The sequence below is a fragment of the Sparus aurata genome, chromosome 2, assembly GCF_900880675.1.
Source record: "Sparus aurata chromosome 2, fSpaAur1.1, whole genome shotgun sequence".
NCBI lineage: Eukaryota > Metazoa > Chordata > Actinopteri > Spariformes > Sparidae > Sparus > Sparus aurata.
The window spans coordinates 29415183-29559361 of record NC_044188.1 but is presented as its reverse complement, the minus strand read 5'-3'; the positions used below and the strand labels follow the sequence as shown (position 1 = coordinate 29559361).

Sequence of the window (144179 nt, the reverse complement as noted above, 5' to 3'; positions counted from 1 at the left end):
ACATGAGTCAACTCAAGGCAACTGCATTGCGGCGAGTACGAGCCAAGTTCTCCAAGTAACTCTGCTGACGTTGCTCTACAAACCAGGGAGGAAGCGCACAGATGACAGAACATAACCTGGTGTGGGAGAAGAGTCCCGAGCTGTTGTTAACCCCTATGGACACCGGACAGAGTGGCTGCCTGTGACAGTGTGTGTGCAGCGCTGTAGAGCTGCAGCATGTTGTGGGAGGAGGCTGGAGGAGTACTTTGCACGGGATGATGAGAACACAGCTGATTTTCCTTAACACAAGTACAGACACATTTTACACAAATGATACTCATGCTCGTAAAAAGTACACTATCTGTACCCGATTTTTCTTTTCAGCTGAGTACTTGTCATTCCTATGCGGCATTCCAATGCAGCTCCCTGCATTGTTTTAACGGAGGGCTGTTTTTTTGTCTGGATGCCACTTCAGAGTGTGGTCAAACAGGTACGTGTATCAAGTCCAGAAAAATGGGAACATTTACCTGAAAGGTGCCTGATGAAGGACCTAGTGAAGAGGGGGAGTCAGGGCTGGTGAAGGAAGCAGCTGTAGCTCATGGCAGGCAGAAACAGGAGGGCTGATTTTGCGAACAAACCCCCGGTTTACAGTGTCAGATGTGATTGGTGTTTGTTTGAATGAGTGGACTGAACTGATCTGCCGTTGTGCCATGCATGACTTATGTCTCCTGCCTGAAACACCATAAAGCGCCACTCCTGTACATATTTGACGGCGGTGTGTTTATAGCTTTGACATTATGATGCAGAATCCGTGATAAGGTACCATTTCAACCGGTGGCATCATGTCAGCGAGTGTGGGAGATGATTGGATGCAAACTTGTGCAAGCTTCCCCATAAAGTGGGCTGCAATGTGATTGGCTGAACAAGTAACCATTGGAGAATCAATCAAAGTGTAGCCATACTCCCGTCGCTTTGCAAGACAAACAAAACGGCTCCCAACAGATTTTTTTCTCCTCTGTCGCTGTTCCTCTCATCTTTTATTCCCTCTCCTCCTTCTTCCTTCCTCTTAAAACATTGGCACAGTGCTCAGCCAAAACTAATCGTTTTTTATTCATGCTTTTAGCAGGCCAGAGGAAAGTATTGGATTCCTTTAAGATGGAGCAGGAGGCACAGTTTAAAAACAGCATTATCCTTCCAACAACCTTCAATCAATTAGATTCCCTATTAAATAAAAACACTACTAATGGGGCCCAAAGAGTTCTGGCACTCACACACATACACACATAAATTGTCGCTACCCTCTTCTTTCTCTGTAAGTCCTCCAAAGTTCTTTAGTGATGGGCCAACCACCGTCTCAACGCTCGGAACACACGCTTGTTAAAGAGGGGCAGACGAAGGCAGTTGCTGATGCTGTGTGTTAACACATTGTAAACCAGTTTGTCAGCTGCCCTTGATATTTATCCAGTCTGCCATACATACACACACACACACACACACACACACACACACATACACTCTCTCTCTCTCACACATACACACACATCATCAGACCTCATCAGACAGTGTGGCCAACAGAAAATGGTCAGAGATATCTGGGGAGTCAAGGCAGACACCGCCATTGGCTGAGCGACCAAAACAAACTCCCAATTAGAGCAGATAGTTAGAGGCTAGGCAGAATAAACAGCTGTTACTGTTTTGGACACTTAGCAGACTAGAACCATCAGCCAACAGGGAGGTTCGCAAAAGCCTCAGTGACAGTATGAAAACTGTCGGGACACTTTAAGAGGTGAACAAAGCATATGCCGCCAGCAATTCAGCCAGAAAAAATGATCCCTGTCTTGGGTTGTAGCTATCTGATGCTATCAAACTAGAATCAAACTGGCTCTTCTACCTCAGTTTTTTACTAAATGCGATTCAGGTTTTGTGCTGAAGGGGTGACTTAAAGTCTTGACTCACTGTGTGTGCAGCACATTAAACAACAACCAGCTCTCTGGAGAGGCTCCTCACTCGTTTTCTTCATCCTCCAGCCAACACGTCTACTCCCCTTCTTTTCAAACACCACCTCACTCTGTTTTCTTGACTGATTAGATCTCTCTTCTCCCTCATAGTTTAGATGGATTGCAAAGTTTCCTGAGCTATAAATCTATTAATATTCACTTTGGAGACCAAAGGCGATAAATCACAGCCATAAAAGCGCCACACGGGATAGAATACCAGCTTGCACACACACACACACACACACACACACACACACGGACACTGTACACAAACAGACATAGGGTGCCACATATGCACAAATGAGGCAGGTCCTTAACTGTGTGTGTGTCAGTGTGTGCTGTTTACAGATGTAGTCTGTTTACATGTTAGATTCTGGACACTATGTATTGTTCCAAAACTGATAAGGATCACTAAAGCAGACACACACACTTTTTCTGATGGAAAACTGACCATTGATTTTTTCACATTTTTCTTGATATTCCAATTTCCTGTGGATTTAAACCATAAGCTTCTTTGAGTTTTCTTTTTTAGTATCTGTTGAATTTACATTTTCCCAAGCCTCTTGGTTTTAGGATTTTCTCTCAGCAGCACAATCTGTAATGTCTTCTGGAAGCTGAAAACATGTCGGAGCAGACCAGAGACATGGTAAGTGGTGAGGGCTCAGATGTGTGTGAGCTGGCCAATCAGTGGAGACTTGGTATTCAGGAGGGGGGGCTTAAAGAGACAGGAGCTAAAAGAGAGCGTTTCATGATTTACAGGCTGGACACACTGGACGGCTGTACTGCATGGCGTCTAAGTTGCCAAGCTGCTGTTCCTCACTCACGTGTTCGTGTTCACAAAGGCCGCATGGCAGCTGTGTTGCTGCCATTTACATGGAGTATGAATTTGATAATTATCAAAAAATATGATGACAGGATTTTCCTTTATCCCCTGTGAATGAGTGAGAAAGCACAAGGAGGAAAGTGTGGGAGGGAGGGTGAGAGAAAGTGAAAGAAAGATGCACAATGCACAGGAAAGAAACTGCCTCTCACCTATTGTGTGTATTCTCTTCATATCTGTGACAAATTCTACACAGAGACATTACGGTACTGTAGTAAAACGGTATAATGTCGATACGATTGTCTGCAGGTCGTTTCAAGATCTATTTTTGCCAAGAACTGTGCTCATGTCGTGGTGGAAATGAGAAGCATGTCTCATGCTTCCAGTTTTGCCAGCCTAACCTGTTAACATGGACGCTGAGATGTAAAGTGAGCTGTGACACCGCATACAGTGTGTCCAGCCTGTTGGAGCGGATTGGAACTTAATCAGAGATACCTCTGCCGGATCATTAATCAGCCTCTGAAGGGTTTATGTGAGGATATGACTCACCACCCTTTCATTACATTACATTTACATCCAAGGGACATGTGTCCAAAGCCACTGACAAAAAGTGTTGGCCACGGGAATAAGAGCTAGGTGTTATCAAAATGACCCTTATTTTGATGGAGTTATACCTGATAAGGCAAGGGGTGTATTTGATTGAAAGACAGGTGAAACACCAACTGTCCTCAGATCATGTGTAAGAAGAAAAGGGGGCGTCAAGGTGTCCCCGACTGCAAAAAGGTTTGGATGCTGTGGTTCTTCTCACTTCGCATGTTAATATTATCTAATTCACAAGTGCTTATTTACAAAAAACAATAAGATTTATCAGTTTGAACATTAAATATCTTCTCATTATATTGTATTCAACTGATGCTGCAAAACGTTTTTTTTTACATACATTTCACACAGTGCCCCTGGAATCAGTGTCGGTTCCCAATCTGTTCCACGTCATGTGCTAACGACGGAGCTATCCAACCCAAACAAGTAAAAGTTTGTTAAGTGCAACAATACAAATGCCAAGTTGTTGTATTTATTTATTTTTTTGTCTTTTTTGTCAAGTAAGTAATTACATGTCAGTATAAGCTAGCATGGGTGAGGTGTCAAGCAGTTGTCTGAAAAGGTAGCTTTTCAGACACCTGTGACAGATTGCATACAGGGATGAGAGACAACAAGGTCCATTCAGTGACAGGCAGCTAGTCACTAGAGTTAGACGAGCACAGACGTTGGGCTAGAAAATAAGGTTTACCAAGAGGAAAAAAAGAATAGAACCTGCCCTGTAGATGTCATCATCAGTGTTTTGAAGATTATGAGGGCTCCAACAGGGAGCCAATCACTGTTGCCAACTCCTCAGTAAGGAAAGTCACTACTGGCTGTCCTAAAAGTCGCAAGAAGTCGCTAAATGTGCATTTAACCCTCTGGACTCTACGTTGGCCATTTGTGTCCACTTCACTTCCTTTTTTTAACCATTTTAGCCAATGCATATGAAATGATATTTCCCAAGGGTCTGGATTTTTTTTCTGATTTTTTAATTTTCAAAACCTGCTCTTTAAATATGTCAATATTATACTGTATGTCTCCAATTGTACCTTGTGGCTCTATCGTGGACACTTTTGGCCAATTGAAACTTTTAATTTCTTGTGATTCACAGTATTAAACCATATAATTTAGGTAAAATGGCTTTCATTCTAAACTCAACACTAGAACATTTTAGTTTTTAATGTTTTCTACCAGATTATGTCATTTGTCCATTTTTGGCCAAGCGAGCAATTTCAGGTAATATTCTTAGTTTCCACTAGGGGCGTATGACGGCTTACTGCACTCCAATGGAGCGAATGAATGACACAATTTTGACATAGGTGTGAACTTAAGGATGTCAGATAATGATGTGTGTTTGTGCATGAAAAGAATTGTGCCTGCAAATATGTATTTGCAAGATAGAGTGACATAAATCACAGTGTATCATACCTCCAAGTTTCAGTGAATTTCTCTTGGTACAGGCTATTGAGCTTTGAGTTTCCAAGTCAAACTTGGCTTTGATGCACAGGTTGAAAACACCTGTAGCTTTGATCTTTTCATAAAAGAATGCCACACACAACTACACAATAACCCTTACATACTCAAATAGCTGCTCTCCAAAAAAATAGGATCACAGGTCATCTTGACCTCTGGCTTCAGGGCAAACAAAAACAAAGTCTGACACTGTTTATAAATCTGTCTTGGAGTTTATGCAGGTGCAGTCAGTACTAATGCTATAAGTGAGCCTAACAGCTCCCAGATCATTCTTTCTCTGGCAATATGGCGAGAAGGTCATATTCACTGACCGAAGCACTTGAGTACGTGATGGGCTCAAAGAGAGTGAAGATGGGGAGAAATCCTCTGCGCTTGAGGAGGAGACATCTTCTACCCAAGATGAGGACATGTCCTCTCCTGAAGATGAGGGGACACTCTCCTCGGAGGATGACAGCAACGCCACTGATGAGGAGTACCAGCCAGTGCCTGATTCCTCTTCCTCAGGGGAAGAGGACACTACAGACACAGCGGTGGAGGCCGAGCAGCTGATGGCAGAGACAGAGGAGCTGGCGGGTGAGTGGATGTCTCGTTATGGAAAAATCATGTGGTTTCCCACTGCTTAGGAGACCCTGCACTACAATCCAGTATCCACTGGTATCACCCCAGGGCCCACCCTGTATGCAGTTGCCCACATCAGCAACCTGAGGTCTGCCTTTGGCCCGTTTATAACAGAGGAGACTATTCAGCTGCTGTGCACCCACGCAAACCTGCATGGGAGGCGAAGGTGAGAGGATTGGAGGGATGTGGATGAAGTGGAGATGAGAGCCTACATTGGGATTCTGATTCTGGCTGGCATCTACCGCTCAAGACATGAAGCAACACGTGGCATGTGGGATGCCAAGACAGGACGGGCCATGTTTCGTGCTACGATGCCCCTCTACCGCTACACTCAGATCAGCGCTAATGTCTGCTTTGATGACAGGCTCTCCCGCCCAGCACGCTTCAGGAACGATAAGCTCACCGCATTTCGCATCCAGTGGGAAAAGTGGGTGGCTCGCCTCCCCCTCTTGTTCAATCCAGGGGTCGATGTGTGTTTCGCGGGGCAGCTTGTTGCATTCAAAGGTCGTTGTGGACTTTGACCAGTGGCGTGCACAGACCTTTTGAAGGGCAGGGGCGAAAAGAAAAAAAAGGGCACATACAGCGCATTCTCGCGACTGAAGAGGACACTTTAGCGCGCATTTTGGCTCCCAAGAGGGCACTTTAGTGTGTGTTTTTGCCACCCAAGAGGACAGTTTATCATTATTTAACCAGCCAAGGGGGCAGTTTAGTGTGTTGTGCCAACCAAGAGGGCACTTTAGTGTGTGTTTTGGCTCCCAAGAGGGCACTTTAACGCGCATTTTGGCTCCCAAGAGGGCACTTTAGTGTGCATTTTTCAACAATTGATACTGCTTATTATTGACACACATTAAGCTGCAATGATGGTTAAAGAATAAATCAGGTAGCATGTATTATTTGGTAAAAACAATGTGGTTTTATGCTTTACTCCCTTTATAAATCATCAGAATATATGTGATCTAACGGGCATTTAAAGGGTTAAAATTCAGAATTTTAATGAAATTTTGGTTTTCATGACCAGGACTGATGGAAATTTAAAAAATCAAGTCAGTAAAAGTGGATTTATATATATATATATATATATATATATATATATATATATATATATATATATATATATATATATATAACTTTTAGGACATTTTGGAATTGTAAACAGGAGGTGGACACTTTCACTTTTGGCCACAAACAAGCTGAGAGGGAGTTTTATCTACTTTCCCTTCCCTGCACAAAATTAATAATGCATAATAGTCAGTGTTGTTGTTAATCAGTTACATATCTCAGACTGTGTTATTAGTAATACAAGAACAACCGGTAGCACTGAGAAGATAGGCAGTGGTCATTTTGTGGTAGTTTTCCAACAAGCGCATTGTGCAAACAAATTTAAATTTAATTTAAAGGAAATGGATCTTTTGTACTTATGACAAGAACTGATATTAATTAAAAACTTTATGCAGTGAAAGCAGCAAAAAGCATACAAAATCAAAAAAATTACAGACTCAATCTGTTGGTGGCCATTTTTGCCCACAAACAAGCTGAGAGGGTAGTGATTTTGAACAAGGCCAGAGGGTTAATTGTAATGAGCGCTGTAGTAGAGATGAATAACGTTGTGGGAATCATGCTATGCGGGGTTGAGGTGAAGTCTGAACAAATGAGTCTTGAGTCTTTTGCAGAAGATGGAGAGTGATTCCGCTGACCTGACATTGGTCGGGAGTTCGTTCCACCACTGAGGTGGCAAAACAGAGAAGAGTCGCGACTTCGCTGAGCGGGCTTTTGCTCTCGTACCCCCACGGTACCACAGGTGCAGTTCCGTTGAGGGCTTTGAAGGACAGCACCATTGTCTTGAATCGGATGAGCCGCAACAGGAAGCCATTGAAGGTCACAGAGGAAGTTGAAGTGGAAAAACTTGGGGAAGTTCACCAACAGACAGGATCAGCATTCTGGACTCGTTCTACAGGTATCTAGGGATGATTTCAGATGGTTCTATATAACAGTCTGGTGCACTGGGTAAGTACCACTTACACTGAAGGAGCACAGGCTTAGTCTGGTCCAGGCTGATCTTTGGTTGGTTCTTCTAAAAGGATTTCCCAGCAAGTGAAGGTGTTGTGCGTACTTGGTCCAACAACTTTACAACATTTTGGCTCAGCTGAACTTATTTTGGTTGAATCTTGCAACTCTTGCATAAATTATTTCCCCTGCAAGCAATATTTAAGAGTAAGCGTTGCACCTATTCTTAATGTGTGTTTTGTACATTTTAAATCTACTGTAAATCTAAAACCCATTGACTACCTCAAGACACTTGGCTTATCCGTGATTGTGATACTTTCTAAATCCTGTGTTTAAAGCTTCTGTGTCCATATTAGAGTGGGATCACAACCCTCTGGAATAATGCTATCACAACGCCCCCCACAGGCACTTTACAGATAACCTCCCACTTACCTCCAGTGTCTGAGAAGTGTGCAGGTGATGAGGAGGTAGCTAGTGTTCTATACTGCTGAAACAAATCAATGGTGCAATCACACCCGCTTGTGTTGCAATGTAATCATTTATTTATTAGGCTGCAGTGAGAACGAGGCCTTCCTGGGAGGTAGATGGTCTGAGTCAGCTGACCCTCCACAGCAGGAAAGTTTACCACAAAATATAGTATATAAAATACAGCTTTGTCTAAAGCTCAAACACCCAGCTGATCTGACAGCTGTACTCTGTGTGTGTGTGTGTGTGTGTGTGCGTGTGTGTATGTACATGATTAGATCTGAGACAGAATAAGTCATGATTGATCCTTGACTCTTTGAGCTTCGTGTTTGAATCCCTCTTTAATTTTTTTTTATCTGCGTCAGCATGTGTGTGTGTGTGTTTGTCTGTGTGCAATGCATCAGAGTGAAAGTGAGTGATTTGGGTTGTTGCGTTCCTGAGAGAAGAACTTTGTGCTTATCTGAAACACCACATGGCCTTTTCTCTTCCCTCACTCATTGTCAAAGCCGCTATGACCAGGGAGAGCGGATACAGTGAGAGAGGGAGAGAGAAGCTAGGTGGATGTAGAAAAGGGGGAGCACTGGTGAATCTTAATGATGACTCATTTAATTATTCTTCTTATTATTAGAAGTATTATTAATAAAACATTTGTATATTGCCTTTATTTTTGTTAATGCTATTGGAAGCAATATTTAATGGAAAACATACATCATTTTGCATTTGCTTTTTTTTGCTTTTTTTACTTAGTCTTATAAACAACATCTTGTCAGGGCAGATAAGACTGAAAAGTTGAATAGAGAGCTCCAAATGTAACTACTTCTTCTTCTGTCTTCTTGGGTTTTTAGTTCAGTTATTTCCTGTTTTATTTTGTAGGCTCTCTCCGTGTGTGCCATGTTTTTATTTTCCACTTCCTGCCTTTGTCTGTTTTGCTGCACTTTTTTCTCTTCACCTGTGTTCCCAGTGTTCTGTTTCCCTCTGTGTTGTGTTCCTCTGCTCCTCCCTCCCTCCCCCACACATCTCACATCAGCCTCATTCGCCTGCACCATTCCTCTCACCAGTGTTTCTCTGCCTCTCTCCACCTGTAATTCATTCCGGTCTTTGTCAGGTCTATTGTATTTGCCTGTGCCTACTGTTCAGGTAACCTGTGTCTGTGGTTTATTTACATATTTACAACTCCTCTATGTTCTATGAATTCTGCCTGACCACAACAGACAGTATGGCATGTCAATACACAGATACTACATCCAGGTGTATATCCAGTTATCTATAACAGTCAGCATGATAAAAATAAAACCTGAACAGAGTTTTTGCAGAATTGTCCAGTGTTGCAGTTCTAGTTGTTTTTGTCTTTTAAATTTAACCTTAAACTTTACATTTGACTGCTAGTGGTCCTGCAAATAAAGTCTGTCAGATACCCAGGCAGAGGCAGTGTGATATAGTGTCGCATAACCAGAAGAGGCTCCTACTTAATGGATCAGTCTCCCTGTGGAGACCAGATCCAAGACACTAAGTGGACCTGCATGACCTGTAGAATCTCACTGATATAAGGTGGAACCAAGTAGGACATTGGTCATTCTGGAGGGCAATGACAAATAACAAATATTGGACTTAAAATGCAAATAACTAATAAATAACACATATTTTTCTTAAATAATATTATTTTTATTAGCCTAGGACGTATAATTGCAAGTAGACAATTCTCATTTGAGTACCTCCGCTGTTCAAAATACAGGTATAGTATAAATAGGAGCTTCGTCTCTGCTCCCGGCAGACTGTGCTGTCATGTCACTTTGTCGGTTTTAACTTTAGGCAAAGCTAAAGATGAAACAGAGCACATGAGACGGGGAAATGAAAAAGAAAACATCAGTAAAGCAGAAAATAAGCTGTTTAGCAGGTAAAAACTGAAAAGGCTTGTCAGCACAAATAAAACAAGAAAGTGCTCAAAAACAAAGGCGATCACATGCTCACAGAGAAATGAAAAGGTCAGAAGTAAGAAAAGCAATAGAATTCAGGGGGAAAAGGTCAAAATTATATAGACAGCAAAGAAAAGAGAATAAGGCAACGGGTAACCAATGAAGTCCCACAGTATGAAGTGGTGTGTGTGTGTGCGTGTGTGTGTCAGCGTGTTTCCTGCATTAATGGACTGTGGCTCAGTGAAGTGAGGAGGGCGTACAGGCCGTCTCCTCCACCAATCCCTCCTTATTAAACAGGCAGCGAGAGAGGGGGTGAGAGGGACACACAAGAGTAGAAAAATAAGATGGGGAGACTGAAAGAAGAAGGGAGGAGAAGAGAGAGAGAAAGGGAGAAACGGTAAAGGCTAAGGAACCAAGAGAAAGTGTAAAGGGGTGGAGGGAAGTCTGTATGAACAGTGTGAGTCTAATTCAAATGTTTACCAAAAATTAGGGGGGTCATTTATTAGTTTTAGGACTGTATCTTGGCAGAGCCCACACGTGACCTTAACAACTCTGTAAGGACACGTCCACACAGAGTTTAAAAGCCTGCAACTCCTGAAGAAGCGTCTTGGATGAGAGGTGAAACACCTTCGACAAAATGAAACAAGTCCAGCTGACAAGATACAGTCCTAAAACTAATAAATGACCCCCCTAATTTTTGGTAAACATTTGAATTAGTCTTTTCACAGTGGACACTCACGGTATCTTCCCACCTTAATTTTTGGGTTGAGCTCTTAGCTGAGCTCAAACTTTGTCTGTTTGCTATCTGGTGCTGAGTAGTGAACAACGAATTTATCAGGTATCAATTTTGTATTCTTTAAACTGAAAACAGCTGCCTGCTACTGCTGGAATGAGAGTGGTGAGAATGAACCAGAATAACAAAAGTTGCAGGCCAAATCACTTTTCTGTGCCAAGGCAAATTTTTGTAAAAACTTCTATGTATCTAATATCTATGAATAAAAGATTCATAAAAGACCATCATAATTGACATTGTCTGCATTTGAAGTTGTCCTGCCAACACTTTTACATACTGTCTCTTTTATAATGGTGGTGTATGGGGAAGATACCGTGGGTATCCACTGTGAAAAATTGTAACAATTTCTGTTTTAAACTTTGAAAAAAGTTATTTTTGAAATGGTCTCAGTATTCCCAGCCTTTCAAGAGATGGATCTAAGGAAGAGATTAGAAGAGCCTATATCCCAGGCAGAAATAGCACTATCCCTTTCCTCTATGCAGTCAGGTAAGTATCCGGGCCCTGACGGTAATTTTCCTTGCTGCTTTCCCCATTGTTATGTTCAGTTCTCTCAGAATCTTGAAGACAAGGTTCCCTCCCTCCTTCATTTACTGAGGCCTGCAATACTCTTATAGCTAAAGAGGGTAAAGACCCAACAGAATACGCCTCCTACAGGCCTATCTCCCTCCTAAACACAGACGCTAAAATTTTAGCCAAGGTCCTAGCCCCTAGGTTGGAGAATGCCCTTCCCACAATCATATCCAAAGACCAAACCGGTTTTAATAAAGGCAGGCAGACCTACTTCAACATAAGACAACTGTTTAATATCATCTACTCTGCCCCTGAATGTGTTGTTTCTCTCGATGCAGATAAGCATTTGATCGTGCTGTGCTGAACAAGTTTGGTTTTGGTCGAAACTTTACTTCATGGATTGAACTACTCTATTTGCACCCCAGAGCCTCAATTCGTACAAACTCCCAACGGCCTTTAATTTACATCGTGGAACCCGTCAGGGGTGTCCCCTCAGTCCCATGCTTTTCGACATGGCTATTGAACTGCTAACCACAGCACTCCTCTCTTGCAAGGATATATCTGGTATCTGGAGAGGTGACATCGAGGATAAGGTCTCACCTTATGCTGATGACCTGTTGCTCTTCATCTCTTATCCAACGGCCTCTTTACCCCCGTTCTGTCGCTGCTTAGTCAGTTTGGTAAACTTTCAGGCTATATACTAAATCTCAATAAAAGTGAGCTTTTCCCCATTAGGAACGAAGCACCTGCCTTAGACCTTACCAGTTTGCCTTTTAAAATTGAGAACAACACATTTTCCAAAGTGGGCATATCCGTGACAAGGAAGCACAAAGATCTTTTCCAAGAGAATCTTATCACATTGTTAAATCAAACCAAACAAACCTTAACACAGTGGTCGCCCCTGTCAATGTCTCTTGTGGGTCGCATCAACTTAGTCAAAATGACCATTCTACCTAAATTTCTGTACCTTTTCCAGGCCTTACCACTCTTCGTCCCTGGATCGTTTTTTCAACTTCTCGGCTCAGTTATTTCTTCATAATTATGGCGGGTTAAACGACCACGTTTGAACAAGATTCATCTTCAAAAGACCAAGGCGACAGGGGGTCTGGCCCTTCCAAACTTTCGCTTTTATATTGGGCAGCTAATTTGCACTGACTTGTGTTTTGGTCCTCCTGTTATGGCCAGCCTGACTGTCCTGACTGGGTGGCGATGGAGTTACAGTCAAATGATTATTTGTCAATTCTTGCACTTCTTGAATCCTCACACCCACTTTCCTCACTTAAATCAATCAGAAACCCAGTGGTGAAACATTCTCTAAAAAATCTGGGCCCAATTAAGGAAGTATTTTGGTTTTCTTAGCTTTTCTCTCCTAAGCCCCATTGCATCAAACTACCTTTTCAAACCATCCTGTCAGGATTCTGCCTTTCAAGAATGGCACAGAGAGGTATTGTACGTTTTAAAGATTTGTTCATAAACAAAGGTTTGGCATCATTTGAGCGGTTGAGTAGAAAATTCAGTCTCCCTTAGTCAAATTTTGTAGGTATCTTCAGGCAAGGCATTTTGTTCTCTCTCAGACGTCCGGATCTATAACAGCAACAGACTTGACCGTTGTTGACACTGTCTTTTCTATAGATCCACATAAAAAGAGGCTAATTTCAGCTCTTTATGGCAAGCTGTTGGATCTTAGGAGTGCCCCCACAGATAAGCTTTAGTATGGGAGGAGGACTTGGGTCTCTCTTTATCAGAGGATACTTGGGTTTCCATACTCAAATTGGTTAATTCTACCTCCCTCTGTGCAAGTCACTGTTTAATTCAGTTCAAAGTGGTACACAGGGCTCATATTTCCAAAGCAAACCTGTCCGCCATATACTCAGATATTAGTCCATACATACTGTGTAAAATGCAAACATGCAGAAGCTTCTCTCATTCATATGTACTGGTCCTGCTCAAGCCTTAACAAATATTGGAGGGAAGTTTTTAATATACCTTCTTGGGTGTTAAACATTAAATTAGAACCAAACCCATTGACTGCTCTGTTTGGGGTCATGGAAGGAGAGAAAAAGTTAACTATAGCAAAGCAACGCACTTTATCTTTTGCCTCCCTTCTGGCTCTACGAGCAATTGTGCTCAGGTGGAAGGATACTTTCCCTCCCACTCATACACAATTGCTGGAAGACATCCTGTCCTTCTTAAAACTTGAGAAAATTAGATACTCACTTCAGCAATCAAATAAGAAGTTCCAAAAAATGTGGAGTCCCTTCCTAAAAGCATTCCAGACCCTGTAAAGGCTTGGCCCTTGAGTACAGCACAACTACGCTGCACACTTCTTACTCACTCCTAGCGTGGGCTTTTAGTGTAACAGTGATCTTGTGCTATGACTAGTCCTCTGGCAGTGACATGGGAGGGATTGTTTTGTACACTGTCCGACTTAATTTTTTTTTTTCCTTTTCATTTTCCTTTTTTTCATTCTTACACATTTTGGTACATGCTGTGTTTGATATATACCCATACTCAATTACTGTCTCTGTAATGTTATCACGCACTGCACATTTGTAATATTGAGAAAACTTAAAAAAGATCTTGAATTAAAAACCTTTGAAAAAAATGTATGAACATCAACAACGCGAAGAAACAATAATAATACCACTTTGTATGATTTAATTCAACTCGCTAAATTCGCTAAACAAAAGTCACTGACACAGTCTAGGTTTGTCTTTCCGCTGTCACCTCAGGTTTGGTTGAAGTAAATCCTATATTCACAGTAAGATGTGCAAATATTCCAGCTCCATGTTTTCATCCGCTGCTGATGTCCCACTCTGTCGCTTCTCTCCTGCTGCACTCCTCTACCATCTCCGCCTGCTGGGTCTTGTCATCCCTGAAGTCATCGCCTTGATCAGAGCTGCTGTAAATCACTTCTGCACCATATCCCCTGCCTACAAACTGACCTCAGTCCGACTTGGAGGCTGTGTTCAGTCCCAGTTCGGTGTCCAGCTGTGTTCACTCTCCCGTCAGGCGGCCAAATCCATTTGAGTGAGTTGCGTTGCCCACCATGAAATAGGAAATTGTTGTAACTTCAGTGTACATTGTCCAATCTTCTCCAAATTTGACATGATTGATTCACTACCAGATCCAACATCAGTGACAAGGTAGAAAGTGTCATTTTTCCAATCCAGAGCAACCAGGAAAAAAAGGTGTATATGGCAAGTTTAAAAATAACATTTGTGGGTTCAATTCCCACCTAAAATCAGTCAACATTATAAAAATGTCTAAAGCTCATATGTGAGTACATTTTTATTACTACAAAATCTTTTAAATGATTCCAATTCATCGTGTGGGTTTTGACAACAAACCTCTCAACAAATCTGACTAATAAGTACATTTTTCAATTCAGTGATGTAGGGAAGTGATTACTTTTAAAGACACCATCTCGTTTATGTTTAGTGGAGGAATTTAAAGCCCTTGAGGCCACATCGAGAAATGTCTCAGGGACAAACATGGAAAAGTTTGGTTACCCAGTATTGTATGCTTCCTGTTTCTATCTTCTGGAGATATTTTAGTGTTTCACCACTGTAGATGGAGGAGGAAGAAAGGAGCAGGGGAGAATTGACTGAGAGGAGAAGAAGGGTAAGCTATAAACCAAAGATCGCTTTCATCAAAAAAACAAGACTTACAACCTCATAAAGACGAGCCACATTAAATCATGCTTGTTCAGTCCCTCCCCACTGTCCCTCCGTCTCTCTCATTTCCACATTTTTCACATCTCATCCAAACTTTACTGTTTTTTTTATACATCCTCGCCTGTGTCTCACCAGACAAAAAAAAAAAACCCTCTTCTTCAATGACTGTCCACTCTTTCAGCTCTTTCCCAACTCCTCTTTCAGTTCTCCATCCATCTCTTTCTTTGCCTCTCTCTCTCATCATTCAGCTCCATCTCTGTTTTTTTGACCCATCCATTCGCTCACTGGTGTTTTTATTAAAGGAGAGGACTTGAGTCGGGGGTGATTCCTTGATTGTTCCAGCATATGTGAGGGGCCTATAAATCTATCATTGCACGTCTCTCCCTCTCTTTAGGCGGGTGAAAAACAAACAGAGAGCTTTAATAACCAAGCTTGAAGGTTGGGGTAACTAAAAAGCTTTAACTATGAAAGTGATGCGTTTTAATAGGATTTGCCAGTTGGTATGTCCAGCAGCGCATTACCACCCCAGATTAAGTGTCTATAGCTGCTGTCGCCCTGGTTACACCCACCTGGACACCGCTGACCCCTTTAAGCTAGTTCACAGCAGCTTGTAAAAAATCTATATGATTTAACATTTTATTTAACAGACACCATAAAAACCAAAGAATGATTCCGTATAGATTTGCCAGCATGGAAATTGGTGACTCCACTCACACTACGCCACGTAATAAAGTCATGTGACAGCGGATGCTGTGGCCTGGTCTGCTGTCATGAAACCGCAATCTGAAGATGGACAACTAAAAGTGCATCCCCTTAATCCTCCCCATATGTTCTTATTGTATTGAACATTAGTGACAGTGCTACCAATCATTATTCTCATTGCTGCCCTCAGCGTGGTTTCAAAATTATATTTGTCTTCCATTTTTCCCTGTGCCATAAAGTAACCAAAGCACTTGGGGTTTCCTGGTTTTTCATGAATTATCTCAGATATACTTGATAGACAAGGGAACCCCAAGTACTGCCATTTTTTACAGAAAAAGCCTATTTTGATTTATGATGGAAAATGAACGCACCCCCAGCTGCTAGTGATATACCATTTTGGAAGTAACTTGCCAAACAGTGGTGGTGGGCTTGGTGAAGAGTACAGGTTTTCACAACAAAGGTGAGGAGGGCTCATTTGTGAGGTACAAACTGTAGCTCATGAGACACATATAGGCACACTTAGTCTCACACACACACACACACACACACAAAGAGAGAGAGAGAGACATTTGGAAGCTGGTAATTTCAACTACAAGATGAGTTTTTTATTCCAGAATGCATTCTGGTGATTCATCTGTCAGTGAGAGAGTCTGCGAGACACGCAGATGTTCCCTGGGAAAATAAACTTGTTTTAAAATGACAACCCAACCACATTACCACACTAACATCCTCACAAAGTCACAAATTACGTGAATCTGTTTGAAATGCTCAAATACATCCAGTAGCTGTTTTGCAGTGACTGATTCCTGCTTCATAGTCTCCAGCATAAGATAAAAACATGTACCATTTAGGAACACCTAGTTTGTAGAGAAAACCTGCTTGATGAAAGTTGTTTATGAAACAAGCTGGAGAACAGATTTTTGTTTCTTTGGGGTTTTTTTTGTTTGTTTGTTTTTTGTTTAAGCTGCTCCGTAGTAAATGTTTGTCTCTGTGCCCGGGCGAAGTAACATACAGATGCTTAAAACTTCTCACCAACCTCTCTTCAAAAAGTTTTTAACTTTTGAAATCTTCTTCCTCTTGTTGGATGTTCAAGTCTGGATTGAACAATTGGCCACACTGCCCCCTACGACCACCAGAGGAACCGTTTTATCAGCCACTGTCTGTAACCTTTAAGAGTGCAGAAATTGGGATGAAATGAACACAGAGCACAGAGGGCTCCGTCCAGAAACGTAGGCTTATCTAACATAAAGCATAAATGAGCCTCAATGGAGACACTTAGTTCAGCTCTTTTAATACATCTGTGGTATTTTCCGAATGTAGCTGTGCATTGTGCTGTCCACACAAACATAGCTAGGACCACTCTGCCCATTTAGAAAAGCATAACAGCCCAGCAGCAGTTGAGGAAACAGAAGAGTGACTGGCATTGATCAACAACACTTCTGAGCCGCCCTTCAAAACATATTATGGTAATTGCCTGAAAAGTGAACAGCCAATCTCAAAGAGGCACATGCTCATCCTTAAAATCTGTGCAGGTGCTTGTGAGAAATTATCTACAGTGACAGATGAAAAAAGAAAAAAAAAAATGAAAAGAAAAACACCCGCTCTGTGTGCTCATTCCCAGTTGTTCCTTTTATTATATATAGACATGACTGACAGCGTGTCGACCACAGATGGTCTTCGCCTGTCACCTTTTCGCTGCGCAGAATGAAATGAGGAATTGGCAACGAGCGAGTGGTTGTAGGTATTTCTTGTCAGTAACTGTTTGCAAAGTGCCAAAAACACATCACTGATTGCAGCTTGAAGCCTCAACATCCTCTCAATTAAACAATCGCTTTACTAAACCACAGCCAAGACTCACAAACAAGGAGAAATCACACACATTTAGATTGATTTGGAGGTTTGATGTAAAGTCGGAACACATAATGATAACATGTTTAAACCTCGCGATAAGCTCCTCTCAGACGAAATGTATATTTAAATGGTGTATTTTGCTATAAGTTATTTTCCCATCAGGGATGTTAGTGTCTCATCAGTAATCAGTAAGTTTATGAATGGGACAAACTCTGTGAACTCCTTTAAAGCAGATATGAAATGGTGCAGCAGCACTCTGATGTGCCTTTTCCTTCTACCTGTGTGTGCTGTTGTGATTGCTGAGTCCAGGACGCAGTGTAGCGTAAAGCCGCCGCTTCAAACCGCACTTAATCACACACTGCAGCACCGAGTAAATATCTAATCACACACACTGGGCTGCATGAATGCTGATGCACACACTAATGTGTTTATTGTGCACACACACACCCACTCAGCCTGAACATTTATGAACAAATAGGCACATACACAAACACACACTGCTACGTGTCTTTCAGAGATGGAGGGGAAATTCTATCTTTTTCCACGTCGTGCAGCGGTCAGAGCAGGCAGGAGCACATACAGACGCGTGCACACACACATGCACGCACACACATCACTGTTTGTGATCTATCTCAATGCCACGCCTCAACAGATTCAATCAGAGGGGAGCCTTTGTTTTTTTTCCTATCTGTGGTTTTATTTTCCTATTCTTTCTCTCAGACGCACGCGCACACACACAGCTGCACACACACGCACGCACACAATCTCGCTTTCGTTTCTCGGTTGGAGCCAAATAACTTTAGTCTGAATGTTCCCATAGCTCTGCTATGGAACTAAACACAGACGTACAACAGGACTACACACACACACACACACACACACACACACTGAAAGTGCAAGAGTATTGTGTGTGTGTGTGTGTGTGTGTGTGTGTGGCGGGGCAGGTGACAGTCGGAGTGAGTTACAGCTGTGGCTTGCTTTCTGTCCAGCCCTCAAGATTTATTACATACTCACACACTTAAGGTGTTACACACTTAGATGATTTATGCATTTTATTACGAAGACACACACACACACTGAGTTTATAATACTTTATTTGTGTGAACCTTTGACTATAGTTGATAAAACCTGATTATTGATCAGTTATGAAAACATTCTTTGTAGGCTGTTGGTAGGATTTTTACCTACCCCTTGTAGATACTTGCTCCAAACGAACCAGAGGCAGATCAGTTACTGTGGTTTGCTTCTCATCTAAGGTATTTGGGTGTGCAAAGACTAACGCAAACAAACTGTGAGGAAAAGGTGGAAGCAGAAGCAAAAGAAGTTCCTGTAAAAGATAGGTTTTCATCTTGTGCAGAGCATTGACGTCTGTAGATATGTAAAGAAATATGCAATACTATAAAATGTAACAAGCAAAAAAAACAAAAAGCCGTTGTACCAGTCGATTAATAAATTAAAGCAGCATTCGTTGATTGATTTTTTTTTTCTATTTTGACACAGCTAAGAGTAAACACAACATTGACACGCGAGCACTCAATTGTATTTTCGGCCACTGACACGTAGCAACATTTATTTCAATGAACATCTGTGGCCATACTTGTCGCAGTGGGTCCTGCACCGTTGGCACTAGTCAGCCCTTCTTTGGCCCTTGTCGCCTGCCTTTTGGTGGATTGAACATGTTGAATCTGCGGCGGAGCTCTTTCGGGTTTTTTTTATCAAAAAGTGACAGGGGAGGCAGCAGGATAACTTAAGTGATTTATTACAGAAGCCTACATGTGGACCAGAATGCAGACAGGCAGGTACACAGGTAAGTTAAATCATGTGGGAGCCAATGGGAGCGGAGCTTATACAGAGGGTTCTGAGCTCCTTTGAGAGCAGTAAAGTCACAGAGTGGTTTCTCCTCTTCTCCGGTGCCATTTGCAACTTTTTATCAGACATATGTCAATTCGAACTGGCTTTATTAGCGAGAGTGGTGTAAAAAAAAAAGAACAAAAACAAAACACAGCTTTATCGCAAGAACTGCTCATAGTGTCTCTGTTCCTCTTTTTGAATGAGGGACACAGAATACCACCATCTGCTGGTATGGAGAGATTATTTCCTCCTGCCCAGTGCAGAAAGTGCAAGCCAGCTGGTTGATGGCTGTAGTCTTTGAGGTGTGTTCAAAGTGCAGCTTTTTGGCCAGGACCCAGGAGGCATGAGGAGATGCAACGGCCTCTGTCCAGCTAGTTCGTCCATGTTGGTTTGGTGTGCCTGGACCCCATCCTCAGAGGAAATATCTGATTCCAAGCTAATTGCTCTGATGTGTTCACCAGCTGGTTGCTAACTTAACCTATCTGCCATTTGATGTTAGGAAGGTGGTGCACATTGTTTTAATAGCTCTCTGCAGAAAGCAGCTGATAGAAACAGCTGGGGACGAGGTCAGAAGAGTGCTGAGACTGAGTTGAAACAGTGAAACAGTCAATTTATATGTAGTAATTTCATCCATTGCCAAAAATAATATACCAATTAGTGTTGCTTTCAGCAAGACTTACAGATGTCTGTCATGCACAACGGCCTTTTTCTGTATCAAACTGTTGATCTAACATTGATTAAATAAATCCCTGCAATCTTCAGATGTTCTACTAATTATGACCAGTGTGTGCTAAATGATAGACAGATACACAGAATGGGAAATAATAATGTCCCCCCCCCTCAGTTATCTGTCGCGAAAGCACAATAATGTCACATCCATCCTCCTGTTATGTCTTCTCTTTCTTTGTCACTCTTCCTCTTCTCATCACAGTTAATTGAGAAATATACACAATTCACAGCCCTGAGGTACCAGCCGTACAGGTGGGGCCCTGAAATATGGCAGCGGATTGACTAATTAAAAAAGAAAATCCCATTTACGCATCGACTTTTCATATCCCAAGACCGATTTGATACGCTTGATTCAATACCAAATTCTAAAATCTCACCTGAGGCGGCGAATATTGCCAAGCGTCTGAGTCTAAAAGTCTAAATCCATCTGTTAGTGTGAGGAGCTAAGCCTGCTGCTGTCTGCCTGAGCAGAGCAGGTTGCACTGCGGAGTTAGGCAGATGTTAAAGCTAAATGAAGATGTCGTATCTCATTTCCTCCTGCTCCTCAATGCCCAGATCACTGTGTCCCAGGCAGTACCTTGCACACCAGCTACCCACCCCCCTTCCCTCGATTTTTCAGTTATGCCCAATTCCTTTTCTTCCTTTGCCTAGTATAAACTCTGCCGTGCACGAGTGACTTTTATACGACAGTGCCATTTTCCACCAGGCTAAGCAGTTAAAGTGTCAAGAGGACATCATTCTAACTTTGTGGCTACCTCAACAAACAAACACACACCACTTCTCTGTATTCAGACCTCGTGTTTTTCATCAAGCGACAATCTTATCCATCAGCTTAACACTGTGCATTTTCTCCAATTGATACACAGTTGTTGAGTGATTTTTTTTCACTTTGTGTTTTTTTAGCAAAGCTCTTCAAAGCTTTTTGAATGCTGTTTACACTTTTAAGTCCGCCCTGTAACTCCTGCTGAAAGGGCCAAACACAAGTCAAGTCTGTTTTGTTTATATAGCTCAATATCGCACAATCACAAAGGCTCTACAGTCTGCACATCCTCTTTCCATGGAAACCTGATAAACATTACATTCTGGTTAAGGTTCCATCCAGAAAACAAGAGGTTTCATGGGCTGTCTTGATGAAAACTCTTAGTGAAATTATATATACATACATACATACATACATACATACATACATACATACATACATACACACATTAAACTTATCCTTAAATTGTTATGACACAGTTATGATTTTCTTTACTTTCCCAAAGAAGGACGGATCTTAAAAGAGATCTGTGGCTTCAGGCCACAAACAAACACTTCAACACAGGTTCATTAATGATGTTAGCGAGTCGATGGCATGTGCTGATTGTGCCTTTGTTATGATACGACTACTGTTTTTATGACCCAACCATTAGACATCTGCTTTTAGAATAGAGTTTCCATATCAGTCTGTCTACTTGTAAGACCGCAGGGAGCAGGGGGTATTTTGGGAGTTAGCCCTCCTGTGTAGTACTGGGCATATGTGATCACACCACTTGATAATTTCAGCAACACCTGTGGACATTTTATCAGCTATTTTTGTAGTGACAAAACCGGGTGTTTTTTGAGTAAAGGTGGGGATATTTCCATCCATTTTCTGGCATCAAAACCAGGTATCTTTCATCAGAAGTCACACTATCTCGATCCGTGATTGTTGAGGTCATACCATGATCATTCCCTAACCCTAACCAAGTTGGTTTTGTGCCTAAACCTAAGCAGAGCATATGCACAGCGTCATGCCAAGAGAAAAATAGAAAATTCAACTTAAGCAAATGGAAAGTTGAATCATAAAGACACATTCAGTTTTAACTTATCAGTGATGTTTATATTGGTGATCAGTGTTTTGCAGACCAGTATTTGGATAATGACTTATCATAGGGTTTTCTTTGTTTATTTGTTCATCTTTGTGAAGAATACTGTATTGAGGTACAATTAAGAGGCAAAACAAAATTGAAAGCAGTTTCTTTATAATGGGGAGCAAAGGTTATGAAGACCTGTTCATCCAGGTACCTTAAAGAGCCATTAGTACATCTATTTGTGGCTCGTTGGGAAGCGGCTGCCTGCTCTAACAGCGTTAGAATGTTAGTCTTTTCATTGAACCTGACTCCACTGCTTGACTGTTGAGACCTTGTTGAACTTCTAACAGCACCCACACTAATTTACAAGGCTTTAAGTTGCCTTTCAACTTCTGAAATCGGATTAATCACACAGACCAGTGATCATTTAAGTAAAACACTTGCAATTATCCTCTGTGACATTTTGTTTTCTGTGTTTACTGGATGCACCCACAACCATGTGTGTTTGTGTGTGTTAAATGAACCCTGTGGGTGTGCTTCGGCGTAGGTAACACTCCATTACTTGTCCATTTCCTCTGCATGGCTGGCCTGAGCATTTTACCCACAGCATAATGCACTAATTACTGCTGTAAACACACACAAAGACAAACACTCATCACCATTTACCTTGCTAATTTCACCGGGCCTCTGTATTCCCGTCATGCTCCTTCTGCTCTCCGTCTGATCTCATTCAAGTGGTCGCTCTTGTCTTGACTGTGTAAGGGGACGTAATTTCTTTGTTCCCTCAACAACAAAGGGATGACCACACTCAACCAGGTTCGAACAGTAGTGGATGGAGAAGGAGGAGCTGCACGGAAGGGACAATTTCATCTCCGACACTGGATGGATGTGATTACATCGCTGGGTTGAGCAGTGACGGTAAGAGGGGGAAAGGCAGGAGGTGTCAGTAGGTGAAATAAGAGGTAATGACAAGCCGTAAGACCAAGAGGAACAGAGCGGTTGAGGTCTCTCGCCTCCTTTTGTTCTTCTTTTGGGTCACTGCTCGGATTACTGTAGACAAAATGAGCAGTAGCGTGCTTTTTACTAAATATTGTTTATGCAGACTGTACAGTAGGCACAGTGGCAGAGTTGGGTAGTTGTTTCTAGTGAAACTCGATAGGTAGAGCATGATTCAATTCTTACTGTGGTTAGCCATTGAAAAGAGTAAACAGAAAACAGTTATATCCCTGCAAGAAAGTCAAAGTGTCTCTCAGTACGTTTGCGTCTCTAAGTACGTTTACGCTTACAGAAAACAGTTATATCCCTGCAAGAAAGTCAAAGTGTCTCTCAGTACGTTTACATGCACAGCTTAGTCGGATTACAGCCATAGTTCGACTATGCTACTCAATCGGACAACTGCAATTGTCCGAGTATACATGCCTGTGAGAAAATCGGATTATTGGCTGGAGCATGTCATACCCCAGTACAATAGGTGGCGCTGTACCCATTTCAACAAGTAGTAACAGAGCTGGCTGACCTCTTTATGTCACTAGCAACAACAAACTCTGCCTCGGCATTCGAGAAAGATGGCGTACGAAGAGCGAGACGAAGCTACATCTTTGCACATTACGTATATGGTGTACATGATAATTACACAAACTAGATGGACAATGGCTCTCTTGCTTGCAGTTATTTCGGAGGAAAGACACCGCGCCGCCGCCACTGCCGCCCCCACCGCCCCCGCCGCGCCGCCACCACCGCCGCCACCGCCACCGTCTTTCTACTTCCGGCTCACAGTCCCGGGAAAAAAATCTCGAGCCTGCGCAGAACATAGAAATCTGATCCGATCTGATGGACTGTATACATGCAGGAGTAATGCAACTATTTGTTGTGAACAAACACAAGTCTTTTTAATGTTCAAACGTGAAAGGATGGTGAAGGTGCTGAGGGGTGGTGCGAAGTTCCGGGGTCCCGTTGTGGCTAATGGAGTCACCGGTGAAGACGAGGGTGATGGCGGCGTGGTGTGTCGTCAGGCGCAGAACAATGGCGGTGTGGTGGTTCGGCGTGGAAGTGTCGTTGGCCACAGCGTATTCCCTTGTGGAGGAGACACTGGAGAGCAGGCGGTGAGGAAGCAGGCACAAACTGCTAGGCAAGCACAGCACTCTGCGATGAATGGAAAAAAGACACAGGGATTAGCCACACAAGCTAATACAGAAGCGCAGGACAAAAACTAGAGGTGAGCCAGGAGGAGAACAACCGCGTATACTGAAGTAACGATCTGGCAGCAAGCAGGAGGGAATCCAGAGGCTAAATAGGTGGTTGACTGCCGAGTCGATTCACCTGGCTGCTGCCTGTAGAGAGAGACCATGCCTAAAAACACACACACACAGGACAGATAGGGGGAGAGGCACAGGAGGAGCAATACAGACAGGGGAAACAACACAGACACCAGGAAGAAGGCGGGGCTGCCATGATAGGATCATGACACTATTAATCGAATAATCGAGGTGTTTTAATCCAACTATGAGAAATCCGATCCGGTTCGATTTTAGTCAGACTAAGGTGTATACATGCATTTTAAAAATCTATCCCAAGACCGATTTGATACGCTTGATTCAATACCAAATTCTAAAATCTCACCTGAGGCGGCGAATATTGCCAAGCGTCTGAGTCTAAAAGTCTAAATCCATCTGTTAGTGTGAGGAGCTAAGCCTGCTGCTGTCTGCCTGAGCAGAGCAGGTTGCAGTGCGGAGTTAGGCAGATGTTAAAGCTAAATGAAGATGTCGTATCTCATTTCCTCCTGCTCCTCAATGCCCAATCCTTCTACATCCGGCTCACAGTCCCGGGAAAAAAATCTCAAGCCTGCGCAGAACGCAGAAATTCGATCCGATCTGATGGAACATATACATGCAGGAGTAATGCAACTATCAATCGAATAATCGAGGTGTTTTAATCCGACTATGAGAAACCGATCCGGTTAGTCAGACTAAGGTGTATACATGCATTTTAAAAATCTGATCATAGTCGGACTTACCCAGTAATTCGGTTTTCTCGAGTGTCATGTAAACGCACTGTCTGAATCAAACAGTGATGTATTCCAGTGCAATCACAAGACTGGAGAGGCTGCAGTCAGCAAATCACTGAGATGCAAAATCTGTCCACATCACCTGCAAAACAGATCGGCATCCAAACGCCCACTTTAGGCAAAAGCTTTGTGCTTCATGATTAAGCACCATACTTAAACGATAATTAGTGCATGGTGTTGTGCATGTTAAACTCTATTTTGCTAGTTAAGCAAAGGACTATCTGGGTGCAAAGTAAGGCGGACAATGAAAATATTTGTACTTTTGCCCATGGCGAATTACAATAAGTCCATTTGTCACAAGAAAGAAACCACAATATATTGCTGTCGATAAAGCAAAAAAGGAAAAATAGAAACAATTGTCAAGCCCTCGTGTGGGCATAGTAGCTGCTAACTTGCCAACAGGATTGGTTGGTATAACAAGTTAATTAATGTTCACACACGCAGTGTGACACAGTTATTATTTCAGAAGCTTAAAGTTTAGTTCCGTTTCTTCTGAAGAGTTTCCATTGTCCTGTCATGTTTATAACTATAGGTTACTTTTTACTGTGCATAAATGTGCCGCACTATTTGCAGCAGTCCCCTCGCTACATGCAGCGTAATGGTTTTTTTTTTGTTTGTTTGGTTTTTTTTTTACATTTTTTTTGGCCTTTGATGGCTTTATTGATAGAACAACTGAAGATTTGACAGGAAACAGGGGGAGAGAGAGGGGGAGTGACACGCAGCAAAGGGACCCAGGCCGGGAGTCGAACCCGGGTCCGCTGCAGAGCCTCGGCACATGGGCACACGCTCTACCCACTGAGCTAAACAGCGCCCCATGCAGGGTAATGTTTTAAATAACTGAAAGCAGCCTCTCTTCTTATAAAATAGAGACAGTAAACTCAACACTTTTTCCTGACTGGGGGCAGTATGACTCGCTCACCAAAGAGAGCTGGATTTTCAAGTCACTCAAGTTACCAAGTCAGTCACCCTCCCGCACCAGAACCCAGAGAACAAGCGTGGCACAGACTTCCGCCAGCTTAACTTTCTGTTTAGCCCTCTACTAACCTCTATCTTCTATCATACAGGATTTACACCACCTGACCGCATCAATACTTTCCTGGGCCAGCTACCACAATATCAACACACTAGCCACCAGTGTGCAGCTCAGTAGTATATCCAAGCATACTCCTCTCCCATTACAGTTCCATGATTCAGATTTTTCAATCACACACACACACATACACACACACACACACTTTCAAACATCTACCCCTATTGCATGGATAAACTGGTTATGTTTACAATGTTTTCGTGTCAAAGTGACTAGAGACTTTTTTTTTCTTTTAAGCTGGGCCAGTACTGAGTTAGACTGATGTAGCTAGCAGCTGTGAAATGGGCCACAATGTTATACAATTGCACACCATGCCACTGGAAGTCTTAGATTTTGACAAAATAATAGAAAGAATCCCTACAGAGACAGACTTAAAAAAAAAAAAAGAATAAGATCCTTTTTGTTTAAACACAAACAACGTGCTGAGTTTCGAAAAATTGTTGAAATGGCAGATATATATTTTTCCATACTCTAATCTCACTGCTCTCCTTTTCTCTTTTAATCCTGCATTTTGCTGCGCCACCACTTCTTTTCTCCGTCATGTGTTTTTATGTTTCAGCCCCCACAGTCACCTGATGCATCATTGCCGTCAGACACAGCCAGCAAACCAACTATAGCCCAGGAATGTAAACACTAAATCTTCAAACAGGTCATCCAATAGTTAGGAGGACCGACTAACCCACAGAGCGGGGTTCCTGTGGCTAATTAGTGGAGCGTGGAGGGATGAAAAGGGCTGCTTAATCTTCTTAATGATGTTCTCATTTGTTTGGTTATTTACCTAATGCCCCAAAATCAATACAGTAATGATTTATTGATGTTAAAAAGCTACACGTAGCATGTTTTAGAAAAGGAACTGAAAACAGAAAGCGTCGGAGGTGACAAGAAATGAAAGCAAATCTGGAGATGAATTCTAACGCACCAGGACAGGTAGTAAATGGGGGAAAAGGAGCGTGCAGCTCGAGTGGATAAATGGAGAGTGGATGAGAGGAAAACATTGTGGAAACAGATGTTAAAATGAGAGCAGAGGGCTATTGTGGGTTGTCAGCTCACACACGCTCAAACATAGTGTGTTTACTCAGCCTGTTTCAATTACATGGAATTAATATAGAATCTGCCATGGCAACAGCACCAATCCCCACTACTCAGGGACACACAGGCCTTTCACAGTGTCCCTGAATACAATCTGCGAGGACACAAACCTGTGGAGAGCCTACCCACTGTTACTGCTAAACTCAAACTAAGGATAGAGACCAAGGATGACGGGCAAGGGCACAGGAATGAGACCTTTTGGCGTCCTTGTACCGTACCACCTCCCATCATCCCACACGAATCTCCTCACCACCAAAAACACAAACACAAACTGGGTGCTGACAAGCCCTGTGGTGGCACGATGAATTCAAAATGTAATGACATTCAGCCAGTAGGCTGCCATCTTTATGCACTTTATTGTGTCCAACCTGTGCGTGGAAAATGAATGAATATCGTGCTGCAAGGTAGGTCAAACATAAAACAGAATAAGCAATGAGGAATGCTCCGTCACCTGTGGCTCTGCAAGCAAGTCCGCCATACATATTCAAAAGCACGATGGGAAACTCAACATTGAGCACAGTGTGACTTAGCACACACACTGCTGACACTGCAAATTTATGCTAGTTTGTGTGTGCAAAATGCTGGCTGCATTTAATGGAGTTTGTTATTTGCAGTATGGAATGGTCTCATGTGGGCCTTTAAATGTTTCTACTATGAGTTGACAACGAACAGAATCAGAAACGTAACTGTGTTTTTGCATAAAGGGGACATATTGTGCTCATTTTCGAGTTCATAAATTTATTTAGATTTACTACCAGAGTAGGTTTACATGCTGCAGGGCTAAAAAAACATCAGTTTTTTCATCACTGTTTTTCAGCTCCTGTCTCTTTAAGGCTCCCATCACGAATACCTAGTCTGCTCTGATTGGTCAGCTTGCCTGCACCTGAGACAACACTGCGAACAACAACAGAGCAGAGAACAAAAGAAATACAATACCTGTCAGTATTTTTAACAATATTAGCAGTGAGGATCTACCAGGCATTGTCTGCCAGTCGGTAGCTAAATCTCAACAAAACTGGATGAATTAGCATGAAATGTAATGTTAGTATGAATAACGAGTTACAATGGTTGTGCTTGTCTATACAGATGTGCAATTAATAAATGATGAGCTGTTGTAGAACTAGTGGTGCAAAAACTGATTTAAATTGAAATTTTTTTTTTAAGTTTAAGATACGACTACACCGATACGCAGACCTCTGGATCAATGTATATGTACTGTCAACCTGTCAATGGCCCGATTTTATGAATCGTTGAGTGCTGCTACTTCCTCACAGCATCATCAAACTCACGTAAAAGTTCAAAGGTCAGCGCGAGACTCTCGCCAGATGCAACACTTTTTCCAGCCACAGCTCAGCGAGGTCTCGGGTTATCACGGCATCTACAGTTTATTTTATTGCTAAGGACTTAGAACCTGTCCGCTCCTGAATGTACTGCGATCATTAGCTGTATTCTGTGACTGCTGGTAGTACTGCACACGTGTACTGAATTGAACCGTACTGCACACTGCTTACTGTCTACTGACTTTCACATATCGAATTGATTCAGACCGAATCAGAATAGAATCCTCCCAGGATAAATCGTCCCTGAATCGTATCGTAGCCCATTTTTCTTACGTATGAGGTTGTCTTATAAGGGAGAGATGCACACACTTAGTATCAATGTACCTCCAAAAGTTTTATTGTGTAACAAAAGAATGGAATAGTGCAACTGAGGAACTGTGAATATAAGGATAAATAAATGCACACGTAGTAGTAATTATTTTGATCTTTACAATTTTAACAGCAATGAATTTGCATAGAAACAAATTAAATATATGAAATAAATAACAAAAAGGGTTTTAACTAAACATTGAGAAGGGGGTGGGGGGTACTTTCCCCTATTCGTCTGAAACAGGTGGCTGGGATTTACAAATAGGTCCTTTAAACTGGGTTTTATAAAGAGTTTTAGACTCCTGCTGTGATATGTCTTTCGGTTTGGTGAATCAGGGCTTTTCTGTTGGAAGGGATTATGTCTCTCAATTGGAACATGTCTGCTGTGTTATAAGCCAATCCTGTATTGCAAGTCAGGAAGCCAAAATTGCAGAATTTCTCATATTTCCACACATGATAATTAGGCCAGGTCTTCACACGCTCATTTTCATGACTCTAACAGTCAACAGGTTAAATTCTGGTGTCTTTAACGTTTGTGACAGGCGCAGTTCCTCACTCTTTTCTCCTCTGCTCATTTCTTATTTCTCTTTCTAGACTGTAACAGCCATGTGATGTGTAAGACACTGTACCATCGTACTTTTGCCTTTTGTTCAATGAGTGGAGTGCGGTGCCAGCCAATATCAGTCGGCATTATTATGATGACATGGCAAGGTCAAAGTGTTAACAAGCATTCGATACCAGATCTGGTCCTGTCGACTGTGCATATAAACACTTCACTGTACACTGGAGTCTTGGCTTGTTCCCTGTATGAAAAGGGCTGTGAATATAAGGATAAATAAATGCACACGTAGTAGTATGATTATGAACTTCTTGTGAACTGGCAATGGGTCACATCTCTCCCCAGCATGCCTGAGCTGTCTCACAAACCCTTCATTTTTCCTGCTCTACCTGGGTGTTCTCGCCTGTACAGCGTCTGTGGCTGCCTCAACACACAGTATGTAGGTGTTCAGGTTTGCTGTGTAAAACTTTCTAAAATGTGTATCAAATGTTGTTGATAACTATTAGATAAAAATCATCCTAGCCACTCAAATTAATACAAAAACAATGAATGTGGCTCTGCATCTCTGTGTGCACACCTATCACGAGCCAGCGGGCCATTTTTATCTTCGCAGGATCTTTGTGTCTAAACAGAATTAAATTGATAAAAACATTTTCCCCCTGTGCAATTACTTTACTTCCTTCGGCAACCACTCAGAATGAGGTTTTACAAAGAAACATGTGGTATAAAAGTAAAAACAAAAAATACAATGATGTATGTCTGTACGGATGTATAGAGAAAGAAAATAATACGATAAAAGAGTATCAAAAGAAATAAAGAAAAAAGTAGGTATAAGTAAAGAATATCCCAGTATACGTAATATACAGATATACAGTGTCAAAGCTTGTAGATCATACACTTCACTGGTAACCTATGTAGCAAACAGTTGCGTTATGCTTCATGATAAAAGAAAGGTTTTGTTTCACGTTGCACCACTCTCCCCCACATCTACTCTTCTTTTTATAGTCAAGGGCCGGATCATGCATCCTATTGTTCTCTGCTTAGTGGCAGTAATTACAGTTGCATAATGTATTCACGCTATAGGTGACCGAGTTAACCGTCTCCAGGGGTCTATCCAAATGATCAGTGCTCTGATGTCTTCGGTTACTTTGACTCAGCGGGCCACTCTCAGAGAATCGCCAGCGTGTGTAGCTTCCTGCCAGGAAATATTATAAATAAATAATTATATATTGATGATTGATGGATTTAAAGCAACATCATGTAGTAATTCATGTTTTGTGCTATTTGGCACCCCCATAAGAATTTGAGTGCAACACAACTGTCGTCAATACATATCCCACGTTTCTTGTCAGACGCGATGTAACTTTACACGCTAACCACAAATAAAACTTGGCACGGCATAGTAAGGTTATGTCTTCAAACCTCGTGTCTTCAAGTAACATAAATGATGAGGCATTTGGCCATGCAGCAAAGTCTTTACAGGTGCTCCTCGCAGGTGAAACGGCGCAAGACATAACTTGCAAAGCCAGCTTATATTACTTATCATCAACAGCAACAAGTCCAGGCGTCTGTTGGCAGTCTTTTATTCAGTGAAGCTCTTTCGTATCATCACCTCTGTTATGATGTCCGTAGAGGCTGTTGAGCTCGGTTCTGTTTTCTTCCCACCAGGCTCCAGTTTGGGTTGTCCATTCCAGCCCCAGACTTGAGAACTACCGGAGGTCCAAAGAAGCTGTGAACTTTTCATGACCATGATTCAAACACCATGGTGTGAATGCAAACACTCTCCGTCGGTGCTTCAAGCTCAGTGGACAGAGCTTACTTGTAGCTAAAGTACGCAACAGATTCAGGTTGCTTTCAGGAAACTCTGTCAGTCACAGAGGTGATGCAGAGCAGCTAGAATACATCAGAGGGAAAACCAGAAAACTGTCTCTCCATTGAATGTAATCCAGTTTCACCAAAATGAGTGATAGTTGATGCCGTGTGTGATGTACTGCCACAAAGCGTTATGCACTGCGATGCGATCAAAGTTACAGAGTGCAGGAGACACCATTCACCCTGTTTTAAGTCATACTTAATATATAATATTGCTTTAAAAGGTAAGTTTAGGATACCAAAAGACAACACCCACCCCAGCCACAACCTGTTCACCTTGCTGCCATCTGACAACAGATACGGAAGTGTGAGCCGTACCAACAGTCTATGGAGCAGCGTCATTCCCCAGACTCCTTAATGAATCCTCCACACCTTTGTTTGTGATTCACAACCCTGGTGTTGTTTACAAATGTGAAAAATGATAATAATTGAACCCTTGTAACATCCCTCTAATTCCTTTTGGAGGCTTTATTATTCATTCTCTTAGAGGTCAAGCACTGAATACCTGTACACTGTGGCAAGAAAATGTCTGCAGATCCAAACTATTTTTACAGCAAAAACCCACACAGGTTCATTCTAATAATAATGGGCCTCATTCATGAACCATTCTTACGAACAAATTTGTTCTTAAGTCCCACTTACGAGGATTTTACGAAAATTGTGGCATTCATGAATTTTTTCTAATCTAGGACTTTTTCTTAGGCAAGAACAAATCCTACGAACACTCAGGAGTACTCTTACGCACATTTCAGTGCCGAAATGTTGGCATGGTTGTGTTTTCTTCTCTTGTGTAGTTCAATAAAATGCAATATTACAGTGATAATTCTGTCATATTTATTCATTTATTTATTTATTTCATATTTTTGGTAATTTACAAAGAATTTAAATTCTAAAATAAATTAAATGTGCCAATGATTTAAGATAAATCAAGTAAATTGGAAACATGCCATCAATTAGTAACCCCCCCACCATATTTATACATGGCATTTCTCCATCCAAGGCCCGCAAAACAATGGCATATATATTGCTCCTGCGGCTTTCATCAATGTAAGAACACAGCTGCGAACAATTCTGAGGCTTAAGAACGGGTTGGTGAATCTGACTTAGGGTTTTCTTAAGGAACCTCTTAAGAACAACTTAAATAAGAATCTAAGAAGATTCTTAAGAAGATATTGGTGAATGAGGCCCAATGTTTGGCAGAGCAAGAGACACAATGAACTGCCTGCTGTCTGAGCAACACAAACACACACACACACACGTGGAGTTCATATTGTCGCAGAAAATGGAGCTGCGATTTGACATTGAGAAAAAATGATTTGCTCGAGCTTTCACTTAAGGCTTTCAGGACACCACTCAGTGCACTTTCCTCTGGACTTGTTGTCAATAAGGAGCAAGAAATTACATGTGCGCACAGAGAGCATGTATTGTTGTAGAGAGGAATCTTAGTGTCGCGCTGCTGAGAATACGTGCAATCACAGCAGCGGAGAAGTACTTTGGCAATCAGACTATGACTGCTGTGCTGAACTCTTTAAATGCCCTCGTAGTGTAATCTGAATGTGCACACACACTCTCTGCATATTGGAATGCAAACACGATTCCCAGAAAAAATGCTGGGGGCTCGGTTTGACCTCCAAAAACCCTAACTAGTAGCTGATTTTGGGTGTCAGTGTGACTAAATTCTACTTGACACTCCACCCTTCTCTGCCTCCAATCCATCTGATGACTCCGGCAATCTGTGTGTCATGTAAAATTAAGTGGATCTGAAGATGTAGAGAGGGAGATGAAATGGAAAGTGTGGTAGAAATTATAAGTGATGAAGTGTGTGTGTGTGTGTGTGTATTCCGGAGGCAGGCCCGGTGGTTAGGGCTATGACACACGGTGGAAGTGACAAGGTAGTGACACGTTTTCTCTGATCTGGGCTGTAGACATGACAGAGAGAGAGTTTTAGACTTGGAGGCAAACACACACACTCGGCCCCTGATGGTCTACGTATTTGATTTTGTCACACACACACACACACACACTTAGGAAAACCCCTTTGGGTGAGCGGCTCCTCTCATCCGTCAAGGCCACCCTCCTTCTTCTTGTCATGAGCTCCTGTTTTTTGTGGCCTACAGCTTTTTTTTGTTCCAACAAGCTAAACACTTTGAATGCAAAATCTAATTCTGAAGTCTTAAGTATATGGAGAGAAATTGTGCCTTCTATTACAGACATGTGGATCGACTCCCTAAGTCCCAAGATGATGCGAGAGAATGCTGGCGTGAATATCGCTGCTTCTCGATCCGTGACAAATCGGCTTTTTCCTGTTAAAAGAAAACAGCCAAGTGGTCTTTACAAGATCTGAGGCTGTGCTACTACCTTTTAAGCCAGCACACCTGAAGAATTGGCTCCATGGACTCACCTTTCTCCACTGATCAGCTGAAAGCTCCGCTGATCAGCTGTTAGCCTCACAGATCAGCTGTTAGCATAGCAACGCTAACTTAGGGGCCGTCCAGACGAGAACGCTCTTTTGCGAAAATGCACATGTATTGCATCGTTTTGGCCGACCGTCCATACGGATCCTGAAAACGCAGCGCCTGAAAATGCACTTTTTTGAAAACAGGTCTCAGGGTGGAAAAATCCGAAAATGCAGCCCTCCCGTTTTCGTGTGGACAGCGAATCCGCATACTTTCCAAAACGATGACGCCATCGCCCCACCCCGCTGAACCCCGTGACGTCTTATAACAACAACAACAACAATGGCGGACTACATGCTCGTGATCGTACCACAGAAGATGTTGAGCCTTTCTTGCAACTTACTCGCCTTGTAGTTGAGTGTGAGTCGCAGCAGCAGTTTGACCTCATTAACGGTCCACACAAAAGATTCTGGTTTCCTTGCACTAGCCATTTTCATCTTCTTCTTGTTGCGTTCGGTTTCTCCTTCTACTGTCTGTTTGTTTACAGCGCGCAAGCTTAATGCGCATGCTCCGTCTCTTCTTCTCCGTTTTGGGTGAATGTCAAGCGCCACCTATAGGCCTGGAATATGAACTACAGCGTTTTCGGTCATTTTAAGTGGATCTGTATGGACGCAGATATTCTTGAAACAATGCCGAGGAAGACGGAGGAAAAAAAGATCGTTTTTGTCCGTGGGGATGGCCCCATATAAGCAGACGTACTCGATGCTCTGTTGGCTGTCCATAGCTGCTCCGTTTGTCCTCCCTCCACCACAACCTCTGGGTTGTTCACCGCCTGGCTCCTTTGTCGCTCTCCTCTGCTGCTGTGGTCTCCCCGGCTCGCAGCGATGTTGGATGGTCACTGCTCCGCCGTTCCTGGTGGGGTCTTCCGGTGTTCAGCGTGGGAGATCCTGGGCTTCTGCTGTCGCTTTGCCGGGGCTCCGTCGCTGGAACTGGATCTCTGGGTCTCCTGCGTCGCCCCCGCTGTGTGCACAGGGCTTCCAGATGCAAGTTCGCTTCTGGACGGAGGGTGCTGTTCAATGCGGTGTGGGCAGCGGTGCGGCTGTTTCCTCCGTGCTGACTGACAGGCGCTCCATTTATTCTTTGTTTTGTTTGTTTTCATATATGTTTGTTCCACTTTGTTAAGTGTCCTTGGGTACCCTGAAAGGCGCTATATAAATTTAATCTATTATTATTATTATTATTATTATTACTATTAACAATGTGTGCTTCATGAGCCAAAAATAAAACTGGATTTACGACGTATGACAATTCTTGAGTAACTTATGGTCTGTGCATGAACAAGAGTCAAACAGTTTTACAGATAAATATGACTTTCCCCACCAAAAAAAGTCAAATTTCTTCATTTATATTCTCATCTTCAACTTTTTAAATCTGATAACATTCTCTTTTGAAAAGCTTCCTATGCATTTAATTGTCTAAATCTCCTGACGTGACTGGATTCACCGACTCGACCCATTCTATCACGCTGAGCATGTAGAGACCGTGTGCCTTCTATTATAGACATGTGGAGTCCCAAGATGATCACCATTTAAGAATCGATGTAAACTGTCTTTTAAAATTATTGTAGCCAATAAGTTCAGCAAAGGGCCACATTCTACAAACACGGCTTAACTACTACAGCCTAACATGCTGTGGTCAGGCAAAAAAAAAGAACCGATTAAATTAGTCTTATTTTGAAATAAAAATAAATAATTTTTTTCTTTAAAATAACTTACAAAAGCAGGTTTGTCAGTTTTATGTTTTCACATTAATCAATGCATTGCTAACCATGATAAAGGTTAGCAGTACATTCCATCAACCCCCTCACAATCTCAGATAGAGGAAGCTGCAGCACTTCTTTGTGTAAACTGAAGAACTGACTCATCAAACTGAGTAAATGGAAAAGAAGGTTGAATTTGTTTGTAATATTTGTCAGCGCAACTGAACACTTGTTGATTGGTGCCTGAGGACGAGGACTGGAGGAAAACTGCGTGCTCTATCCCTTGGTGACTAAAAGACATGCTGTGGTGGGGCCTGCTGGAGGTAGCCCTGCTGACAAGGGTGGCTTCCAGTTATTGAGGGATACTGAACACTGGCTAAGGGGTGGAAAGTGCTGGTGTTTCACGGTTTAGGTAAAGGTACCTAACATAAGTCAGCAAACGACTGCCTAAACTTGTTCACTTGTGCATTTTACTCCAAAGCTTGTTGGGCTGCAGGGCCAGCAGTTCTGGCATTCATCACTTTGTGGCGCTGAGAGTGGAACTCTGAAAGCAGAGCCTTATAAGGCTGTACGGCAATGTAACAGGAAAGCAAGAAACACTCTGCTACATATGTCCTTTGTTTTCCCTCTGTAGCATTTAGCCTTGCAAAATAACATGCCTTGCCACTGGCAAGTTCTACTCTGACTCTGATCTCCGAACCAGGAGTCTGCCAGAGTAGGTTAGGCATGCTGATCCTACGGCGATTGTCGGCATCTAGAGATTAAGAAAAAATTGTTTTAAACCGGTGCACAATGCCAAACTGAGTGACTACATGTGACAGTTGAGCTGAGTCTTTTTCAGCTTTTGAAAGTTTTTGCAGCTGGCAAAGTCTTTTGTTTTTTCAGAACCCCTGAGGTCAGCACCGGCGCAGTCAAAAGGCACTACCCTCGTTTAAATGAATGGGAGGACCTGCGTTTTTGTATGCCAGACTTGGATTGAATCCAGCATAAATATTTAATGGGGTTGATGTCAGGTGACTGAGAAGTGGTTTACAACATTGCCACTCATCCTGCCTGATCGTGCTTTGGATACAACTGATCCAGTTTCTGGAAAGATGTTTAGAGTTGTACGGCCCACTTCTAAAGCTTTAGTCTAGCCATGACTTGACACTGTGAAAGACCCTCTTTGCATCAATAATAATTTGACTTTCACTTACTTACTAATTCCTGAAACCGTTCTGATTATCTCCAGGTTTCCATAAATCGACAATAGTAGACACTAAATGATGTGCAAAAAAATGCAAAAACAAAAAAAATTAAATGTAAATATAAACACTGTAAATCTGTTTTATATTTGTTAAAATTGGTTGGTGTGAGTGTCTGGTTAGGAAAAAGCATTTGTGAGCACCATCAGTTACTCACAAATACATACACAGTTGTAAATCTGTCACTAATAGTGCTCATACATATTTGTCACCGGTTATTTTCATAGAAGTATTTAATAAACACTCAAACATATAAACAAAACCTAGTCCTAAACCTATTACTTAGCGCGCACACACACACACACACACGCATTCATTGAATCCTTTTAGAGCCAGGGTCCCTTCCCTCAGTGATAAATGTCAGCCTTCCTCCTCCTGAACAGATATCGATGGTTATTTGGGCTTATTTCTTCAATCTGTTGTTCACCTCAGAGCAGAGATAGAATCCATTTCTGCCTGGTTGGCGGCGAGGGTGACTGTAGGACAAGGTAATTTGGCTGGCTGGCACCTCTAGTATCTCCCTGTCTGAGCTGCTGAGCTATCTCAGCCTCTATTTCCAAAGTTTACCTCAAACAAACAATTGCAGAGGACACAAAATACCCTCAGTTCTCGGCACTGAGATGCACAAACTGGTCTTCAGCTGACATGAAACAAAGTCTGGACACTCTGAGCAGTTGTTAAGTTTGAACTGGCTTCAGCAAACAATCTCCTGAGGAAGCACAAACTAAAATTAAACAATATCAACATCCGTCTTTAATGTCATTTCAGTTTACATCTTGTAAAGTACACATATACTGTACCTATATTTCAACAGGAAATCAAACACTAAACATTTCATCTCTTCAGTAAACGAGTGTGTTTCAGAATTATTTTTGCACACTTGTGAGTTCAGGAACAAATCCAAGACAAAGAAGAAGAAATGTAGTGTCAATGGTTTGTTGAGTAGTGTCCAAACAAGACGCCATCCACAAAAACTGGAAGGATCCAGTTGGTCCACAAGTAAACATACACTTCATTTCAAACAAAGTCCAATCATCAACCTTTCTTCAAATACGGATCTGAACCCCACAGATGTGTCAAAGTCAGTGTGATGGAGATTGTCTGCATGAATCTATTTAACTGAAAACATTTATTTCAGAGAATCTAGACAAAGATGCCAACACATTCGATTATTTTCACAATAAACCTAAAACTGACATTGATTTTAGATTACAGATTAAATATCAATGCGTCAAGGAATGGAAATAAAACACTACATTTTTATGTTTAAAGTGAGTCTAGGTAACTTCTGGCAAAAGAAATATTCATAGTATTTTCTTACCAATAACAAGTTAGATGTATATGCAATAAAACGCACCTTTTTTCAAGTCAGTATAGTTTTGCTGTTATAGTCTTAAGGCCTTTGCACACCAGAGCTGTTTTTTCCTGCCATTACTTTGCACATCAATATTTACTTTAAAGCTCATTTCCATCATGAGTACTTTCACACAGAAGGTGGAGATTACGCAGCGAAGACCAAACATTTTTTTCGTGACTAGGTCGTTTTTTTGGTAACCGTAATACTACAGTTTATGTGCTGCAATTTTCCCGGTAAACACACCAACTTCTTCACCCTCTTCCGGCCTTCTGCTGCTCCTCGCAGGGTCACTCATCATCCGGAGCAGCTCTTTGCAGTCAGAGGAATAGGCTGGGGTGTTTATAGGGGTAACTCGAGTTCACAATATCTGTATCAGCTCCACTTCTTCTTGTGGTTGTTTTTTGTTTCACTTCTGTCTATGGGAAGGAGGCATATATTAGTTTTTCCATTTCTCTAATGGAAATACTAGTCGAATGTATTTAGTACGCAGTACCAAGACTACAAAGCTGTTTAGGCTTTTAGCTGAATGAATGTGACAGACACAAGCCTATCAGAGGCAGAGTAGGTCGGGTCTTGCAAGAAAGGCAGTGGGATCCATAATACTGCCATTGGAGCCCTCCTGCAACTCTGCAAGCTGATGCCATTTTCCTGCCAGACCCTGTCCCGATTGGTCTGTGGTAAGTATCATTCTAATGTGATAATACACTCATGTTTCAAATTTGCATACTGGAAAATGCTATGGCACAATGATGTCACTGCCAGTGTGAACAGTTTTGATGCAACATATTTGCAGAAAAGTATCGTGCATATCCCTGTTGTTTATTTGTCAGGTCTTCGGTGTGCAAAGGCCTTTACAGTACTTGGTCTGGTATGACCAGCAGCTTATGTTAGCATACTTTCCAATAGAAAAGTATCTTTAGATATTGTGCAGTTGACTGTAAAGGGTACGTTTTTAAGACTTTTTGCTCTACTGGCACACTATGTTTTAATATGTACCGTGTGTGTAAATGCCACTTGTAGCCTCTGTTCAGCAATAGTTACATAGGTTCACTTTAAATGTTACAAACACTTTTGGTAAAGGCCAAGGCTGTGAATATTGAAATGTATTTAGGCACTTCAGTTCAGGCTGGTCAAGCAACATGGTCACTAGTGAGTAAAAACTATTCTAAAAGTTACCTAAAATAAATGAAGCTAGAATGCAATAAAAAAAATCAAATCAAATATTGTTGGTAATCACAGTAGTAATTGGCACTGTAAACATGTTTAAGGAGTTTGGGAAAGCTGCACAATATGCAGTTTGGCAGTGGACTTAGAAAAGTGCATTTGGAAAATAGAGGAATGTCTTCCTGAGATCCCACAAAGAAAAACATTTTTGGAATTAAACTTTAAAGACTACCATAGTAGCACTGTAGATATGATTGTTCAACTATTTCCTTTGTGTTAAGCTGCTATAATGGAAAAGCAGATTTTCAGTAGACAACTGCTCCAAAATGTAAGGCAGTCCAACTATCTGTCTATGATTGAATGAGTGCAAACTTCAGCCCCCTAACTAGCAAGGCACTTTTTGATCTGAAGGCCTATGGAATGATTTTTTAAACGAATTTGAGCAGCAGCACACCAAGAGAATTGGTGACAATTTCAGGACAGAGACAAGATGAGTCTCTTTAGAATGTATCAGGAATTATTGTAGATATTGTGTGGATATAGAAGTGAATGATGGAGTACAGAGACAGACTGGCGATCTAATTGATCCCATATGAGCTGTCAGCTTGTGGACTATTGGTGAGTATTGCAACACAAAGATGGACAACTGTATTCACATTGTATTCTGTTGGATACAGTCAGGATTTTTGTTATCAAAGTGGCCAAGTGACCATAAAAGGTCCTTATTTTAAGTATTCTAAAAATGGGCTGTACCTGTAAATTGTCAAAGGCAGATGGTACCAAGTATAGGCAGTGACATCCCTGTCTGGGTCAATTTTCAAGGGCTGCTCTCTTTTTTTCAGTCTGTTGTTGGGTGGGAAAGTCCGTGCCCATGCATTGCTGTGCACTACCACAGTAATGTTGCACTGAAAGTGGTCAACACACCTTCAGAGGAAACCTTCAGCAGCTGCTGGGGACACCACTAAAATCATCAGTTTTCAGCACCTAAAGGAAGTGGAGTGTTCAAAGGTCAGTGGTGATGACAGGCGTGACACCGTGAATTAGCAGTGTGGGACCCAGATCCTGTGTCAGCAGCTCCAACTGGTGTAAGTAGGTGGTGTAGCGGCGGGTATCAGCTGGGGGGCGGGGCAAGTACAGGAAACGCACAGCAGGAGCAGGATGAGCTGCGTCAAGGATCAGCTTATTAACAGCTGACAGGTAGTCATCTGACAGGCGCGTGGCATTGCTCGGGAAGCTATTAACGTAATCTTCGTCCTCCTCTTCCTCACATGCTCTCAGCTTCTTCTCTTCAGTGGTGGCATCAGGGGATTGAGACGAGTGCTTTTTGCCCCACTCGCCTTGGCGCTGCCAGTGTAGCGCCACCTGCTGGTCCCAGGGCACAGGGTAGACCTGGGCTTTGATTCTCAACTCTTTCAACAGCTGGCCCAGCTTCTCCTCAGAGCCTCTCACGCTTCGTCCTTCCTCCACGCACAGGAAAAGACGGAGCGTAGCCTTGCGCCAGGCTCTCACCATGTTGAGGATGCATGCTAGCTGTAGTAGGAACAATGAGCAGGTGTCGACGTAGCTGCTGCTGTCTGGGCGCAGGAGGTTTACGGGCCAGACGTCAACATACACAGCACCCTTCCCTGGAGAGGAGGAGGGCGGCGAGAGGACCTGGGCTCGGTCAAAGTTGTTGAAGTAACGGGCGAGCACCACATTCTTTAGCATCTTCATGGCGTCAGCAATGATTGCTACATACTCCTGGGGACCCAGAACCTTCCCGTCGCCAAATTCACCACAATCCTGTCTGTCGCTTGACCCCCGCAGGGAGGTAAAGTGAAAGAGAGGGGGTTGTTGCTCAGGCTCAGAGGGGCCAGAGGAATCTGTGCACTGAATGCTAGACAGCGACGGATCAATCAGCTTGTCCTTTGGAAGACAGTCGTCATAGAAACCGAGGACAAGAGTATTAGGACGCATCCCACCTGGAAAGAGAGAAAGCGAAATGATGAGAGTGTATTTGGTACAACCTACTGCAAATTGTTTCTTTATCATTATCATTGTTTACTTAGGTTGTGTAGGTAGATTTTTTGTCATTTTATCAGATGAAGAAGTGAAAATAAGAGACAGCTGTGAAGAAGGGCTGGAGTAAGAACTGGAGGGACGCCAAAGAGAGATAAGACAGAAGGGACTGTGCAAAGAAGAGTGATCAAAGTCAGACATCAGTGACAACTCTCAGGAAAGCAGGAAAACAGAAAATAAGAAAGAAATAACTAGAAAAAACAGTCAAATATCTTCAAAGTTTGCAGTGAGGTGAAGGGGCCCAAATATTAGTTGTTTTTCTTAAAAACAAGCACAAACTACATTCAGTAAATTATGTATGTATATGATACACACACACACACATATATACATACATATATACATATGTATATATGTATGCTTGTGTGTGTCTCTAATTGAGTCCCACAATAAAAATGCAGAGCTGGAAATGAGCATAATAAGCTAAAAGAGGAAGGGAAACATTTTCTCAAATTCAAGTGAGCCAGCAGCTGAAAATTTGCAGTTTAAACATTTGTAATCTTTTCAGGGTCTTAACCTTGCCTTTGTAAGGATAAGAGCTAAAAGGGTGAACATATTTAAGGATACGGTATTGTGCCTGAAGTTTGAAGGACAACAATGAATTGAAATGGTAGTTTAAAAGTCCCTGAGCCCCAAGATATTTTTCTGTATTTTTTTGGTACACCTTGTCTTTTTGTGTAATAAGGCATGTATAAAATCAACCATGTGATTTGAATACATTTCACTGAAATTCTAAATTTTTGCACTTATAAAGACAAAAATCTAAAATCACAGCACAAAATCAGCTCAACGCTATCAGCCGCTTTTATCCCACATATCAACAAAGGCTTTCCAATGTCCTAACTGACCCATAGGGAGATTTTATGGTGATGATGGTGGCACTGACCTAGTCCAGAGATGAAGAGGAGATGTTGGATCCCATGACGCACAGAATTGGCTAATGTCAAGTTGACAAAAGCTTTGATGTTCAGATGGTCCACCAGGTACAACCAAGAATCATACTGGGACTGCAGCGGGTCAGACGGTAAAGTGCCTGGGAGGAGGAGAAAAGAACAAAACGGTACAACATGAGAAATACAGGTGACTGCTCAACTGAAGTATAATGGGATTCAGAGAAGGTAATGGAATGACAGGGCCGAAAACAACTGATATACAAGTCAAAGTAGAGAGGAGAGAAGTCGGGATGACAGAGCTGGAATTAGAGGCACAGCATGAGAGAGATATGAGACAAGATGCTGAAATGCGGGGGGGCACAGAGAGAGAAAGAAGCAAGCACAAATGACAGCGAAGACAGAATGCGAGACAGACAGAAAGATACAGGGGAGCGCAGGCGAGCAGGCAGGCGATCAATCATCCAAAAAACATCAATATGTATGTTGAGAACAATCCAGAGGCATCTGCCAGCTTCAGAGAGGATTCCTGAGGTAGTTTAAGCTGCGTATGGATATCTTCTGACTCCTAACACTGTTGTTTTTATGGATAAGCACTTGTTGCATTTAGCTTCAACGACAAGTGAGAGAATAAATGGATGGACTTGAAATACTTAGGAGGGCAATGTGGAGTAGCTGGGAGTCCTCCACAACAAACTCCTCTTGAATGTAATTATCTGAATGAACAACTCCTTCATATTTCTCAGGACCAAGTGCCTCGTCAGTCCTCAGAATGACAGAGGGGCTCTTCAGTGGCTAATGAACATGTCATTTTTTTCACTGTGAAGCACTCAGAGGAGATGGATTCTGAAGGCTCCATTCAGGGCCAGCCTCACTCTCCCATCAACACATAAAAAGGCCCAACAAAATCCTCAAAAGACAAAGAAAACAATCAATGACCCTGCTCCTTTCCGCTCTGTAAGTGTGCCTCTGCAGAGAAGAAAGGACACGCCTCTGGAGCTTTGTGTGTGCAATTACTTCCCTCGAAATGAAACCATAGCAGATGAACCGATGTCATGGAGAAAGGCCTAGTTATGCAAAAAAGGTCCACTGAATGCTTACTGTGAAACAGGGAGGCATTTTGATAATTCATATACTTAAATATTTTAAAAAGACCTCACAGTTATTTTGAGAAAGCACTGAATGAAAACACTTTAGTAAAGTGGCAATAGTGCTTCTTTTCTTTAGTAGTACAACAAATGGCTATTCAAATTCAGCAATAATGTTGAAGTTGACAAGAAAAACAAGCTTTTAGTTTACGGCTGAAATAACAGTGGACAACTGGTTTGCACCTGTAAGCTGTATGCCAGAATGGTGTAATATAATTAAAGGTGAAGAAGTACGTATCAAAGAACAATTGTATCATTCTATTTTATATATCATTGATTAAATATCTTGCTGTAATTTGTAAAAAAATGTATGTCATCCAATTTGAATACAAATGTTACCAAAACATCTGACGATACACCTGAAACCAGCAGAAGGATGTGAGGTTCTTTTCATTATTTTAATCATAACAGTTGAATTCTTGTATTTTTTCTAGAAATGTTTTACTCTCTCTGCCTTGACACCTCCTTAACCCTCTTACCCCTCCCAAGTTAATCCTTAATAAAGAAAATGGCTGAAAGAACAAACAGAATTTGTATCCATTGTAGAACAGGGGAAGATGAGATACAAATATGTACAACAATATGTTACTACATCTCTCTGCATGTTTCAGACTTTATTGCCAACTACTGGCCCGGCATGCCTGAGTTCTCATGAATATGTATGTATAAATATTTGTTTAAATATGGTTGTGTGGAGAAAATTTCCTTTTTTACATGGAGGGGAATATATACATTTTCCAAAAAATCTGTACACTTGTATCCATTGTCTATGAGTCAGTTTCTAGAGGCTGAGCTGAATTTTAGTGTTCTTACTGAGATCTCCTAGCTGGACGTGTCCGAGCACATAGAGACCACTCTTCTTGATATCGTTGATGAAGGTGATGAGGCCCACACTGCTGCGAGGGTTGGAAACCATCAGCAGGACCTGAGGCCTCCAGAATTTAACATGGTCCTTCCTTACATCCAGCATCAACAGGTACTTACGCACCTACAGGAGACAAAACAATTGAGAAAATGGTTGCAGAGGTTACAGAACAGTGACCACAGACTTCCCACTCATTCACTCCACTGACATTTCAGGAAATCCTTATGTACACACCAAGCAAACATGCTACAAGCTCAATCAAGTTCATAAAAACATTTTACATCAAAACATTAATTGGATTTTCATTTCACTTCCAGAACCTCAATGTTGAGCTCCACTGAGAAATGTGTGTTTATTTATTTACTATATACCAGTGGACTCAAGTGACATTCAAACAGCCATGTGTGTTAGGTGAGTTTCCCTATGTCAGAGATGTCTCTGCAGTTATCCAAGACTCAAACTCAGAACTACCACTTTAATTACCATTCCAAGAAATTCATATCTGTAGGTGTGTTGCTAACACACATATGCTTACAACACTTTCAGTAGAGATTTTCTGCATAACGTTTTCTTTAATATGTATTTGCCTGCCTACAGATTTGATATGTGATATTCCCTGTGCTCACGAAATCACTGCAGGCTTTTAATTAAGCAAGTAAAAGTTGGCCATTTAGAGACTTGAGCATGCTCATTCATATATTTAACACCCATTTCATGTTTTGCTTTTCCACCATGATTGGGGACAAGTTCAGAAAGGGGAAGTAACTTTTATGGATCATGATGCATTAAGATTTCACATGGGGTTAATGTAACTGCCTATAATAAACCCAATAATAACTTTCACATCTATAATGTAATTTCTTTTACCCAAGAAAAATACTTTTGATAAACCACTTCACAAAAAACACTGTTAATGAGCTAATTTGAGGTTAAGAGAGTTGAAGGTACTGTATATTAAGTATTAAGTGTATATTTCAGCCCCTAAACTCCTAGTGTTTAAATATTTTAGCTGTAATCTAAGCTCAAGATTATCAAAAGTTTGCATATAGTCAGTTTTAGGATAAGTTTATTTGACCAAATTAATTTTACTGGTTAGTTTCAGAAGGTCACAAGGATGATTATAAAAACACTTTTGAAATATTACAGTACTTGTGCTGATGCACCAAATTGCTGATAACATTTTTTTTTTTTCATTTTTAATATCTTATAAATGTTATATTGATGATTTCCAGATGGACACAAAATTTACAATTAGGGGCTGTTCCGGAACTCTTGGAAATATAACATGACCTTGGACATGACCAGCAGATAAAGAATTAAATTTTTAATGCCCTAAAAGGAATTCTGACCCTAAGCTTTTAGGCCAACATTGACTAGAAGTTCTGAGAGTGCTCAGAAAATTGAAATACCATAACAAAGTCATCTGCTGATAAAGATAATGTGGTATAATCAAAAGCTGTTCAACAACCACTAAAAGGACGGCGTGCTGGGATTCTTTCATGAATTGCTGTTTCCAGACTAAACTCAAGAAATTACTTAATTTAGGGCCTTCCTTAAAAAAAAAAACTTCTCAGTATTGACACTGTTGTTTTGCATCTGGTCTTATCTTTGCCATATACATTTTTTTTTTTCCCTGTACATTTTTGATAAGATTCTTGTGATTATATGCGACTAAAGGTAAATGCATAATAACAACAAATCCCCCAGAACATGACTAATATGAAAGATCTGGCAGTGTCAGATAGGTGAACTGGATGAAAGTGACTTGAATATCCTGAATGAGCTGCCAAGAATGCCGTTTAGTAAATGAATTGCACGATATGGATCAATGGACTTTTCTTGCCCATTTGCTGACTTCAGTTGTGAACTTAAAATTAGTCTATGGAACTTTTGAATAGGAAATTTTCCACAATTTTCCTTCTACAAATGGCAAATGTTTTGCTGCTAAAGCCATGTTTGGTCTCATATGACCAGTAGCTTATTGGGGCTTATGTTAGCTAATATTAACTAACTTTTTATCGATATAGAGTGCTGCAGTTGATAGTCCTAAAATCCAGAAATAAGGATTTTATTTTATTTTTATTTTGACAGTTGAGGTCAATAGATATATATTTACACACATATATTATAAAATATGTACAGCTGTACCGCAGCCATGGTTCCCAGCTGTGGCAGCGTTATTTTCAATCACACTACCTTGCTCAGCATGACACACCCTACTCTGCCTCTGATAGACTTCATCCTGCCCACTAAGTATTGCACATGTGCAATTCTCATCAAAGATTGAACAGAGGCGAGATGTCTCACTTGATATCTAAAACGGTGTTCAAGACACAGCGTGTAAAGGGTTGTTGAAGCAATGCACCATATGAGAAGAATACTGTGTTTTATGAAAATTAAGTATGTAAACCTATTCTACGAGGAACCTGAAAATTAGCATAATATGATCTCTTTAAAGATGATTTATCTGCTGATCAGTTGTGAAGATGATCTTTCTGAACAAAACTAGTAAGTGTTATAAACTAGAGTGTCGATTTCTGCAATAATTAATACATTAATAAATTAAAATGCATTATAATTCAAAATCAAATGGAAAAATCCCATAGGCTATTTGACCAGGGAACCAGGGCAATGCTTAATTCCATGATAGCTGTGAAAAATACACCAACAAAAAAAATAAAAATACAACTAAATATGTGTAAATCATGACTTTTTTCATAGTTCAGCATGAGCCTGATAAGCAAACCTGTTATTGGTAAAATGTACCTGTCTTTGATGGCTTATGAGCCTGCCATGAATGCCACTTAGCATCAGTTTTACAGTGCACACTATAACACAACCATCATTAGGACTCTGAAAGTGTGTTGATGAGTTGGCATCAAGGTACCATTAAGGAAGTCTAACCAAGTGTAACCAAACATTAGATCTAAATCTATAGTCTACTATGAATAATTACCGCTCGATTTATATCCTTATTGGAATTAATGACTATTCGCTCAGTGACGACATATCCACAAACTGTTGTTCATTGGATCACGTCTCTGAGGGATGAAGCCTAACTTAGAAGGATAAGTTTCTGTTTTTTCAGGGTTTGGGCGCTCTTGAGTGGTCCTTATTAAATGTTGAGTGACTATCACTGTATCATTGTGTTACAATTAAGTTGGGGAGAAAGTCATCACTGATGCAAGAAAATCATGTGAAGGAAGTCAACTTTATTGGTGTAAACCAATTAACTCTGCAACTTAAAGCGACTGCCCTTTTTGGTCAGAAAACCTCTCTGGCCTACACTTGAAAACACTTTCAGGGTGAGTTTGATAGACTTGAGTTGATGATCTGAAATTTAAGAATTACATTTTTCTCTCAATAATGAAAATTGGCAAAACAAGTACAGCTCAAGGTCCTGAAGCTGCTGAGTCAATGTGTGTGTCTATACAGCCATAAATCAAAAATGAAGATGCAACCGTTTCTCACATTATTACCGTCATGATTTCCATGTCCGTCCGCTAATTGCCGTAAAAGCAAAAAAAAAAAAAAAAAGAAGAAAACCAAGGTCCCAGAGGCAAAGTCCAACTGCATCCACTCATCTAATCATCTGTCTCTCCTTATCTCTTCATTTTCTCCTGTCTACTCATCCATCAGGCTATCATCATTTCTGTCGCTTCAGTCTCATCCATCACTTTGCTTCTCAATCACTCATCCCCTCTCCCTGCTTATATTCTGTCTCTATCTTTCCCTCCCATGATACCATCAGCATTTTCTTGCCTCAGTTTGTCTTTTCCTTCGTTCTCTTTCTCTCCTAAACACTGTTGTCAGCCGCCTGTTATCTCCCAGTGTGTTTTTGTTGCGAGCCGTTTTGTCCCCCGTCCCTGCTTCAAAGTCACCCAGTTGGCGCCCTGCCATACTGGGTACTGCTACAGGGTGTGGGCGAGGAAGATGAGAGCATGTATGAGATATGTATATGCACACACTTGGCCTCTTCTGCTCAGCCTATTAGTGTAATCTCTAATCACTTGGGCACAGTTTTAAAGATAGGAGGCACATAAGATGCACATACAAAGTCTGAATTCTTTGCCGATAACGAATAGCACATTATTAATAGTTGTTCGTTCAGTGTAATAGATGAATGATGAATAAGAGGAACAAACAACTTATAATATATAGTAATAATATATTTCTATCTATAACTCCAAATAAGCTATGGACAGATTATCTTCTTTTGTGGTAATTTTGTATTTTGGGGCGATTGTTGTGCATCTCTTTGTGGTCTTTATGTCTCTGTGTGGTCATTTTGCATCTCTCTATTGTTGTGTCTTGTATCTTTGTGGTTGTAGTTGTTTTGAGTATCTCTGTGGAGATTTTGTATGTCTTTTTGGCCATTAGTGGTGATTTCTGGTTACTTGCTGTGTCTCTTTTAGGTATTTTTTGGTCTCTTTGCTGTCTTTTTTTCATATTTTTGTGTCTCTATTCAGTTGTTTTCTTCTCTTTGTATGCAGAGATAGTTAAAGTAGAGATACCAAACATTTACAGAGAGTCTTGTCAGGGGCCCAGGGCCTGTACCCAGTAGTCCTGCTCAGTGATCAACTCATACTACTACAACTACTATTAAGCTGATGCTAATAAGCCAACTACCAATCAACTTTAGACCCTGATGGGGGCCAACTGGGGCAGCCAATCAGATTGGCCCCAACCCTGCTCAAAGCTACTGTTTCAGGTAAAACAGCATAGGAGGGAGAGAATGAGGAGAGGGAGATAAAGTGAAAAGGAAAGGAGGGGAAGGAGGACAAGAAGGAAAAGCTCAATAAGTTAAGTGGTTGTAATAATGTCCTGCCTCCTGACAAGCTGCTGGCAAGCACAGCCACCCTCACCCTCCCAGCCTCCCTCAACCCCCCTGCCTATAACCCCTGCCCGCAGCCTTGGCAACTGTTCCTCTCGGCAATGGGCCCTCCTGGCAAAAGGACCCCCTCTCCTTGAAAGCAACAGGCTTGCCGGATAGAGGACACGGAGAGTTGGATGATGTAAAGCTGTGTGTGTATGTTTCTGAGGATGTGTGTAATAAATTTACAGAGCTTTTGCTGAGGGAAAATATGCAAATGTGTTTGTGTGTAAGTGTATGTGTATGTGTATGTTTATGTTTACGTGTATGTGTGTGAGTGAGTCTGTGTGTCTGGACAACCTGATATAAATGTGATGGATAGCTGCTGTAGGAATGACAAGGCAGTGTTGTGTGTATGTGTGAGAAAAGAGAGCAAGCAACAATATGTGTGTTTGTCTACTAAATGCAGAGGGCTTGGCTGAGGGAGAGTTTGTATGAGTGTGTGTGTGTGTGTGTGTGTGTGCTTGTGTCTGTCTGTCTGCATGTCTCTATAAACATGATAGAACGATCGCTTGGCAGTGGTACAGGCTATTGTAAAGCGGAGGGGATGAGATTTTAGTTGCTCTAGTAATGACAATGCAGTATTGAGAGTGTGTGTCTGAGTTTGTGTCTCTGTGTGTGTGTGTGTGTGTGTGTGTGTGTGTGTGTGTGTGTGTGTGTGTGTGTGCAGTGTTTTTGTGTGTCAGACCTGGTGGAAAATAAGAGCCTGGCTGATGTAGCCCCAGCTGGATGTTGGACTGAGGTAGTGGATCAGCAGGAGCAGCAGCAACATGAAGGCAATGCTGGCCGAGGCATATATGGCGTTGATCAGGAACATCATGACAGCACAACCAATGATGCCCAACACACAGGTATGCCAGGTGAAGTAACGAAAAGTGGGCCTAAAAAACGGACACAAGAGGAAGACAGGTCAGATTTCCCTCCTGAGTTAATCAGAATCACCTGCTTCTAATTTGATGAAGGTATTTTAATTTCAGAAGTATGGGGGTGTTAACATTATTTTAACGCTAAAGTCCCCTGTGGTGCTGGTAAAAGTTACCCTGACTGTCCATATTGGCCTGTCGGCCTTGTGAAACTGCCTCACAGTGTTTACTGATCACTGCTATGGCGCAATTTTTTAAGACTTAGGATACTAATATAACCTGAAAGACATCAAATCTCTCAAAAAATGTTTTAAATATGTCATCATTCTTTAAACATAAGGAAACAGCCTGTGCTGACCTTGGTATGTAAAAATCTACCAAACATGCAGTGATCTTTGTGGCAGCTTGGGGCATGCACAACAAGCTGCAAACATGAAATATTATCGCCTTAAAGCAACATTCTGCAGCTTTTTTACCTTACAATCCAGCTTCCAAATCATTTTGACTATAGTGTGTTAAGTGTAATGTAATAAAGTGAATGATGTCTCCGTCTCAGCCCTTCACCCCACCAATCACTCATTTCTGCATTATGTAACTTCAGTGAGAGGGCAGGATCACAGTGTTAAATACATGTTTAATCCACATACAAGTTTTCAACACATAACATAATTAGGATGTAATGATTTTGGTTTGTAGTCAGCACCTACATAACATTTGACAAATTGTTACAGACCTTAGATTTGTGTTTATGACAGTGTTGTTGTGCTAAGAAACAGTGGGGGGTTCCAAATCCTACAAAAATGACAATTTCTACATAATGTTGCAATAACAGCCTAACTTGTTTTTCAAGTGTTGTCCTGTTTCTTCCCATCTGCTGAATGTCATGCGAATATTCACTTTCCTATCAGCGCTTTTTTTAAAAATCTCCTGATAATTCTCAGGGAGACAACTATCTTTTTCTTTGCTTCTGCAGGTCCTCCCCTATGTTAACGAGCTAGTGGCTGTCTGGCATTTGGTGCTGGGCAGTTCTCTGCAAATACTCTCTTCAGATTAGTGAAATACAGTGTTATAAACAGAGTATCCATGGTAATGACTTTTCTCCCCCCAAAAAAATCAATGTGGTAATTAAGGACATTTTGATTTGAATTCATGCACATTAAAGTTTTCTTATTGACATGACAAGATTTATTTTAATAGCGTATTGAGACGGTATTTTGTAGGCAGTAATACGTTAACACTAAACTGGTAAATGGACTAACCCTCCGCCTACTGACCACTGAAAGCACTTTCACAACACTTGTTATGTTTATCTATTCACACTAGTGTTGTCATGATACCAAAAATATGACTTCGGTACGATACCTGCCTAAAATATCTCGATATCGATACTGAAACGATACCACGGCGGAAAACTAAAACATCATTAAAAGTAATGGAATAAAATATTAGGTGACAGAATGTGAAACTTAAAATGACTTATTTCTTTTTATTAAAACACAGTAAAAAAAAACAACTTTTTTTTTTAAAAGCTGCTGAGCTTTATAGCTACTTAACCTGTTAGAACAACAATGAAATGATTATGCAGCTGTTTAACTTAGCTGCCAATCTGGTTACAAGCATCTCTGTATCCAAGAAGACAAGTGTCTTCTTGTTTTGTTCATTTGTCTTGTTTGCTCTCAGAGATTAACAAATAACCTGATTTTCCATAGTAGAAAAAAATTAACAGCACGTTAACTACAATTTTATTCAGCATTAAAATAATGAACATAAATGACATTAACTGTAAGTCTGGCAATTTATAAAATAAGATAATACTTTATTCATCCCACAAAGGGGAATTTTGCAATTTGCAGTTCATGATGATAAAGTTCAAACCCTGGATTATTAGCCTGCAACTACATTAGTGCACTAAAGTGCAACACAATTGATCCGGACCTGGTGGAGGTCTGTGCTAATCAGACCATATTCTAATAATGTAAATTACAATATACATTATAAATTATTTACACAAATGTACATGCTATGATTATATTACTAGTGCTGATTGACTTAGTGGTGTTGTTGATCAGCATACTTGAGAACACCAGCACATGTAATGGTAAAGTTGATGTTACCAGTGTGAACGTTGCGTTTGCATACAGAGATGTGTGGAACCACATTGGACTGTTAAACAGCTAGCTTTACCCCTGACTGCCTCGTGCAACTCTGATGGTAAAAAAAGTTAGCTTGTCACAAACAAAAACTCGCTTGACTTCCATCCAGGGATATTAATGCTATCTATCGCTAACCTGCAGCTGTTTGAACAAGTCCGCATGTCTGTCAGCTACATGTTTCGCCAAGTTGGACGTGTTGGCTCCTTAGGTCATTACGGATTTAAAGCATTGTTTACAGACGAGCTTTGTGGTGTCCGTGGGCATGCCCTTACTGTCGGCAACGTGAGCAAAATATTTCAATATTTCTCTCCGTGCGTCTGCTTCTTCAACAAGCCTAGAACGGTCGGAAGGACCACTCATGCCACTTTCAGCCATGCCTGTCTCGCTCTGCTCCGTGACTGTCCGTCACTGTGAAACCACGCCCACTCTGGTTGCAGGCAGTGAGGAAGCAGAGAGAAGCTGCACACAGACACGCTGCCCCGCTGTCGCACAAAGTTCATAAAGTAACGATACTAATAAAACGCGAAAAAGTTTTGTTTTTAACGGCTGGGTACCGCGGTACCTTTCTAGTATCGGTTTACCGTGCAACACTAATTCACACACACATTCATACAGACATTGCACTACAAGGTTAGGGTGCAGTGTCTTCCCCAAGTCTACTGCAGCCAGGGGATCCGGGAGTCGAACCACTGACCTTCCGATTAGTGAACGACCCATTCTACCTCCTGAGCGGCAGCTGCCCCATGATATGTAAACCTTACTGTGCAAACTTTAAATGTAATTTTTTTCAAGGGAAAACTTCTCTTAACCCATTATATATATACTGACATTTTAAAAACATGGTGTGACTCTCTGAATTCTATGTAGACCAACTGAAATACTTCCCAGTTTTGGCACATTTTGTAGATGATAAATGTTCCGTTTCTTTGTTTAAAGTAAAGCGGGGTTCTTTATAGGATATAAGAAAAAGCTTATGTTATCTTCTGGCTTATATCCAATACCTATGAAGAGGCACTTTTTAACAGTCAGTTCTTTAGACCACTGAGGATTTTGGTGTAAAGGCAGCTGGAATAAAATCAAGATTGTTTTGAACATGGTTATCCATCAACCTAGGTTTGAAAAGCTGCTGAAACAAGAATCACATACTGAATTAAGTAGTCGAGGAGCAAGAATTATATTTTCAGTCAGAGTGGTGCTACAAACTGAACTTATCCCCGAACTGTCATCCATTTTCAGACAGCGATGGTAGGGCTTTTTCAAGCCAGATCCTGAATGATCTTTTACCCTCTATGATCCACTTCTTTCAGTCTTTAAACAAGACTGTTGTTCATACACATCTATGAGATTTATAGCTCTGAATCTGTCCCATATGGTGCCCAAAGATGAATCCTAATGGCTTTCATGATCAATGCAGGCTGATTTACAACCATCTTCTACTTTGACCAAAGTAAACTTTATCTTTTTACGGCCAAATATTTTTAAGGCCAATTTAAACTAATGTCTGTTTAATCTAATGTAATCTGAAGCAATCTAATGTAATCTAATGTCTGAGAAGCATTTCTTTAAAATCGAACGCCAGAAACAGACATGATATAATTTATAAGCACTAAGAAATATTTTCACCCAAAAAATCAAAAACTTCCTTTCCTTTCCTTTGGCATCAAAATATCAAACAGACAGGCAAAGGAAATGTCAAGGTCAGTAAGATACCAGTAGCACTTCCATGAAGTTATGAATTTCTAACATGGTTTGATTGTTGTTGTTTTTTTTGGATCTGGAATTATTTGGATTGAACCTTTACTCAATATGTTTTTTTTCAGTGTATTCTTTAAGCTTAAGGTCTGGTGTTTGGCATGTTGTTTAGTTCAAGTGAGAAGAAGACTTTACGCATGAACCATCTCCTTTTGCTGACAAAAAATAAAGAATATGAGATTCAGCAATTTTGTAAGAGTGAATAAGCCTGGAAAATGGACAATGAATTCACTTTCACCAGCACTGAGGGACGCTCTTAAATAGCTGCTACAGACATGAAAGAATTACATTTGCCCGTGTTTCACTTGAGAGTTTTAGTGTCTTAGAGTTTTCCACCTCAACAGGTATAAAATACTTAAAACAAGAAACATTTAAGACACTTTCAGAAATTTGGGAATTAAATAGTTAATGTATGACTTTCAGTTAGACAGTAGAGAATTTAGAAAACAATACACACTGCAATGTCACACTATTGTGAGTAACTATTTGGTGAAGCTCATGCTGTTCTGATTTTGTGAGACTGTCAGGCTTGTTACCTCAACACACTTTTATTCAACTCGATGGGGATTTCAGAGGTGATTTCTGACATGTTATTAAACAAACATCCTGTTCCCTCGGCCAGTGTTGCTGAGGCTGTACTTGTGAATGCTTTCTTGGCTTCTGACATCATGATTTTTTTAAAACCTCACCTCTCTCCCACTCTATCATTTTCCACTACTGTGACTGTTGCTCCAAAAGATCAAGCTGTGACTATACAGTCTCGTAGTACCACTGTGCAACCCAGTGTCAGCTGAATACCAATCAACAGTATGTGCATTTATACAGACTCTGGTGAAGACAACACACAGAGTAGACTTTTATACTCCCAAATGTATTTACAAGGTGTTACACTGGCACCTCAATCAATCAATATATAGGTAATTAACACAATCTGGGCCATAGCTTTTTTGTTGTTGTTTTTTACCCATAAGAACCCAGACCCATTTTAGGACATTTAAAGTGGACATTTTGGACATTTAAAGCATGACAATTAAAGATTTTAGGACAATTAAAGTGTTTGTTACAAGCGTGTCACCATGGTTTCTTATGGGTTAAAAGGTCAGATTTGAACAACAAGTCCTCTGAATCTTAATGTCACACAAACCTTAATTACTTCAACTCTAATTATCCAAGCATGCACACACACACACACACACAACAACAACACAGCTACACAGCCATTTAGTGTGCAACTTCACAGCAGCATCAGAATGAATGTGGAGTTAATGCTGGGACAAGAGTAATTAAAGCAAACAGCACACATAGATAATTAGCTGCAGATTTGTGTGCATGAATTTCAATGTATGAATGAGCCTATCAGGTGTACACATAGCATGTCAAAATATAATGTCAAACACGGTATGTGTGTTCCATCTAAGTGTAAATGAGTTGAAGAGGTCCTGGAGTTGGGAGCCACAGTGGATGGAAGCGCTCACATATTTGGAAGATCATGTAATTGACCCCAATTTCCCAGCAATAACTGCAGCAGTGTGGATAAACAGTCATTAAAATAGTCCTAGCTGTAATTACACAACACAGCTCAAATGTGCAAGCAGGCTTCCTGCATGGATACACTCACAGATTTAGACTACTCAGGAGGGGGAAAAGTAACTCCAGCTGAACACCACATAATAGGAGAGTGTTAAAGTATGGAGGGGACAGACCACCCCGTGGCTAAATTAAAAGACGGATCAACAGACAGTCGAGTAGGTCATTAACCCTCCTGTTGGTAAAGTTATCCTCATTAACAACAGGGGGAAGGAGAATGGGAGCAGGGCTAAAGTTAGAAACTTGAAAAGATCAAAGATGCTGAAAGCCAATATGTCACATTGATATCCAAGAGTCTCATCCTGTGTAACTGAGACTGTGAATCTGCCCCATTTGTCAAAATTAATAATAGTAGTTCAAACCAGATCAATCTTAATTTTTGAGCAGATGTCTAAATCTAAATTTTTGGCTCTAAGGATTGCAATGTCATGTGTTCACTTGGTCCACCACTTTGGTCTAAACTGAAATGCTTCCTTCTGGATATTGGACAGATTTTAAACAAATCTGGTACAGATATTCATGGTCCCCAGAGAATGAAGCTTAATAACTGTGGTGATCCATTTGCTCTAGTGCCACAAGGAGGTTTATGTTTTTTGGCTTCAAGTTAAATATCACAACCATGCCATGACATCTGGTAAATGCATTCATGTCCCCCAAAGGATTCAGCCGACTGTGGAACTCTGAAGTCATCATTCATGAACATATAAAACTCCCTTTGGTATCCATATAGCATATAGCATCACCCCAGCTAGGTTGGTTAACATTATTATTTTATATAAATATACTATTTTAATCCCAAATTGGGAAATTCTTTTTTCCACTCACATTACACACAGGTGCACACACACAAACACACACATGCAGTGTAGAGGAGATGAGCGAAGGAGCCACGGCACCCAATGAGCAGTTTCAGGGGATCGGTGCCGTGCTCAATGGCACCTCGGCAATGCCCTGGATGTGAATCTGCACTCTCCAACTGCCAGTCCACATGATTCTTTTTTTGGTCCGGGTGGGACTTGAACCGGCGACCTTCAAGTCCCCAAGCCAAGTCCCCACGGACTGAGCTATTGCCGCCTATTGCCTTTAGCATGCACTGTGGGGGTTTACTTTAAGTTTTTTGGCTCTAAACATGATAACATAACTCCAACCCTAACCCAGGGAGGAAAATTCTCTGAATCATCATACTGGACGACATGGGACACTGAACCAGGACTGAATGTCACATAAATTAATTTAGTAAGCTGGTTAGCAGCCCTTTAAGCCAGAGTCGGACAGGTTTCACAGCAGGTTTTAGGGACTGACCTTCCTCACCCCGCACAATGGGATGATTCCTGCAGTTGAAACTTGATAGGAATCTCCACCGTATTATAACTGGATGAATACTGTATATCATCTTGACGTAACTGTATAAGCTCTATCCTAGAGCTGTACGCACAGTTGTGCCATACACATCTATAATCCTTAAACTTTGCTTTTCTTCTTCTTGACTTCATCAGCTTAGCATCAGCGGTCTCATCTTATCCCTCTCTCCATCCCATTGAAAAACCAGTGTAATTACGCTAAAAGCTTGCCCACCAGGTCTGCCTTCCCCCACCCATGTCTTTTGTCTCGGTGCTCCCTCCATACAATCACCTCGCTCTCACCCCTTCTTGCTGTCCCTCTTGTTCTCCAGCAACTGAAGTCACTTTGCTGACACAGCAAAAGCACCCAGAAATAATTGCCGCCAATCAAGTCCTTAGAGACATTAAGAAAAAGAAACCGAGACCGATGAAGATGAAGAGAGGAGACCCGGCCTTCAGCCAAAAGACACGTCATAACTGAGGCAAAGTGGGGACAGAAACTTTATCCTTACACTCCCTCCCGTACAGACACACACCCACGCAGGGGGGCTGCCAGAAGATGCCAGATTCTATAAGTGAGAGGTCAGTGAGTGTATGAGACGTTACGTCAGGCAGCGTCCCAACACTGGCACAACACCAGTGATGACTTGAGTGACTTTACAGAACCACTTAAGAACTGAAGAAATCACTTCATATGGGAGCTGCCTGGTTTAACACGATAACTCAATGTGACCTAAAAACTACCGGAACAAAGCTGCATGATGGGATCAATGTCAGGTAATAAAGACATAAAGAAATCCTGTCATTATTTTTGCAGCTTGTTTTAAAGAATTACTTCAAGTATCATACTTCCATAAAGTTGGGGGAATTGTGATAAATAGGGAGACAGGACACCAAGGGTAAAATCAAGACAACAGAAGCTGAATAATAAATAATAATAATGCAATAGTTTCAAAAAAATTTCCTGTAGTAAGATTTACTGTTCAAACAGACAGGTTCTTACTTTTTTGGAATCAGTGCTACAAATACCTTAACACTTCAAGAGCCTTTTTGCAAAAAAAGACCTGACCACAAACCAAAGCCCTGAATATCTGGTTAAAGCTAAGGCTGAGGATAAAGGCCCATTTATCCTCAACCGTTTTCAAGTCATACCCCTCCATTAACAGATAATGATTCTCTAACAACCCACTGTCTCTCATCCATCTAGGCACAGCTGACCATCCATCTGGAATTTTATACAGCCCAATCTGTCAAATCACTCTGACTCAAATTGGACAAAGGACAGGGCCAGCAGAGGACGAAGCTTTTTGTTTTGGGAGCTAATTTTGGCCGGTCAGTTCACAGATTATTACAAAGACTGCTGCAGAGAATGCCGCTGATGTAATGTGGTCATCAGATGGCACCGAGCTAGTAAAAAGTAAAACGAGTAAAAAATGTGTTTCTTGTTGAGCTGCCAGTTGTTGCTTCCCGGCGCCCCAATCCAAATGAAGGTCATCGCCTGTGTGTGACCGAGTTCCACTTTCCAGAAACATCCTTTGGCATCAGTGCGGGGCACTCGCTCGTGTCCTGAATCCGGGCCAATGCCTTTGATACTGCATGTGTATATGTATTTATGTTCACGTGTGTGTGTGTGTGTGTGTTCATGAGTGTTTAAGCCACAAGTCTGAGTGGCCAGTGCCCACTCAGCACCAGCAGCAGGACACACAGTACCCTCTGAGGAACACTTCATACAGCTGGAGGCACCGCTGATAAAGCTGCAGCCAACAGAATCCTTCTCCCACAACACACACACACACACACACACACACCAAGATAACACTGCAAACACACGCCCAACAAGGAAAACACCCACACAGACAGTCCTAAAGGCAGATTTACCCACACATCAGTGATCATTAAAAAAAGAAAAAAGAAAAAAAAAAGAATCATACAACGTGACTTGGATCTCGGGCACACACTGTTTCCAAATTGCATACCTTCACTTTCCTCTTGTATACTCTTATGTGCAAACACGCATGCACACAAATACAAACACGCTTAACAAGCAGACATCTTTTCCGCTACATCATAATTTAAATCCCTCCCCTCCCCTTCACAACAGCAAATTTAAGGGAAAGGGAAATATTTCTGCTAAATTAGTTATGCTAATTACAGAGCAGTTCTCTGGGGGAGAGACGGCGCTAAATGGCTTTTAATTCTTTTTGCCTGGAAAGAGACGTGGGAGAGAGCCAGACAGAAAGCGCAGTGAACAAAAAGCACAGGGCACAAGCAAAAACAAAAACAAAAACACACACACAACCGCCGTTCAAATTTGCCCGGTGACACGGCAACAATGAACTAAACGTATTAACAACTCAGGGGAAGAGGAAGGAGGCCTGAAGCAGGCGTCCAGCCAGACAACAAGCTGCCTTATCTGCTCCGGGGCCCAGGGTCCTCCGGCCGACCGGGAGAGGAACGATCGGTAGAGAAAAAGTTTTCCAGCTAACTTTGTGTCCTGTAGCCTTTGCCAGCGGTCACACAGTGATAACGAGGCATGAACAGATAGCACACAATTCTGTACATGGAAGGCACTAGAGGAAACACTGGGCACTCTGAGTGTGCTGTACACAAAGTTAGTTCCTCTCTCACAATTTATCAACAAACAACTCCTCACAACACTTATATTACAAAGTAGACAGTGTCTGATGCTGACAGTGCACTCTTGTGGCAGTTGAAATTGATGCATTTTGATACTCGTACAGCCTAGATTCCAAAAAGTTGGGAACACATTTAATGTTTTTACCTCATCAGCTTCATTGATTTTTGTAAATGTATGCTTATTCTGAACTTGGTGCCAGCAACACGTTTCAAGTCAAGTTAGGACAGGGGCAACTAAAGACTGGGAAAGTTGTGGAATGCTCCAAAAACACCTGTTGGGAACATTCCACAGGTCAATTATCAAGTTTGGGGGTGAAGGGGGCACCTCGAAAGGCTCACAAGCAAGGATGGGGCAAGCCCCTTTTTTGGAGATTTTGAGGAGTACACTACCAGTCAAAAGTTTGGACACACCTTCTCATTTAATGGTTTTTCTTTATTTTCATGACTATTTACATTGTAGATTCTCTCTGAAGGCATGAATCAACACATATGGAATTATGTGTTAAACAAAAAAGTTTGAAATAAATCAAAACATGTTTTATATTTTAGATTCTTCAAAATAGCCACTGCTTTGATTACTGCTTTGCTCTTGGCATTCTCTTAAAGAGCTTCATGAGGTTGTCTCCTGAAATGGTTTTCCAACAGTCTTGAAGGAGGTCCCAGAGATTCTGAGCACTTGTTGGCCCTTTTGCCTTCACTCTGCGGTCCATCTCATCCCAAACCGTCTCGATTGGGTTTAGGTCAGGTGACTGTGAAGGCCAGGTCGTCTGGCGCAGCACTCCGTCACTCTCCTTCTTGGTCAAATAGCCCTTACACAGTCTGGAGGTGTGTTTGGGGTCATTGTCCTGTTGAAAAATAAACGATGGTCCAACTAAACGCAAACCGGATGGGATGGCATGTCGTTGCAGGATGCTGTGGTAGCCATGCTGGTTCAGTGTGCCTTCAATTTTGAATAAATCCCCAACAGTGTCACCAGCAAAGCACCCCCACACATCACACCCCCTCCCCCCTCCACCGCTTCACGGTGGGAATCATGCATGTAGAGACCATCCATCCACCTTTTCTGCGTTGCACAAAGACATGGCTCAAGAACTCAATTTGGACTCATAAGACCAAAGCACAGATTTCCACTGGTCTAATGTCCATTCCTTGTCTTTCTTGGCCCAAACAAATCTCTTCAGCTTGTTACTTTTCCTTAGCAGTGTTTTTTTTAGCAGCTATTTAACCATAAAGGCCTGATTCGCGCAGTCTCCTCTGAACAGTTGATGTAGAGATGTGTCTGTTACTAGAACTCTATGCAGCATTCATCTGGGCTCTAATCTGAGGTGCTGTTAACTTGCAATTTCTGAGGCTGGTGACTCGGATGAACTTATCCTCAGCAGCAGAGGTGACTCTTGGTCTTCTCCTGGGGCGGTCCTCATGTGAGCCAGTTTCGTCGTAGCGCTTGATGGTTTTTGCAAATTGCACTTGGGGACAAATTCAAAGTTTTTGCAATTTTCCAGACTAACTGACCTTCAGTTCTTGAAGTAATGACGGACTGTCGTTTCTCTTTACTTAGCTGATCGGTTCTTGCCATAATATGAATTCTAACAGTTGTCAAATAGGGCTGTCAGCTGTGTACCAACCTGACTTCTGCACAACACAACTGATGTTCCCAACCCCATTCAGAAGGCAAGCAATTCCAAAATGAACCCTGACAAGACACACCTGTGAAGTGAAAACCAAAGGGTGGCTACATTGGGTCTACAATCTACAATGTAAATAGTCATGAAAATAAAGAAAAAACATTAAATGAGAAGGTGTTTCCAAACTTTTGACTGGTAGTGTATATAAATGCAAAATTATACATGATATAACCAAGATTCAGCAACTAAAAATCTTTTAATTTTCAAAGAACTTATAACATGGCTATATTTTGTGTTTGAGGTGTTAGGTACATCCAGTACTCTCTGTATCCACTTGAGATGAACACGGCAACTCTTATTTAGAAATAACAGGTGCAGGTGAATAATTGACACATTCATGTCACTTCAGTATTTCCTGAAGGCTCAAGGCCCTGTTCATCACAAAAATAGATGATCAGATCTCTGAATTGTAGTTTAAGGAGATAACAGGCTCAGAATTAAAGCCGAGTTAAAGCTGCTGTAGGCATTTATTTTTTTAGCTGTTTTTCTTCAAACGCTGTCCTTTGCATGGCCTGTAGTATGAACAGTCAGTGGGAGATGGAATTGGTAGCTTTCTCTGTTTCACCACGGCTGCTGTAGGAACTAGAAAAGGAGGATCCTCTGCCTGTTCCCAGAGCAGACAGGGCCGCCTCTTTATGGAGTTCTCTGTCCTGATTGGATAAAGTGGGCAGGGATATCAAAACATTTCTTTTCTCATTTACTGCCTGAGCATGAGGAGGAGAGACATGGGTTACTGACCAAACATTCAATAGCAATTACTGTTAACGCATACAGCAGCTTTTAATCTGTTGTTGGGTGAAATACTAACATTACGTGGCAGACAAATAGTAAATAAGCTTAAACTCTAAATTAAATATATGCTTTAAAGGCTCATTAAAGCTTAAACACAGGGCCAGATCTGGTTGCATCTCTCCCAAAGATATGATTCCAGAGCTCTTAACAGAAATATGTTTGCCATGCAGTTACATTGCCGTTAAGCATAAAAAAAAGGGCTGCTCTGATTTTTTGGGGGATACTGTTCATCATTCCGCTTCTCTAAAATGTGACAAGACAATTTGCACAAATATCATCTCTGCGCTCACATTTAAACAGAGGGAGGGAAAGCAAAGGAAGCCACTGGTGTCTAGGAGCATGCTCTCACAGGTGCAACCACCGAGACCGGGTGTATAAACGCTGTGCACGCAGAAAAAACATGCCTTTTCACACACATTACACAAGGTATTCAATCCCCAAATTTCTACAGTTTTAGTCCAAGTAACGATCATTCTAATCCCCGAACATCATCCAGCTTAATATGCAACGGCACAACAATTGAATGAATCTCATTCATTCTCAATTACTTCTCAACCTCCTTGTTTTCCAAATGTACAGTATGTTAACACTGTCAGTTGCTGTATCCTGATTTCAAGCAGACATGATCTGTCCTTGATGTTGGGAGCTAAGGATGTTCTCACATGTCTTACAAATCACTTCCAGCTATCACTGCAGAAGAATACATAATACCAAATGTGCCACTGGAGGCAACCTGTCATATCAATAAAGTGATGCATGGCGGTTCAACAGTTTCTCTACTCAATAAAAAAAAAAAAAAACAGTTATCATGTTCAAATGTACTTCCCAGGGAGTGGAGGAGTTTAATGGAGGAAGGAATGTATTTTAGAGAAACAATATAGGCTATTGGATGTGGAGATGGACTTTTTTTAAATTGAAGATAAAGATTTGAATGCCAACATATTTTCTCTATGACATCGACATCACATCGCTCATAAAATCTGAAATAACTCTTTAAAAAGTTGCAGAATGCAGCAAACGCCAAACTCTGGCCGCATTGATGTAATGATGTGATCATCCAGCGACATATATACCATCACCCTCCTCGGGTTTTGCTGCCGCTGTGTGGAAATGGCTTCAGGGAGCTTTTATAAATCAGTATCATTGCAGGTGTCTGAGGAACACAAACAACACACACCAATGCACATACACAAACACTGTAAATTTAAATCTTTAAGCATCTGCACTGTTGCTTGAGCCTCCACTTCAGGCTGCGCCCCCACAAAAACAAACACACACAGACTCACATTTTTATTGTTGGTCCCTCTCCAATATGGGGCTATAAGCAGTGGCCGGTTTTTATGTCTTTTAATTAGTACACTGTCACCATGGCAGCATCCAGCTGGCAAACAACCACCGCCTTATGCACACACACATAAACATTGGCAGAGGTAGAAAATAAAGAGGGAGAAGGAGTGTGTTTAGGGAGGAGAGTGTGCTACAGAAAGTCACATCGAAGGTTTTACCCATGGGCCTTCATTGTGTGTGTGTGTGTGTGTGTGTGTGTGTCACACACACACACACAAGTGACTCGTGTGTACCTGAAATTTGGTGCGGATGCCCATTCCAGAGCCAGGCAGGCCAAGTCCACGGCAGCATACACCAACAGGAAGAAAATGGTCACAATACTGGCGATGGTGTTGAGCTTCCCTGAGAACAGCACCAGCTAGACAAAAAGAACAACGCAGAGGAGGGAGAGAAAGAAATAGCGAAATGGAGACAGAGGATTAACATTCACAGCAACCAGTCATTCCAAAGTGGGACAGAGGAGTGCATTTTAATGCCTCCTCATGTGACCTTTTCCGACACCAACCTACTTTTCATTCCCCAAAACGAATCTCTAAAATATGAAGTCAGGCGCGTGATTTGCATGTTCATGTGCTTTCTGAGTGAAAATCAGATGATAAAACATTGATTTATAAGTAACGCAGTATCACCTTCCTTCATTTGGAAAATGGCAATACAAGCTCATGTATCAGTCTTAAAGGCCCCTCCAGTGTATAAGTGAAAGACCCCCTTAGATATGCTTGACGACACTCGTCTGTTATGGCTGATACTGAAATCTGTGTCCGAAATGGTTTTTCTATAACGTTTCGTGATAAAAAAAACTCTTTAAAAAAACAGTCTTTAAAAGACATCTATGATACCATAATAGCTATGATACCATAAACATGCTCATACACATGCAGAACTGAGATTTAAGAAAACGTTCCATTTTCAGCAGATACATGTGAAAAAACAGTTTTCTAGTGTCTTCTTTTCGGCTGACACTTCTTGGCCACGCTGAGTCAAAGCTAACTTGCAATTCCATTATCAGTTTAAGCTTGTAGATTTGTGCTAAGCCACGCCCAAGATGGATCTTCTCCCGAGTGGGACCAAAGCACGCCCTCCAAGCAGACTGTGGTGACGTACTGCAACCCCATCAAACCCATGATGACTTCCCTTCTCCCTGTCAAACAAGCCTGTGTTGATCCATGCAGGAAACCTGAGAGAGAGATATTTTTACAAAAAAGTATCTGTGTCCAGGTCTCAGTTCTTCTGGAGTTTCTTATTGAAGCTCTTTAGTTTCTCTCCTGCACCCTAATTGTGCTTACCGTTTTGTACTTTATTTTACTGTTTCATAATGTTTGCTTTAAGCTGTTTTCCGGAGTCTTGTTAGGCTACTGCTGATGAAAACCCAAGACTTCATGATACTGCTGCCTGATGACAAAAGCTTTTATGTAACAAAATAAAGGAGATTCATTTTATATTGCGAAGAATTTATAGGACATGAAACATGCTTATAACCGAATTAGCAAAGCGTTGTTGTTAGTGGTGAATCTTTGATAACACTGCAGTCTAATCACTGTAACTAAAACTCAATTAAAAATTCAATTTAGATCTTTAATTTTCTTCATATCTCTTCTTCTATAGTTTGTAGTGGTAGCCTAATATTCACATCCTGCAGCTACAACTTGAAAATGAAATGAGTAGCTGAAGACATAAAGTGTTACTCTTACTATATGGACCAATCCAAACATGGCTGCCCTTCATCAATTCAAGTCTACTGTTTGAGGTCTTAGCTGGCAACACATCAGAGAATCAGAATCCTCCACTGTATGGAAAAATAAACAAATGCATTCACAATGATTTGAAAAGAAGTTCTAATTAAAAATACAAATTCTACACACATGGGGCTTTAAGTAGTCTGTTATCAAGGTCGGAGCTTCCACACATTTTTCGAGTCAAGGATCCCAAGATAACTGAGCACTTGTCCAGTCTGGTCCCAAGGAACCTTTTTCCTGCCGTTAGATAGGACTATCTGTCTGCACTGTAGTTGGAAGGTGACAGCAAGGATAGAGTTTTAGCAACATCTGGGGAGCAAGACTTCAAATTAATTTGTTCTCCGTTTTCCAGGGGACCAGTTCAGGACCTCAGCTGGTCCCCAGGCTCCACTTTTGGAGCCGCTGCTTGAGGCTAATGTTTAGTTTGAATTAAGATACTATCAGCTGCATGCGCTCAGCTACGTCAGTCAGAGCAGCTTCTCAGCCTGATGCGTGTTGATTGTGGATGATTGTATGAGATTCTCCCGTCCTCTCTGACTGAGGGGTAGTGGGTGACTTCTAACAGAGGAAGGAAATGATGACCCCATTAGAAGTACGGCTCACTGTCATGTTCTCTGACATCACTATGTGTGAACAGGGCTGTGTGTGACCCACTCCTTTTGTTCTTGGCTTTGACATCTGTAGTATTCACAGTGAGAGTTTCTACTGCTTCGTCTGCATTACATTTTGCTATAATACCCACGATTATGGTAAGATCTATAATGTAAGAAGGAGCAGATATTTGTGTCAACAAAGCAGAATTTTGTGTTTTAAAGATGCATTATTTGAATGTTTTGCACATTTGGGGGTAATGCATTAGGCCTACACAACGCAGATGTACAGTCCTTATCACCTCATAAAGCTGCTTTGGATAACTTGTTAGCATAGACGTATTGGTTGGTGCAGCTATAAAGATCCATTCAAGCCAGAGTTTCTTCCTGTTGTTTGGTTAACATTCGTCTTTCGAACAGGAAAGAAATCGTCACCATTGCTACCATATGTGATCCTTTTTACTTTCAAAAAGCTTACCATGTTTACAGAAAGACATTTTTTGTATTTATTTAAAGATTGTTATGTGTGTGCAAACGTTGCCTGGTACGCACAGATGAAGTTACATTTCAGTGTAAGGTTTTGAGATATTTTACACGTCTCAAGATCCACAAATGCTTGCTGCGTTTAAGTACTGGTTCAAAGCTGGGATGTGTGCAAGACCCCTGTCATCCGCTGTTTGCCTGGACTGGCTGTATTCTCATTAGTAGAACCAGCAGTTGCTTATTCAAACTATATATAGTGCATTTATAGACTACTGTATAGAGTCTGTACTTGGCAAATATATCTTATACTAAGTGCAGGGTGGTGAGCCATTCTACCAATTTAGAAAAACATCTTTCCCACGAAAGCCCAAATATCTACCAATGCTTAAACACAGCATGCATTTGTGGATCTTGAGATCTTGAGATCAGGATAACCATGCACACACTTTTAACATGGAACACTTAATCTATAAATAAATACAGAAGAAAGTCACTTGTGTTTTTAAATATCTGTACACACAGTAAGCTTTTAAAAATGAAAATTATTACACCTGTTGGGTTGAAGTTAAAACCTCTGTGTAAAATATTTGTATTTATTCAGGTTGTGATGGGTGCATTTTTGTTTTACATGTGTTCAAACTGCTTCGTACTTGTGTGTGGAATGGAACACGCATTTGTGAGTACCCAAAAATTAGGAACAAATTGTTGGACATTTGTTAATGCAATTTTTCATTTGAAGATCATTTTCAGACTAATCTCTCTCCATAAATGACTTGCTTTCTAGCTGACAATGCTGGTGCCTCAACAGCTCCTTAAACCATCCTCTCAGCACCCCTGCACAAGCTCGGAGGATGATGTATGACTTCCAGATTTTATTTCAGTCACACATCATTGTTCATTTCAGACAACGGCATAATTTTTTTTCCTTTTTTTTTTTTTTTTTTTTTTTAAGTATTTTTTGGGCCTTTTATGTCTTTATTGATAGTACAGCTGAACATATGACAGGAAACAGGGAGAGAGAAGGGGAGTAACACGCAGCAAAGGGACCCAGGCTGGGAGTCAAAACCGGGTCCGCTGCAGAGCCTCGGCACATGGGACGCGCGCTCTACCAACTGAGCTAAACGGCACAACAATTTTTTGTAAGTTTGACTATAAAATTAAGTTAGTATTTGATCAACATGATCAGGAAATAACTAAAAATGTCATTAAAGGAGACCTATTATGCTTTTACCTTCAGTGTGTTATTCAGGTTCTTATGAATGTAAAAGGTCAAAATCTACACCAACAGAAGCTCCTTTCTCCTACAGAAAACACTGCTACTGAAGCACCCTCATCAGCAGTCTTGCCTGTTATTATGTGACTTCTAGGCAGGATATTAGGTGTCCATGTCACACATTTGTAAATGTCTAGCATCTAGTTTGGCACATCTGCTGTTATTGGTATTGGTGGCGCTGGCTCAGGCGTGTGTGAGCTAACCAATAAGAGGATACTGGGCTTTTTGGAAGCTTTTTGGAAGGGCCTTTCTGTGAATTTCTTAAAGAGACAGGAGCTCAAACGGCGCGATCAGACAGTTCCATAAGAACTATAGCTGAACTATTTATCCAGTGTCTAAATTGCAATCATTACTAACAATTGTGTTTTGAACTGAGCACTGGCATAAACACTTTGAAGTTATAACGATGGAAAACTGCTCTACTGCCACCTTCCATTCCACCTTCTTACTTTGATGGAGGAACACTAAGTGAGCATAGACATTAAACATTTTGGCAAAGACCATCATTAGTTCTTCTGCACTGAATGAATCCTTTTCTGTGGATGTTTCATCATCACGTGTGCTTTCTTAATGTGTATGCAAGCAACTGAGACTGATGGTGCAGAACAAAGAGACAACCACAGCACTGTACCTGGAACAGAGTAGTGTCTTTCCCTCCAATTACCATGCCTTGTGCGATTGGCCGTTGAGAGACTACGCTGGAGTTGGAGTACATTTTCTTGAGCTCAAGGGCATTTCATTAGAATTAACAGAGTAAAAGAATGTAGAAACTGTGTGATCACTAACTTTGTGACCATGAAGCAGAAGTAAACTGAAGGGGAGAGAGAGGATAGAAGGTAATGATGGGGAAATGAGATTAATGATGTCACATTATTGACAGGCAGTCAGAAACAGAGAGAGAATGATGAACTAAGGGAGCAATGAAGATGGAGAAGAGAGGAGAGAAAAAAATGAGATGGATAAAAGAGAGGGGATAGAAAGAAAGACAAGTGAAAAAGACAAGGCAAGTGAGCGAGCATCTCTGACCTCTGGCAGTCAAAGTCAGTGGGAGTCTCTCCAGCGCTCCCTTGGGTGCGGGCTCTACTAGAGCATTAATTAGCCATTAACTCACAGGCCTGCGTGGACAACTGCTGTCAAAGCACACAGTATGTGTGTGTGAAGTGTGTGATGTGCCTGACATGCGTGTGAGCGTGCAGCCACACACACTAAATCTCAATTTGAAAGACTGCTTTTACTGGAAAGCAGTGTGCATAAATTGCCATAAATTTGACTGAAATAAGCGGCCTTACAGACACTTTTATCAAATTGAATAGAATTGTGTGGAAGCAGCTGAGTGATGCGTTGGGCTATAACAACAACAACAACAACAACAACTGCCAACCCTTTTCCAGGAATGTCTCCAGGTTATAGGTAGCAATTGGACACTGCTTGCTTAAGTGTGTGTTTGGGTTCAGATGCAGGTACAACAGGGCTCATGAAGCAATTAGTTACAGGAAATAACTCCTTTCTTAAATTACTAAGTGAGTAGTAATCAACACAATTTTAAACAAAACTTTTGCAGTTAACTGATTTTGTGGCGATTATTGAAGGTGTAAATGACTGAATTTGTACAAAAACTTTTTTGATTTGTTAATCTAGGACCAATTCCCATTCCCGCAGCACCTCTGTTCACCAGCTGAGCTTTAGCTCCTTTGCCTCCGCCCTCTAAAAAAGCCCACTCTGCTCTGAATGGTCAGCTCTCACAGGCCTGAGCGGGCACCGCAGGCTGTAGTTCTGCATCAGTCTATCCTTTTCTCCTTCTTTTTGAAGGCTTACCTGGAAATTATCACCTTAAGACATAGGCTCTCTCTAACAAAATGCTTTTTCTTAAGAAAATATTAGATTGAGGGCTTTATAGATCCATTGGTTTTTAGAATGTTTTGCATGGTGTTCATTTTTACTGTGAGCTATGGATATAAGACTAATGAAAGGTGACTGCATATGTGAAACTTAAATGTTTTCATGTGCAATGCCCTTTTTTTTGCATCAAATTCTCTTTAACAAGACTTACCTTCACCTCACCTATCCAAACTTCTTGCAACTTTTTCTTTTTCCTCTTCTCTCCCTTTCTCTTGTAGCCCGCTTATTTTCCCTTTACTTAAAAGTCCAATAATAGAAAGCTTTGGCTTGTGCCATCCCCCTCCCCAACCTCCTTCCCTTTCAATCCTGCGGTGTGTGAGTGTTCCAGGCGAGATTACAATCAGACTTTTGTCATCAGTGAATCATTCAAATGGGGGAGGAAGAGGCATAGAGAAAGAGGACGAGAGAGTCAATGATCTCTGATGGCGACGGCAGCGCAGCTAACGATTTCCATCTAATTGCTCCTCCTCTACTCATGGAGAGAGGCAAGGGATGAAGAGAGGAGGACGAGAGGGACAGAGAGTGAGAGACAGAGAGAGGGAGCACAAATAATGACAAGCCATTCAGCCTTTAACACTCACCTCTGATAATGATGGGATAGTCAGGCCTATTTGCTCTTAAGATCCTCCTCCTCTTTGTCTTTCTATCCTCACCCTCCATCCCTTCTGCCAATATTTTCTTCTCAGTCTAAATTGACTTCTTTCCCCCACGTAGAAGACACAATAGAAGAGAAAAAACATTTCAGCTGTTCTTATACCACTGTATTCCTGGCCTCTGTCTCATCGGTCCCCGTCTGTTCTTGAAACAATTTTTGCAGTCCTCCCATAGTTTCTCAGACGACACTAACTTTGGCGGAACCTCTCCTTCTCGTGTTCAAAATGTTTAAACTCATTGTGAATGTTTAAAGGAAGACCTGCATTTATGAGTTGGATGTACTTTGACCTACCCAGTAGGGTACTGCATCAACCATATACATTTATTTGAATATATAAATCAATACAAGCTGCCGTTTGCATTTTTGTATCATTGTGTCAATAATGGAAATTGTTGAAGTGGCCCTCCTACGAGACAACAAAATCAGCAGTGACTGGTAATATCTGCAAAAAATATGTCGTTTGTGAACAACTACTAACTAAAATTAGCAGGACTAAATCGTCTTTACTTGGGCCCAAATGCAGTTACTTGGCTTTCAAATGGAACTTTGAGAGAAGAAAACACATTACTTCAATGTCAGCATCCCTTCACTGATGTCCCGCTGCATCCACAGTTCATTTTGAAATAGTTTTAATTACTCATGAGGCATTAAATGTATAGCTTAAAGCTATATTTCTGACATACTAATCGTGCGAGGGAGCTCACTGAAGTTGGCGGCAAAAGCTCTTCACACAGTTCCCAAGTTGGTAGCACTTTTTTAATAACTATCATTACTAAATGGTAACCTTATATAGTTAAATAAACTTGAGTTAATAGCTATTTCACTGTTAACAAACAATGAAATGCTTTGATGTTTGTAATACTTTGTAAATCGGTTAATAAATACTGTATAGTTCAATTATAAACATTATCTGGATGGCCATTGTTGTTCTATGGCTATTTCTATTGTTCTATTGTTAAAAAGTTGCAACTGATGTTTATGAACCTTTAAGATTGAATGATAAATAATAAAATACTACAAATATACCATTTATTAATTAGAAAGTGCTGTGCCTAAGTCTAAGGGTCGACATACATATGCTGTTATGGCACTTACACTGTGGAATGAAAAATGGTTCATAAATGGCATTGCTACTTCTTGTTTAAGAAAGTATATTATTACTGCCCCTCTTGTCCTTTGTGAAGGCACTTTGTAACTATTTTAAGAAAAGTGTATTGATCTGATTTTCCAATTACAATTAGAATAGTGCTTAGGAGAAAAAATTATTTGGCAGGAACACTGACTACAGACCTGCAGCTGGACAAATATAGGCACTGCACAGCCAAGACACAGCCGAGACAATGGTGAGAATTTTGTAACAAAATATGAAACAAATCGAAATGTAATTAAAATATTAATATGGACATTATTCAAATCATAAAAGCTGCACTTTTTTTGAGAAAGGGTACATGTGATGAACAGCATTCTAGAAACAGCACTGTTGTGCTGCAGAGATGCACTGTTCTAAAAGTCTTGTTCTCCTGATGTAAGAAAACTTGCTTGTTTGGTACTGACCCCCAACAAACGTCGGATCATTATGATTGTCATTATTATTTTTTTTTTTCAATGAACATAAAAAGTGTGATGCAAAAATAATCACCCTCATTAATCATGAATCATGTGGCAACATCCGTAGGAATTATTGCAATGTGATATAGTTTGCACAACATGATGCCCTACATTAGAGTTATACATGCAGTTTTAGATGCAGACAATGGAAAATAGCATTTCTCCCCTTTGTAAGATCTGTTTGGTGGAAAACAATTCAATTACTTCTCTGAGAAACTCATTGAAAACTATTAAACCCAACAAACTTCAATGGTTCAGCAGCACTTTTTTGGAAAGTATTTGTCAACAAAAATTAATGAGTTCAAGCATTATTCATTTGATACAAATGTACAAATTAACGACACATAGAACATGTTTGCGAGGAGGCAGACTGAGCAGTCACAGGAACATCAAACTGATCCAGTTTTTTCCCCCGAATGAATCACAAGTGAAGGAAGAATCCTTTCAATTAAACAGGAGGACTTTCTGACCTTTCTGCCAGAGGAAAGTTTCTATGACAAGACTACACAATCCAGACAAGAGCAGCTCAGGCTGATTTTATCCAACCACCATGCCAACCTATTACACAGAAATAATAGTAGCTTGTTTGAAGCTTCTCTTCCTTCCCTTTGTACTGAGCTTCATTGCTCCCGTAGCTCAGCAGGTTTTTCTCCTTGATTTATTGATTTCACTGAAATATTTAATACAAAGTCCACAGCTGGTGCAGTATCAGAATTCTTGACCCCTTGAAGCTCTCTAATTTTAGGCCAACAAACACTTGAATTCAGTCAAACAGATGGGGGGAATGTTGGAATTTGGACAAAATGTAGACCTGATAAAGTAAAGGAGTGTAATTGTTGTGTCCGAAGAAGAGATGTGATTTCTACACCCAGTTTCTCCTTAGACAACACTTCACACGTCACATTTTATTTTACAACAAATTGGATCAAAATAAAATAAAATCTGTCAGTGCTTTTGAGATTTGATGCCTTGAGTGCAAGCAGCTTTGTTGTAATTTTCCTTCGTATCAACTTTCTTTGATGACCATTCTCCACTAACCTGCACAAGGAACCAGGAGATGATCACCGACACCCAGGGGTTACCGCTGTGGGACGTCTTCTTAGCCGGAGATAACACCTTACCTACCGGGATGAACAGAGGTCTTGATGAATACAACAAACTCTTCAGGTTTGGGGTTGAAAATTACAGTTGTCATTCTTTAGTAGCGGCTTTCATATATAAATATCAATATCGACCTTGAAAAACCCAAATCAGTGAAACCCTTGATGCATACATGGACAAAGAAGCTTTAATCACGAAAAAATTAATGTCATGAATCACCATCCTTGTGTTTGATGAAAAGATGAAAAAAGATAGAGACTGTTCAATTGTCAATACCTGTAAGACTTCACACTAGCACAGTTCTACTTTAGCCCTTCTATTGAAACCTCCCTCACTGCTGTTCCTGATGATTTCTGACACTGCTTTCCACAAGTCACCATGAAATATTAAAAACATTCACATTTCATGCAACGTTTGCTGCTAGTAGACAATTTCTCAGTGATTCACACAAAATAGAATATAAAATAGGAAACAGAATATTGAAAGACCACAGAGCAGTGGCGGGCTGCACGGAAGAGTTTTTGTAAGGACTTTAGCTTGGCCCTGCAGAATTTATAACAATTAATGGTTTGTGCTCCTTCTTCTCTTATAATTCATGCGGTATTTTATGGCAACAGACACAAACCAAATTATTGAACATCAGTCTTCAGATGGGCAATAATAATGTTATGGTTTGCAGATCAGATCATATCTGGACCGGGGACAGCAGTTTCTGATGTTACTGACATTTTAAATGAAATACATGTAATTATAAAAGAGAGAGTGAGAGAGGGAAGGACAGTGAGTGGGTGGGCGAGACAAATTAAGATGACATGTAACTTTATTTAATACCTTATATGGTTTGCTGGGCGACAACTCATTTACATACAGCCTCTCATGTCTTTGATCATCATGAGATGAAATGTCATGTATGAAAAACCATTTGTGAGATGACATGATATTGTGTGAGAATGGTGTGGCAGCCCTGAACAGTTACACATTTAAGGCAGACCCAATAAACATCGAGCACAAAAAGAAGTGAAAAAAGAAGGGTTACTCAATAGGGGGTTAGGCCAGGGGTGGCGGGGGAGGGGCAGTGACTGTTGGTGCAGCAGGAGTCTGAGTTTAAGTCTAAATGTCACAGCTGATAAAGGACTAGAATTAAATCAGTGAGACTTTAAAGTCAAATCAATGCCACTGAGAGGGGTAGATTGAGTGATGGAGAGGATGGAGAAAGGCAGGACAGAGGTGAAGGAGTTGGAGATTAGCAAGTTATTGAGAAAAAAGAGATGGAAGAAGTCTACGTGAGTGTGAGTGTGTGTGTGTGTGTGTGTGTGTGTGTGTGTGTGTTGGAAAATTGACCCATCCATCACTCCGTTTGCATAGGACGGTGGCAAGGTTAAGCTGTGAGCAGCATGCATGAAATGACAACAACAAGAACAACACATACACACACATTCTTGCACATACAGTGTGGTCATCCTGACCATTTTATCCCCCCTACAAGACCATTACACGTTCATGGTTCCACAGTCATTGAGTCTTAATGAAACAGATTAATCTAAGTTAACCCTTTGGCTGTCGTTGAACAGATGGAATCATCTGCTTCTGCTCCAGCTAAACACGGAGGAACTCGCACTTATACAGTCATTTACCTCCCCTGCCACACACGCACACACAGCCACACACACAGGCACACACACAGGCCAAATATATTTGCAGCTGATCGAACAAATGAGCACGGGATTGGATAAGGAAGTTGCTCAGTCATTAATAATGACAAGGCAGCAGGCAGTATTGATGCACATAGAGGGACGAAAATCATCTGAATGCTGCCTTCAACTAATATGGGAAAAAATTCATGAATAACTTAATAGCTAACATGACAACTCAAATAGCCCAATCTTAATCCTGGGGCAAGGGGCGCACGGAGCAGCGCAAGTCTCATTTTTTCTGACCAATGCAGCTGTTTCTGTGCTCAGGCCCCACACTGTACAAGTAGTAACGGTACTTGCACTCACCTGTGGTAAAATGAGGCTTGGTCAGATGCACTAATGGCCATCTTGAGGTAGAGGAAAGTGATTTCCATTGTCATCATACCAGTTTTTTGTTGTCTACAGTGAGCAGAATTTTATTCTTTTATTTTATTATCTATTTTTCATTTTCAATATTCAAATAGTTGATGCACCTACATAGACAGCTTCAAAATATCAGCACACTCCACTTTAACTATTAGAGATGCTGCTGTCAGTCATCTTAAAGGTTTCCATAAGCAATAAGTCATTATTGCAGCAAATTTAAGCAGCAAAATCTGTAGTTATAGAATTTACAGGACAGCGGAAACAGAGTTAAACCTAAAGCTTCTGCAATAATAGATTTTTTAGATAGCTCTGATGGAGCTCAGGTTTAATCAGGAGGACCGCTGCTTTCCTAGGAACCATTCCGCCATGTTGACCTGAACTGTGTGTGTGAGACCCTTTGATGTGTAAAGAACACAGAGCATAATCAATGTAAGATCCTGACTGATTCTGTTGAAGAGTCAGAAGGTCTAAACAGTCAATTAAGTTAAGCTACACAAGGCACATGCCAGCTTTCCTAATCAAGAGATGCACCTATCCTCTCCGCTGCTTTGGCATAGCTGCAGGTAATGTAATTACTATGTTCCTCATTCAAGACGTATGTCCCCCGTCCGCATCCCATCCACTATTAATAGGATTTTTATGACCCAGCTCGCCCGATCACCGCATCACAATTACACACAGAGGGATGTGCAGCAGCACTCCTCCTCCTCCAATAAATATCAGTGCATTTTGAATTGTTGATGGGACAGGCAATAGAGAAATAGCAAGGTCCAGCAGCCAAGTACCACTTACCTGACCCTCAGCGAAGATGAGTACAGCTGTTTAAAAGAGCTCTACATAATGGCTCTTAAAGGCAATGGGAGATGACACTTGCTTAAGTTATGCCCAAAAACACATAATATAAATGAATAATTAAAAGTCGAAATATAACCTTTTTGCACCTTGCATCTTACTTCGCACCCAGATTATCTGCCATTTAACTAGCAAAAGGGAGTTGGACACACCTTACATGTACTTTTGCCATGGACTGTAGACCATGGCCATAGATCGATTAAATAGGGCCAGTATTGTTTTAGAGTTATGTTCCTTGTCACTTGATTAGATTCTTAAAATAAAGCTTACAGTCCATATATCTTTAAAGTTGCAGCATTCTTGAGATTAAATCATGTTTTAAAGGCCAAAGTACTTCTGCTTGTTTGGAAGGGGTTAACGTGAAGATGGAGAAAACAGCCTTCAAGTCTTTAAAAAGGTCTTATGCAAGTGACATTTCACATACTATACATATCATGTGTTTTAAGACACATCTGTGACATGAAATACAAATACAAATAAATCACTCAACTCCTGCAAGAAAAGTGCATTAGGGAAAATTCAACATGCTTTTTTTGCTTTGGAAGCCAGAGGTATTACATGATAAGTCTACCTTAAACTCACTACACTGGGAAATGTCTTTAATCTGAGAAAGGTTTAAGCTCAAGGTCTGAATGTTTGCTTAGTGCATTTACTGAAGCTGGAATTGGCAGAACTCCAACACATCTTACATTCAAAGTTTTGAAGTACTTTCATTTACTAAGCCACTGGCTGAAAACAAACATAAGTACAGAGTACTGGAGAATTAAAGGTTTGTGACGGAAGTATTAATTAAGCTTGTTGGCTGATGGAGAGGTATCAATTTTTTGGCCCAAACTGAGATGTTGAATCTCAATCTGAAAAAAAAATAAAACATCTCTTTTGAAATGTGTAATATCTAGATGGGTTACATAGAGTTGTGGGTTGTTTTCACATTAGTACGATTGTTTTGTACTGCAAGTATGATTGTCCCCGTTCTCCTCTCCCCCGCAATCAGTATTGACATTAATAATGTTGTTCCATACCCATGGAAAAGTGTACAGTCTTATACAGAAGGTCCATGAATATACACACAAAAGAAGAGGAAGCTAATGATTTCATCAACAACCCACGTTATAGGACTCCACTTCCTTGTTGTGGTATAGTTGCTTTGACACCTGATATGAACAGTACAGATGAACCATTCTCAATCCCACCCTTTCAACAGTACGTTTGTGTTCACACTAATTAACTGTACTATGCGTTCAAGTGATCCAGACCAGGGTCCCTGAGGACATTTTGTTACATTTCAATTCAATGGTTTTTGGTGTCCAAGGAAAGGCTTTTCGATGAAACATTACTTTCAATTATGTACTAAACATTAAACATAGGCCAAGTGCCTTTCTCCCTCAACAAGAACTCTAGTAGCAGTTTGAAGAGACAGTTTGTCCCGAGCAGGAAGTGGGTGTTACACCTACCAAACAAGTCGTCCCTGGCCAGGGCGTAGAGGATGCGTGAGGCTCCGATGAGGTTGCTCATGGCAGCAGACAGAGTGGAGGAGTACACCCCGACAGTGACAAAGGGATGCCAGATGTTGATGTCTCTTAGGAAACTATAATCCCTCTGAAGCAGGACTCTGAAGGTTTGGAGAACACAATTCAACAAATTACTTAAAGAAACATGCATGGAAAATTGGTATTGGCTTTCACTATGGACAAACCACCCGTCAGCAGAGTCAAAGCTTAGGGTTATATACTTGATTGATCTTTTTTTCCATTTCTGATCCTGTTATTTATGATATAACCTCTTAATTTTACACTCAAAGTGCACCAGATTGATGCATTTAACTTTAAAATGTGCACAATTTGGTCCCTAGGAATCATGCCCCCGGAGCCCCCGAGATGGTCGGTGGTCCACACACCATAGTCTCACAAAATCCTGAAGGACACACTACAGATACACCTGCAGCAGAAGGTATCCTATGTTGGCAGATATGCACAAAGTAGTTGTGGAGCAGTAATTGCAACCGTAGTAGTATTTGACTTTAATTTGTCTTAATTCCAAGGTCAAGAATAACCTTTCATTCTTAACTTTTAAGGCAACACAGAGAGGAAATCAATTTGATGATGTGAGTCCACATGTCATCAACTGACTTAATTCCTTCTGCGGATGAAGATCATTTGATACAGTCTTAAGATCCAGAAAAAGCTGCTAGTTATTCTAATACATCCCGGTGAAAACATAAATGGCTGCACCAAATTTCTCGCCAATCCATCCAACTGTCACAATATTTTACTAAAAAAAAAATAACAAATGTCAACCTCATGATGACCGAAGAAAAAAGTTTCATGTCATCACCAAAGTCTGAGGGATTCATTCTACAGGGACCATAAATATCTGTACTAACTACAACTAACTTGTTTGGCAAACCATCAAAAAGTTGTTGCGATATTTCGGATTGGACCACAGTGGTGGACTGACCACCTAGAAACACACTGCCATCTCTACAGCCATGATTAAAAATTCATTCTGGCCTCTAAATTGTTACTGAATTGTTATACTCACACTTTACTTATATTTTCATACCTAAGAATAGATGACAGTGTCTGTCTCATAAATCAAGTAGAGGTAGAGCTCTCATCAGAGGGCAAAAGAACAGCTTCCATTATATTTGACAATATTAATTTGTGGAGGGTACTTTAACTTTCAGGACCTGCTGTTTGTTACTATAGGATGGCAACACTGATAAAGTGAATAAAGAATGGCACAAATAAAGCCAAAACCTTACATCTACTACTTCCACATACCACAGCATTGCAGAGGAGACAATCGCCTCTAGAGCCATACACAGATAAACTCTAAATTCTATTACATTCATATCAGGACATCAAAATCAAGTGGTCTGGGGAGGTTGTGTGTCATTTCAAACTCATTTGTTCTGGGTGGGGGGGGGTGTCCAATGAAAAAGAACAAGATTGAAGAGGAAGTGATGATTACTCTGCCAAGCGTGCCTAATGATGAGATCCTGGAATAAGGACTCACTCCAGCGGGGAGGTACGTGTTTGGTGTGTGCTCAGGAGATGCTGCACTAGACACCGAGAAAGAGAGATCAGAGAGTACGAAAAAACCCACAGCAGGGTCTGCGTGATTGCGACCTGCCCCCCACCTCGTTTCAATACAACACAGCAAGAGAGAGGAGAATTAGAGTGCAAAGTGTTTCTCTCTCTCCCTTGATCATCTCAGTCTCTCTTTGTTTCACTACACACCCACCACACAATCCATCTATTCCCCTCCCTCATCACCTCCATCTCCTTCATCATGATGTTTTTAAAACCACTCAAGGGTTTTTTTCATAGTTTTCTGTCTCACTTCTCCCCCACTCACTTCATTTCTACTAGTGTCACTGGCCATTCTCTCTCTCGCTCCCTCTCTCCATCTCTCCATTCATTTCTCTCTCTGTCTTTATTTCTCTTGTAATTAAGAGTCTCGCCACGTTTTCTTTCAGGTCCAGTGATTTTAATACTTATTATCATGGCCCTGTTAAGTATTGTTCACTCCATCCAAAGATCTGAGAACACTATTATTTCACAAGGAGCCCGAGAGGCAGGCAGCATGCACGCACGCACACGCACTCGCGCACGCACGCATGTGCACACACACACACACACTCACACACAAGTTTGCATTAACACAAATCAAATAAACAAAGGTTCTTGGAGAAGTTAACATCACCCTAGAAATTAGGAAATGCCAACTACTTTATTTATTTGGCATGACTGTGTGTGTGTGCACGTGTGTTTTGTGTGTGTGTGAATGTGTGTGTATGTGTGTGTATGTGAGACGAGGGCGCTGCAGTAAAGTTTATGAACCATTGCTTTAATCAGACTCACTGACATATTCACAACACCGAAAAAAAAACTGTTGAGGGGTCTCATACACAGGAACACATTTGGACTAGAGTCTCAGTATGTTTTGTTGCATAAAAAAGAGAATTGTCCTAAAAAAACAAGCCAAAAAAAAGGTGCTAAGCATGATGAGGAATTAAAAGTTGTGTGTGAGAGGTGAGTGATGATGTGGGTCAAAAATTATAGGCTGATTATTAATTTCTCTGATGTGCAGCAGAAACTAAATAAATCTTGAAAAGCTTGACATTTCCAAACTGGCTCTCAAAAACAAAGCCGCTGCAAACGCGGTGACAGTGATGACAAATGGTGGGTGTATTTATGTGTGGGTGTGTGTCTGTATGCGTGTGTGAGAGCGAGAGAGAGAGGGAGGTTGTTGTTCATGTGTTGGGTCATGATAGAAGGAACAACTATATGTATTCGGTGTTTTATCATTTCTTCCAATGCTATGTATTCATTGCCAAGGGAATACTGCTCATATGTGACACTCTCTGCACATTTGTGTGTTTGTGTGTGTGCGTCTGTGTGCGTGCGTGTGTGTGTGTGAGTGTGTGGGCCCTGGATAGTAATTATTGATCAGATCATCCAGCTGAAATGAGCTCTGCCATCCAAATAAAGAGGGGAACAAAAGCGCGAGGGAGCGAGTGACAGATTAAAGGAGCTCGTTTAGAGACGAGGAGGAAACAAAGCTAAAAGGACTAAAAAGAGCCCGCAGAGATCGTTCGGCCGATTGTTCTCGCTCCTCTCGGCCCACTCCATCCTTTAGCTCATTTGTTTATCACGTTTATTCATGCCCTCATTTGTGCATTCATGCGTATTCATCTTTTAATCCATCATTTCATGTGTTTGTGCTTCTGATAATTCTCCAGCGCTTCCGTTGAACATTATGGATTAATTATCCTCGACGTTTTTTAAATGGGGGGGTGTGTGTGTGTGTGTGTGTGTGTGTGTGTGTGTGTGTGTGTGTTGAGGTGTACGGTATAATAACATAGGTGTGAGAATTCTCACCACAAACATGGTCGCCTCAGCTCTCAGAGGGCGAGGTCAGTCCTCATCAGCACTAACGTAACGATTGTGTATCATCTAATTTAATGATCCTGAGAAAAAAAGGTTTAAGTCGGATCACAGTTATTGAGATGGCCCTGAATTATGGCTAACATCACCGCTATGCTCAATACGCCATTATGTGACCATTTGTGTCTCTGCAACATGAACCTGATGGCCTTGTTAGTCAATACTGTGACTCTCTGTACAATTCAAAGGTTATTCCCTCTTATGAGTCTCTCCATCAACATGACAAGGACATCATTTATATATCATCACATTTTTCTTTTGTTTGTCCTTCTTCCAACTATCACAAACAGGGATCCGTGGACACAGAACAGGTGTTTTTTTTTTAAAGTAATGCCAACTACAGTCAATGAGTCTGCTCTTGTAATCAAATGGCTCAGCTGCCCCAAAATATGGATTTCTCCTGGAGCTGCAATTATCAAAATGAACAGTGAATTTAATTATTTTTTATAACGTAAAAAGGGTCACTTTGTACTGACAAACCTGAAAGGCTGAAAATTACTGGCCAGTTTTGTACTTCTGTGGTGCTTTTCGCCCATTTTAGATCAATGTTTCGGATTCAAGCCCAAATGCAGTCAGACATCTATAAGCTTAAGAGGCAACGGTAAAAGGAGAGGATTTTCATTTGCCAGGTGGATATAAAAGCAACACCAAATTAATGCTGATGTTGCTTTGCATGTGCTTGATGTGTAAATAGGCAATTGTTCGCTAACACACTCACCATAACAAACCAAAAATTAGGTAATCTTTGAAAAGTAGCCAGGAAATGAATTGAATGCAAAGATTCCATCAAATGGTAGTCAGTGACATCAAGGGAGAGGCTATTAGTAAAGGAAAGAAAGACAATTTAATTTAATAGGACAGTGGAGATTGTTGAAACCTTTGCAGTGACTTTTTTAGTTACACCTAGCACTGATGTGGGGGATCTTCGCACGAAACACTTTCCATAATATTAATACAACACCCAAGTCAGTATTGCTTTCAGGTACGCTGCTTCTGCCCTTTATCCTCTATCATCTGCATAGGGACAGGGACAGGGACAGGGAATTGCTGGTAAACTCAGAAAACCAAACTCAAATGGCCACACAGTTTGTATTAAGCAGGAAAGTCTTGATACTTTCTCTTATTTCCCTGTGTTGTTTATAGGCCTACATCTGTCATTATATCATTTGTAATAAAACAAATGCTACAATCATTATATCTCATCCATTTCTACACAGGCAGATTTTAAACCACAAACCTCTGAAACCATTTAATGGACCCAACCCGAGATAACCCTGATAACATCGCTAAAACATCCTCATGGTTACTTTTTAAAACTTTGTAAACAAACATTCAAAACGCTGGAATAATCTAACAGGTTTGTACTCCTCTGGGAAAAAAAAAAAAACTTTTATGTCTAAAATGGGAGAAGTGGCCCTTTACAGACCTTTATAAAGGTCAAAATGATTCACATGATTGTTGAATCTATTTTTTTTTTTTCCATGTGTCTTAAATGAAAAAAGACACTATGTCCTCTTTGTAAAAGTGCACCTGTGTTTCAATTTGAATTGAAAGTGTCAGATATAAGTATTAAGGAAACACATGACATGAAAAGGTGACGATTTAATGGTTCAATTTTCCACCATCCCAGTGGGGAAAAAAACAGAGAACTCTTTCTTCCAGCAGAGCCAGTGTCAAAATTTTCAGAGCACACTTCAAAAAGTCTCAACACTGACAGCCTGGACATGTGGATGTCATTTCACAAAAGACCTGTGTTACCTTTACAGAATCCGTGTCTGGCCCAGTGTGTTTTGAATAAGCTCGGGCCTCTTAGAGACGATTGATTCGACTGTACAGCAACAAATGCACCGGCACAGAACTACAACCTTTTACTGGTAAGATTTAGTGTCGGTATTTAGCCCCACTTCACCTTGACCTTGGAGGTACCTGGTGTGTAGCTATGGTACACAAGGGGCGAGGAGAAGATAAAGACATATAAAGAAGCAGCAGAAGGAAAAGGAAAGTAAAAGGGAGGCAGAGAGGGGTTGTAAGAGCCAGAGAGAGAGAGAGGGAGAGGGAGAGTTAAGTGCTCTCAGGGGAGCAGACTGTGGTTAAGGATTATTAAATGGGATCAATAACTAACAAGGCCTCTGTGAACGCATGCACGAACGCGCACACACACACACACTTCCGCCCTTCCTCCTTCCCTCTCCTCCCTCGCTTGTTTTCTACCCGCCTTCCCTTCTCTCCCAACTCTTCACATGTACTCTGCAGAGTTTCTGGGCCCAGTCTCATATTCAAAAATGTTTATCACAGTATTTTCCAGATATTGTCATCTTGTTTAACAGCTGCTCTCAATTTCCCTGTATCCAATTTTCTTCCACTCCATTCAGTCACTCTTTGCGCCAATTTCCAGACACTTTTTTGTATTACACCATCATTTACCCACAATGCTTGTAACAGGGGATAGACTGAAGCGGGACAGCAATATCGACAGGCTTTTTTTTCCTGATATTTAGGGTCAATCAGTTCAGTTGATCATTTCAATACAAATCGTCTGCCTGGAAAACCTTGGTGCCACTCCCTGATAGCAGTGGCTACCCAAGCATGACACTGTGCCCTCCCACATCTTAAACTGCTGAGGAATGTCCGGGAACACGACAAGGAGCACAAGACGTCGCCCTGGCCTTCAAATGTCCCAGATTCCGATCAGAACAAGCATCGGTGGAACATCCATGAACGAGTCTGATCCAAGACAACCCCACTGTGCATCAGACCTGGCTCTGACCCATTGAGGCATGACAACTGGACCTCTGGGGTTTTCCTGTGGTGTCAGCCACCAGCGCACTGGCAGCAGATCCTTTGAGCACTTTAAGTTGAAAGGTGGGGCCTTGATGGATTGGACTAGTTAGGGCAGATCCCAAACATCAATCGGACTGGGATCTGTGTAAATTGGAGATCGTTGTCATAATCTTGACAATGAATATGACCATGACCTCAGGCCACTGATGAGCAGTTTTTGTGGTGTGGCAGGGTTCAGTGTTCTGCTGGTGCTGCCACGGCCATTTGGGAGGGCTGTTCCCATGACGGGGTGTGCCCGGTCCGCAAAGGTATTCGGTGGGTGACTCCTGTCATCCACTTCCACATGTGTGACAGGACCCAATGTTTCCCAGCAGCACATCGCATTATAATGAGATGACTAATGTTATTCACTTAAAGTGGTCAGCCACAGCAATTTAGCCACTGACAGGTTAAGTCTCTAGTGACATGCCAAACACAGGCATAAAGACACTCATCTATTTCATGGGAGCAGCGTTTTTTTAAATCCAAATGAGATCAACAGTTAGCATTAAAACAAATAGGCTTACTGATTGATGAATGTACCAGAGCTCTATTTTTTTTACATGGAAAAGTTTAATGGCATATTTAGCTAATGTTGTGCATTAGAGTGCTTGCATTGTGTCTCATCGGCTTATTGGCTTAAATTTATCTTGTGGCGAGATTCTTTTTGTCAGCAAATGTTTCCAAGGTTAAAATTGAACTTTAAATCTTAATTTAATCATCATTCCGCTGTGAATGTCATTAAGGGTTCAAATTACAATGGCAAAACCTGTAATTGTCATCTATATTGGACCGTGGATAGTTAACCCAAGAAATATGTTTAATTTCTGTCTAAAGACAGGTGAAAGAAACCCTGAACGAGAGATTACAGAAGACCACATGTGACATCAGGACTTCTGCTCTTTGCTCACTAATGCTTGTGTGGAATCGGATCAAAATGTTAAAGTAGCACTTCTTATATCCGACAGGTGAGGTATTCATCAATTATAATAAAGTACCTCATATCTTTCATGGACTACACAAAGCACCTGCCAGCCCATTTAAATTTTTTTAAAAAGCCTGACATCTAAACAGCTGCCACCCTCCTTCTCTCTTCTCTCCTGCTGTTGCTCTCCATCCCTGCATTTCTCCCTTCAATCCCAGCAGCTTTTAATACAGACTGGACATGCTGTTAAAGACTTGGCCTGTACTGCCACCATTGTTACCCCCACCATCCTCAAAAACAAACAGAGGGAGAGAGAGGCAGCGAAAGTGAGTGGAATCTCTGCAGTGGAGAGATACGGGGTGAGTAACAAAAGGAGGCAACATGGCCGTGTGGATGGATGGATGAATGATAGACACGGAGAGGAGGTAGAAAGGAGAAAGGTAAGCCAGGAATGCTGCTGTGGGGTGATAGTGCCAAGACGCAAAAAGAAGGTAGAGGAGAAAAGGAAGGAGTGAGGGTGAGGGGAGAAGGGATGCTGGACTTGTTGCCTTACAATGGCCAGAGTCTGGACAAGGAGGAGCAGAAAGCCTGAGAATGAAAAGAAGTGATGAACAAGAGTGTGTGGTCAGGCACAAGGGTCCTGAATCTTTTCTGCCAAAAAAGCAAGAAAGAATGAGCCACGAAGTTCACTGGCTACATAAAAACCATGTTCATGCTTACTCTGCCTTCGCATCTCCAAAAACAAGAAGTGACACGAGGAGTATGACTGTCCTTACGGTGGTCTCTAATGGTTTAATATACCAGAGTCCGTTTCTTTGACTCATCCCAGGACAAGCCTAAAACAAATGAGGAGTGTGAAATGCACGTTTTTGCTGAGTGAAAGCAAATAAGTGAGGAGAGTCCAGGAAATAACTCATATGATATAGATCCTGCACCTATCTCATCAAAAAACCCCAGCTTGTTTTTTTACACATAAGTTTTTGAAACAAAAAGGGATATATCATGTTAATTTGTGAGCTGTAGGTTTGGTAGCAGGCCAGCTGTTACCACAGGTTTTACAGTACCTTCATTTTTAGCATACAGACATGAGAGTGAAAGGACGGATTCTCTCATTTAACACTCGGCAGAAAGCAAAAAGGCGTATTTCCCAAAATGTCAAACTATTCATTTAACCAGATGGGGAGCACCGGCCTCGACTGGCACCACACAGGTCCCCTCTATAAAGATACAAGTAAAATATTTAATAATAAAGCTCAACATGCTTTAGTTGATTGTGCACTTAAGCAGTGCATACTTCTGTAACAAATTTGCCAGAAGCCATCAATACGCTTTTGGTGTCTGGAGATTGTTTGCACATGTCTTTTACTTTGTTTGACTAAGCAGTCCACTAAGGCACAATTAGCTGCTCTGTTTTAACAACGTTAGGCTGAAAAAACGTACATGCAGGCTGAAATTCATCTGTGCTGTTCCATCAGGAGATGCAGTGACTTAAACCAGCAGTGTGTAAGAAAGAGTATAAATAATACATGTAACTCATTCAGCAATGAGCGGACAAAAAGTCTGCAAGCTGCTAGGCTAATTTATGCAATGTAAAGTTCCATAGGCTTAAGTTAATAATTGGGACTAATGGTGACTAATAATGTCTCTTAGACACTTGTTGAGCTTTATTTTTACCTTCTGTTAAACGTTCTCGTTGTTCAGCCATGTTTAATTTGTGTTAGTGGAGCCAACTGAAAGTACACTTTACTGCACCTAAATGGTTAAAATTATGCACTGTTTATTTTTGTGTTGTTTATTTCTTTTATGGCTAAAAGCAGAAAATAACGGGGTGGCTGCCTTTTCTGACTGATTGTGATAAATTGGCAGATGAAATCGACTCATGTGGATCGCAGGCCCCTGAATTTAATCAAATCGAAATCGTACGGACTTTATAATATCGGCAAACATTGCACCTTTTCCAAATAATCAATATCATATCTTGATGACGATGGTGATTGGTACAATTAACAATCACTTCTATAAACTATAAACTGTGACCAAGAATCTTTAATCCCTTTTCAGATTGGTAAAGAGGTAAAGGTTGTTGAGTCATTCAAAAAACTTCAGAGTTCTGAGGAAGATCCAGCAGACAGAGGGGGCTAAAGCAGCTGAAAGAGTAAAAAGTGAATAAAAGTTAGTGATTGAAAGGCAACCAGAGTAGGGTGGGGAAAAGGACAAAATATAGAAAAATAAAACAGGAATTAAAATAGACAGTGTGTGGGTGACAAGACAAGAGACATGGCATAGATGTATAGAATATTTTTGGGGAGAATGGAGAGACGAAAGAAAAGTGCTGTGATGAAAAACAGGGGCTTTTCTGGAAAAGTGAGAGGAATTAGATGCAGTGTGTGTGTGTGAAGGGGGTGAGCAGAAGTGAGATGAGAGACAGAGGCACTTCGGGGGGTGCGGATTGCACACACATTGACGAGGCTGCATGTCAGAGATAGCACAACAAAAGGAGGCCCAGCAGATTCAAATTAATATAATTATCAAGTCCGTTATTAATACAAAAGCTTTCTATAGCATGGGGCGGATTAGCCCACGGGTCACAGACACACAGTGCTGTGGAAGCACATGTGTGCATGGTATGAGCAACCGCTCTCGCTCTCTCACACACACATACACACACACACACACAAAATGCAGTCAATCAAGCCAAGACAAAACTCCCCCGCACACGCGAAACAAGTTAGCTTATATTCAGGCATGAAACCAGTAATTAAAGAACAAAAAATTATAGAACAACAGAATGAGTCCTCATGCTAACACTGTTAACATTTAAATTCAAAGTCCACACACACACACACACACACACACACACACACACACACACACACACACACACTATCAAAAGAGCTTGATAAAGTAGGGACAGGGCAATCTGTCATGGTTGGCTAGCTGGTCACATGAGGTTAATAGATTCCCCCTCTATCTCACATCCCCTCAGCCTTCATCGCCATCATCAGCGGCCCTCTCGCCATAGTGGCATATCATCAGCGATAATCTCAAAAAGAGACAAAATATGGGGTCGCTCTATTAACAGTGACCTGGAAACCAGTCGCACGGCTTTCACATCCAAATGACCTTAATTTTCTTTGCAGCGCTAATAGCTGTGAAGCAGAAAATGTGCTCATACGGCTGTTAAAAACAAAAAACACACACACTCAGTCGTGTCAGTGCATCTGCATAGTCAATCACACAGTCACACCGCTGTGAAGTGGGTGTAAAATCCAAATAGAAGTTGAATTTTGTAGCTGGAATGATTCTGAAAACAGATTTAAATTAGGCAAGAAGTGTGTATTTGTATGCCTAAAATGCTGGGAAATTCTGTGACTCACAAAAAAAATTAAAAAAAATAAATAAGAAATCACCAAACAAAGCCATCAGCCAATGGTTCTCCAGGAACACTATGAGCAATGAGACAAGCCACATACAGGGTATAATGGAGGAGCAATAGCTGTTGAGGTATGTGGTGTGACAGGTCATGTTAAAACTCATGTTAAAACTAAGTCTGAACTGGCTGATGCTTTCGGCCCAGGGTTAAACAACCCTTATACCTCGTAATAATGAGCACTCACCGACATCCCTCCTGTGTACCAAACTAACAGCATCAGAGTGTAGAAACACACACCCTCACACATACACAAACAGACACACACACACAAACACACACACAGAGGTAGGCGGTTATAAAGATGCACATATCGTGCCTCGGAAATTATTTTCAACGGCCGCTCTTTCGTTTTCCTGACATTCACTTTTAAATATGATCTTAACTACTTTGCCTTTTAAAGCTATGATGCAGAACTACAATTTGCAGAAGGTAGCAATTTAGAAGAACTTGTGTAAAGGTTAGTTTGTCACTCTAAGTCGTCTGTGTTAAAGGAGCATAGCTGGTTGGTAAGAGAGCATGACTGCCACCCCTTGGAAAAGACAAGCAACTGCAACAGATACTGAATTTTCCTTGAGCTTTTATCTACAAACTACCAGTGGAAACCCGCTTTTAAATTCTTCAGCACACATAGAACCAGTTGTGATGAAGCATGTCACCAAACAGCATTAGTATCATACTAAACACATTCTGTCGCATGATTGCTGCCTTTTAATCTTCAAATTCATTGTAACCATTTAATGAAGAATTTACAAAGAGTATGGACAGTTAATTAATGGTTTCGAACACACTATGATCAAACTGTAAGCAGATATAAACACATTTTTCATGTTTACATAAAGATATTTCAGACTGATTTTCAAAAAATCCTCAGTATGTGATGCATGTTGCACTAATAATGAATAAAATCAGTAAATCAATGTCACTTCAATTCTATTTTTTTTTTTTTTTTAGGGCATTTTAATGTAATTTGTATTCCTCTTATTTCCATTTGTTAACAACACCTTCTGTGAAGCCGCAAGAATAAATAATTTTTCATGACTATGAAATAATAAGCATAATTATTATTTCATGGTCATAATTATGTTCATTATGCTAATTATATCTAGTGAAGTATAAAAGTGCGGCACAAAGAGGTGGTATCTAGACTGTGAATTAGTCATGGGTGTGTTTTGGGCAGAACATAAATCAAACCAATCCGAGTGTCGTCTCCCATTCCCTTTAAGAGCCAGGTGCACCAGGGCCTGACACATACTAACCGATGGCACTCGTCTTCATTTAGGGAAAGGTATGTGATCCTCGGCTGCTGGAGCCTCTGCCGCATTTCACAGTCATCTGTCCCATCAACAACTCTGTTTGACTGCATGTGAGAAAATAAACTGATATCTAACTGAGAGGAGGAGGAGCGCTGCTACAAGTCCCTCTGTGTGTGTGGATCTCAGTCTGTGGATCAGGCGGGATAGATCATCCTAATCAATAATGGTGGGGTGAGAAATTGAAATACTTCTTTAATGAGGACAATATTAATGACATTACCTGAAGTGATCCTCCAGCAGCAGAAATGATATACTGTAGGTATCTCAACATTAACATGCGCTTTTGCCCACGAGAAACTGCTGATAAACTTCTTTGATTCATTCAAAACTCCTGACTCGTTTCTTTTGGAGAGTTTATAACTACAGCTTACAGTTTGCTGATTAAATGTGGCACGATATTTGTTACCCTGACAAGACTGCGTTCAGGGAAATATTTAAAATAACTGAAAGCAGCCTCTCAAATCATAAATCAGAATGATGTGAACCTGCCTGTGTAAGCATGACACTTGCACTGTGCACTGTGAATGACTTGAACATACATATAAAAATGAACACTTTTAACACAACGCAACAAAACACATTGTAAGTTTGTGATCATGTATGAATCATCTATATTTAAATATGATTACAGCTATGTTTGACTGTGTTGACAGTCATTCATTATCTGTTTATAGACTAGTCTGAGTGCTTGATAGGAGGTTGTGGCAAAGGGGTGGGGTCATGTCCAAGGGGCCTGGGGTTTTGCCCTCTTTCCAGTGAGAAGTGGAGGCTTTGTTAGAAAAAGTTGCCGAGTATTTTTGAATGTGTTTTCCCATTCTGTATAGAAATTGTTTTTCTCACTGTGTTTTGTCATGATTTCTTCCAGGACTATTTACCCTTTAAATCTTTTAAGTGTACTTCTTGTAGCATCACCTTGGACAAAAGCAACAGCTATATGATTTTAATGTTATGTGTGAAAAAAGAAAAAATTCTAACAGGAATGTAGGAAACTATAAGACACTGTAATAATGGTACTTAAAGTGGCAACAGACAGTTTTCCCCCCTAAGCGCAAGTTTATTCAATAATTTAGCCTTTAATAGAAATGGATCGCCAGTTTCTTTTCCCTGGGTGACTGTGTGCCAAATGGCAGACAAAAGTTTAACATAATTCAGCACTATGTGCTTAAGGCTTCGACTCAATTGCCAATAGCGCTCTAGAAAAAAGCAGTGCCCACCCCTGATCTAGCCATTACATTGTGCCATCCACACATACTTCGTAATGATACGTGGAGGAAGAAAACTTGTCTACTGCGGGTTTAAAGAAGTTTTTGAGAAATGATGAATTTATGCTGTTGGGATGTGTGTGTGTGTATGTGTGTCTTCTTGCATGATGGTGCAAAAGTCAGTGCCCCACATGGGGGAAAAGTCAGGGAAAAGTTAAACACAACCCTGCATAATAATGAACACATAAAATATCCTTTTACAACTACATTATAATGTGTTGTAAACAATATAAATGCTACATAAGGGTTGTTGCAGTTAAAGGTTATGATATACTGCCATCATCACAGTTACCCTCGAGTCTCGTCTCAGTTGTGACGGTCTCCCTGATATGTAGTATGGTGGCGCAACAACAAGACGACTGAATTTAACTGGAGCAGTCATATTTTAATTCATGATAATTTGCTAAGCCTGTCTGTGTGAGTGCTTTAATGACAAGAAACCTGCCGGTGTGACAGTGTGTATTATTTGGTTCTGGCATGAGATGAATGTTCAATGATTCTTCGCCCTCTTGGTTTTAGTTTCTCTTAATGCTGATCACCTATGTTTTTAAAAATCAGACAACACATAGTGATTCCATTTGTATACAGATATCTCAGGGTGATTTCCACAAAATGCTTTTCTTTGAATTGGTATGTGCTCTTGTACTTATAATGTATGAGCAAAATATTAATTTCTCAAACAATTTGCACTTGGTGAATGGATGTTTCTTATTCCTGCGCTATGATAAATATTAGCCTTCCTTTAATTTCATTACAGAAAAATCAATAAAGTTTTATGATGCACTTTTGGTATTGTTGGTAATATGTTTTCGAGGAGTGAGTCGACTTAATGTAGCAGAAACGCTGGTGAATGAAAATTTTTTTCTGCAAGCAGAAGATGAAATATCCTGCAGGACACGGCTTACAAGCAGGTAATGCTTAGAAGCTCCTACATCCTCCATTTGAAAATGAAAGGCTGGATATTAAGATAAATTGTTCACCGGTGGGACCTGTCACTGTCACTACTGGCCCACTTGTCATCTCCGGATAGCGGCTGCTGGCCAGTCAATAGGGGCATGCTTATGAGTTAAGTATGGTGACTTTTGCCTCTCTCCACTATCGGCCCATTGTGTTCATCTGGGGAAGTGAAAGCAGTAAATTCCAACCACTGAGTTTTTATTAAATGGAGAGATTCATTTACGCAACATGGGAAATTCTACATAATTTCCTATAAGCAAGACGAGAAACTACTACATCAAAGTAAGTGGTTAAAGTTTAAGTGACTATCCTTTCTTTTTCTTTTCAGACATCTGGCCTACATGAGGATGAACAGAAACAAGTTCATAATTAGGAAACACCCTGTAAGAGACTATTCTCCTTCTGAGAAATGATCGGGCAATTTCTCCAGCGAGATAGCGCTCAGTATCAGCTGGATTCCAGTAAGATTCAAAGACTCCAAGCTAACTGAAGATAAGGCAGATTGTGACAGTAAAACAGGATTTCACATCACATGTTTCACTCTTCTGTGTTTCATAATTAGCAGCTGCCAGCTCTGAGGAACTTGGTGATTCACTTTCAACCACATACCTCTCTTCCTTTTTACTAATCTGTCCATTGATATGAATCTGTAAAATGTCCTGTCTAAAGTAATCAAGTCATATGACCAGATTTCCACATAATGCAGTGTTGCATAAGCTCTCTCTGTCTCTCACACACACATATGCACACCGTGTGGTATGTTGTTGCCACTTCTGGTTATATAGATGCGGAACAAAACAAATCTCCACTGATAAAGTTGAAGGAGATCTTCATCTAATTGGAACAGCACAGGCCTAGGCATGCAGTCTACATAAGTGTATCATGTGTCTAGACAGTGTCTAGATCCAGCCACAGTTCACACCAAGCAACACGGTGTCAATCAGTTGTCTCGTGTGACCACTAGAGAGCAAAGTCCACTAACCTGCTCCCATTTCATTTTATCGGTGGGAAAACTGTGACTGCTGCCAAACATAAAACAAAACACAAACACACACACACACACACACACACTTCCTCTCAGGCACACTGCTAGAGGAGGACCTGCAATGGTTCTGTGATACCTCGGTTCAAAGATCCAATTCTGAATAGTCTGACACCAAATGAATTGGGGGTGCATTTAGACAAGACTACATACTGTATATACTGTCTGAACCCTGTCCACCCACAGCCCTGTCAGGTGACCTGGATCACACTCACACCCGTCATGTAAACCTACATGGGCCTATGTGTTAATTTGAGTTGATTTTAAACTAGACATTATGCAACCTTTAATTAAATAAGAGTTTGGTTTGGTCAAGTCTGCATTTGTTCTACCTTCACCTTGGATAGGTGGCAGCAGGAGGCTTTCTAACATTTATCCATGACTTTTTGCTAACCTCTGCAACAGTTTAATACTTTTCGCTCACTATTTCAACCAATAATCCATGAATGATCTACTATTTATCCATTACTTGTAACTTTTTCATATTTCTATTTCACTATCTGTTTTAACAATTTCTCCAATACTTATACTTTAAATACTATTTAAACCATTTTCTTTTAGCCATCTATTTCATTATCATTAATGTAGTCGTTAATGTAGTTCAGCTATGTATCTGTCAATTTAGTTAACTGTCAACATCTCTGCTTGATTGCTAGATTTCACAGTTTCCTTACTTGCAACACATAGTGATCAGGTGTTACAAGTGACTCAGTATATGGAAATGTTTTTCTGAACATATTTTCTATTTTTCAAATTAGTTGAGCTAACCTGCAACAGTTAGCCACTGGTCACCGCCAAAGCAGCCTACTTTCTGAGGCAGAAATACTTTGCCTACTAGTTGGGGACCGCTGCTATATGTGTTCACGTTAACACACACACACACACACACACACACACACACACACACACACACACACACACACACACACACACACGTCATGTGAGGGATCGTTGTGGCCTCTTTGTTGGGTCATGTGAGCAGGGGCTCAGTGCTGACTTGGTCCCTCCCTCTTGCTATTATTGATGACCAAATAACTATGAATCTGATATTTTTTGCAAGGGAAACTATATCAAATATCTACAATAGATGAACAATTATTGAAGCATATACTAACCAAAAGTATATGTAATATGTGTGATTCTATGCAGAAAGAGTTAGAGTACTGCAGAGGTGGAGCAAGTGTGTTAAGAAACTGTCTCTTATGAGTGTGCGGGGTAGGTGCACGCAGAGAGGATGGTGCAGCAGGATAAATGATGGCCGTATTGATCTCCAATGCTCTTTTATAGCCCCGTCATGTCAGTTTAGCACCTTGGCAACACTGGCTTTAGAGCTACATCAATACTGAACTCTGGCACATAGAGAGACAGATTGAGAGAGGGAGAGGGACAACAACAGAAAAAAAAAAGAAGTAAACACCTAGTGCAACATCAAGGTTAAGACTTTCCAGTCTACCTTTAAGAGTGAAGTGAAGAGCGGACACAGATGCCAGAAATACCCATGTGTCCATGAGAGATTGTTTGCTGCATGCTAACACTTCATTAAATATTTCACCACACTGGTATCTTAAGGCTTGTGGATTACACTGTTTCTATGGACACCTTGATATGATCCGACATGTTTTTCTTTGCCAAGACTCATTGAAAATCTTTACATTTAGCATCCTCTGAACAAATACTTTGTTGGGAAACAATCACCTATTCAGTGCTTACACAAATTATTTGTGTAAGCACTAAATTATATCCTACCACTCAACTTTCTCAAATTCCCTGTTCTGTGTGCTCTGTACACTTGCTTCACCTGACGTAGTGTTACAATGTGCATGAATCTCAGCCAGTCAGAGAATTGGAGAAGCTCACTTTAACTGACTGTTTTGTTTTTTATCTTATCTTTATCAGTAACCAGGGAAGTAATGGACATTTAGCTTTATGAAAAATAATTGCAAGCATGAAACATTGTTGAATATAGACTGATCCAGCCAGTTTTCAGTGTTCCTCACGTGGGCATTTTTTGCTGCAACTACTCATTTTAATAATTTAAAAGCACTATTATTTGCATTAGGAGTGCATTATACAGTAAAAACTAAATGGGCTTAAATGGAGTCATATTGGCCATTCTTGCACAAAGTCACCAAGTACTGTGTTTCCATTATTTTGTCCACTTTCTTTCAAGCACACTGCAGTTGTTCAAATTGATTATCTGACACCTGGTGTTGGATAACATTCACTCGGAATAGATGGTTTTGAAATTGGCCTCCTCTGACGCTCCAGCTCTGTCTGGTGAAGCGGAAAATGAACCCTGTCTGCATTATCTGATAGCCGCTGTGTATTGGATTTCATCTGCTATATCTATTACTACAGCACCACACTTGTACTCTTATCAACCCAGAGGTTTAATTACCTTGTTGGGTCTGTGTGGATTAATGTTCAATTATGGCTCGTTTCACTGCTTTTTGTTTGCTTGTAGATGTAAATGACAGAACTGAATGTGTTTTATACTGAAATACTATGAACCCAAGACAATTATATAAAAATGTGAACATTTACAAGTCTGAGTCTGAGTGTGGACATTTGGACTGTGCTCTTCATTCATTTCCTGAAAGCTTGCCCGACCTTAACCCAAGTCTTTTCACTAAAATGTTACGGTGTTCAGGACCTTTTCCCCTGTGACACAAACCCACAAGTCAAATTGAAATGTTGCAGTGTCCCATTCCTATTCAAATCATGTTAGCCTCCTGCAGCTTCTTCTCACTCAAACACTTAACAGATGACACCAATTAAGCCAGTGAGGGTTCAGGGGTTAAGGCCTTAGGGTGACATTTGAATAATGCCTTAAGGTCTGGAAACGCCAAACTGACATAAAAGGAGTAGCTGCATCAAAGTCCTACTGTTGGTCTCCTCATGTTTCTATAGCTGGCAGCCAACATTCTTGTAAGTTCCTGCTAAACTCTCTTTAGATATACAATCCGTTGTTACGATTTAGCAGTAATTTTTTAAACCATTCTCACTTATATCGCTGCTTCCGATCAAGATTAGCGACAGGCTTGAGGGGCTTTCCCTTTGTTTTTCCGTTTCGTTTTCGTGCAGTGATCCGCCTTCTGAATAGATCCAGAGTGATTCCTCACATGCTGAATCAGACAAAAGGCCATCAACAAGGGATGTCCAGTACCAATTGTGCATGTCAAACTTGCAGCAACTAGAGCGACCAACACTCACTGACTGTCCTGACAATGCCCAAAGTACTAAAGATGGCAGGTCCTCCAATGGTCACTGGAGGCTGGCTCCAAAGGTGAGCTGGTGGACCAGTGATTGGAAGGTCGCTGGTTCGAATCCCAGCTCCCCGGAACTAAGCTACATGTCGAAGTATCCTTGAGCAAGATACTGAATCCCAAAATTGCTCCTGATGTGCAGTTGGCACCCTGTGTGGCAGCCTCTGCCATCAGTAAGCGCCTCATTAATTAGGGTGTACCCTGGCCTTCGCCCATCGAGTAACTGGATTTGGCCCCAGTAACCCCGCAACCCCCTTGAAAAAGGGGTGATAAAGCGGTAACATCCCCGCGACCCTGACGGAAAAAGCGGAAAGAAAACGGAACGGAACGGAACAGCATGGTGTAAAAAACAGTTTGGTCCGTACACCGAATTTATCCCCTCATGCCTCATGAATTGCACAGCAACATTTTTATATATCTCACTTGTTAATTTAATTTTAAGGCGTAAACGCAAAAGCCCCAAGCTGTCTGCTCAGCTTCACCTCAGATAATTGCAGTCACTAAGCTGTACTTGTTGTGATGATGCCTTTTGGAGGATTTTAATTCAGATATCTGACACATAATATGACTTTCTGGAGGGTTAATTGGACTAAAAGACTGATGTGGAGAGACAGAGGCCGGTGTCTTGGATTAACGAGCGACTCTGTAACAAGTGTTAACCAGCAGATAGCAGCTGGAGCTAGAAAGCTCTGGAGGAGACAGCTGGAGCCTGGAGCCTCTAGATGAAAACACCAGGAGTCAGGAAGAGTACAGAGTTCATTAAACTTATGGGATTTGAAAAATTTATTTATTTTCACTCTCGCTTGCCATAACCAGCCATGGAGGTACCGATATCCACTATAATGTATTATAAACCTTTTACATGACTGCTGAATGGAGAGAAAATGTGAGGCTACTTTACTTCACAAGCATCCAGAGAGAAGATGGGAAAAGAAAAGACACTGAAGATAACTGAGAGAAAGAAGCAACTGGTGAGTGTTAACTTTGCTCTGATCAAACACAGTCACACATTCTCTGTGCCAGTTGTTGCTCATCTTGCAGTTAATGTATAAGGTTACCTGGAGTTTTGGCAAATTAACCTGAGGCCAAACTTACACCGGTCACGTGAGGCGAAATTGGCTAATCTTTATGCGTGAGCACGGATAGATTGTAAGTATTAATTAGCTGGCTTGGTAGCTTCCAGTTTGGTGGCCTTGTTTAACTAACTAACTTTGGGCTTGCTTCAGATCCACCCTAACTCTACCTCTTTGCCCATTTTTGATTTGACTTCATTCTGGCTATTCAGAAACTATTTTATACAGTCAGTGGTGAGGGCCTTTAGTGTGTGTGTGTGTGTGTGTGTGTGTGTGTGTGTGTGTGTGTGTGTGTGCTACTGACCGGTCACAGGAGCAGGCTACCAGTACGCAGAGCAGATTGTAGATGATGAAGGTGAAGATGACAGCTGTGATGGTGCCACGTGGGATGGAGTAGCTAGGATTCTTAAGTTCCCCTGACAAAAATAGAGCAGTTTACATGTGTTCATATGTCGGTCACAGATCATATCAGTTTATATCAGGTCACAGAAACAAACAAACACACCCACACACAACCTGCCCTCACTCACCTGACATGTTAGAACCAGCCATGATGCCAGTGCAGCCATTAAACATGACAGCGAAAACTGTGGTAAATGTCATCATATATCCTGTTGTGTAATCCCCAGTGTAGTCGGCTGTGGGAAGAGATAACAGATAAGTTATCGTTGCTTTGCTTTTATCAGAATCATCAGTCTTCCAACGGAAAGTTCAATTTGGTTTGTTGGCCGACATTCTGACAACTGTACCTGCTCGGAGCCAAACTTCATCTTCTTTTATGGCATTTGAAAAAAAACATTCTCTAAACGCATTTCCTGTTCATCTACTTCATCACCGGATATCAGATTTATTTCTTCAAAATCTTTATGATTGTATGGGTATAGCTGGAAATACATGCAATATCTTCCCGGAACTGTCCAACACGGATCACAACTTATACTTTAAATTCAGCGAGCACTCTCTTGTTAATAATAATAATAATAATAATAATAATAATAATAATAATAATAATAATAATAATAATAACAATATTAAAAACAATTTTACCTGAGGAGGCTTCCAACAAGAACAAGAAAAAAAATACTGTGTTTTACTGATTCATAAAAGGTAAACAAAGAAAATAATCAAAAAGCTAATATTAACAATAGGAAATAAAACCATTTAGGTTGTTAAACACAGTGAGAAACCATCCATGGAGGTTTTAAAATCATTTACCCTCTCTTCTTTTCCTCTCTCTTCAACTATTCCTATGTTAAATTATAATTTGACATGTCCCTGTGTGCATTTGTGCTCCATTTGGTCAGATTTTGGGATTACTGAAAGCTTTAAAGTGTAATAGTTCTCACGTGTGTGCCTGAGTGAATGCCCGAGGTACAGCAATTAGCTCAGTAATCATATGCTTGGATATAATCCCTGGACACAGAGTGGGGTGTTTGGTTAGTTTTCCCTAACCAGAGAGCATGTGCACCTATTTAGAGATCAATACAAACATCTACTCTCTGCCAACAGTGTAGGAAACGTTAAGGTATGGTCAGAAACGGGTACAAAACAGTGATGACAGCAAAAAGTAGATGCCACCACTGCAGAGGCTCTGGAATGCTGATTTCAGTTGTGTTAATGGGTGGGAAGCCAGTGAGGGACTGTGTCCTTAGCGCTGCAGTAGTAAGTCAAGGCATTCGCACAGGTTAAGTTGGGATCCAGTAGGATAGTGTGAAATGCTCCGTCTTTCATAAAAGGAATAGACAATTTGGTAAATTCGCTTATTTGCGTTCTTGTTAAAAGCTCAATGAGAAGATTGATGCAACCCAAGTGTGTACAGTGAATGTGAAGGTACTATGAGCAGCTGGGCAGCTTAGCTTACTTTAGCATAGCTTAGCTCATTTAAGCGCAAAGAGCCCCCTCTGAAGTTCGCTAATTAAAATGTTAAATCTTGTTTGAATCCATACAAGAACCAAAGTGTAAAAACAGGCAGCAGTGGTGCTGGCAGTGAGAAGAGCCACACTTAAAATAAAGGTTCTGCATTTGGATTTACTGAAATACTGTATACGTACAGTAGATGTACAACAAACGATATCACTGAGGCCATACTTCCAAAATGCAACTATTTCAAGTGAAAAATCCAAACCTACATTTTTCACGTGACAAAGCTCTCATAAATAACAGTTTTACACTTTGAGGGCCGTTGCAATTCAATAAATCAACAGAATTGAGCAGGGGCATTGTGCAACCCTGTTAAAAGTTGTAAAATACAATGCTTGTTAAAACACTCTGAGGAAAAAATCCCAAAGTGCTGGTTATGGTTAATTCAGGGTTATTATTATTGTAACCATTAAGTAGTGGTTAAACTGGTCAATGAAACTTTCTAGCGCTGACCTCTTAGCTGCAAACACATATAAACAGGAACTTTGCCAGTTTTCTAAGAGCTATGGCTCTCTAGGACTTGTCATGTAGAAAAATGAACAATGTCAAACTTCTGTCCATTTTGCCTGCACCCAAAGCCTCCCATTCTTTTGCTGGCCAGGATGCATCATCTGACAAACTTTAGGGCTTTTGTATCAACTACAGATTGTTTTTCCCCATTTTTGTATGCTCACATCCACGGACACAAATAGTTTAGTTGGATCGTGATAGAGTGCCATTGCTCTCCCTCTCTCATCCTAAGTGGGCAGCGCCTCACTAAACTCTGATCAAACTGTCTAAACTAGGCAGTGCTCATAAACTATAAACCAAGAGTATGTTACTACACTACCCATTTCTCACCTAAACCGTCGGAAACATTTTTAACATACTGTTAAGCTACAATGGAGAAATACTGTGAACATGAAATAGCCACCATATTGTTTGTGTAATGTGAAAATAAGCTGAAATACAAAACAAGTTAGTTCTGATCAAATATGAGCCACAATCCTGTTCATAGTCCATTTCTCTTAAATGTTTTCCAAAACAAACTGTTAAGATGTAATACAATATGGCCACTTTAATGTTTCCTGAAGCCAAGCCAAAACCAAGTGCCGCCCAACTCGCAGTACGTCACCCATCTGTAGAGCTCAATGCAAGGGCCATCTGTCAGAAAATACTTCTTTAAATTGGTCAAATCTTCCCATCTGCCATTGTCCTGATGTCAACATAAGTTTGAATGACAGCCTTAAAACTATAGTGATAAAAAGGAATTTCCTTAAAGGGACAGTGTGTAATATAGCAAGTATTTAGCGCCATCTAGCTGTGAGGTTAGAAGACGTTCTGAAGACGTTGGAGACGTACCGGAAGCTACGGTGGCCCTGACGGACAAGAAACTCATTTTCAAAATATGGACTCTTTCCCAACAGCGTCGAGTATTTCTACTGATTCAAGTAATGAGGTAAAGATGTAGTTAGTTATTAAGGCTATAAAACTAAAGGTTATAACTAACTCTTAGTTCCGCAGTCAAGCGAAAACGTGTTTAGCCTTACTACGTAGTACCACGTAGTCAGGGCTGTAAACTAGCGGCCGCCACTCGCTAAATGCGACTAAAATATTCCACTGGCGACTTAATTTTGGAGGGGTACATGCCACGGGGCGGGTAAATGTTTGTCCCGATGGTCGTGCTCTTGCAGTAAATTATGCATGATATAGCAAAACATTGTAGTAGCTGTAAAGTGATAAATTATGACGGTAGCAAACGTTAGTGCTAAACCGGCTACTTGTTGTGTGTCGCACTAAAGTAGCTCCCCCGACGTCACTGCTGTAGAAAATAGTTCCTCTCAGAGGCAGCGTAGCGTGCGCGTCACCGCTCTTTAAAAGTTTGGCGCAGTGAGTGACTGTGAGTCAAGCGCAGCAATGACGACACCTCTAACTCATGAGCTGAGGGAAGTTGTACTTAAGTTGCACATCATTTCTAAACGACTTCCTTCAATTAGGTTTCAGTATGATAATCAAGTGGCTTAGTATGAGAACAGTTGTCACATCACAAAACTTGTAAAACCATGGGTCTATCAAATTCAGTGTAAATGTTATTATGGTACAGTCTCCACTGACAAGTCTATTACAGAGCCTGATAGTTAATTAATGAGTGTTTCCTTTGTCAAAGTTTTGCACTGTTCAAGTTTTCAATTTGCAATGTTATGAAATTTAATTAATAATATTAAAATGTATTTCTAAATAATACTTTGGCCTCTTTTCTAAGCATTTATTATTATATAATACTGTTATCTCCATGAAAAGTATTGAAACAGATGTATATGCAACAAAAAGAGGCAATTTATTATTTGGCCGGTAAAAAAATTGACTTGGCTGGTAGATTCTTTCATCTACCGGTCTCCTTGGCAGGTGAGCCAAAAAGTTAGTTTACAGCCCTGCACGTAGTGCTTTGTGTCCCTCTCGGCAGTCCATAGTTTTTTTTAAACTGGAAAGACATGGCGGCCTCCATAGAGCTTGCCCGGGCTATGTATATTCAGATAGGCAATTCTTCGCTCAGGAGGATAAGTCAGATTGTTGCTAGAGGTAATTGTACACCAATGAGGACTTACTTATGAAGAAGACGTTGATTTGAGTTAATACATTACTTGAATCATTACACACTGTCCCTTTAATGGAACATTGGGCTTGTTAACAATCAATCAGTTCATCATTAAAACACACAATGTTTTTCCAGCATTTTTAAACTGCTAGCATGGCTAATCTAATTGCCACAAAATCCATGTAAATGAGATATTTGAACAATGTATTCGATAATTTAAATCGTGAAAAAATGGTAAGCTTTCAATGACAGTTGCAGTGTTTCCACTCCTTTCTCTTAAATGTTCAGCAAAATGTATGTAGAACAACTGATCGAACCCAGAAGTACAACCAAACCACAGAATAATTTTGAGGCAGTTCACATCCCTCGTCTCTCCTCTTCTATATTGTTGATTAACATAGTTTAAATCTATGAAATTATCAACACTACCTAACCGATTACTCATTGACAGACCTTTTTATTATTTAAGATTGAATTGGATGGTTGTTACCTGGCAAAAAGAAAACTAAAGAACACATCACAGATCAAATGAGGATCTCCTAACAAACTTGGTTTTAGCACATCCTATGAGAGCTATTCTTCTCCCAGCCTCATCCACCTTACCCCACAGGTTCCCGAGGAGCGTCTCCAACTTGAAGCCAGTGAAGTTAGCTGTTGTGGGAAGCAAGGGGCCAGTTCCATTTGCTGCCGGGTTTCCAATACTGGGCAGGGGAATGGTACGAGGGCTCACAGCAAAGAAGCTGACGAAGATGGTGCCCAGGACAAACATGACCACCAAGAAAATGAGGAAGGTGGCCTTGGCATAGATGTGGGCCCCCACCAGGCACACCAGCAGGCACAGCAGGGCGATGGCTGTGGCGTAGAGCAGAGACCACCAGTAGCCCGATGGCAGGATCTGGTAGGAAGAAGTGGCTATAGTTGCATCTGGAGATTGTAAATGGTGGTGAGACAGGAGGTGAGGAGGAGAAAGGTACTGCTGGTAAATGTTTGACACGATGTATTTAAGACTATAACGTTACGGCACAGAACGAAAATTCTAATTGGTGAGTTTAAAGGTGCAGCATGCGATTCTTGTAAAAGAGACTCATCCTCTGTGTCGTCAAATCAACTGCCATATAACGGGGACAGTAAATGACTGTTATTGCCATGGTGTATTGTTTTCAGGAAGCACTGCCTGACATTTAAAAATATCACATTAGACGCTAAAACTGTTTTGTTTACCATCGTGCCTCTTTTGCTTGCGTGGTGCAGACATGCTTTCTTAAATCACACTGTGGTGGCATTATGCTGCAAGTCTTTTGTTCAGTGTAAAAAACAAATGTGGCATGAAGACAGATATTCATTGCGGTGGTCATTGCGCAGTCTTTGTGTAAAAAGTGCTAGTATTTTTCGACCTGGAAATGGAGCTCAACAATCAACAATTTTTGCTTGGAATCGCTTGCAGCACCAGTTTTACTCTTTCAACAACTCAGATCTTCTCAGTATCACTTCTTAGCCCTGCTGATAGATAAGTATAGCAATGTGTGTAATATGTTGTAAGCTAAATCTACACAGTGTATAAAATCATCTGTCTGAATCATCATCAATCATTTCCCAGCTTGAACTCACCTTCTGGCACTCCAAAGGTGGCAACAATGGCTTCAACCAGACCCAGAACATATAGAGCGCTGCCACACACGTTGGCTAGGAAGAACATGATGCCGATGCTGCCACCAAACTCTGGCCCCAACGCTCGACTTATCATGTCTGAGAAAAGTTAAGGAAAAGTGCACATCTACAGGAAGTGACAACTTCAAGAACTGAAAAGGAGACAATGCCATTTAATGTACAGTATGTGTGTGTAAACTGTATGTACATATTAATATACCTATCTCAATGATGGAAACAGCCTGTCCTGACTTATGAACAGCCCTGTGTGGGCTCAGTGATCAGACTCCTGCCAGCATAAAGTACAGGCCTCTATTGAAAGTAGCAAACAATGCCCTATAGTACAGTTAACAAACATATCAGTGCCCCCGTCAGTGACAAACACTGCATACTTTGGTAACCCAATGCTAGGCTAAGGGCACTTTCTCTTTGTTGAGTGTATCAAGGAATTCTACACGTGTGTGTTCTTGGTATCTTGAGGATGTTACTGATACCGACTGTCATGTGCAAATGTCATGTGATGGTGCGTGTGTCAAGAGGATACAATAGGCTCCGCCAGCATCCAGGGCTCCATTGGTGGAGATGGCACAGACTGACAAAACGGTCATGGAAATGATGAAGTAGGCCACCAGAAACATGGCGATGGCTTGGTACAGTCCGGACTGTCCCACCACGAACCCTGGTCAGGGAAAACACAAACACAGTGGGAGAAGGACTGAGCAGCTGGTCGAAAGCAGAACTTAAGCCTCAGCTGTAACGTCAGTGTGGTTGAGGAGGTAAGTTGTTCTTTCCAAGGACGAGCTCAAACAGACAACAGCACAGAGAATGTGAGCATTCAGTGTGGCATGACAACTACAAAGAGGAAGAAACTTCCAGTTTATGATGAATAATACAATTCCTGAAAATGTTCTAAGAAATCAAAATGAAAGTGACCGTTGCACTTAATGACTCAACAGTCCTTTAGAAAGTGAAACTTGGGTCACATGTTGGAGGTGACTCCAGTTTCCTCTCTGCCTTTTCTGGACTGCTGACATCTGGAATCAGGGTTTGTATGAGGCAGCTTTTTTTCTTGTTTTTTCCCTTTCCTTCAGTGCTTTATATAGGTTTTTGTGTATGTAAAACATCTTGACATAGGGCGCTCCAGTCAAAAAAAAGCTCCTGAAGTGCCTTAAATGCCTTGTCAGTAGTCACGCCATTATTACCATGACTTCTTGACATCGAACTTCATCGTATGCCACACATTTGCATATATTATGCCTAGCAGCTAGTTTGTTACTTACGAATGTGCTAAACACATCGACAGAGCTGACCGGAATCACTGTTAGCGGTGCTGGCTCAGGCAGGCATGAGCTGACCAATCAGAGCAGAAAGGAAGGGTGCCTTAAACAGACGGGGGCTAAAACAGAGCATTTCAGACAGAGAGTGAACACAGAGCCACAGCACTGGACAATAGAAGAAAGTAAATGTGTTTTCTTGAGCATTAAAGCATGTACATCTATTCTAGTAGTAACTCAAAACTACAAACATAATCTTCTTATGGTGTGGTCACTTTGGGTCTGCCTGATCAAGCTATGGATACAAATCATCCAGTTTCTGTAAAGCGCTTTAGAGTTCCACGCCCCACTCCATTAGAAACCTTTAGTCTAGCCATGATTTGCGACTGAAAAAGGCACATACCGGTATCCCTTGATCATTTTAATATCTGCTTTATAATTCACTCATTTACATTTTCATCTAAAATGATTGCATTTTAACGCAGCATTCGTCAAGTAAATTCTCCCTCCGAGATGTTTACGATGTCACAATGTTCAGAAGAGTTGATTCACGTTAGTGGTCAATTTGTAGGCTGTACTGTAGTTTCTGATGCCTCTGTCAGTACCTCAGCAGTAAGCTCAGGTACCAGTTTAACTAATGGACTGGTTACTGAGCTTGAGTGTTTACTGCTAGTGTCAACAAAACTGCATGGCAAATATAAGCTCTCCTTTTGCATGCTAAAGAATTTGACATTTACATTTAGGGCATTTGGCAGACGCTTCTGTCTCCAATGCAACATAGAGTAATTCATACACACATTCATACACTGATGGTGGTGGCTGCCACGCAAGGTGCAGACCAGCACATCAGGAGCCGTTTGGGGTTCAGAATCTTGCCCAAGGACACTTCAACATGTAGATAACAAGATGCTGGCTCTACCCCTGAGCCATAGCCACCCCCACAGTATACTGAGTCATGTAAACGCTGGGCACAATGAATGACAAATTGTCTAAAGCCACTCAATAATTCACTCAGCATAAGATAAACTCAGTGGTTTTCTCTACAGTGAGTTGCACAACAGTATTTCACATCTATAAAATGTGATTGTTTGCATTGTGGGACTTGCATTGTCTGCACTTAAAAAAAACAAAAATCACACTCTTACTGACATTGTTTAACTTATAAGTCAAAGTTAAGGATAATATCTTCTATGTTTTATATGTACTTGCTCAAACAAGCACTCTGCAACAGCTTGACAGGATTTCATACTTCTCAATATCGCCATTGCTTAGAATAACCTCGACACTTCTCCCTAACATATAGGGCTCTATCTTAGGCTTGGTGCAAAGAGTCACACAGCACAGTGCAAGTGTCATTTTCACGCCCAGAGCCCGCATTGTGTTGAAAGCAAAAGAACCTGCACCCACCTGTGCGCATCTTAAAATGAGGTGTGGTCATGGGCTATCTTTAGGCAGCAGAAAATGACAGCGCTATAGACCAAAAAAAAGCTGGTCTAAAGCCAAAAGTGTAGTCTGTTTCTTGGTATTTAAAGGACGCAATACACAGGCGGATTCACTGCAAAAGAAATGAGTCAGGAGTTTTAAATAATCAATTACGTTTATCAGCTGTTCCTCCTGTAAAACCGTGCATGTTAACGTAGAGATACACATACTGTTTCTGCTGCTGGAGGATCACTTCAGGTAATGTCATTAATGTCCTTCCCCATTAAGGACATACATCAGGATGATGATCCATGGACTGAGATCCACACACACATAGGGACGTGTAGCAGCGCTCCTCCCCCTTCTCAGTTTATTATCAGTTTATTTTTTCATATGCAGTCAAACAGAGTTGTTGATGGGACAGATGACTGTGAAATGGCGGGGCAGCCATGGATCACATCCCTTTCCCTCAGCGAAGATGAGTGCTAAGGTTCACTATGTGCAGATCCTGGCTCTTAAATGGAATGGGACACGACACTCGGATTGGTTTCATTTATGTTCCACCCAAAACACACCCATGACTAATTCAGTCTAAATTCCACCTCTTAGCGACGTTAGGCAAACTTTTCGCCAAGATTATCCAGCGTTTAACGAGCAGAGTGGACTTGTAAACGCCCTAAACGCGCTAGCACGCTGCGCTTTGGACCATCTAAATAGGGCCCATAATTTCCAAACGAGGTCAGATGCAAGCAATGCTTGATTAAAATAACTAAAATCTTGCATCTTCATAATCAAGTCATGTGTAACTAATCAAAGTGTGGGAAAATATGTAAGTGCCATTTTACAGCATGTTAGACACATTTTACGCATTATCACCACTTTCAACTACTGTGACGTTTGATTGTAGATGTTTACATACAATCAGTACATGTGAATAACAGCATAATGCTACCATTTTCATGGTTTGCCTTTATCTACATCACTGCTCCGAGTGTCACGTGATCACAAAGCATCAGAACCAAAATCTCATAGGAAAAGGCAAAAATACAGCCGTGGACTCAGCATTCAGTAAGATTCACTGGGATATGTTAGACCATGTTGTACTGCCTAACAACATACATACATCTCTTCATCGTCGCGTTTGTGGAGGCTTACACAGCTGAGGATTCTACAATAGTTTCACATCCACAATTGAACGACTGTGAGTTCCTGTGTAGAGCCTTATTTTCAAGTACAACACAGACAGCTACTGTGTGTGTCCATGTGAGTGTGTGCATGTGCGTGTGTGGTGTGTGTGTGTGTGTGTGTGTGTTCACAATGCGTGTCCACTGCACAGCAGCTGACATCTCATGAGACTGGGGTGGCAGGGGAGGGGGAAAAAGGAGAGAGAGTTAGAAAACAACTAAGAGGTGCAGCAGGGAAAAAAAACACAGACAGGCACAAGACCGTAATAACCAGAACAGACGGCGCAAAGTTAGTGGAGAAGATTATGTCTTGTGTCAGTTGCTTCTTTTCTATGTTTTGACAGCAGAAATGTGAAAGTGTGGATTGCATGACATACGATTACTAGCTTCACACATTTTTTTCACAGGAAATTGTAATTTACACCCTCTTTACATAACCCAAACTTCTAAATATAATTCAGCTACTTTATACCTAAACTTGCAAAGATTTCCTTGAGAGTATTAAAAAAAGAAGCAAAAAACCTTCCTTAATATGAAGTTGACCTAGTGTTCTTACAACAATAAGACTCTGAAGGAGACCTGTAGAAACCAGTGAGTTGCACTTTCCTACCGATAATAACACTGTGAGGGAAAATGTTAGAAGGGATCTATTCTGTGTGATTTAAATAATCAAAGCCTGAGCACCTGAAGCTCATCATTCCATGCCAGATTGGATCTCATTGAACAGGACCAATCATTATTTAAACCTCAAGAAATAGCTAGATATGACAATTTTCAAGAACTACAGTATTTGCTGCGAATGAACTTGTGTTGAGATTAGGACAATTTTGCAAGAGCTATTAGGTTATACATAGAATTCAAAACTAAAGAAAGTCTAGTCAAACTTTTTATTCTTACCAAATACATGTAAACACTGGGGGATCGTTCTCCTGCTCACTAGGGGAATCCATCCACCTTGCAGGTTACATGCAAAACTGTGCAAGATGCTGAGCTACATTCAATGCTGAATGTAATCACATAACAGAAAGGGATAAACTCACTTTGCACGTAACTGGTGATTGATTTGATCTCAATCAAATCCCATCTAGACACTCAATCAAGCAACTCACAAATGAGTTTTGTCGTTACCAAGACCAGCTCTCAGACTACAGCAGCCCCAGAGGGCCAAAAGGACCCTGTTTTTTAGTGCAGGTGTGTTTGACACCTGAAGTTACTGCCTGTGAGCCAGAGAGTCGAAAAACAAATCTCCAAACTTTTCAGTGGATTCATCACATACAATGTTATTAAGCAAAATTTCAATTAAAAAAAAAATCAACTTGTTGAACTGTGCCCTCAAAAGTTATTCAGATAAAAGCAGACTGGGGATTTCTTATTGAGTTGCTATTTGCTATTAATGAAACAACTATTTAATGATTTGCTTGCCTACCGAATTCACAAGTGGCTCCTGAAAAAATACCCTAACGTAATATTATACACTATCAACCTTCAGTGATTAGCTGTGCGTTAACATCTCAGAATTGTGAATGGGCTTTGGCGTACCTCTATTATTCAGACGTCAGAAAAACAGTGTGCAGTGATTTTATTGTGGGTTTTATTACCGTTACCATCGGCACTCACCTATTCTGAGAAACAGCACCACGCTGAACATCGACAGCAAGGTGGGGATGACCACCCCGAAGAAGATGGAGAGTTTCTTCGGTTGCCGCTGGTGTGCGGACCTCTGCCTGGGGCTGCCCGGGTGCTGCTCCGGGGCCTGCCCGGCCGGAGGTGACCGCTGCTCGGACTCATTGACGCTGGCGGAGAGCCGGTAGTGGAGAAGAGGAGTCCGCTCTGTCATAGTGAAACTTGCATCCGCACAAGCTTAACAACTTCACAGAGTGGTTGGAATAACTGCGAACTCCGGCTTGCTCCTTAAATATAATATAAATGAATGTTTCCAGAGGTTTTTAACAGAAGAAACTGACGCCTCCTGACTGTTGCCGACTGCCTGCCTAGCTACATAGCGGAGTAGATAAGTGCTTTCGTCAGAGCAATTCAAACCAGCGTAATAAACCTGGACATAAAAATGTCCGCAGACATGATGTTAAAAAGGAGTCACAAACCCCCACAGGCAGCCCATGTCCTGCCACAGTAGCTCTGGATAATTCCTCAGTAAAACTACTGAATAGAAGAACATCATGTGACGTATTACAGCATGTTAACGTTAACCTCTTTCAATCACAGCTACAATTTCCGGCCAAGCTTTCAGAATAAAAGCTATTGCCGCGCTGGTGACGAATGCCACAGAGAAAAAAAGGGACTTAAACGCAAAATTCAGTCGTAAGACTATGCGTATCCTGCTATAATACACATATCATGGTCAACTGTAACGTGCCATAAGCGAGGAAAGAAAATGTATAGTGGCGTCATTCAAACATCTATCAAACTACAAAAACAACACTAAGAGCTATTTCCTGGTGCCAGGTGAGTCAGGATCATTTAACAAGAGCCAGTGCAAATAAACTATGGGGGAAACGTGTATTTGTATTATTGTTTGAAAGATAAATCCTGCCTCTTCCGGTTGTGTCCTACCAGTCGATGTCTAACTTCACGAAGCTCTAAACGCTGGATCTTCCTGTGTTTTTTCCAGCTTCCAGCCTGTTGCTTTCGGTCACATGATCAGGTTGGCTGGGCCAATCAGAGCGCTGCATTCTTCCGGCCACCTGCAGGTGGAAGCCGCATCAAATCAGAAACAGAACCGCCTGCACTGTTATTTGAAACATAAATGTTGGACTGAACCAAGCGTGTTTTTTCCATTTCTTTCACTTCTGTGTTTTCAAATAATGATGCAAAAAAAAAAGGGGAAAAAAAATAGTTCACCTTTGAGGCTTTTATTTTGAAAGTTATGACTGATATAATACTAGTGATCAAAGTTCAACAGTCTGTAATGGCTGGTCCATCACACTCCCAAATAGTCCTGCCCAGCAAATAAATAACACATTAACACATTACAGAGTCTGACTAGCAGAGTTTTGGGTTTTTTTGTCTCAAAAATGACTAGCAGGGAATCCTTTCTGGACACTACAGTGATTTAGCAAGAATTACACACTTTTGAAGAAATACAGCAGCATTCATACATATGTATATACATAAATATATATATATATATATACACATATTAAAATATCACAAAAAGTACAATATCTATAAAAGTAATGCATACAAATAAACATGTGTGCATACACACATATATACATGCAAACATTCCAACATCTTTGGATAATAAAGAGATATTTCCTGAGATCTCAATTAAGATATGATCAACTTAAAAATATACTGACTGGCTTAGTTGCAGCAAAGAAAAGTTTCCCTTTTTCGGGGGGGGGGGGGGATCTAGTGTCATCATAGAAAGTGTTTTCTTGGTGGCCTGGGCTTAAAAATGTACGGAGTAACATTTGCCAGTCTTCCACAGTGTGACACAGAGAAGAGACGAGACTCATGTTTTCCTGGTTACAGGAGGGCAAATGACTGAGCCCAACACGGAGCACCTCTTATCCAGCACCCACAGAGGGCGCTACGGTTACGGCTTTGATTACACATTGCAAGACGGGACCAGCAAAGTGCACGCCACACTACGCTCATCTCAGCACTGGTATAGGGAGTATGCTTTAGAAAGTGGTGATCATAACACAATTACATTTACTTGCATGGAAACAAACAAATGCAGGGGGGGGGGGAGGTAGAGATCCTGATCTTATATTCGTGAACTTTTTCTTGCACTCGGTTGCTCAGTATTTCTTTAGGAGACAGCTGCTGACTTCATTAATCCCTTTCTCATGTGATTATTTTCAATCATATTGCTATCATTGAGAACTCCTTCACTTTAGTCCAAAGAATGGCAAGTTAAGTGGTTCGAGTGAACTGTTGTATCTCTTTGACTAACCACGCTATTCGCATGGCTCTAAGGATGGCCATGTGGGTCTGTCAGTCTATCAGAGAAGTGGTCAGTCCGCCACAGAACTCCATCTCAGTGACATTTTGCGCAGACATTTACGAGACCCGGTTGGTGAACCCTGATGACATTGAGGATCTCTTAATGCTATACGATTCAGAAAACCCCCAAAAGTAATGCAAAAGTACTCCCTGTCAATCAGCACAAGGAGGAGGGGCCAATTTTGAATGGTGTGTTTACAAACAGCAACCAACTAATTCTGCATAGTACGCCTTTATCTCTGTCTCTGGTGTCATGATGAGGTCAACATTTTAACTTGACTTAACTTGACTTAAAATCTGCCAAATGGATGACCTTCCCATCAGCCTCAGTTCGATTTTGTGTTTAGCGCTAATGAGCAAACATTAGCATGCTAATACACAAAACAAAGATGGTTGATACACTAAACAGTATACCTACTGAACATGAGCATGCTGGCAGACTGACATTACCATTTTGCTCAAAGCAACGCTAAGCCTAGGTACAGCCTCACAAAGCTCCCAGTATTACTGTAGACCTTCAGTCTTATTGGATGGTTGAATACTGTTTAGCTCTACTGCAGATATGTCTGAGCAGAGGAAATTGAACTTATTAGTTGTTGAAGCTGCTTAATAAGACACTATCACACTGAAAAAACTCCTCAGAGTTAATTTCAATGGAGACTTTTAGTTTTTATTGGCCTTACTACCCTTTCACGAGCTACACGTAATCCTCGTGGATGGGTTTTAATGACAATTAACTGCAAGCTATTGCTACCTTCGTTGGCCTTCAAAACCTTCACTGATTGTTGGCCTTATCCATCCTCGTTTCCAGATAACAAGCAGCCACAGTTCTTTTCGTCCATCATCATGTTCTATCTGCAATTCCTCCTCCATCCCTTTCTTCTCGGACCTTCATCAGCGTGAAGTACCTTGTCAGTTCACTATGTGCTGTTCCCCTCCTGATGTCCTGTTACATCTCAGATCAGTTCTGAGGTAACACAGCTTAGCAGCACAGCAGCAGCAGCGAAGCTACTTTCGATTAGTTTGAATCAGCCAGAAGCTCCATGAGTATTTAGGTTGTCCCATGTTCCACTTTGCAGATTCTGAAATTACTCTCTTGGAGGTCAATGGCGAAGTACTCCAGTTTCCCCTTGAGCAACAGTCTGAACTGGTCCAGCACTTTGTTCAGGCTGGTGTGGCTGCTGCCCTGGACTGCAGAATGAGATGGTGTCCCTGTGTCATTCTGAAAGGTAAGTAGAATCAATTTAATATAAACTATGGGATTGAACAGAACCAATATGTACTAATAGCATGTCTATGTTGGTAGTTTACTTTCCTTCTTTGCCACATTTTTTTCCATTATAGGGCACAAAATGTGCTGAAGGCTCAGAGGTGTCTAATTTGGCTCACACTTAAAGTGACTCCGAGGAAGTTAATTCTAACGGCCCCCTTTTGACAACAGCAGTACGAGACCAGCGCCTGCTGTTGTAAAGATCTTTGCTAGTGCATGCCGGTGGCGCGTGCATTTCTTTTGGAAGCGAGAGACAGGGAGAGGATGGATCACAATGAGGTAATGTATCTATATGTGTTTTTTATATGTGATATATGTGATCGGACCCAGGCACAGGCATTAATAATTACTAGATTAGAATAGCAGTCTGTTCGCTGATGGTCTCGTTCACTGTTACAGGTCATTTATAATCATCAGAGGAATCAGGAGATTGTTTCATAAACAATCCCTGTAGGATTCGTAGGTTCCTCGTAGTCACTTTAATGAGTATAATTGTAGTGACAGGAAGTCCAAAACAGGAAATGAATTGCCAAATTCTTGATGATTTCCACCCTGACATGTAGTTTTGTTAATGTCTCGTTGTTTATCCAAAATTATTCCCTTCTCTTTTATTTATCTAATTATCATTATTTATTTGAAGTAGTTGAGTATAATTATACCCAGTTTTTTCATGGATTGTTTATTGTGTGTAATGCAAAATATGTTTAGCAATGTAAAATATTCACATCTAGGTGCATCACCTGTATCTGAAGCCTGTTGATGATAACCAGATAATTTGCGATGCTCTGCCTCAGTCGCTCCAACATCTGGGTTTGACACTGCACTGTGGTCTGATCCCTCGCCCCCTGCACTCCGTCTTGAAACATCTTGAGGGCCCCGATCACCTCTGAATGCTTCTGCTGAATCTGGACAAATGCACACAGAAACTGTCACAATGTTGCCGTTAAAAAGAAATGGACTGGTTAACTGGGCTTAACTGGGTCTCTTGTCTGTACCAGTATATAGATGTTGACATATGTTATATAATAATATAACTGAAACTTCGGCCTGCTCGGTCGTCCTCCTGGCTCCACACTCTTCACATATATTATATAATTTACTTGTATCAGATATTCTGTTGATGCAACTTGAAAACTGCGATTTTGTTGTTCTGTTCTGTACATCCTACATCTAATGCCAGAGGAAAAGTCAGAAAATCACAGACGACCCCCCCTCCCCCAGGAATAAAGTCAGAGATTCACAGTAGTTATTAAGATTTACCCCCTGCAAACTATACATGTCTGTACAAAATTTCACAGCAGTCCATCTGATAGTTGGTTGATAGAGCTGTTTCTATCTGGACACAGTAACCTTGTCATGTTTCGGGAGTCTGCGCCTTCTTGTTGTGTCCAATGTTTTGATTCAATGCCCTCTTGTGTCCTCTCAGTGTCTCCTGTGTTCTTCCCTTATCTGTGCTTTCCCCTCCCTCCTGGTTGCATGTTTGTCTCCCTCTATCTGTCAGTGTTCTGCTCATCAGCCAGACTCCTCTCACCCGTCCTCTTCCCTCCCCTCTCACCTCACCTGTTCCTCGTCTTGTCATTAGTGTCTGTGTATATAGTCTTTGTTCTCACTGCGCAGTTTGTCAGTTTGTTGTTTGTGTGATGTCTCCCCTGAGCTATCCTGTGTCTCCTCCCGTGTCTCCTGCTCCCCGGTGGTATGTTTCTTTTTTGGATTTTGAATTCTTGTTCTTGCGTTCTGATTTGAACTTTGCTTTTGGTTGTACTTTGTTTTAGCCTTTGTTTCTTCTTGTTTAGTCCTGGTGACTCCACTTTGGTTTCTCTGGTTTTGATGTTTTGGTGTTCAGCTTTGGCTAAATAAAGCTTGCCTTTTGTCCCCACCCCGCTATCTCATTGTGATAGACCGACAATAGAGTCATGTTGCGGTCATGTCGTAAAAACATGAGCCTTATTGCCAAATTGAAAACAGATTTGAAGTTTGCGTCACCATGTTGTAATAACCACTGAGAGAATAATGGTTTCATTTCAACAATGATTTAATTAATGTGCAAATGCCATGTGATGCTGATCAAAATTTAATAAACCTCATTCAATTTTCAATGCATTGATTTTTCAGTGTTATTAATCATAATAATAGCACTTTTATTAAGCACACAGTTACAGTGCTTTACATAAACAAAGTGCATGAGTCAAAACCCAGTGTACATCCATCAATACATACTGTACCTACACACCAGCACTGAAGTCAAAGTGAAGCAAAGCTGGGGGAACTTGTATGAAGGCTGTATGCAGGTGTTGGATCATGCAGAGCCTTGTATGTGGCTAATACCAATTTGAAAATGACTGTGTTTTAAAGGAAGCCGATGAAGGCAGGCAAGAACCGGGGTGATGTCTATTAACGACTCGGTCTAACTCTTACAGTGAACGTGTTCTTATGACTAACAGTGTCCTCTACGCCAACTTCTGCCTGTTTACATTCTGTTGGAGTGTCGTGAATCTTGGATGTTGTCCATTTCTACTTAAATCCATTCAGTGAGTAGTGTTGTTAAAGCGCCAGCATGAGCTGGCATGGGCACAAATTCCAGTGAAATCCATTCATCGAGTAGTGTTACGCAACTGTAAGTATAGAGTTGGATACGCTCCAGCCACTCGTGAGGGCATGGAATTATCAGGAAATGTGACTGAGGAGAAAAAATTATTTTTGTACAGTGGTTATGACCTGGCATGTACCCGCAGATGGGTGGATGCTGTTGGAACATTACCATGAATTTTATCAAGGTGGTGTTTTAGTTTTGTTTTCCATTTCATACATTTACATGTAACAAAGACTTTTCCCATATACCTACCACATTAACAATGTACAGGGAAAGGTTTTTTCAGTCAATCGGTAGGTCCAACACAAACTGAAATATCGCAACAACTATAACATGGATTGCTGTGAAATTTTGAACTGATGTTCAAAACTGCAGGAGAAATTGTGATGAAATTTGGTTCAGACATTCATGTTCCCCTCAGGATGAACTCTAATCATGTTTGCCCTTACCATTCAACTTGTGCTATCATCATCATTTGTCATCATGATGCATTTTTTTATGAACCAAAACTGATGACATTCATGCTCAGCTCAGATGGTTTGCATCGTCATTGCAGACGTGTTAGCAAGCTGAAATTAGCACTTAGTTCAAAGAAATGCTATGCCTAACACATGTATATAACCATATCACCAAACACTTAGTAGATGCCTTGAAGAAATCAGTGATAAGACTGAAATAATTGTTTTTGGAGCCAAGGAAGAACGACTAACAGTCTCTGCTCAGCTTCAGTCTGTAATGTTGAAAACTACAAACCAAGCCAGAAACCTCAGCGTAATCATGGACTCAGACCTAAAGTTTCAGCAGCCACACTGAGACAGTTACAAAGTCAGCCTGCTATCAAAAACTCGTCTTTGAGTTGTCTTGTGTCTGAATTGTTCTAGGCAAATAAACTTGCCTTGCCTAATACCTTGGCCACACGACATGACTTATAGTCTTCAGATCGCTCTTTTGTTTAGACTACACAACTTTCTGTCTCCTCTGTAACTGACTTCTAATAACACGTTTCATCAGTTTAACATTTTATCCAAAAAATGTCAGCCAAATTCTACTCCACACACTTCATGCCGCATGACCAAGTGCTACGTGCTACATTGGATAACTTCTGTGACAGTGTTTGCAGATGTTGCCAAAAAAAATTTTCATTTTCATAATCGATTGATTTATTACGTTTGGCTTCAACCTGCGTGATTAAATCAAGGCTTGGGGCATGTTTTCCCGTTGGCGCTCTCATTTCACATGCAGCTGTGAAAAAGTGATGAGTGATCCTCAACCCTTCTATGACTTTTTTTTTGTCATACATCCATCTTTTTGATAGAAGATAAGAAGTGACATGTTTTGCTTTCCTCAGCAAAATGTTATGTGTAATATCGCATCCAAAGCGGCATATTCTTATACAATAAAAGCACTTCATAAAAAAAGCCCCACCCTTTTAATGCCGGTTTTCTGTGTTCACTGATATGTAGTGAACCAGGAGGAAGAGGACAGGCAAACGCCCTCACATGTGTTGTCCTTTTGTGCAGTTTGGCGCCACAAATTTGTGTGATGGAAGGTGCGTGTACGTGCTTCAGTCAGGTTTGGTATTACTCACAGTTTTGTTTGCCCATTCTGCCATGCTCAGTCCAACATTTGGTAGCTGCACCGGAGAGGACAGAGTATCCGGACCCACGCAACCTGCCTAAGTACACAAGCACAGTTTGTCACAGGCATGCACGCACAGCAAGTAAAAAAGAAAATTCAGACCCATTCACTAAAGATTCAAATTTCCTCTTGTTTTCACTTCTTAAAATCAGGGTTTTTTTTTTCAAGGTAAATATTGTTCTCATACTGACTTCACACTAATATTAATGAATCAATGCAATTTCTCACCATGCCGTCCTTCAGCCCGTCAATCATGTTGGCCATCATTTTCCTGTCTGGAGAGTTGCACCAAAAGTCAATGGGTGCTGCCTGGACTTCAGGGAGATGGGAGGTAATCACTCCTATCAGCAGCAGCAGGAGCCCTGGAGGACCACACAGCGGAGATGACTGAAGAGTTGCCATCTAGCTCCCTTGTGCTGCAGTAGCTGCAGCAAAGAGGAGCTTATATCCCCCTCCACTTTTTTTTGTCCATGCTCCAGATCCTGCATTACGGAGTCAACAACTTTCCTTCTCACCTGTTACTTCTTCCCATGTAGTCTTTTAATTCTTGCCAAAATCCCACCCACGTATTTTGCCCCGACAAGTACTTCCTCTGCCCACTCAGAGTGTGATTTGCGCACACACCTCTGGTTGTGCAAGTTGGTACTGAATGAATTAAATGTTTTTACGTCATGGATCAAGTGTCAAATATCTTATCGAAAAGAATGTGAGGCTACTACTGAATGAGTCTTAAATAAACTGAGAGCCTTAGTCTGAGTATGAACATAATCAACTGCATGTTGCATCTTGTTTGACATCAAGCGACATATTTACACCAGTGCAAGCATGCATAAACCACAGTGACACCAGATCCACCACTTTGTAAATAGGAGTTGTGATACAGGACACAAGTCCAAGCAGTCGACTTACTGCTATAAGCCATAACCCGTCCCTGGGTGCATGGTGTCCCTCAGCTGTGGTCTGTCAACCTGCATCCTTCTTTCATTCTACGTCATAAAAATGAGCTCACAACCACGCTCAAAAAAAACCTTCGGTATCCACTAGAAATTGCCTTTTCTCCATACATTAAACTCAGGTGAACTGAGTCAAAGGTCCCAGGTCTGGTGAGAACGCTGTTGAGCTGCTTAGTATGACAGCGGATTGATATGCTGGTGTGGCTAGAGAGACGTGTGTTTGCAAGAAACCGGGACTTTTTGAGCCAACAGGCTTTATATTTGATTTAGCCCAAAGTTAATGTTTGACTCTGCATCGTCAACGCAAACAAAGACAAGAGAGGCACCATGTAGACCCAGACAGTGCTAACCCAGTTAGAACATGATGATACGGACACGCACCACTCACTGTCATCATGTTTTTGTTGAGTTAGCGTAGTTTGTATCTGTTTTATTTCTGTCACATATTATATATGTTTGTTCAAATCATGAGAGATGGGCTGTGCAGTAACAAAAACACTAATATGACATTCTACTACCACATTATTCTTACGACGACTGTTACAAGTAGCATTACAAATGATACTACCAATCATGGGTACATAAAGAAGAGGGGTCTATCTGTATTCCAGGACTTGGCAAGACAGAAGTGTAGAACAACACACCGATGCTATCAGCTCCTCTTCAAACACTGTCTGTTCGTCACCACAGGAAGCAAGTTTGATTTGGCAATTCAACAGTAAGTCATGACTAACATGAGCAGAACCTGTGGTGACTTTTAAAATAACCTGGTCAACCAGGAAAGTTATCGAAAGCCTAGGCCATTTCATATGTACAGCCCCGAATCACTTGTGTCTTTTTTATCTGCTGCCTACAAAGCACAACACCTTCAAGCTCCAAGATCTGGATCCAGAAAAACTCTGCGCACTGAGAAAAAAACAAAACTGGAGGACAGACCAACATGTAGATAGAAGTGGCAGTAAGAAAATTACTCTATAGAGGAAAAGGGTAAATACAGCTTAAATGTTAAATATTTTAAATTGCACTACTTGTTCACTTGGCCTCTAGGGGCAGCAGAGCAAATGGAAAATACAGAATTGACATTTTATCCCCTTGTCTGTGTAATGAACAATTAGTTAATGTTACACATCTGACACAGGGCGACATAATTAATCATTCAATTGGAGTTGTGTATCCGTCAACTCATTAGTTTAAGTCCAATACTCCCTTTCCTTTTAGCTCCACTTTGCACTTGACAGACTTCTGACGGAATATCTGGCTCTTTAGCTGCTAAGTTCTTCATTGGGGTCCTTGAGACTATGAATGTTGTGGGAACTAACACAATTCCAAGACGGGCGTGATCTGAGCGATGGGGCCAGATGTGCATATGTCTGTCTGTCTGTGAGAACACACAGGAGATGCCCAGTGCACAGCCATGCTTCTCTTCTTTTTTTAAAAGTATATATCTTTTGGGCTTTAAGGCTTTATTGACAGAACAGCTGAAGGATATGACAGGAAACAGGTTGAGAGAGCACACAAAAAAATGCTGGGTTAAAAAATAACCCAACCTTAACCCAGGCGCTGGGTTGATTTGACCCAAGTGCTGGGTTTTACCATGTAACCCAGATGTTGGGTTGTTAATTTGACCCAACCTAGTGGGTGAAATTAACTCTATTGCTGGGTTAAATATAACCCATACACTGGGTTATTTCAGAATGCTGTTTATTTGACCCAACCCAGTGGGTGAAATTAACTCTATTGCTGGGTTAAATATAACCCATACACTGGGTTATTTCAGAATGCTGTTTATTTGACCCAACCCAGTGGGTGAAATTAACTTTATTGCTGGGTTATTTCCTATCTCATTGCCTTGCTGCTTTTATATTAAAATAATAATAAATAATTATAATAATAATATCCCATAATCATAAAAACACATACAAAAAGGCCACTGTAATTCAATGACATTTGACAAAAGTTTATTTATTAAAAAAACTAGTACCCCTCCCCCCCATGCTAAATACAGGTGCTGTACATAAAAAAACATTTAAAGAACAGCTTAGAAGAAGTCACAAACAGTCATTACACAGTGCATTAGAAAAATCTAGTCAGGCAGACTTTAGTAGTTCTTGCCCTTCAGGCTTGAACCCCTATTAATAATAATAATAATAAATGTTACAAATAACAAGTGTTACCATAACAACAAAGTAGACTGGCAAGCAGGTATACCAAGCAAGCAAAGCAACTCATTTCCATGTATACTTCCAAAACACAATTTCACACACAAGTAAGTTACAGTAAACACTGTATGCTAGAACTTGTATACATTCTAGGGCTGCACGATTCTGGAAAAAATGAGAATCACGATTTTTTTGCTTAGAATTGAGATCACGATTCTCTGGCACGATTTTTTTCACAAAATTTTTATTGCACTAATGAACTTGAACAAAACAAAAAAAACATTGTAGTATGGCAGAGGCATACTACTATGCCTCTGCCAAAGCAATGTTTTTTTTGTTTTGTTGAAGTTCTATCATTGGATGAGAAATGATTTTTACAAAAGTAAAAAAAAAAAAAAAAAGTCTCCAAGATGAGAGGGCATCCTTTAATCCCTCATGTTGTACAGTGTTTATTGGGGCCATATCTTTGGCTAGGTGATATGTGATAGCTGCTGTGGTCGGCTTTCTGAAACGGAGGCGTAATATTCTTCCTTTTCCAAAAGCCGCATCAGAGGTAGGCGTAAACATGTGACGTGACGTGAAGCCCGAAGTTGGCCTGTGAACAATTGACAACGAATTTGTCTTCAAAATAAGAGCTTTACATTGCACCCCATTGGAGTTTAGAACTGGGTTCTTAGCGGGGGGCTTTTAATTTGAAAGTAGCGACCGTTCCTAGCTTGCGCTACAACAACAAGCTAGAGATCCAGGAGAAGCTAGCATCTCCCAGATCTCAGTGGCTGTCCAGTTGCTCATCTAGCAGGCGAGGTGGAAATAAGTGTACCCTCCGAGGCAGCAAATCGGCGGACCAAAACAGACCCTCAATTTGCCGCCCTCTGTCTAAAACCGCGGACCTAGCCGCCAAAAGGACGGGCAGATTGGCGGCTTGCTGCCCTGTCTATAAACGGCTTCTCACTCTCACTCCTTCCAAACACTCAACTGCAGGCGGGCTTCCTCCATTGAATCAAGTGCTACGTTTGGGGGCGCTTCAAAAAATCCGGGAGGAAAATAGGACCATTTGTTTGTGATTCAGCTCGAGATATAAAATGCTTAAGAATCGCCATGTGTGGAAATGAGATCACATGTATGTGTGAATCGAGATCGCGATTTTCTAACGATTTTTCGTGCAGCCCTAATACATTCCATAGTCAATAAGGAACACAGAAGAAAACTCTTACACAAGGTCTATGCTGTACATACAATAAACACATCGAAAACCTTTACATGCCCCCTAAGTGTGCGAAAAAACTGATATCCTCAAAAACTTAACGGATGACGACTCATGTCCATCAATTTGATACACGGCATGCTGGAAAAACTCCCAGGTGGGCCAGCACTGCTTGGTGTAATAATTGATGTCCAGAAAAGAGAAAGCCTTGAAACCAACATCTACTGTCTGCAGCAAAGAGTCCGTCTCAATGGTGTGGCCTGCAACAATGGTGAAGGTCCGGCAGATGGTCATCTCATCCTCAAGGCACAAAATGTTGAATGGTTGGTTTGTCTCTGCGTTTTGAGGATATTCGATCATGTTGGTCCACACCTGTTAATTACACATCGGTCACTTAGTGTTGCAATATAACTTACATTTAAAGTCCCCCTCCACTCAAAAATGTATTTTTCTTCTTGTTCCTACAGTTGAATGTTTGAGCTTCACTGTGCAGAATGATGTATGTGCAGAGTTTGACACTAGAAGGCTGTTTTCACATTCATCTACTGAATACTGAGTACTAATACTAAGAGATTTTTGATAAATAATCATCAGTAATGGGGATATAATGACTAAGTAGGTAAAGGCAAATAGGCAAACAGCTAGAACAGTCTGGTAAGTTTAGAAAATGACATCACTTTACTGTAATGCAGCCTTTAAAACCAGGAAAACACAACACTTAAGCCATATCAAGATATAATGATATCCAAAATCTAAGACGATATCTAGTCTCAAATCACGATATCGATATAATATTGATATATTGCCCAGCCCCATTACCTAGCCAATTTGAATTTTGGGGAAGGTGTAATTGTATCAAAAATGGATAAAGCTTACTCTTTTAAATATGATAAAACCTCCAAACATGAGGCTACAACACAGTTCATACTGCATATTAGATGTAGTCAATTTTACTTCCTATCCCTTAATAATAACATCTCAACATTGTCTCAATAAAAATGAACTTACCTGTAAAGGTGCCTACCAGGGTGTCAAGCTGCCATTCAGTTATCTTATCCATCACAATACTGTCCATCACCTCAGCCACAACTCAGTCACATACCTAGAATGAAATATCAGATTAAGTAAATTAGAATGTTCACAAAACTGTGCTAAGGTTTTACAATGACTTACTATTTTTTGCAGAACAACCTTAGATACCAATTTCTCATTCTTTTATCTTAACCCCCTGGTGTCTATACCATTTTTTCTCTTTATTTTTTGTTTGCCTGGTCTCCTTGTATAATAATGCTTGTATAACCTCAGCCCTGTAATGCACAATCAAGTTATCAATCAAGTTTTCCACAACAACCTGGGCTATCAGAATATGTTGACTTACAATTCTACCCAAAAGAGGAGAAGGAGAATCTACACATTACTTATAATATTCACGCTGTTCTACTAAGTATTTCGCGTGCTGCCCTGTATAAAGTTATTGATAGGAGAATCTAGTGTTTATCCATTGCGCAATGCATTTGAGATCATAGCTTCAACACTGGACAAATCAGTAACACAGCTTCTTGGCTGCCAGTGAACTACTAACAACAACAGTAACTGTTTTCAACACGGAAAAAGATGGAAAAATTACCACAGAAGACATCACCGTCGGATTTATAATTTTGGAAATATTTTACAAAGACAAAAAAAAGACACTGCAGTTCAAGCTTCTGAAAGGAATACAATCGCAGTGGAGACCTTGTTAGAGCGGCGCAGCCTTCCAGACATATTTCATTTAATATTTTTGGATATTACATTCCGGATTTTTCACTGAGATCTCTCACTTAAATTAGTATTTTCCTACTCAATCAAAAAAAAAAACAGCTCTATCTCAAAAACAGAAAGAAATTGACAATTACAAGTTATTTCATTTTAACAGGATTTCCTCTTTAATTACGGGCGCTAAAGTGAAATACAGAACGGGCGCTCCCGGGCGCCTAGAGGGTTATAGTCTAGCAGCAAGTCCTCAAAAAAGGCTTTAGTTTTTGAAATACCCCTACCCGAGGTAGAACAAAACACAACTGTGTTTTTTTTAAATCTTCAGGGTCTCCTATTCATGAAACGGGATGTTGTGAACTTTTATTTTTGAGCAAAATTTGTTTTTGGGGGTATTATTTAGAACTACCCCAATATCTGTAAAAAAGACAAATTAGGCCCGTCCGCATAATAGAAAGATGACAAAAAAGCCCATCACTTGAGAATGCTCACTCTTTTCCTATTAATATTTGCTGAGCTATGAACCAGGTGTCTGTCCTACATCACCAGTCAGTCAGAAATTATTTCACTTAAAAAAATTCTGAAAAATGAACCTGAAAACATAGCTGTAATTTAGGCCGAAAATTGCATTTTTGTGGTAATAGGAAAGGGGGACTCCTTTACTTTTCTCTCATTTAACAGAAAATCATAAATTCCTTTTAAATACACTATTACTGCATTCCCTAAGATGTTGTTGAACAATACCCAGTGGTTGTATGGAGATACCTAGTACAGTTTTATTGTAAATAAGATATCTTTAGACAAACCTCTTCTCTAAAACAGCCAAATTAGGTCATTCCGAGTGAGTGATGGGTGTTATAATAGCCTATAAATTAAGAATGGTCACTCTAATGTTCATCATACTTGGAGAAGAAAAAAACTGGTGATTGTACTACATGACCATGTAGACAGAATGTGTGTAACATCATTAAGTCAAGTAAATCTAAAATTACAAGCTGCTAACACAATAGAGACACAAGCTTTAAATAGAATGATTTTATTGAAACAATAACTCATTTAAATCAGTATCTTCAATGTAAATCAAAGCTTAAGACTGGAAAAGTATAATGAAAAAGTCTAAATGTGTAATAATGGTTAAAATAATTCATTTGAAATTTATAGTGCCACTCACCATGCTTTTACTTAATTTCGTAGGCACAACAAAGAACAGGTGAACAGTCAAACAGTTGAGAGAAGTGTGTGTATGTGTGTGTGTGTGTGGACATATACAGCTTGTGTGCTGGGTTAGGGTTAGGGTTGGTGCTAAATGGATGAAGTAATACTGGTATTACTGTCAGGTAGTAATGTCAGGTTCATCAGACACTTTTGGTGACACATTTTGACATTCTGCACAGCAGGTGCAGAACTCTGTACATGGAAGACCAACTGAGAGGCACTGGCACTTTCCACTCTCTCCACAGTTGGGATCTTTGCAGTACAAATGGGTAATGTCTCTCACCTCCGTAGGTGCTGGGGGTTTTGTGAACAGCACTGGTTTTATGGCTCCATTGCTGACCATCCATCCCTTGCCAATAGGACTCCATAACAGCGGTTTAGGGATGTGACTGTGGCACCATATTGCTGTCTGGTACATTGCTCTTTGAACATGTTGTTCAAATGCATCCTCTGTTGGCGGCAGATTTGCAGAGGCTGCATCTGTAGTTGATGCAAGTATGAACCTCAGTTCATCCAAGGTAGTGCACATCCGTCCATTTTCTTTTTTCTTTTTTCCATAAAGCAGGAGTGCATATTCTCTTGCTACTGGCAAAGAGGCTTCCAAGCATGGAGAGAGTCCAAAATGGGCCAGATCTTTGAGCTCACTGACATGTGTCTTGAGCTTGGAAAACACTGTATTCTTTCCTATCCTGTATAAACTGCTTGTTGTGTCGCAGCCAGTGAGTGCGTGACATGCTGGAAGACAGCTTGACATGTCTTTTCCAAGTTTTTGAGATATGGTGTTGATGGGGACATATCGCTCTCTCATTCCATGGCCTGCATGCATGTACACTATGGACGAGCCAAACATTCCTTTGCTTGCATAGTAAATCAGCAGTACTTCCACATCCGTGTCATCACACCTAACAATGATGCGAGAATATGAATCTGAAAGATGTATGGCATGCAACACCATTCTTGTGTCAGCCTCCTCCTGATCACTGTACAGTGATGTCAAAAACGCTGACACCTGCTTTGGAAACACTCTTCACCTCCTCACCTTTCTCAAATCCACCTGCCAAGATGATGGAGTCATCAGAGTGCATTCTCTGTGAGGCTGCAGTGATGATGTAGTTGCTCACAAATATACACAGCGCAGTCTTGTTTCCACTACTTCTCAAGTAATTCCTGTAGTTTGGAACCTTAGTATTCCCAGTTATAACATGTGTAAGGCTGCCATCACTTGCACCTCTTCGTTGCCTCTCCATGTCTTTGATTGACTGTGGGTTGTCATACCTGTCAAATACCATGACCACACATTTCATTTCTTGTTTCCTATTTAGAAGTGACAATATCTTCTTCAGGATGCATTCTGCTAGGTCACTGAAAGTCTCAAAGGCTGAATCGTGGAGACTTTGTAGCATAGCCATGCCATCAATGATGTAAGCAGATTTCTCTGTTATTTCAGGCAGCTCCTGCATCACTTCTACAACGGACTCCAGCTTCTTTGCAAGGTCTGCTTTTGTGGATTTTCTCATCGCCCCATCATCATAGAAGAGAGATGGTGGGACAGCAGCCAATTCATGAGACATCACACTTTCCAATGACACATCTCTTTGTTTTGAAACAGCCAGGAGCCTCCTGAAGAGTACATCTGAATCCATGTGAAGCTGTTTAGATTTACTGCTTGCAATGCTTGCTTTCATATCCGTAAAGGTTGCCATTTTTGGTCTTTTCTCGGGGTCCCAGAAACTTTTTGGTGTTTCACTCTTTAGGCGTTCATCAATAAAAGCTGCACTTCTCTTTTCCCCATCTTCCAGAAAGCTTGAGAGATACTTTGTCACCTGTTGTGATGCCACTTGTCCACTTGCAATGTTGATTAGCTCAGCAGGAACTTTCTCCAAATCGAAGGGGTTCTGTCTGTCTTGCATAAACTCCATTATCTGTACAATGTCCCTTTCATCCCTGTCCATTCGGGCTGCTCCGTGCTCTTTGTGGGATTTTGGTGCATGTGCTGCTCCATCACAGAGCTCTGTCATAGCATCACAGTACTCGCTGGTGACATGCCTTGTCATGAGCCACCTTTTCAAAGCTCCCTTTCGTAGAGTGAAGCCAACAATGCCCCCTTGACTTTTTCCTTCCCTGTTTATGGTTTGTTCAAGAGCTTGATCTGTGGCTACGCAGTTAAAGTTTCTCTCGGCTGAACGTCGCACCACAAACCCTCCATCTTTCATGAATTTGTAGGAATCTGGTTGGCTTTTCTCAAGAGTTTTCATTTCAGCTATGTACACTGGCATGTATTTTGCATAGTTCATCCTACCAGCAGCCCAGAACCATGGTATTGCTTCAGACATGCAGCTGAGATGAAGTTCAAAGTTAGCCTCACGCTCCGAACGTAGCATTCTTAGTAAGAGGTCAGCCCCTTTGATGAAATTCAGCCAGTACTTAAAAGTTGCTGATTGTTGAACTCCACTCTCTGAAAACTGCTGTATTTTGCTTTTCAGCTCAGGAAGGTCTGTCTCCACTTCATTTAAGAACTGTCTGGCAGAGACCTGGTCGTTGCCATAAAAGGCATGCTGTACATCTTGCAGCAGGTGCTTTTGTGCACCAGTCAATGGACTTGAGCCTTGTTTGTCAAGCCAGGACACTATACCAATCCAGAAGAGCCTGAACAGAGCCTCAGATACAAGCTTGATGCACCTTACACCTCTTGTAAGTTGTTTTCCTTGAAGCATCTGTCGAGCTGTTGCTTCTGCATACACCCCAGACTCAGTTATAATGTTAAAGAGACCCCCATCAGCATACAACTTTCCAATACTTGCCAGAAAGGCCATTGTGATGTGCATGCCTCCCATTCTCATTGTAACCTTCCCTACCAAGGCCTCAGGTTTACTCCATAGAATCTCTTGTGCTTTGCTATAGATGGCAAGATCAGCAGTTACGAGAATATGCCTCTGTCCAAGTTCTTCAGCTAGCTCTGTGAGCTTCAGAAGAGCTGTGTAGATAGTAGATAGGTCTGACGGTGAAGCTCTTATGAAGGGCATATATTGTACTGTGGTTAATGGAGTGCTTGATGTGGATATGGAAGCATTGAATGCAGACCATCCTGGGATTCTCTGTTTTTCTTCTTTCATGACTCGACTCACCTTCCAAAGTAAGTCTTGGCCCTCTGCTGTTTGTGATTTTGTGCTGTCTGATTTTATGACTTGCTGTGGAACTGCTGGTGGTTCAGGTCGCCTAGGTGGCTTAATGTACCTAAAATTCAAGAGGAAGGAAGTCATTAGCTATTTATGAAATGTTCCAGTAAAGTCAATAAAAAATAAGAATTCAATAATTTGCAAATTACAGTAAAATTGACCTATTTCATGTCTCAGTAAGTAGAAAATGTAAAAAAGCGTTTTTATTAAAGGTCTCATATTTTCAGAAATGAATTTCATTTAATTTTAGGATTCTAATATAGGTCTAGGTGCTGTATGAATTTGATTTTAGGATTATATCATAGAATCAGGTGTTGAATACTATGTATGTACATATGAATAAAGTTTCAAATCCCCCAGAGAAAAGCACACCACCTGGATCTAGAAACTTGCTATTTAAAAATGTTTATGTCATAAATGGACAATGTCATTTAGAAAAACAACAGCCAATTGAGGAAAATGTTCAAGGGGGCTGTTGTTGGTGGAGCTCTTAGAAGATGAGGAGAGGAGATCTAAAACAGTTGTGGGTTCTTAAGATCAAATAAATATCTTTCTGCAATACTTCAAATAAAAAACAAGATGTAAATATATAAATAAATAAATATGGGACCTTTAACATACATTTTGTCATAGTAGAAACCATCTTTAATCATGTACTGCATGTGTGCATATGGATAACAATATTCACCTCTGAACTTCTTCATTATCCAAATCACAGCTGTTCAGAGCAGTGAGAGATCTCTCTGGAACTCGTTTGCTGGGGTTGTGTACTGTAGCATCATCACCTCTTCTGTATACAACTATTGCCATGCAATGTGTTGTATTCTTGCCATCCAGTGTCTCTTCATTCTGGTCAAAGTTATCAATGGCAGCATCAATCATCCCGTGTTCTGTACTTCTTGTTAGTCCATTAGGAATGTAAACACGTTTGCTTCTTTGTAACTGATCTGCTGCTGCAGATGTGAGAAACTGACGCACTTCATCATAAGACACACAGTGACCCATCATGTGTAGCTTGTTGATAAGGGACTTGCTGCCAAACTCATGGTGGATCATAATGCCAAGTCCTAGGGTGATAGGTGTTAGTCGGCTACAGCACTGTGCAATTAGACCATGGCAAAAAGTTATCACACGTAGATTTTTCTTTAGAGCTGGGTCATCATTACAGGTCTGCAGCTTTCTGAAGGGCATCAGAATTAATGCACAAGTTAACAAAATCATACACTTCTGCTGGTACATATTTACTGCACTAGAGAAGGGAAAGCGTGTCACTCCCTGTGTAGAACTGAGGCTCATGCCTAACCTCTTCCATACTTCTCCTTAGGATACCTGCAGCCTTGTGTAGGATTTGATTGTCAGTGAGAGTCTCTGTTCTCAGTTGAGGCATTGGCTCCTTGTCCTCTGTTAGTTTTTCTCTTAGTATGGAAGCTTCTCTCATTGCATGACCAACAGTGATGGCACTAGGACAGATAAGATCTGATTTTCCAGGACGTTCAATGAAAATCAGTTCATCTCCATAGTGCTGGATTAGTTTCTCTTTGAGTTTCCATGATTTATACATGCTTGGTCCTGCAGCTGCACTCAGTTTTGAAACATAGCTCTCAGTGACAGCATTCAGTGTTGTGACAGTCATATTCTCAGAAAAAACTGTGCTAGTTATTTCTTCAATTAGTGTTGTGAAAGCTTCTTCATATTCACTTAACTTTTTTTCTGACAGATATTTATTTCTGGCTGCTGAAATGTTTCTCTCTGAAATATAGTGACCAAGGCAGCTTCTGTGGTACTTGGCATCATAAGCAAAAAGATCTTGATGGGTCAGCATACGATGATGTACTTTTTCATCGTGCCTCTCTGAAGCTGCACTGAGTACCTTTGACCTTGTACTTTCACCTGTACCAGTACTTATAGGGGTCAGGCCTTCTCTTTTTGTGGCTTTCTGGCTGCAAATGAAACACTGGGTACGGATGTCAAATCCAGCGTCTCTGCTCAGTCGTTCACTTTTACACTGGTCCTTGGCTGGTTCTTGGTCACTGGTCATAGGCTTATAGTTGTTAGAACTGGAATAATTGGCCCTGCACGATCTGTGATATGAAACCTTAACCTTGAAGGACAATATGTCGTCAGAGTAGGAAGATATTCTCTTATGAACTTCATCACCTCGTTCCTCAGCAACCTTGATTATTGTTTTCAGTCCTTGCAAGGTGGGGTTTTTGATGTGTGGATTATTTTTATCTGCCTGGAGAGCACTTCCACATATTAAGCACACCTTTTCATCCAGTGTCTGTGACTGTGGCTGGATTGCTGACCGCTCTGGCTCTGTTGTCTCCATTATTACGGTAAACTCTGGTAAATATGGAAAAATACAGTACATTTGTATTACCAATTTTTCCATCAAAAACACATACACACACAGTTATGCACACACATTAGATTGCCTTTGCTATCTTATGCTTCTAGCTTATGCTAGTCTCTGTTTGCCTTGATCAGAACACCTGCCGCCAGTGATTTAAAACTCACAAGTTGTCTTACAAATAAAAGATAATATTATTTATATGTGTGAGTAAGTTACAAATTTGTATTACCTGGTATTTGTCATTAGGTTGGTGGTTTCTTTTGTTCGCAGCACAATCCATGTTTCTACTCACTAAAGCTGTATGTTGTGATTTAAAATAACTGTCAAGTTCAACCCACAGGCCCCCCCCCCCCACACACACACACACACACACACACACACTTAATGTAGCAACTTCACATAGGAATCCATTTTGTGCAGCACTTCCCTGGATTCAGAGGCTTGTAATTCCCAACTAAATCAATGTATTAATACAATTTCTGTTTGAATGTGAAGGAGAGATTTTTCTGAATATTGAATTTGTGAATCTTATCAAAATAGATTTCCATTAATAAATGACATGGTTTTATTTTGCCCTTCCCCTATTCGGAGGAAAAAATCTCTTCTCCCTGGATAAAACTTATCATACCTGCCACTCATAATACTCAGGTTTAAGATGTTGAAAGTACTGCAATATACACATCTCAAGCTTCTAGAAGAGATGTGCTTGGCATTTGTGAGCATCAAAATTGTTGAGGGAGACACATGGAAAAACAACCAAACATTTCTTAGTGCAATTGACTATGGTTCTCTATTTTGCTCATAACCACATTGCCCTTCAGAGGTAATTGTGGGTTCCATACCCCCAACAAACACTCAAGAATAAATACATTTCTTTCAGGCAGGGCTAGACAATCTTAACTGAGAAGGAATTTTACTTGAAACCCCTTTAATTTTAAATACATAAAAAAGTAAAATGTTATTTCACAAATTTTCATGATTTCCGCCTACCGTATCACTGATTTTATGGTTTACAGCACACAAATTGAATTAACTATACACATAACTTGTGTTGATACATATGCAATAGATACCTGACTATTCGTATACGAAATTTGAGCAGGATCTGAGCTTCCCTTGAAAAGTAAGACAGCATTACATGGACCTTGCACCCTCCGGGGAGATCTCAATCTGCTCTTTCTGAGTTTATGAAATGCATCCTTTTATTCATTGATTTCATCCTTTTTGCCCCAAAATGAAAGTTCACAACAATCCATTTCATGAATGGGAGACCCTGAAGATTAAAAAAAACATCGTGGTGTTTTGTTCTACCTCGGGTAGGGGTACCTCAAAATCTGAGGGCCCTTCCTGCTAGTCTAAACGAACGTTAAGGAAACGTTAGCTAGCTAGCTAACGGACCTAAAATGTACAGTGGGACAGTAACGTTAAAGGCAATAAGCGAATATACAGCCAAGAGACCGCCGCACATTTAATTAAAAAAGGCCGCAGATATAATGTTAGCGTGGTTATCAGCTAACATTATAGCCATTGTTAAAGTTAGCTAGCGTTAGCTAACATTAGCATCTAAACGAGTTAATAAATGTCACAGAACAAAAACCACTAACCCACCATCATGATCAAAGATTGTACGTTATTTATTTTTACAATGAAATGAGCTTAAGCTCATGTCGTTACCACAGCTTATTAAACATATAAGGTCAGATAAGTATTCATATAAACTTACCATAAAATCCTGTCCATCGTCTGTTGTGCTGTGTGGACCTCTGACCGCAGTGATCAACTGATCCAGAAAGTTCGAACAAAGGATGAGCGGGAAAATGAATAAACCTGCAGTTGGGTCAAATGAACCCAACCAGCTGTTTAGCTGTGAATTAACCCCTACAACCAATTTGACCCAGCATGAACAACCCAACAGTGTGTTTACAGTACCCCAAACAACCCAGAATTATGACCCAGCATAATCAACCCAACAATGTGTTTACAGAAACAACCCAGCACTTTTTTGTGTGACAGGGGGAGTGACACGCAGCGAAGGATCCCAGGCCAGGACTCGAACGCGTGGCTGCTGCAGTGAGGACAAAGCCTCTGCACATGGGAGGCCTGCTCTACCCACTGAGCTAAACAGCACCCCGGCCATGCCTCTCTTCTGTGTTCAGCCAGCACAGAGAGAATCACAGTAGATCAAAAAATTCAGACTGAATTTGATGAAGCTATGTGTAAAATGTGTAATCCGCTCCTACTTGTGTCAACTGTATCCTGGTGAGCCCTGGAGTGCTGATCTTCTGATGCCAGTCTGTCTGTCTGTCTATCTGCCCTGAATCTGTGGAGTGTGTTAAGATACAGTCACTAAACTTTACAGGTATTCAGTTGGTATCAAAATGAAGGCCAGCATGGGTGTGCTCTCACGTAACAAGGCTGACAGTATTGAGACAGGTGCCACGGCGGGTGTGATCTCATCGCACGAGGGTCTCTTAAGTAAAAATACTGATTGGGGCAGCTTTAAGGCTGGTTTCATTCATCCATATTTAAAGTTGAACTTTAAATACCAACGGTTCCATATTTAGAGTGCAGTGCTTCCTTTTGTTTATGTCAGCATCAAATGGGGGTGAAACCAGCCCTGAGATAACAGGCCAAGACAAATCTCCATGTTTATCTTGTTGCGAAATGCGATAAAGACATACTTGTATTTCCTGGGAATTCTAATGACGTAGAAAAAGGATCATGCCAGACAGAAATCACATTGAGCAAGACTGAGCTGATCCTCTTTCATATAAGCTGTCAGTTTTGAATGGTGCTTTCTTAGCAAATAACCAAATGTTGCTACAAAGTTTTCTTCTATTTGTTTTTTTTGGTCATTCGTAGGATTTAAAAGCCTGTGCTGTCAACACTGACAATGTCAGATGTGATATGTGATTTTATTTACACACCGCTGTCACAGAGGTTTTGTAGGTGGTTTGGCTCATGGATGTGGCATTAATGAGCTCTTTGTTAACATTTAGATGTGCATGTGTGTGTGTGTGTGTGTGCACAAGGGTTCCATGCTGCATATTATCTCGCGGCTGTGCGTCTCTACGGGAAGAGCCATCACCATGGTAACACCAAGCACTGAGCACCTCTTAAAAGGCTCTCTCGCTCCCTCTGTCTTTTATCTGCTCTGGGGCCATTCTGCCTCTTTCACCCACAGCAGTCGGCTGGGCGACAGAGAGAATGGCCCAACTGGAGGATTTCCTGATATTTGATCCGTAATGCTCTTTATATCCCGCCAATTTGGTACATCAGAGAAGAGTAAACCTTGTCACCTTTACCATGGTGGGACATCTCCGCCAACTAGGACATCTGTTTGATTTTCTGGCGAACAAAGACACTGCTTCTTCTTTTGCTGGAGGATGGATTGTTGATGCTGCTTTCTGCTGACTGAGGCCTTGCGTCCTCAGAATGATTTTCTTTTTTCATGTTGTTGGGCCTTAATTGTGAAGCAAAACTAGAATTTTAAGAACATGTATGGACAGATTTCCCTTCCTGACTTTCTTCACCAGACAGGAACAGAGAAAGAATCAATGGAATTTATTTGATTGTCAGCAATGTCAGGAAGGACTTTCTATCCTCGGAGAAAGCAGAAGCTTCCGGATGTTGAAACAGAAAAATCTAGCAGAGAGCAAGATGAGGGAAAAGATTGTGCACCGCAGCTTTCTCACTGCCCAGCTTGCAACCAGGAGTATGACATAGTCCTGATCCTGCCGTGCTCTCACACCATGTGTAGTCACTGCATTGCAGCTGGAGAGAGAAAAAGTTCAGGTCAGCCACATCACCGTAGTGCCGGTATACCTGTCTGCTCTGTGCTGTGCCCAGGCTGCCGACATCCTGTAGAGCTGCCATGCTGGAACTGGTCATCTGCCACTTCCTGTCTCCCACGACATCCTACCCTGGCTCCAGCATGTGTCAGCAGGGAGACAGGCGCCAGGGGGGGAGCATCTGAAGATCACCTCCAACATTTTCAGGTGAGGGATCCAAACTAAGGAGAGCGAGAAGTGGGAAAAATTTAAAATGTGACTGAAAGATTCAAGCTTTGCATTTAAACATTTTAATCCTTTTTTTTTTTTTGATAAATACAATAAATACATTTAATGAATGTTAAAAAGTAAGCATGAGATTATGAGATGTAGTAAATACATTTAGAGATGATAGGTATATTCATGTATGCAAGACTGAGTCTAAAAGAAATGTACATATGTGACAGCTGCGAGGCACAAATATACAACTTTTAGGGGAAATGGATTCATGAAAAAAAAAAACTGATTTGTTGTTTTGTATTGTTTTTGATTGTAATGAATATCAACGAGCAGTAGCAACAAATAATAATAATATTTATCTCAGGACTGTGTGTTGTGCTGCCGGGTGGCTGTTTGGTACCTTCGGGCAGAGCCGAGCTAACGTTTTCCCCCTCTTTTCAGTCTTTATGCTAAGCTAAGCCAATCGCAGCTGGACTGTAGCCTCATACGTCATGGACAGATATGAGGTTGACACTGGAGCAAATAATGTTTATCCCAAAATGTCTGCTATTCCTTTAAGCCCAGGATCATCATCACCACTGAAACCAAAATAAGGCTGTCCCCATAATTGTAAAATTTATATGATATGCCTGATTATTGTTTCTTAGTATTATCTAATCATTATGCAAACCAAAATGCAGATACATGTTTTTTTTACATTTGATCTTAATTCAATTCTATGTAAAGTCCATCCCATACTGTCACTTTATTTAGGGGGACATGTACTGCCGGGACGAAGGTGACATGACGGCACATGGTGAGTATGGTTATGTATTAAAAGGCCCAGCCAGTTTCTAGAAATACATTAAATGTTTATATGTGTGTGTGTGTGTGTGTGTGTGTGTGTGATATTGTAAACACTGGAACCTTCAGAATTGTGTAAACTTTCCCTAATAGACTCCATTGCTGCCAGTTCCTTAAAAGCCCCAGCGGAGGGCGTTGTAGACCTGCGAGAGGGGGAGATGGAGCAATCCGTCTATGGTCAGAAGTTCTATTTGGTGGTTTAAATGCATTAATAAAATGATTTAAGATAGGTTTATGAGTAAAACATTAATGATATTTTTATCTATAACAAAAAAGACCTGTGTTCCTCTGTTCACTTCTGGTCTGTCTTAGGCATACGTTTTGTTCTGGACCCTTCAACTGTCCCTCCATCCCTCCATCTTTCTAACTCCTCACTCACAATCACCTACCAAGGAGAGAGTCCTCCTGTCCCACCTCCAGACAACAAGCTCAGGAGACTGTTAACCTCTGACCCTGGGGTTACGCTGGCCCTCCCTGAGGTCTGCGCTGATGTTGTCATTGCACGGGGACAGTATTATTGGGAGGTGGATGTCTGCAACAGCTCTGTCTACAAGATCGGTAAGAACTCTCTTGAGTTTGTTTAGGTTGGTTCCATGCCAGCAAACTTATTGCTTCCAGAAACCCTCAGTGTTAGTCAGCAAGACTGTACTTGTTCGAGCCCACACTCAATTTTAAAAGCACATGTCGCCCGCCATTATGTTCACAGTGCCACCAAGTGGCAAGACCATTGACAGACCGTTGATGATTGGTTAAGTAGCACTGACAAAGTGATATGCATAGTGTTTTGTCAAATCACTGAAAATAAGCTGTCCTAATATCTGCAACTAATGTTTAACTTTTAATTAATTTCTTAGACATGACTAGAGACAATGTTTTTATTTGTGTGGGACATGCAGAATCAAAACTTTAGTGCTTTGAAAAAAAAATTTTTAACAACAAAAAGCCATCTTTAAAGAACTCCGATGTCTGTACATTTCCTATAAATGTTAAAAAAAATTCATAGCACTGATTCGATTTTAATAGATTACTGATGTGTCACGTCCACACTGGCAGTGCCATATCCATTTCTGCATTCTGTCGCACAAAATGATAATCCACATAACCAGCTGCCTCAGACACGTCGATATTTCAGAGCTGCTGTCATTAAAACCCTGTACCATCACAGTAAAGTGCAGGGAACCTGAAACCCTGGGGCTACACCGCCATGTTACTACAACAATAAGCAAACACAGAGAAAGTTCTTTAGACTGTTAATTCCTATAATTAGGGAGGAAACGACAACGTTAGCAGCTATGACCTGCAAATGGTGAGAAAGAAATGAGTGTCTTTCAAACCTTGGGTCTCTAATCACAGTTTTTAATGTTTTGGAGCAAAACAAAAGAAAAACTAATGTCAGTATGCTAACATGCCCACAATAACAACGTTCACACGATGATTAGAACCATGTTTACTGTTTACCATCTTAGTCTAGGGTGTTAGCATGCTGACATAGAACACAATAAAAAGAGCAGCTAAAGGGAATGTCATCAGTTGTGCAGATATTTGGTCAAATTACAATTTTGACCGCTCTAGTGTTCGAGGGATCACCAAAGTGATTACAGTTAATCCAGAGGATGAACAACGTAATGGTACGCCACAGCTGAGATATTTCAGTATAAAGCATAGTGGTTGACCAACCAACCGACAGATGTTTCTATCCCTAGAGCTATGCCGCATGCACGGCTAAAGATAATAATCTGCCTATGATCAACTTGTTGGCTTAATAGAATAAAATGTAATAACTAGACTGCAAACCGCAAACCGCCCCAGGACATGGGGAGGCAGTTGTTGCTTAGGACATAGAGAGGGTCATCCACTAATCGGAAGGTCAGGAGGTTGGTGGTTGGATCCCACTTACACCTTGGCCAAGATACCAAACCCCAAATTTTTTCCGATGGCTGTTCCATTTGTGTGTGAGAAGATTTCAAATGGAAATGCTGTGCTGCTACAATTTGGCACTTTGCCTAGCAGCTCTGCCATCAGTCTATGAAGAGTGTGTGAATGGAGAACCAGACAAGGGCTGTATGAATGAATGAGGTAGGATGTATTATGGTTGCACAAGTTTAGAGGTTAAAAATCTGGGAACGTTTTTTTGTAAAGAATGCAAATCCATAGTTGTGTGCAGTGACTCTGAAATGCAACTCTTGTTTGTATTTCAGGTGTGAGATCGTTGGATGGTCCGGATGGTTGGTGGCTTGGTAGGCATGGCCTATTATTTTTTGCAGTGTATGATGGGAGCCAGGAGCTGCTCTGCAGTGTCCCGCCTCAGATCAAAACCCTTGGGGTCTTCCTTAATATTGGTGGGGGCACACTGAGCTTCCATAACCCTCTGACCCAAGAGCATCTCGCCACGCTGCCAACCCGCTTCAAAGCTGCTGGAGTCCTCCCAGCTCTGGGCCTGGGCCAGGGCCAACTGAGGCTGCACTGCGGCCTTCCCCCTCCACCCCATGTGTTCCTTAGTAAGGACTCAGCCTACAGGGTCTCTTGTGACACTGGTGGAGGTGGGTGGCGCAGGGAGATTACCTTCCAGTCTGTGAGGAAAGTGATACAGAAGTTTGAGGAGCTGGCTGTGTCAGACTCAGACTCAGGCCTGGTGTCCAGTTTTGGATCATCCTCCTCCACCTTAGCTTCCCTTCCAGATCTGGGAATTCCTGGGATGGTTCCCTCTGGGCAAGCAGGACAGGAAATTGGGGCTGAATAAGAAGAGCTACTGAAACACACCTACTGCTCCTCAGAGTGGTTTGATCTTTGGCTGTCATTTGAAAGGCTAATTTTTCATCTTGGATGACTTTTGGCTGCCTCTTTCCACTCTCTGTGTGACCCTGGACCTGCAATTGACTCTCTCCACAGGACACAGCCCTTTCTCTCAACCAAACAACCCCCGTTGGTTTGGGATCGGACCAGAAAGGGTCCTCTGTAATGTGAAGTGTGAGGAAAGGGTGGGCTTTCAACAGCAGGGCAGCTTGATTTGTCTCTGTGAAATGGTTGTCAGACAGTAGGGGTCCTACAGTAGTAGTGCACATGTTTCTGTATGTGTGTATGTGGGCATGAGCACTACCCTGAGTATGTGCGTTTGCACAGCCGCATTTCGTTGAACGTGTGAGCAAGAGGGAACAATGTACAAGCGACAGGGGGTGAGAGGACGAGGTGTGAGTACAGTCACACCAGTTGTGTTGACACAGAGCAGTAAGGACAGGTGGTAACATACGGTTGTCCCACGGCCTGCCTTTCGATAGGACAGTAGGGCTGCCCTTTTCTGACCCTTTGAAAACCACAGGACTCCCAAAGACTTCAAAGGGGGCAACAGAGACAGGGAGAACAGAGAGGGAGAAAGAGAAAACAGCATGCATGAATTAAAGACAGCAGGTGATGACCTGGTAAAAAAAAGAAATGAGTTGAGAGAGGGATTCCCATCAGCTTTCATGCCAAGAAGTTCTGAATGGATCAACTGGCTCAGGTCACACCATCAGAGAACTTGTTTTAAGGTAGTATTGAGTTGCAGAAACCACTGCTTTACATTTAAAACGATGACATTACAGTCAAGTGATAGAGTCACAATGGTGGTCTTTGAACAGACACATAGATGCCATTTTATTGGTCAGAGGTTGAAAACAAATGTATGTTTTAATATCTCTGTTTGCTTAGTGTTTTCTCTACTACCGAGACCTTCTCTTGTGTTTCTCATTTATTGGCTTTTAGCTCCACACCCCTGCTTTTGTATGTTATGCCCAGATTCAATCTGAGCGATTTTGGCAAAAGAAAACTTCTCCTCATTTTTTCCTCGATCCCCAGGGCTCCAAGCCCCATTTGAAGAACCACTGGTGCCGAGGACTATTTATACTTGGCATGTCTGATGTTCTTGCCATATTCTCCCCATGACCCTGTGACCCTGTGACTTATGATTAAGTAATGCAGGCCCTACTGAAGAATTCACTCCTGTCCCACTTTATTTCCTGTCTGTTTTTCAATGACTGTATTTTCCTGTTGGAATGTGTAATCATCAAGTATTTAGTCAGGCCACCCAAACTGAAAATGCTATTGTGAAACAAAGAAAATGAAATAAAATCCTTGCATTTAAAACAAGCATCAATCAGTATTTGCACTGCAGGGGCACTTTAGAGGACAAGTAGCAGTGGAGCTGGTCCAATTTTCCATTGAGCATCATTCATTTTGTGTATGCTCAAAATCAGTTAAGCAGCAGGTCAGACTCAGTAATAGGCGATGAGTCAAAGAGAGGCTTGTTAGACTGTCGCCTCTCAGACCACTCATCAGGATGACTGTGTGTTGATGTTTAACGGTCGGGGTATTTACCGCGCGGGTAAAAATGCGTGTGCCGTGACCGCTCCTGGCACAAGCTCTCTCTCTGCAGATCTATTACGAACAAAGTGTGTGGAAGCAATTTGACTCTTGTAAACAGAAATGAGGGAGGCGTGATGCAGATTTCAAAGGGCCGGGACGAGAGAGAGGGGGAGTTTGCCAGGAAGGATGGATAAGACTTGCAATGCGTTGTGCCATGTGTGAGTATTTGGCAGCGTCTACTGTATGTAGTCTGGCTTTCTGTGCATGAACTGTATGGCAAGGTGCAGTGGTGGAATGTAACTGAGTACATTTACTCAAGTGCTATACTTAAGTAAAACTATTTCTTCAATTCTTCTTCAAGATATTTGTTCATATTGTACCATATTTTTATTGCACTGCTTTAAGGTCAAGTGTGTAGTGTTTAGGAGAACTTTTGGCAGAAACTGAATATGATGTTCATAAATATATTTTAATTAGTGTCTAATCACCTGAAACTAAGATTTGTGTTTATGTGACCTTAAACTGAGCCTTTTATAACTGTAGAGGGAGTGGATCCTCATCAAAGAGTTCACCATGTCAAACCCCCATGATTCGACAGTAGCTCAGAAAGGACAAAATAAACGATGACTGTAGAGAGGGACTTTTGTGTATTTAGCAGCTGGATTCACATCAAATCAGGCAATGCAGTGAAAACGCACGGGTCTCTGAAAAAGAAATGCATAGCCAAATGCTACAGATGGAACACAACAGACATTTCTGTGTGGTGGCGTGGCTTTTCACCTGTGACCACTCGGTTTGTTTTTTTTGCCCCAATTTAAAACACACATCAACAATCTTCCTCATCCTGGTTGTTTACTGTTATTATGTATCCGTCAATGAGGACAAACAATCAACAGTAGGACCAACGTGCAAGGAGCAAAAAACAATGCAGCTTCACTTTTCTGCATACTGATCAGTGGGGGTTCCCAGCACCTCGCACACACGGACCATGGAGTGACACTCCCAAGTTTCACTGCACCACATGGTTTCATCTGAATGTAGCCTAAATCCTACTCACTTGACTTTTAATCAATCTTATTCTATTTTATCTTAGTTTTTATCTTTTCATTTTAATCTTGTGTGTGTACTGGCTATGGATGTGAATTTAACAACAATGTAACTTTTCCTACATACAAATATCTTCTGTGAAATAGGCTATAGGCCATAAAATGTGACTGATTGCATTGTTGGATTGTAAACAGAAAGTGTAGACGCCATGTATGTTTGCTCTTTCATGTTGTCTCTTATGTCTTATGTAAAGTACTTTAATTGTTGAAAGGTCTCAGAAATAATCTGGCATTTCCTCTCTCCACTACAGTTCAAAGTGGAGTATTGTTACAGTTATGTTTACTCGTCACTTTGCAGATTCATATACACAATGGTGGAATGTAACTAAGTACACAAACTTAAGTACTGTACTTAAATGTTGAAGCTTTCCTACTTTATGTGAGTATTTGCATTTTGTGCAACACAATAGTCTTTCTTTTCTACATTTCAGAGGGAAACGTCCATTTTATTTCACTTTGATTATTTTGTAAAGTATCAGGAGCTTACCAAGTGTACTACACTCACAGTAGGGTAGTCAAGATCAGTTCACCTTGCTCAGACAACATTTAAATGCTGCTTACACTTTAATGCATCAGTAGTCGCTCTCCAATAATATATCATGCAATAATAAAAAACTGACAGGAGCTGCTCTACTTAATAACTGGGACCTATTTTCATACTTACTAAAAAAACATTTGTCTGAGAATGGCTTTGTTGTAATGGAGAATTGCTACTTTTACCCTAAAAAGGATCCGAATTATTTTCCTACCACTGATTGAGCTATCCATAATATATAACTACACTGACATAATGATTAATGCAACGGTCATAATAGCCTAGATAAATAAACTAATATATTAGTTATATCAGGCCTATTTTGACACGATTTGATATATTTACTTCTCTTTTACTTAATTGAAAGATCTTTATTTTGCTATTAAATATCTTGACCTCCTTTCCATCTTTTTCTATCTATTGGAAGCAAATGATGGAGGCCCTCGTCCTTGAAGCAGAGATCCTCTTTCCCCGAGGTGTCAAAATAAACCCAACACCCCGCCAACAAACATGCCCAGAACATTTGGAGGTGACTTCTGCCCGCTAATTGCCTCCAGTAATTACTGTCACACGCTCTCCATCATGGATCCCAACTTTGGAAATAGTTACGGCGAGAAGAGACATCGGTCCTGTTTTTCTCTTCCCTCTTAAGTTTCGACTGTGTCTGCAAATTGATGCCGTTTGTATGAATAAACATCAACTCTGCAAGACTTCTCCAATTTGCATATTGAGTGAGGGAAAAGGCCCATTTGCCCTTTTTCCGCTGGCGGCAGGAGCGCAAAATTAGCTTTACAACTGAGCGGGGCCGCCTCTTATTACCATCATTATCGGCATCAGCATAACAACAGTGGCTGTTAAAGCATCGTGCGCCTCCTGTTTTGTGTCTCTGTCAGCCTCAGCCATGCGCTCTGAGGCAGGCCACATCCTGCGTACTGCTGGTGATACTGTTGGACTCAGCTCCTCTGGTGGTTCAGCTCTCTGGCCCTGACTGTGTTTTGCGTCCAAGGTTGATTTTACTCCATCTCTGGATGAGTGACCACCCTCAGATGTCTGTCCGCGATAGAATACTTGACGTGCGCGCATAAGTTAGGAATGCGCCGGAAAATGCTCCATTTCAGTGTGTGTGTGTGTGTGTGTGTGTGTGTGTTTCATCGCTTATCTAAACATTAGTCAGAAATAATTGGGTTCATTTCCAGTAACCGTATTGGTTTTCCAATGGACAAATAAGTCCTCAAATGCTCTTAGAATGCGATTTACAGTCTTGTGTGTGCTTTAAAAGTTTTTAGCAAATCATACTACTATTTATCCCGCTTTGTCGTGCTGGTTACTGCTGCAAGCCCCCATGTGATGAGGAACAGGTGGTGTGTGTGTGTGTGTGTGTGTGCGCGCGCGCGCGCGCGCGTGTGAGAGAGAGAGAGAGAGAGAGAGAGAGAGAGAGAGAGAGAGAGAGAGAGAGAGGCCCTTTTTAGATAGAAAAGGCGGCACATTTGCTCCAAGGTAAGGACGGCAATGTGCCGGCCTGTCCTTCTAAAACCAAGGCGTAATATTCCTGCTTTTCCAAAAGCCGCCTCTGAGGTAGGCGTAGACATGTGACGTGAAGTGAAGCTCGAAGTTGGGCTGTGAACAGTGACAACACATTTGTCTTCAAAATATGAGCTTTCAATTCACCCCATTGGAGTTTAGAACTGGGTTCTTAGCGGGGGGCTTTTAATTTGAAAGTAGCGACCGTCCTTCTCTTGTTGACACAACAACAAGCTAACACAACCAAAGAGCTACATAGACCGAGGTGACGCTAGCATCTCCTGGATCTCGGCTGTCCAGTTGCCAAAAGGACTGGCAAATTGGCGGCTTGGTGCCCTGTCTAAAAACGGCTAGAGAGGCACATCTGCCAGGCTCACTGGCTGAATAGTCACACCTCCCAGTCCGACAAGCACAGTCCCCTGTCTTTGTGTGTGTGTGTGTGTGTGTAGTCGGACAGACAGAGAGAAACTGAAGGATGGGGGGGGGGGGGGCGTCTGACAAACTAGAGCAAATACACAGCGCGGTGATGGAGAGCGGAGTCTCCATGTGTGTATCCATCCAGCCCAGCCATTACACCATTATAGATGATTTGCAGCTTGACCACAACACACACACACACAGAGAAAGGGAGAGAGAGAGAGAGAGAGAGAGAGAGAGAGAGAGCATTGAGATAATGTTCTTTTAATTATGTTACATTTGGGTCTCTGTAAATCTGTTGCTGCATGTTTCTTCCGTGCATGCCAGCAGTGTTTTATATCTATCATTGCGTTGTCCCCGGAGAGTTTCCTGGACTGAGAAGCGATATTATATAAAACAAATTTTAAAAAAAGAGAGAGAGGGAAAAAAAACATTGCGTCTGCTTCTTATTGAGTCCATTGACTCGGCTTCGTACAATCTCAGTCTTACAGTCCACGCGCAATCGATTTTTCTTTTTTTTTGAGGGGGGGGGGGGGGGGGCGTGTTGTTTCTGGCTTATTAAAGACGACTTCAGGATTTATCCTCACTCATTTTTATCCTCCAGCCTCTCCAGGCATAACAGTAACCAGCGAGATTCATAATGATTTCGATCCATTCATCTGTGGCTTGATGTGCGCGTACTGTGCCACATTCCATCGTTAGCTTTTCTTTTTTGGTACCTCAAAAAGTCCTTAGGAAATCTGGCAATTAAATGGTGCTTGCTCATGTGTAAAGGTACATTTTTGGGACCCTGCTACTTACACTCTCCCCACCAAATCATAAAGGAATAATCTTGAATTCGGCATGGAACTTCACATTGGCATCGATCCCAGTCAGATTTCACCAAAAAAAGAAAAAAGCATCATCCCTGGAGATCAGTGGATTCCTTAACTGAACGGTACGGGTTGCCGATTGTATAACGACCTTGTGTGCCGGTATCATAGTATTCAAATACACGGTCGTAAAATGAAATAGGGGTTTGGAGCCCTCCCAGAGTTTCTTAACATGCGCTGGACACCTCCAATACACAAAAAACGCTGCCGTCATTATTCCCAGTGGGGCTATAGGTGGACTGGGTTTTTGTTAGCTCCAATAGACAATTTACTATCCAGTCTGCTTAATGAATCACCGTGTGCAGCGCAGAAGAATAGTGTCGTTTATCACCCTATGATGAAGTGCAAACAGGCCATCATCGACTCCCATTGCCGCTGGTGGTGGGGGGGTGGGCGGAGGGTGGCGCGTCAATCTCCACACCCGGATGGAAGTGGCTCCCACAGGCCACATAATGTGACACATGCATTAAAATAACACCTTGCGCTCGCACCTTGGCCTGGACTTTTGCCACAAAGCCGATTCCTTCAGCCACTTTTTTTTTTTATTGTGTATGTGCTTCTTTTAGTATGAAGACAGAGTCCAGGGTCTCATGGGTGTGATTAGAAGCCAGTGTGCGGACCGAGTAGGCCATTGTGAAATTACATTGAAAAAAAACGAAGAGCTGAGGTGTTTCCATGCCTTGGTGGAGTCTGACTTCATGGACTTTAATGGGAAATAAACAAAGCAACTAGAGTTTTCTGCATCAGGCTTTCTAACAAACCACAGACCATGGCCATAGTAATACTATATTATCAGACGAAAAATACCAATTCCCAATTCCCCATTTTATTCCAAACACCTCAGCCATATAATAAGCCTGACCTTTGCTGAACTCTCTGAAATAAATTGGCCTGCCCATGAGCACCACTACAGTAATGTAAACTTGAACCATATAGCTTTTGTTCTGGCCCCTAAGGGACTGCTATGAGGAGCTGGATTGTTGCTCAATGGCTGTTTTGTTATATGGGAACAGTTCCCAGATCTAAATAGTCCCTAATAAATTTCACTTGTTGCTGTTGTTAAGCTCCAGAGTGGACACGGTGAGTTTTATAAGGCTCCAGATTAACAGTTTTGGCACCTGTATCCATAGAAATGTAACTACGTCCCAAAAAATGGGATTTTAAGTGGACACGTCCAGGTAGGCCTCAGGAGAAGCCAAAAGAAACAGAATGAGGTCTAAAAGAGGACAGAGGCTCGCAGAGCGCCAGGACAAATTGAAACGGGTTGCATTGAGGTATTCCAACTATTTTCATTTGTTTCTGTTAAGTCACTTAGGTCCCTGCTCCAAACCCACTTGAAAAAATAGACGGTGCAGCCAGACACACACACGCACGCACACACACTTACACATTCCTTACTGTACATGATGTGGAGATTCACACTCTGTGGAGTTTCACCTCATGGGTGTAGACTGACTTGAGTGTGGCACTCAGCAGGGTGGGCAGATTCCTGGTAGGTTGTATCACTGCTACAGTGTGGAAAAATAGAGCACGAATGCCTTACATCTACGTGGAAGCCACCAGTGAAAACAAGAAACGAACATAAGCAAAGGTAGCATTTGCTCGCATTATAATAATCATGTATCATTTTGTTTGCCTCTAAAAGTACTTAAATGATCAACTAAACAAAATAAGAAAAGTAGGCTAAACAAGGAATCAGCACAGCTGAGAAGACAACAGAACAATGAGAATGTGAAAAGTCACTTGAGAATATCTGTAGCTCTATTCAAAGCCAAACTTAGCAACTTTTTTGACAAATGCAACATGCCACTCAGCCCTTAGGCTACTATTTAATTAGTAATATGGTATTCCATAGGCAGCCATCTTTTTTTGGGATAAAACTACATTTGCAAACTAATCATTGTGGG

General features: G+C 41.1%; 3 protein-coding genes and 1 long non-coding RNA gene across 5 annotated transcripts; 2 read left to right on the top strand and 2 right to left on the bottom strand.

Annotated features, from left to right (window-relative positions):
• Positions 1–37248: 37248 nt before the first annotated feature.
• On the bottom strand, positions 37249–108185 carry LOC115573647 (solute carrier family 12 member 9). Its single transcript, XM_030404531.1, has 13 exons — positions 107966–108185; positions 103013–103147; positions 102430–102567; positions 101425–101745; positions 96857–96964; positions 96631–96742; positions 76738–76895; positions 72309–72391; positions 63260–63384; positions 49559–49751; positions 43946–44120; positions 41981–42127; positions 37249–40997 (listed from the first exon to the last, which is right to left on the bottom strand). Exons 1-13 carry the CDS (start codon positions 108183–108185, stop codon positions 40039–40041), a joined length of 2874 nt encoding a protein of 957 aa, XP_030260391.1. The 3' UTR covers positions 37249–40038.
• A 1017-nt stretch (positions 108186–109202) lies between these two features.
• Positions 109203–116960, bottom strand: LOC115596877 (thrombopoietin). 2 transcript variants are annotated; one of them, XM_030442326.1, is made up of 5 exons: positions 116728–116960; positions 116047–116180; positions 115769–115855; positions 112331–112495; positions 109203–111542 (listed from the first exon to the last, which is right to left on the bottom strand). In XM_030442326.1, exons 1-5 carry the CDS (start codon positions 116738–116740, stop codon positions 111372–111374), a joined length of 570 nt encoding a protein of 189 aa, XP_030298186.1. In that variant the 5' UTR covers positions 116741–116960; the 3' UTR covers positions 109203–111371. The 2 variants fall into 2 exon arrangements, with proteins under 2 accessions (XP_030298186.1, XP_030298177.1); XM_030442317.1 differs by lacking the exon at positions 116728–116960 and having other exon boundaries at positions 116047–116246.
• On the top strand, positions 113211–116574 carry LOC115596888 (uncharacterized). The gene is made up of 3 exons (XR_003986970.1): positions 113211–113283; positions 115644–115729; positions 116062–116574. It is a non-coding gene; the product is annotated as an uncharacterized LOC115596888 (long non-coding RNA).
• A 14727-nt stretch (positions 116961–131687) lies between the features above and the next one.
• On the top strand, positions 131688–139305 carry LOC115576238 (uncharacterized). The gene is made up of 5 exons (XM_030408750.1): positions 131688–132628; positions 133394–133436; positions 133577–133660; positions 133796–134041; positions 135682–139305. Exons 1-5 carry the CDS (start codon positions 132212–132214, stop codon positions 136221–136223), a joined length of 1332 nt encoding a protein of 443 aa, XP_030264610.1. The 5' UTR covers positions 131688–132211; the 3' UTR covers positions 136224–139305.
• The last annotated feature ends 4874 nt before the right edge of the window (positions 139306–144179 follow it).

Bases quoted from the DNA above. Each gene is read 5' to 3' on its own strand.
- LOC115573647 (XM_030404531.1), bottom strand. From the start codon at position 108,185: ATGACAGAGCGGACTCCTCTTCTCCACTACCGGCTCTCCGCCAGCGTC. The intron at 103,148-107,965 runs GTGAGTGCCGAT...TTCCCTGACCAG, and splicing joins GGTGCTGTTTCTCAGAATAG to GGTTCGTGGTGGGACAGTCC. The intron at 63,385-72,308 runs GTTAGTGGAGAA...CTTTTTGTCTAG, and splicing joins TCTCCTGGTTCCTTGTGCAG to CTGGTGCTGTTCTCAGGGAA.
- LOC115596877 (XM_030442317.1), bottom strand. From the start codon at position 116,220: ATGGCAACTCTTCAGTCATCTCCGCTGTGTGGTCCTCCAGGGCTCCTG. The intron at 115,856-116,046 runs GTGAGAAATTGC...TTGTGTACTTAG, and splicing joins ACGGGCTGAAGGACGGCATG to GCAGGTTGCGTGGGTCCGGA. The intron at 112,496-115,768 runs GTGAGTAATACC...GCATTTGTCCAG, and splicing joins CAGAATGGGCAAACAAAACT to ATTCAGCAGAAGCATTCAGA.
- LOC115576238 (XM_030408750.1), top strand. From the start codon at position 132,212: ATGTCAGGAAGGACTTTCTATCCTCGGAGAAAGCAGAAGCTTCCGGAT. The intron at 133,661-133,795 runs GTCAGAAGTTCT...GGTCTGTCTTAG, and splicing joins GATGGAGCAATCCGTCTATG to GCATACGTTTTGTTCTGGAC. The intron at 134,042-135,681 runs GTAAGAACTCTC...TTTGTATTTCAG, and splicing joins CAGCTCTGTCTACAAGATCG to GTGTGAGATCGTTGGATGGT.